This window comes from Liolophura sinensis, chromosome 1, assembly GCF_032854445.1.
Source record: "Liolophura sinensis isolate JHLJ2023 chromosome 1, CUHK_Ljap_v2, whole genome shotgun sequence".
NCBI classification, from domain to species: Eukaryota; Metazoa; Mollusca; class Polyplacophora; order Chitonida; family Chitonidae; genus Liolophura; species Liolophura sinensis.
Genome location: NC_088295.1, coordinates 91,647,850 through 91,749,313, shown reverse-complemented (window position 1 = coordinate 91,749,313; position 101,464 = coordinate 91,647,850). Strand labels below are relative to the sequence as shown.

The following is a 101,464-nucleotide window of genomic DNA, read 5'->3' as shown; positions in this document are numbered from 1 at the left end:
ATACAGAAAACCACGCAAGGAAAGCCTATGTTTAACTGACATTAATCTAGGCCCCAACTTACTGTGCGTTTCGCGGATTATCCGGATAATTCCATCTTTTGAAAACAGGTGAATGGCGTTCGTGTACACAATGAAGATTACGTCCTTGAGACAACGTGTTGACATATATTTACGTGTACACCTATATACATGTACATATATTTACGTGTACGCCTATATACATGCAGGCAATAAGGCATGTATATATACTGTATGTCCTGACAAATCTATTATTTGTTAAACAATATCATTCGACATATATACGATCCAGCCGTACATGTACGTACTTTATGGCAAAGCGGGATAAATATTCCTTAATTCAGATGGATGAATATAGGCCTCATGTTCATCATTCTCTGCCATGTCCATAGCCTTGATCTGTGGGCCCTACGTACATGTCCACATGATGAACAGGCTTGTAGGCCTAGTCTACTCCTTAGCCTACTAGGGCTGTTCCTGTGTACACATTCTACGTTTCGCCTAAAACACGAAAACACTTTTCGCCTAAGTTCTCGGTTGAAAGCAACAACAAATGCTCAAGGTAAATAGGCAGTAGTGCGAGAACATCAAATTGTCCGCGATGAACAGACTGAAACTTCCCACAGAATGAACACCGTATATATGTACACGTATGCCTATTGTCAGTCCGGATAGGCTGTACTCCGCTGTACAAGGTTGAAATAATGTTGATGACACCCCACGAGAACAGCATGAATGGGAACGGGGAATTGTGGGTAAGATGCCAAAACACGTAAATAAACTACATGGTTCGCTAAAGCACAGGCTACAAGGAGCAGAAAATACAAGACACCGCCAGGGAGATGCAGTTTTCTGCAATAACCCTTGTATATAATGCATATGTAATGGTTTTACACGCTAATATGGGCCGGTGTCCTCTTTTCCCGCTCTTTCATATGCTTTTTAAGAAAATAAAGCGTTTGAGTGACGGGGGCCATCAAATTTGGCGGGTAATGTTGTTGTGTCAATTGGCTCTCAGGCGGCCATGAACCAGGATGATTAGCAGAAATTAGAAAATAATTGCACCCCGTGCAGGATTGATGCTTTGAAATGCATTAAATCGCAATCTGTCAGTTGAATATTGCTCTAAGTGTGTAGAAATATTTTTCTTTGTACTCTAAGATGGGCATTTTTGGCGTGATGAACTGAAAAATCATTGGACAAGCTCCGCCCACGACAGTTCGCGTGAGAAAGACGATTCAACATGGCGAGGCTAAGGTTCCCCGGCCGCCCGGGATACAGATTTGATCGCAGAGGTGTGCGCTATGGCGCTGAAGAAGCAAGGAACATCACTGATCCATCCCTTGCAGTTGTTGCTAGCATCCACAGGGGCCTTCTTGCATTCAGGGAACTGTTTGGAGATTCAGATGAGGTAATGTTTTGATCAGGTTTTTCCTCCTTCGAAAATCGGGCACAAAATGGCCGACATCGTCGAATTCCGTTGTAACTGTGGTGAAAATAAATGGGGATAACGGGATATTGGGGTTTCGAATGCTTCAGAATTTCATTTACTAGTATAGCCACACGACAGTACTTGTAGTAAAAGGTATTGGCCCCACAGGATGAAGGCACATTGAGTAGGTATAGTCAATGAAAAATTTACAGTTGTGAAATTCGCAAAATGGCGTCCAGGCTTGTGGAGGTAGACCGTACGATTGAAACTACGAACGCTTGTTTTACACATATTCTACGCGGTGACAGTTTGCCGTGCTAGTGTAAATTGTCAGATAAGGAAGATCTGAGAGGGAAGAAGACTATGCTTCATATGTACATTTGTGTTACTTTGTGAATCGAATGCTTCAGTGGAAGTTGAGGGCGTCAATGTGTATGGTAGACCTATGCAATACCAAATAATTCAAGTACCTGTTGTATACAAAAGCCCTTGATTTGGAAAATACTGTTTTCGGTCATTTAACTTATCCAGAGAAAACACTCTTTTAAGTAATTAGTTGGCTCCTTAGGTCCTGCTATTGAATGAATTTGCTGTTATAATCATATTGCCTGTGTAGCTGAAGAATCCATTTATTGTTAGTATATTGGTATTGTTGCATCAGAATGCAGGATTTAAGAAACAAGCTTGTTATTTTGAGAGCATGTCTAAAGTATTTTTACAGTTAATATTTCACTTATTTACTATCACTGACCGATAGAAGGCCGGGTGTTGTTCACATACTGCTACTGTATAGAAATTTGAAATCTGACACATTCCTGCGATTTCAAACTTATCCAGTGTTTGTTCACAAAGCTTAACGTGATGATTGTCACTGGGAATCCGACAGTAACACCGGCATGTGAAGTGTCTGTTAGTTGAATTAAAAGAATAAAAGAACAAAAACAGTGTAATTGCTGTCAATATACAAAGCTCCCACCTTATAAGTGAAATATTCTTGAGTTTGGAGTGAAATCAAATAAATAAAAAAGTAAGTCATTAAATACATAAATGTATTAAAGTGGACAGGCAGCTATCACATATCTATTTACCTCTGTGGTTAAGGTGGTTAACGTGCAAACGCGGTGCATTGACCCAAGTGTCTCTGGATTCGAGTCCAGCTCATCCTTGCTACCTCTCTGGTTGTATGTGGGACGTTCTTAACAGCAACCTGCCGATGTTTCCACCGGGATCTGCTCATTTTCCTCCCACCATAATGCTGGTTGCTGTCTTGGAAATGATATATTCTTGTGTATGGCACAAAAAGCAAATCAAATAAATAAATAAACTAATGGTGAAAGAGGAGAGAAAGACAAAGTACTTAGGTGAAACAAGAGGGTGAGGTGGGTAATTTGGCATTGGCAACATTGAAACCCATTTAATCATTGTAAAGCCCAATTATTGAAATGTAAACACAGTACTTCGTAGAGCAATGATTAAAACACATTAATATTTTAAGTAGGACCAGCATGTCAAATATTTACATATACAAAAAAATCCCTCCCAGCCAGCATTCTTTTTAACAATCTAAGTTTGACCTAAAATGGGCATAACTGTCACATGCTACAGTGTGAAACAGGAGGTCACACACATCATTAACATTTTGAATCTGAGCTTACACACTGTTGTGTGAAACAGGAGGTCACACACATCATTAACATTTTGAATCTGAGCTCACACACTGTTGTGTGAAACAGGAGGTCACACTCTTCATGAACATTCATGGTCACACTGTGGAGTCTCAAACAGAAGGTCAGACAGTATGGTGATGAGTCAGGAGATGAGAATATGACTCAGCCAGTCTGAGTTATGTGAAATCAAACAGTGTAGTGTGTCAGGATGTTGCACACTGCCACACACGACTAACTGTTAGTGTGACATCCTACATGACCCTCTGAGTATGCATACCTCGACTAGACAATGGTTTTGTCAGTGTAACTGAATGTATTCAGGGATGGGTACAGGATCTCATCATGTCTGCCAAAAGGGCTCTTCTGAAAAAACAAACGGGGAAAAAATTTGAGAAAATAAATGATTTGTTTTCTTACAATTGAAATGTTTGTATTATTAAATTCATTTGGACTAACTCCTTGTTAGATCTCAGTAATATACATTTTATTATATGCATATAAATAGCACAAAATGGCTGAGAATGCATTTCAGAGTATACAAAGCATTTGTGACCTGCAGACCCACCTGCTATTTTAGTCCCTTTTGCCTCGCTAAGCTTGGCAAATTTTTTTTAAGAATTTAAATAAGGACTGTACAGAAACTCTCTGACACTCACACTGACATTTTGTGTGAGATCAATCCTGCCATACAATTCTCAATAAGGACATTACTTGTAAAACAGGGAAAAATGTCACCCACTCCAGTTAGAATCTTCTATTTCTCAAACCAACCACTCCTTAATGTCTTTGACTTTTGACTCTTTGGAACACATGGAAAACATATTTCCCATAACATTTTTCTTAAAAAATGTCGTGGGTTATTGAGCCATTTATCAGGGTCTTGTGAAGGTGGCCAAATTATGGAGGAAAACCCACATTAAGAGATTTGATGACATGATATAAAGTGTTTTTAAAATATGTATACTTTGATTTTGACTGTGAGACTTTTTGTTGAATCCACGTCCTTGTTATTAACAATAGATAATTACAACAGTTTCACAACTTTAGCCCAAATTATGCTTTTCGCGAAATGGGCATCCAAAATTAAGAAGGTGTAATTGTCTCTTGCCATAATACAACCTTGTTTACTGGAAGATTCATTTAGAATATTTATGAAAGGCAGGCCCTGTCTTTAGGCACAAATAGTACTTCATATGCCTAGTTGTATATAGTTAGTTTAAACGTAGCAGTGCCTATAGGTCACCTTGACCTGTTATTCACTTACTATATGTACCTTGGTTTGGTAAGAAGGTTGTGTGACTCCTGTGGGGTGTAAGGTTTGCTGTGTCAGGTTTATGTGTGTCAGACTGGGGCAGAGTGACAAGTAGCTGACAATACTCACACATGTTGTCACTCGTCTTACATCCTTGTCTCAGATTTTTTTTCATTTTTTTTACATTTGTAAGGCACCCAGTTATTGATCCTGTATAAAGATAAAGTGGGTCAGCACATTAATCAGCCTGTCTGGTGACAGTGTTCTGCTAGCCTGGTAGTTTCTCATCACAATTGATCTAGTAATGCCTTCATGCAGTCCCCTCATTTCAGGGATGAGCATTGTTTAGTTCTGGTCATGCCTGGTGAGCTCCCAGGTACAGCGCCTTCTCTGTCTAAAGCCCAGACCCTTTCATAGCCCCCTGACTGTTCCATTAGTGAACAAAAGCAGAGACTCGTCATATCCTGGCTTCATATTGCCTGTTTGCATAGGATGTATTGATTGCACACATACTATTTCATGTGGCCTTCCTCCTCTGGATATTCTGGGTGTTTTAATGAGTAATGCAAAGGCAAAAGTATTGGCTGTAAACCCCAACTCAGAAAGTTACGTGTATATATATAATCATTATTCCGCATGTTGAATGAATGAATGACTATGGCTTATTGCCACATCAACTATATACATGTATGTCCATGGAATTCTGTGTGTATTTCAAGGTATGACATGTTGGGTAAAGGTGTTGTAGCACACACACATACATTGTTTTAGTACTACTCAGAGTGGTAGTTAAATGTTCACACAATTTGTGTCTAAGCAGTGGGTTACGTGGTTTAATCATTGTAAAATTTAAAACCTTTGTCTAATACATGTATTATTTCTTTTGCATGAAAAGAGTAGAGTTAAATTTTGAAAAGGCGTGTGGAGAGCTGCCTGGTGTAGGGTCATAAAAAGTGAACCCATTTTCTTGGTCCCAATTGCTTCATTTAGTGTCTTGTGTGACATCACTTTTCTGTTTTTACACTGTCCTTATAGAAAAAGACAGCGTAATTTCTTTGATTAATGGGATTAAAATCTCGCCCCCATATGTTTCATTTTGCTGATGAAGTTAACATTCAAAGCTGTTGTAAAGGTGAGATAAGATAGGAGGTTGCACTTAGATTTTACACAAAACAAAATTATCAAGAGATATGCATAGTGCTTTAATTTTCAAAAGCTGTTTACATGTACACATATTACGTTTTGTGATTTCTGTACTCAGGCTTTAAATATACACAGCTTACTTTTTAGATACTGAAAATTTGCACATCATTGAAACTAGTAAATTAATGTTTTCAACACATTATGAATTAAATTTACAGAAGAAAAAGTGTTTTTTTTTATCAACAGTTTGTTTTACATGAAGACACACTGAGATAAGAATTAGAGTAAGATAAACATTTTCTGTCTGTGTTCCTAACCACTCCCAGTGTGAAAACCAATGTATGACACCACTTTGTTTCTTTTGTAGGAAGAAAGTTTTGAAGGATTTACTGCCAGAGATGTTCGCATTGCAACAAAAAAGGTGGAGGCTCTGCCAGAGATGCGAGCCCCTGTCAAGACCAGAGTTACCTCCCCTGGAGTATCCTCCCATGTTGACATTGAGCCATCATCTGCCTCAATTGGCACAAGAATGGCCCATGCAAAAACCTCTTTGGCATCACTGCCAGCCTCAGAACGTACAAGGAGTAGGGTGAAAACAGTTGTACGTAAATCCTACAGACAGATCATTAAAGAGGGCCTTGCCAAACCCACTAAGTCACATTTTGTAGCCAGTATCAAAGAGTTGAACAGATCACTAGCTCCTAAAGAGAAGAAAAAACAAAAGCTACTTCCATCTCCACAGAAGGAAACAGTATCTCTTAACCAAAAGACAGACAAGAAGGAGCTAACAAAACTTAAAAGCATTAAGATTCGATTAAAAGCCGATGGAAAGGAAGCAAAAATTGTCCGTGGTCGTGGTAGACCTTCTATATATCAGAAAGAGACCATGTTGGAGATGCTAGAGGGCAAAGGTCACGGCCGTGGAAAAAGAGCTGACTTACACATCTCAGACAGTCATATTGGGGCTAAAGCTGCTCAAAAGGCATTGTGTGCAAGTACTGTGATACCCCATAAAGGGCCAGGTCGACCCAAAAAAATAGTCCATGTCCCTGCCACTAAGCAAGTAGAAAAATCAAGAGCTAAGCATCTTTTAGCGAAGGCCAAAAAAGGATCTAAGTCAGCTGGTGTTAAAAAAAATGTTGTGCAAAATGTGGAACACCCAAAGGATTCAACTCCTCACCAGAGAAAAACATTTGTATTGCCAACACAGAGTTCGCGTTCTTCACGTGTGATTAAACCAAACAAGCGCTTCTTAGAGGATGACAGTGTACATGCATTTATTGCCAAGAAAACGAAGTGTGGGGATGTGTGCAGTAAGCCTGTGACGAGTCCACTGTATGTGTCTGTGGGGGATTCTGACAACTCTGGCATGTGGACCGATGTAGAATCCCCAGGGATCGGGCTACTTCAGGGTTCCACTCCCACCAGCTTTTCCCCAGGGAAATCCCAGGACCCCAAAACTTGTCTGTTTGAGCAGCCCTTGATAGTGGACCGGAAAGCGCCAGTGGAAGCCTAGCTTGAAGGTGCGCATGAAGTTAGGTGAAGAAGAGGAGGTGGAGCCAAAGGACAAAGCACAGGGTAAAAAACCAGCCTTCATGACTACACCCCCAGGGCATGAGGTGTCCCCTGGATCCATCCTCCCCACCAGCCCTTTTGCAGAGCCACGGTTTGGGCTGTTCAGTCAGATGGGCTCAGGGCCCCTGTACCCCACTGGGGACACACAGGAGCAGGACCCTCTGGCAGGGCTGGAGCGGGACAGCCAGGCCAAGAAGAGGAGCGGGAACAGTATACTGCGGCGGGCCAAACTACAGCTGAATCGAGCAGCCCTCAACCGATCTAAAGCTGCCCTGGCCCGTAAGCTGAAGGCCCAGATGAAGAAGGAAGCCCGACTGGAGGAGAAGAGGCAGAAACTGGGGCCTCTCAGTCCCCTAGGGACCATCAGCAGCCTTCACCTGCAGACCACCCCACCCAAAGCGGGCTATGAGTCATCACCTATCTCACCCAACTCCCAGATGCCAGGTATACAAAGTGTGTCATTTTCAAATGATCATGTATTGATGGTGTTCAATATTTGCGACTGAATGCAACTGAGGGGTCTTTCGTGGTTTGGTCGATCGACAACCAAGAAGATTAGGTGATTAAATATAGGTTGGTTCTTAATATACACAGGTTCTGCTGACACCGGAGAAGTCAGGAAGTTTGTACCTGGTTTTCTCCAGCACTGACCCAACTGTCTTGGTATAAGTATAAGTGAAAATTTCTACTAGTACAGCTAGTGATTCTTAAGGCAACAGCTTGTATTTGCTATTTTCAGCAATTCTAGGGTTGGTTTGGTATTCCGGAAATGTGTTTCAAAACCACATCAGGTTCAACACAGATAATTGATTTGCTTACAACTTCAAATTATGAGACATGACCACCTAAGAATATTATCCAGGCCTAAACTGACCGTTTGGGCTTTCGTCGATCAAATTTTCTTACCATGAACCAAAGAAGAATGCTTCTGTGATATTAATTGTAAACCATACTTACTTCTATAAGCTTATGTTGTAGGATGTTGTAAGATAGCTGGTCATACATGTCAAAGGTAATAATCTTAAGGGACCATGTGGCTTGCTGCAAGAGTTTAGCCTCTAACTTTGCTTCAGTATTAATTTCATACAACCTCACTTGACAGAAAGAATTACACATTGTGAAAAATTTCTCATTGCAGGACTACATGTGCCTGCTGGTGTGATCAGCCCCCGTAGTGTAAGTAAGAAGTCAGACAGTTCGAGTCCTCGCAAGTCTGGGAAATCTGTCTGTGCTGTATGTGGTGGCCCCAGCCGAGCACAGGGCAAGGGAGGCAACTCTGGTCTACCCAGCTGTGAAGGATGCAGCAAGTTCTACAGGGCACATTTAATGCGAGTCCCACACAGAAAGTATCACTGTAAAGCAGATGGTAAGGATATACTACCAACAGTTTGTTTCAGTTTTGTTGCTTTCTGGTAGAAAATGTTTTTCCTTAGAATGAAATCTCAATTACCTTGTTTGTGAGGTGCATTGGATAACTGGAGATAAATAACTGCTTTAACACTTTTGACGCATCTTTGTATTTTTTATTTTTCGAATATGTCCACATTGGTGCCACAGATATTTGGAAACAATTTCCTTCATTGATGCATAAGAAAAATCCATTTGTTTTTTTTTTTGTTTGCAGGTAAATGTGAGATAAGTTTTAAAAACAAAATGTTGTGCCGTGCTTGTCGCTTCCAAAAATGCGCAGAGATGTTTCCAAAGATGGCTGCCGCTCCAAGAAAGACAGGAGCATCGCGATCCTTGTCATATGACAAACTTAGTCGTATTTTAAAGACTGGGTCTAAGGCTTCACTCAAAGGTAAAGATGGAGCTATCCATAAAACTGAGGGCAGAGTTCAGAAAAGACCAGAAGAGAAGGAGAAGAAACAAGAACGACGGAGTAAAGGTAATAAACATGTACTTTTGGTCGGACTTTGTACACATCATTCCCATTTTAGTGTGTCTGTGTTGTTTTGTTTACCAGAAAGCTCCATATAAAAATGTAGAACAGAGCACATTCTTGGACTCAACATCTCTAAGGCCCTTAAAAACATTAAAAACAATAAACAGAGGGGGGGGGGGGGGGAGGAAAAACACCTATTAAACAGATAGAAAGATATATGCATGTTCAGTAGCATAAAATAAACCCGTTCAAAACCATTGGTCATTGTTTGTCACTATGAGTTGTGAAGGCAAACCTATGCAGAGTCAACTTGTGGAGAGGCTAAATTTGTCCTGTAGCATACCTAATCTATATTCATCTAAGACTCTAAGAGGCGAAGAATAAAGAATAAAAAGGAAAGGAATGACAATGAATACTGAAATTTGTAAGGATAAAACTGTTCAGGATTGTCTTGCATGTTGATATATTATTTTTAGGTGAAGAGGATAGGAGTCACTCAGATGGGGGAACCCTGGTTAGGCTTCTGTCGCCATCCTCAGTCAAGTCCTCCCCTGTTTCCCCCAATAAGCATGGAGATGGGCCCCCTCCAGCAGACACACCTGCCCCACCTGCCCCAGACGGGCGTGGCCCTCGCATCAAACACGTTTGCCGTAAAGCCGCAGTTGTCCTGGGCAAACCTGTTGCCACATTCCCCAGCGCAGCAGAATTCCGACTAAGTGCTTTGCCAAAACAGGAGAAAGTGAAAATACTGAAGGATGAGAAGGAGAAAGCAGGTAGGGTGGATTTGTTTGTTTATCTATTAATTTTGATTGTTGATTAAATACACTTAACGTGTATGTAAATCACATATAGAATGTGTTTTGTATTGGCCAAGTAAAGGTAAACATAGTATTTTGGTAATCCTTTATTATTTAAAAGCTGTTATCAGCATTTTAGTGGCCATAATGTATGAAGTAGAGGGTACAGTGTTTATGTACATCGCCTGAGGTCGTGATAAGCTCTGTGATTTTGTGCTCGTGTGCTGTGTTCCAGTAGAAGGATCTGACGATGAACTGCCCATGGAACAGATCATCAGCAGAGCTCCAGAGAAGAAAGACGATGTGGTCAGTCTCAAGAAAACACCGGTCAAGTCCACGGCCAAAAAAACTCAGGTGAAGCCGTTTCGAGGGGTCAGGCGGCGAAAGGTGCGGTGTAATGAGTGCAAGGGATGCCGAGCCTCTGACTGTGGGCAGTGTATATACTGTCAGTAAGTAGTCAAATGTACCAACAGTGTTAGAATAATGGAGAAGAGGGGTGTCTCATGTAGTCACATCTGGCTGTAAACTGAAAGTAAAATAACCTTAAATGTGTCCCCAGTGTCTAGGTCATAACACAATTAATCATGTAGTATTGGGATAATTGGAGAGCCCAGTGTCTTGCTCTTAGGTCTGCAGGGAGCTTATTTACTCCCCATATGAATTGTTATCTGTTGTGTTTGTGGTGTATTTGTAATGGGATAGTTATGAGCCATGACATATGTATACATGTATGTAACAAACGCTTGTTCCAGTTCTGGAGTTCAATAGATACTAACATGCACTTTTTTATTTTCCAGGGATAAGCCTAAATTTGGAGGGAAAAGCATTCTGAAACAGGCCTGCGCGTGAGTAGATTTAACTGTAATTAACACGGATTTTATATGATGTTCAGGACATAATAATACGAGTTATAAAATGAAACCAAAGGATTTGATTGATATATAGGCTCCAATGTCCTGAGATATGGGAAGTTTTGCTTTTTAAATGAATGAATGAAAAACACATTAAAAGTTAGGAATGTTTGTCAGTGCTTTGTACTAATTATGTTTCCTGTGTAAATATTTTGCTCAGCAATGGAAATTTTTGTCTTGTATGTCATTGAGAATGGCTGTGTTTATTTTATGGGCCATTCCTGTTTACTTGACTTTTTGCATGGAGTTCAGTTAATTGTTAGATCCAGGTTTCATTAGATCCAAAATAGTTGTAAAATGGAAAGAATACAAGCACACATAGATTTATTCACCTACATGAACTGTACAAGGTTCATTTTCTTTTCTTAAGAGAGAGGCGATGCTCAAATCCACGTTACACAAAGGCAGCGACAAAAGCATTTATCCGACCCAAGACAGTGATGGAAAAGTGTGAGTCTTCACCCAGTGTTGACTCCCCAGATGCTGGGAGTCCAGCAGAAAGCCGGACAGCAGGGCTACAGACAAGCTCACCCACGGGGCAGACTGTGTCACTCTACACAGCACAGACCACAGACACAACTGGATTCAGTCGAGGCCGGGCTGGGGGAGAGGCATACATCCCCAAGAGCCGAGTTGGGGGGGAGGCATACATCCCCAGGGGTGGGGAAACCAGGATCAAAAGGCTCTACCATCCCACGCAGGCTAAAGTCCTCCCACGAAAGGTGCCCAAAGAGAAGGTACAAATGCGTCTGTAGTAATGGTAGCAAAAAAAAGTAAATCTGAGGAAAAAAAGTAATTATACTACTTTATTCTCATATGACAAAAAGAAATTCATCTGAGATCTTTCAGTACACTGATAATGCAGTGTCCCTCTTCTCGTTGAAGTCATTGTCCACAGTTAACAGGATTGGACACTGTTACAGTTGAAATATATCTATGATAATTCTAAAACATGACATTCTATGAACATAAAATAATTATTAAACACTCAAGTAACACCTATTATGTGAGCCTCCTTAGCGGAGATTGTATCAGATGTGTATTTTAACATGCTGTTCTGTGCCAGGCAGTGACCGGTTCGAGGATGCCAACCATTCTGCCGGTAGTCAGCTCTCTGGCAGACAAAAGACACAAGCGACAGTGGGCATCCACCCTGAGTACCACTCATCGTCTCAAGGCAGAGTTCAGGGTGAGTCAAGCATGCTGTAACAACAGCGAGAAGCTACTGTGAGGGACCGATTGATTAAGTGTAAATGACTGACTTTTAATACCCATTACAAAAGAAAGCCTATGCCACTGTTAAATACAGTTTTGAGTTTTCAGAATTCACTGCGGATGAACGAGCCATAGGTGCATTTCCCTGTAAGATATGGTTTATACTCGAATATCTGTGTGTACAGTGACTCCTGGTATTACTGTTTCTATATTGTGACCGCTGACACAGCATTTGCGTCTGGGTGTGTTACAGGAAGCCTACGATGTAGAGACTGCCTGGAGCCATGGCCTGGCGCTGACCATGTCTGGAGCCGTCTGTCTGAGGACCGTGTGCTATCTGTGTGGCAGCGCTGGCAAGCATGAGGTGAGAACACATACAGGTCCACTGAATATTAATAATAATAATACGGCATTGCCTATTCCCTAAAATGTCACTTGCATGTAGAAGGTGAATAGTAGTTGGCACAACCATGTGTCAAGATACTGGGCTGTTAGAAATCACCATCCTACCTTACAGATACTATCTGCTCTACAGTTATGTGGTACACATGATGTACAGTTGTGTAACACATGCTGTACATTTATGTGGTACACATGCTGTACATTTACGTGTTACACATGCTGTACAGTTATGTGGTACACATGCTGTACAGTAATGTGGTAAACATGCTGTACCGTTATGTGGTATGGATGCTGTACCGTCCTATGGCACAGATACCTCAGTGTCTATGGTATGTTCAATACAGATACTGTACTGACCAGCATTACACACACTGTTATGCATCACACATTCTGTTCTATATTACAAATGCTGTTCTATATTACAAATGCTGTTCTTTATTTCTAATGCCGTTCTTTATTACAAATGCCGTTTTATATTACAAATGCCGTTCTATATTACAAATGCCGTTCTATATTACAAATGCCGTTCTATATTACAAAAGCTGTTCTGCACCACATGTTGCTCTGCTTCACATGTGGTGTTCTATATTACAAGTGCTGTTCTGCATTACAGATGCTGTTGTGCATCATAAATGCTGTTCAATATTACAAATGCTGTTCTGCATCACAAATGCTGTTCTGCATCACAAATGCCGTTCTTTATTTAACGTGCTGTTCTGCATCACACATACTGGTCTGTATTATACATGCTGCTCTGCATCACTCGTGCTGTTCTATATTACACATGCTGTTCAATATTACACATGCCGTTCTGCATCACAGATGCTGTTCAATATAACAAATGCTGTTCTGCATCACAGATACTGTTCTATATTACACATGTTGTTCTATATTACAAATACTGTTCTGCATCACAGATGCTGTTCTATATTACACATGCTGTTCTATATTACACATGCTGTTCTGCATCACAGATGCTGTTCTATATTACACATGCCATTCTGCATAACACATGCTGTTCTGCATCACAGATGCTGTTATGCATCACACATGCTGTTCTGCATCACAGATGCTGTTCAATATAATAAATGCTGTTCTGCATCACAGATGCTGTTCTATATTACACATGCTGTTCTATATTACAGATGCTGTTCTGCATCACAATGCTGTTCTGCATCACAGATGCTGCTCTGCATCACAGATGCTGTAATGCATCACAGATGCTGTTCTATATTACACATGCTGTTCTATATTACACATGCTGTTCTATATTATACATGCTGTTCTGTATCACAGATGCTGTACTGCTGTGTGTGCTGCGAGCCATTCCACATGTTTTGTTTAGAGGAGGATGAGCAGCCCTCAGTGGAGAACATTCAGAACTGGTGTTGCCGGCGTTGTCAGTACTGTAATGTGTGTGGGCGCCAGCAGGAGGTAGGCGCATATTGTAAACAGTCAGGATGACAGATTTAAAGCAATGTCATTTAAAGAATTAATATTTTCTGGCCACTGTAACACGGTACATCGGTATTGGTGTCCTGTTAAAAGTTATCTTTAATAAATATTTACGCTGCTAAAATTTGATCTGTTGTCAACATGACACTAAATATAAAACATTCTGATGTCTTACTTTTGTCTTGTAGTTGCTGAGATGTGACAAGTGCCAGAACACTTATCACCCTGAGTGTTTAGGGCCGAACTACCCCACAAAACCATCCAAGAAGAAGAACATCTGGGTAGGTGGTATTTTGAGTAATCTTGACTAAATAAATATTCTGTATTACACTTGTTGTTTATGACTCTGTAATGTTCTGCATTTACAGGTTCATTATCTAAAGTTGTACACAGAGCTCTGTATGTATAGGCTGGTTATATCTGGAGAAGAAACCTGTGCATGGCCATGTGTTTCCCATGGGCTCTGCTCGGTTCCCTACCACCATAATGCCGGCCGCTGTCATATAAGTGAAATATTCTTGAGCAAGGTGTAAGACACCAATCAAATAAATAAATAAATACATGGAGAAGAGTTCTTAATATTTCCATGTCAGAGCCTTTTACAGATTTTAAACTCTCATGAAATATCTTCTTTAAAGATGATTGTTCCCAGCTTTGGACAGGGAAATTGTGTATGATACCCTGCTGTCACTGTTTATAAGGCGTTTGTGACAATAATTGGTCAGCGACACTCGTGTGGCAGTTTGCACAGTCTAACATTTGTTGAAAACACCCATATGATCTGCTAATGTCTACGTCATGTGTGGGAAAGTTTGTCATTAACTTGGTTCATGTTGATGGTTTAGCCACTGGCACCCCTGTTTCCTCCACCCTAAAACTGACTCCCATTGTACATGTATCAAAGTAAAAGAATTTTTAGTGTGGCATTTAATTTTCCTGTATTTCAGGTGTGCACAAAGTGTGTGCGGTGTAAGAGTTGTGGGGCAACTACTCCAGGGTTAAGCTCCTGTGCTACATGGACCTACGATTTCTCTCTCTGTTATGAATGTGGCAAATTGATGGATAAAGGTATGTACACACCCAGAGTTGAAGCTCAAAGGGCAATAAGTGAAGAGTCTTTAGATATCACTGTGGTAGTTGGGAATATACATGTCAATATGTCTTATAGGGATGTTTACATGTATCACTGTGGTAGTTGGGAATATACATGTCAATATGCCTTATAGGGATGTTTACATGTATCACTGTGGTAGTTGGGAATATACATGTCAATATGCCTTATAGGGATGTTTACATGTATCACTGTGGTAGGTGGGAATATACATGTCAATATGCCTTATAGGGATGTTTACATGTATCACTGGTAGTTGGGAATATACATGTCAATATGCCTTATAGGGATGTTTACATGTATCACTGTGGTAGTTGGGAATATACATGTCAATATGCCTTATAGGGATGTTTACATGTATCACTGTGGTAGTTGGGAATATACATGTCAATTTGCCTTATAGGGATGTTTACATGTATCACTGGTAGTTGGGAATACACATGCCAATATGCCTTATAGGGATGTTTACATGTATCACTGTGGTAGTTGGGAATATACATGTCAATATGCCTTATAGGGATGTTTACATGTATCACTGTGGTAGTTGGGAATATACATGTCAATATGCCTTATAGGGATGTTTACATGTATCACTGGTAGTTGGGAATATACATGTCAATATGCCTTATAGGGATGTTTACATGTATCACTGTGGTAGTTGGGAATATACATGTCAATATGCCTTATAGGGATGTTTACATGTATCACTGTGGTAGTTGGGAATATACATGTCAATTTGCCTTATAGGGATGTTTACATGTATCACTGGTAGTTGGGAATACACATGTCAATATGCCTTATAGGGATGTTTACATGTATCACTGTGGTAGTTGGGAATATACATGTCAATATGCCTTATAAGGATATTACATGTATCACTGTGGTAGTTGGGAATATACATGTCAATATGCCTTATAAGGATATTACATTTATTTAAGTTTCATTTTTATTTTTGTTTTTTCTTTTGTTTTTTTTTTTGCTTTATTTTTCGATGTGTATATTTTTTGGTTAGCCATGCATGCCATTCTATGGAGAGAATAAATGATACGCATTATTTATTTAATGATGAAAATTTGTCTATAGATAAGGTTTCTAAGATCACAAATTCACCTTGTACTGTGTATATCTTGGGGTGTGTATGTTAGAAATTTCAGTTGTACCATGTATTCCGGGGTTGTGTTACAGGAAATTTCTGTCCTGTGTGTCACAAGTGCTACTCCGATGATGACTGGGAGTCTAAGATGATCCAGTGCTCTGCCTGTGATTCCTGGGTGCATGCCAAGTGCGAGGGACTCTCTGGTACGTTGTTAGTACCCTGGTGAACTGCATGTCTCAAGGCCCAGACTTAGCAGGTGGTCCCAAAATCCCTGTGTCCTGTACTTTTCATTCTTTGGTTGAGGTTTAATGCCAATTGCAATGTAATTTTGTTCATAAGGCCATTGTGTCTCAATGTTTATAACAATCTGATTGGAAATAGCATGTCCAGGACACACTGCCTGCTGCAGGAGTTAACCCAAGGAGTGTTTTGTCATTACAAGCTGACATGTAAACAGTCAAAAAAAAGATTCCACTTCACAGGAACAGTGGTAAACCATACATGATACAAACTTATGCTCTTGAGTCATTCTAACTTGTAGTTACGGATTCGTTAACGATTAAAAGTGTGAACTTGTATTAACCACTGGTGTATGTTGCAGATGAACGGTATGAGCTGTTGTCCTGTATGCCAGAAGACGTGGTGTACACCTGTGCTAAGTGCTCGACCGTCCGCCCAGCCCCCTGGGAGCAGGCCGTTAAGGAGGAGATGGCCACAGGATTCAGCCTCGTCCTGGCCGCCCTTTGGAATTCCAAGTGTGCTCAACACCTGGTCAAGGCCCAGGCAGATTCTCAGGTGAAACTTTGTGTTGAGGTGGGGTTATTTGGAGGGTTTCAGCATATATGATATGCCTCAGGGGAACAGGACTCGAAATTAGTGCCTGTCAGCCTGAAGCAGACAGGTAAATTATACATGGAGACAGCGAAAGGTTATACCAATGGAATGTAGTGGCAGTTTATCAGAAAGTAAGGTAATTGTATTGCATTTTCACATTGCCACACATTTCAGCGATTTTCAATACTAAGTACAGTGCAGCCTTGCTATAGCATGCGGCTTTGGGGACAGGTTCCTGAGCGTTACAGGCTACCTCGCACTGTAATGAAATGACCTTGGGATCCAGTATATACGGCTACAGTATACAGAACTACAGTCTGTCTTATAGGTAATGATTTTGACACGGAACGAAGTTTTATCGATACAAATTGTGTTTTGTCATATGCTTTCTTATTGTTAGTTTACTATAAATGCGTGAGATTTTTTTGTTACCTAACATTTCACGAAGCTAGCCTGGCATCGCGTAATCACAGGCCTGAGCTGATCTGCAGAACTCGGTGCAAGTTAAACATTTGCACAAGCTGAATTCAAGAACCGTAGTTTCATCCAATTTATTTTTAAATGAAAAAAGCTACAATACATTTGGGGTCCAATTCGTCCAGGTCTGTTTAGTATCAGAAGCGACTCCTGGAACATAGATGCCTCAGCTGCTAAATGGCAGACTGCAGACAACTGTCAACCCGATCATGTCACCGCATTATAGCTACTGAACAAAAAAAAAATATAGTTTTAATATTTTAATGTATACTTCGCTAAATCGGTGTATTAAATTGAGGTAAGAGGAATAAAATTAAGAAGCCATTTTCAAACATTTGAGTGAGTTCATCTCAACTCTCACATGTCAGCATGCCGATAAGCCAAATCTCACTCCCTGCAGTTTCACGCTTCGCTTTATAGCCATTTAATAATATGTTATCAGCATTTGCTGAAAGTGTACCAGCAGTAATCCCTTTATAAGGTTCGCCTGTTACAGTGAGCAACATGTATTCTGCATTGCTGATGAAGCCCTGCACACATGCGGAAGTAATGCTGCAATGATGTCACACGTGCATTAGGAATCAAACTCTGTTGCAAAGAAAATGTAACCAGTTACAACCTTTTCCATTATTCGTAGAAAAATCCATTCTTTTTGCTTATACTTGTGTAATATTCAAACGCTTAAGCCTAAAATGTCAAATAACACATAGGTCACAGATGACACACCAACAGTGGGAAATGAAGCAAATGATGTCGCTTTATTTACATATATTTCTTGGTGAAATGTCATTATTCATTTGCAGTTTTAGCTGTTCTCACATGAAACTACACTGCAGGTTTTTAGGGGGCAAGATTTGGGTCTCGTTATGTCCGATTGTGTGCTATATCAAGGTGTCTTATAGCGAGGGTAGACTGTACAATTGTGATGGGTGTCTCTGTGTTTGGGCAGGTAACTTAGTATCAGTACCAGCGACAGGTAGCTAAAATTTGGATTTCAAGACCTGTGAGAATTTGAGGTAGTTGAAAATGTATCTTTCGCAATGTCTGAGGGAGTGAGGAAGAGGAACACAGGGAATCTGATAAGTGATGACACCTCTGGGCCTGCAGGGAAAGGGAGAAAATGTGTTGGCAGTATCAGTGTTTGTGGGATGTAAAGTAATGTGGAGATCTGGCTATTGTATGTGTAGTATGTATTTATTGTATAAACATGATTTATCTTTGTAGAAAGTTGAAAATGACTAAATTGAGATTATTTTCCTTTGTTTAGGAGAATGTGTCAGCTGAAGAGAAAGCTGGGGAAGTAGTTCTCAACAGAGACGTGCTGCCTGTTGCTGCTCTAGAACCATTTGATTCTTGTGATAAAAACACGGACCTGTCCCAGGTACGTGATGAAATGTTTGCTCAGTATGTGGGCGGCCTGAAGCCAGAAGACTGTGATGTGATCGATCTCAGCACTCCTGAGGACCTGGGGGGTATGATACCCACGGCAGAAATTCAGCCAATCAGTGCTGATCAGGCTGAACTCTGCACAGACATTGAACCAATCAGTGCTGACCAAGAACAACTCTCTACAGATATTCAGCCAATAAGTATTGAACAAGGAGAACTCTCTTCAAATATTGAGCCAATTGGTGCATATCTAGCCAAACCTTGTACAGAAATTCAGCCAGTTACAACAAACCAACTACAGCCCACTACAAACAAACCGTACACAACAAAAAATCAGCAACTATCTTCAGCACAGATCTCACCTCCACAAGGTGAGTGCATGGAAACAGACAGTAGTCATTCTCAGGTACCTAGTGAGCTACCAAACAGCATTTTGTCACAAGACAACGCAATCATGCCAGAGCCACCTAGGAGTGATACAAAAGAGGAACCCCCAGGCCAGGGGGGGACAGGTGTGGAGGAGGGTGCCCTGCTTCGGGATAGCCGACAGGCTAAGGAGAGCAGGTCAGGTAGTATTGACACCTGTTCTCAGACTGGAGGATTGGACAGAAAGGACTCCATTCCCTATTCAACAAACAGCACACCTTGTGTTGGGTGTGAGAACCGAGAAGGGTTAGTCCTCACTGAAAACACACCATTTTCTGACTGTCTGTCTGATTCTCCTCCGGCATCAGGCTCCTGGGAGACACCCAAGGTCACAGGGGCCGTAACAGGTATGGATGTTGATGGCCAGAGTGACACCAAAGGGAACTTGTTAGACATGCGCCGGCAATCTCATGAAAAAGTGCTACAGGAAACTGAGGACAAAAGTGTGCATATTGTTGATGAGGATAAAAGTGTGAAGGGTATAGTTTCCAGTATGTCAGGTCAGTGTGGTGCACTCACAGAGAAAAAACAGTTGGTTCCCCAGTTCACACTCAAAGAACTGCAAGGTCAGCTCATACCCAGAAAAACCTACCCCAGGGATTTTGAAGCAATAAGACAGAAGCTGTATCAGGAGGAATATGATAGTATCGTAAGTAGTCATGGTCAGTGATTACTGTGGTGAGATGTGCTTTGACTAGCCATGCCTTCATATTATGATCAAAGTGTTGATGATTTAGATAACCAGTGCTGAGTACAGCTCTGTTATCTACCGTGGTCCTGACATTTTTGGTGACATTTTCTTGTAATATATGTTGCTTAGTAAATCACCTTTATTCCACGCACAATATTCCTCTTGGCATACATAAGATGTCACATCTTGTCAATGTTTGTGTTTACAGGAAGCCTTTAATGAAGATATGGTGATGATCATACAAAGTGCACTTTCTGACCCTGAATCTCAGAAGAGTTCAGCAAAGAAAAAGGCCAATAACTCTGTCAGGTCTATTTTCATTAAGGTAAAGTAGGCTGATATTGATATTAAGATATGTACATGTACTTGACAGACTGGATTTGATCAGGCTGAAAGTAACATCTTTGTTGTTATTTCTTTTAATAAAATGTCGTGTGTTGTATTTAAATGCTGGTCTGTGTGTTGAAGGGCATTTTCGTGTGACTGTCAGATTATACAAATATACAAAATATTTTGAGGAAAAGAATTGCGTAAAAAATATTGGAGAATACTGATATAGCTTTTGCTTTGGCTTGTTTTTTTCTAATGCATTTTATTTGGTTTTTGTATAAACTGTGTTGTATAAATCAATGGTCTGTTCCATTTTCAGCAAATGGAGAAGTATTTTCCATGGTTTAATGTTAACAGATGTTCTCTCTGGAATCATCACAGAAGTCTTCCCGAGTGAGTTTAAGCCTTAAATCTCGCACAGTTTATGGACACATTTTGTGTACAGACTTATGTATACTTCTGTTTCACTTAGCTCTGTGATTAGCAGGCCATGTTCCCAGCTTAGCTTCCACATTAACTGCTCTGAATTGTTACATTCATTAAACTGGAACTCAGTCCTGTCACCTGTACTGTCTCCAAAGTGTCAATGCTGTATGCCACAAACAGAAGTGTCCCGTGATGTTAAAGTAATTCTGAATTCATATCACCTCATTATGTGGGAATAATAAAAAGCATAACATCACAAATAACATAAATCTAACGGACGCGCCCACTCAGACAGCATCAGAACTTCGCAAGCCATTTTCAAGTCTCGTGACTCGGTTGCTCCTCCCAAAATTAATAGCATCTTTTTTCACAATATAATTGATTATAGTTCATTTCTGTTCATTATTAACACACAAATTAAAGTTAAGACTCCCAAACAATTTGTCAATCACCCTTTATATGGTGAACATCTCATTAATTTCAATGAAATCATTCCATAAGTTTATCTTTTCCACGATGATGCCGAGTGCGACCAACTCTTGTTGAAAATGGGGGTTAGTGAAGTTTGGCTAGATGCCAATGTAATTAAACACATTTGTGTTAATTGTGACATTCCGGTCTTCATTATTCACGAATAACTAGGTGATATGAAGTAAGAATTACTGAAGGATTACAGAAAACATGTTTTAGTATCGTACAGCTTTGACATGTTGAGGACAGCACATCGAAAGGGCTGAGTTCAGGTTAGTAAATGGAAGAGTACAGATCTGTATGTTTGAAAGCTAAGCTGGGAAGAATTAAACAGATCTCAGATCTAGGTATCACTGTTGCTATATATATTGCAGATTCAACAGGTCTCTGGTTTATGGACCTAAGAAAAAGGCTAATAAGAGAAAGACTTGAAATTTTCATGGCTAGTAAGTCTTTTCAGTTTACACAAAAATATGACAGTCATTTGTGTGGGTTAGCCTGTTAGTGCTTGCTACATTTGCTGTGTCATCATGTTGATCAGACCTGATAATAGTTCACAGGAGATGTGTGGCAAGCTTAATCTGTTGTTTAAAAAGATAGTTCCAGCATATGTAAAATGCACCGTTCTTCTCATCCTTCATCTTTCTGTGTGCTATTTCATTTTAAGGGGTATGTTGGCTAATGCAGTGTTGCCCCCCTATTCCGATCACGAGTATGCCCAATGGCTGAGTCGACCTCTGACCTTCAGCTCACCCCAGCCATCGCCCTTCAAGCGGCTGCCCAGAACTCCTGCCAAAGGAGCTACAGGTAAACTAGGTAGATGTGTTTCCATGGCCGTCCTTAAAAATTTTCTTTGTTGGACATAAACCACACCATGTTTATTTTATGGGCAGAATAAATCTTTTTCAATGTCTTTGGAAAGTATAAAAATATAAACCTTAAAAATTTTGCCTCCGGCCGTATGTAAGAAGGTCTGTGAGGAACCTGCGGATGGTTGTGGGTTCCCTCAGGGCTTTGCCTGGTTTCCTCCCACCATAATGCTGGCTACTTCGGTATGAGTGAAATATTCTTGAGTACGGCATAGAACACCAATCAAATAAATAGATAAACAAAAATTTTGTAATTTTGGGAAATGTGGACTGTTCCAGCAACTGTTGTTAATGACACATTTTTGTGATTGGAAAGCGTTGAAAAATCAGACAAAATAAAGAAAATGCAATTTTATGTTAGTTTGTTCCATTTTTGGACTTTTTTTTGGACTTTTTTGTAGCTTGTGCATAAATCACAAAATAAAATAGATGTTGCCAAACAACAAAAATAACAAAACTAATGTAGGTTGGTCAGAAATTCTTTTATTAATTTTTATCTTTTGAATTTTAATTCTGGCTATCTAGGAAGATAGGGTAATTAACATTAAAAGAAATAGAAAACAAGAAGGGAAGTACATTTTATGAAATTTTAAAGGCTGAAATAATTTTTGAGAAACACATGCTGTTTATGACAGATCTGGAAGATGGAGAATCGCCAAACATACATGGTGAAGTGGCAGTTGGGGAGGATAGTCGCCACTGTTTACTCTGTACTCAGTACGGGGATGGGGAACCACAGGTTAGTATTTACCCGAGTGTGGTGAATGGTCTATCACAACAAGTGAAGTGGCAGTTGGGGAGGATAGTCGCCACTGTTTACTCTGTACTCAGTACAGGGATGGGGAATCACAGGTTAGTATTTACCTGAGTGTGGTGAATTGTCTATCACAACAAGTGAAGTGGGAGATGGGGAGGATAGTCGCCACTGTTTACTCTGTACTCAGTACGGGGATGGGGAACTACAGGTTAGTATTTACCCGAGTGTGGTGAATGGTCTATCACAACAAGTGAAGTGGCAGTTGGGGAGGATAGTCGCCACTGTTTACTCTGTACTCAGTACGGGGATGGGGAACCACAGGTTAGTATTTACCTGAGTGTGGTGAATGGTCTAGCACAACAGGTGAAGTGGCAGTTGGGGAGGATAGTCGCCACTGTTTACTTTGTACTCAGTACGGGGATGGGGAACCACAGGTTAGTATTTACCTATGGTGAATGGTCTAGCACAACAGGTGAAGTGGCAGTTGGGGAGGATAGTCGCCACTGTTTACTCTGTACTCAGTACGGGGATGGGGAACCACAGGTTAGTATTTACCTGAGTGTGGTGAATTGTCTATCACAACAAGTGAAGTGGCACTTTGGGGAGGATAGTCGCCACTGTTTACTCTGTACTCAGTACGGGGATGGGGAACCACAGGTTAGTATTTACCTGAGTGTGGTGAATTGTCTATCACAACAAGTGAAGTGGCACTTTGGGGAGGATAGTCGCCACTGTTTACTCTGTACTCAGTACGGGGATGGGGAATCACAGGTTAGTATTTACCTGAGTGTGGTGAATTGTCTATCACAACAGGTGAAGTGGCACTTTGGGGAGGATAGTCGCCACTGTTTACTTTGTACTCAGTACGGGGATGGGGAACCACAGGTTAGTATTTACCTATGGTGAATGGTCTATCACAACAGGTGAAGTGGGAGATGGGGAGGATAGTCGCCACTGTTTACTCTGTACTCAGTACAGGGATGGGGAATCACATTTTAGTATTTACCTGAGTGTGGTGAATTTTCCAGCAAAACAGGTGAAACTGTTATCATGTAAGTAAAAAATTCTAGACAGAAAAGTGCAAAGAAGTGAACAAATCTGCATCTGCTTCAGTCAAACTAAACCCTTGAGGAAGTGCAGTCATATCTTCGTGCTTGATGTTTGTGGAGTTCCATAAAATGAAGCTGACATGAGTAGTTTACATGCCTTAGGGATAAGCCCTCACAGCTGAGGGACTCTGGCCTGATATTAGCACTTGTTGGGAAGTACCCTAATTCCTAAACCTTTTCGCATATGAAAGAGCAGCTTTCAGTGCCATTTATGCACATTTTTAATTTGATTTTGGAGACAAAACTACATTTGTTAGATTGGTCAGTGTCAGGGCTTCACAAAAAGTATAACATAGTGTAATGCCTTCAGAATTTGCTTGAATGAACCCCTTGCATGGGAAAAGGTTAAAAGATTAGAGTATTTACAGTTGTATTATCCGTTTTGGCAGCCCTTGCTGCCTTCATGTTTTGGTCACTGGAGGCACCTCTTTTAGTGGTTACCCTACAGCACTCAAATGTATATTTACATGTACATGTAATTGTGAATGCTCACATTCATCTTCTTCCCTGCAGGACGCAGGCCGCCTCCTGTACGCAGGTCAGGATGACTGGATCCATCTAAACTGTGCGTTGTGGTCAGCTGAAGTTTTTGAAGAGGCTGATGGATCCCTCCAGAATGTCCATGATGCTTGGTTCAGAGGAAAGCAGCTGGTAATGTCACACATGTCTCAGTTTTGGCGGAGTTTTTATATCCAGTGATCATGATGAAGTTTGATGGCGTTAGTCTCAAGCTCCATATGCTGTCTGGTTATGTGATCTCCTTTGCAGCTGTCTACAATAATTGTCTACAATAATTAGAAACCTGTCAGGAGAAACACATACGGGTGAATAACTTTACATGACCAGTGTTTTCAGGCACTTCAGAGAGGTGGATTTGAAATTGAATATGCTTCTTTTACACTGATGTCCAACCTGTGTTGATGCTAATCTGAAAAATTTGAATTGAATTGGATATATACTAAACATGCTTTTTGTAATATAAATATCCATAGTCACTGTGTTTCAGAGGTGTGACGTGTGTTCATTAAGAGGAGCGACAGTTGGCTGCTGTACGCGAGGGTGTCCCGCTAACTTTCACTTCATGTGTGCTCGCCAAGACAGCTGTCTCTTCCAGGAAGACAAAAAGGTCTTCTGCAAACAGCACCAAAACCGGGCAGATGGAGAGGTGAGCAGTTGCTTGTAGTTATTAGTTGTTTGAGGGATGTGGTTTTGTGCTGAAGTAAAACACTCAATGGCATTTGTCTCCATGTTATCTGATAGCTGGATAATGATGGTGACAGTATTAATGTCCAGATTGGTTAATGAGCAACCATCTGTGATAATTTTAAGAGGATGTATATGTATATCTGTCAAATGTGGTTAGACTACATAAATGTAAAATGTAACTAACTGCCCTCATTTAACATTGACAATATATTTATATACCAGGCTCTCTCTGCTGTGAAAAATCTGTGTGTTACACACAGGTTTAGTCTGAGAACTCCGTTTTATCCGTCAAATCCGCCTGCAAAATGAAATGAAAGATTGGTGAGTCAGATATTTAGATAAAGATATTTGTCAGGCCCTGCCAGCACTATTTTCACTTCATCTGTTGAGTAGTAATCTCAGGGTGACAAGAGTGTTTATCCTTTGACTGAATACTTTGCAGATTATCAGAATGAACAAGTTTGAAGTGCTTCGAAGAGTATGTATTGATATGGATGATATTCGTTTACCGAAGAAGTCTTGGTCTAAAGGCCTTGACCCCACATGTGTGAATCTTCTCTTTGGTAAGTAGGGGTAGTATAAATGAAGAACACTGTCCTTATTATCAGATGTAATTCAACTCATTCTGTCATTCAGTCCACTCATACAAACACACATACATAAGATACCAATAAAACTACATGAAAGCTAATGAAATAGATATAAGAACATGTACAGCAAATGTATCCCTTATGATTAGAGCGTTCGCCCGAAGATGGGAGACCCAAACCGGGGTCGGGTCATACCAAAGACTTTAAAAATGGTACTTGTTGCTGCCTCGCTTGGCGTTTATTACTGAGAGATTAGAAAGGGAGGCAAGACTGGTTGGCCCAGTGTCAGTATAATGTGACTGGGTGGGGTGTCTTGTCAGGTGTCTTCGGCATGATATTTCAATGACGGCAGCACTTAAGCAGCATAAACTCGAACTGCCATAAAAAGACACAATGTATGTACACACACCTAATGACTCCTTGTCATATGACTAAAACATTGTTTCAGACGTTGAACCCTAAGCATTCATTCATTCATTTGTTGACTGTTAAACCTCACAGATGATTTACCAATCAGTTCATAACTTAGAGGCTAAAATACTGACCTGTATACAATATGTTTCTCTTTTGCCTACTGGTATTCCAATCTGTCTTAACTTGCGGAGGTGATAATGTTTGATGCTGGTCACTCAGTACTCGATTTGGTTTAGTGGCCAGGTAATCAGTTGTTGTTGATCGTCTCTGCAGGTGCGTGTACAGTGGAGTTGTTAGGCAGATTAATGTACCTGTCCGATCGGCCTCACTGCCTCTTACCTGTGGATTTCACGTAAGTCTGTACAGTACATGCTTCGCTGCATAGAATTTTGTTTGCTTTTTTAAACTCCATCGAAAGAAAGGTGTGAATTATACATTTGTCCGAAAGTAATGTTTGTTACTGTTTGTATCATTTTAATATGCACAATAGTTAGATCCTAAGTGTTCAACCTCTTCAAGGTGTGACATGAGCTTACTCAGTCAGTTTGCGTTGTGGCCCTCAGGTGTAGCCGCGTATACTGGAGCACACAGGATGTTGGTCGGCGTTGTGTGTACACCATGCGGATCGTGGAGGTGAGACCAACCAATCCTCTGCTGTCACCAGAAATCGTTCTCAAAGAGATGAGGATTGTCCATGATGAGACTCACCCAGACTTCAAACCAATCCATGAGCTGGATCCCTGTGTTCAGAACTTCTTGCAAGCTGCTGCGTCTCAGGAAATACCCAACTCCAGGGTGGACCTGATGGAATCCTCTCCCAGTTTATCATCAGGTTTGACTGCTTCAGCTGTAAGCAGCACTGCCCAGATCTCAGCCCGAGAACAGCTGTCTACCTCTTCCTTGCCTTCAACCCCTCCATGGTCTCAATCGGCAACAAGCCAAAACTACAGCAGCAAGTTTGGCCTTCTAGTCCCTGCTACAGTTGGTCCGAGCTCTGGTAATAGTCCTGCATCAATGGTGACTGATGTCTCTTCTCAAGACGATGACTTTGTGGATCTTAGCAAGGTTGTGAATCGATTGAATAATGCTGCAGCAGAAAATTTAACGAAACGAAAGAAATCACCATCTGTTGAATGCTTGCCTTCATCACTAGCTATAAGTCAAGATAATTATCCAGAACAAACTGTTGACAAGTCTGCATTTGTTCCCCCATCTCAAGCTTCCTCCACTAGTCTGTCTGCTTGTTCGATGACGAACAGTACTATGACAGATACCGACTGTGTCATTACAAAGGTGCTAGACGCTGATGGCTCAGAAATACCACTTGCCTCCGCAAACTCACACCCCTCTCAGATAATGGAGAACACAGGGGATGTTATGTACTTAGAGCTACCAGCTGGGGTCACCTTACCCAGTAATGAGGAAGGTGAACTTCAGCTGGTGTTTGCTGATGGTGTGGACTCTGAAGCAACAGAAGACACAAAACCTGTGTTACCCGAATCAGTGGAATATACAGGTGATCAAGACTGTGAAATGGGTAGTGTTCCCCTGTCTGTAGCAAACAGAATCAGTGAAACAGGACAGGTGTCAATGCTACAGGAAAACAGTGAAACAGATCAGGTGTCAATGCTACAGGAAAACAGTGAAACAGGTCAGGTGTCAATGCTACAGGAAAACAGTGAAACAGATCAGGTCTCAATGCTGCAGGAAAACAGTGAAACAGGTCAGGTGTCAATGCTACAGGAAAACAGTGAAACAGGTCAGGTGTCAATGCTACAGGAAAACAGTGAAACAGGTCAGGTATCAACACTACAAGAAAACAGTGAAACAGAGCATGTATCATGGCTTGAGGGAAACAGTGAAATGGGCCATGAGCGAACACTTCAGGAAAACATTGAAACAGGACACAGTGCATCATTTCAAGAAAACAGTGAAACAGGACATAGTACATCACTTCAAGAAAACAGTGTAACAGGACATTGTCCACCTCAGGAAAGCAGTGAAACACTCCAGGTGCCAATTCAGGATATAAATTATGAAATGAGGCCAATGCCAACGACACAAGACAGCAGAGAAACTCTGCATGAGATTAAGGCACAGGAAAGTGGTGAAACTCATTTTGCCCCAACAGCTGAAGGAATCGGTGAAAATAAGAACATGCCTTCTTTTGAAGGAAACCAAGAAAACCAGCCTGTTTCTATGGAAGAAACTAGTGAAACTCCACATATGCCAACAACTAGAGAAATAAGTGACACCCCACAAGTACCAAGAACTATAGATAGATTCATACAGGGAATGCAGCAGCCAGTGAACAGCCCCACTGAAGTAGTGAGACCTGATAATGTGAAACTGTGTGGAGATGCAGAGTCAGCTTTGTTAAAAAATTTACCCCAGGAACATTTCTCGATTGATTCAGATGTACATGTATCTGTCTGTAATTCATTAGCTGAAAAGACAGAAAATGTGTCCTCTTTAGCCCAAAATGCTCAAAGTTCATCAGGTTTAGCCATAGATTCGAATAAAAAGAAGCTTTCAGAACATCAGATTGTCACAAAGACTCCCTCAGGTGGTGCCAGAACTTTGCTGAACATTTTTCAACATCCTGTCACAGATGTTCAAATAGGTGCGAAAGCTGTCTCTTCGGGAGACCTCCCAGTTGCTAAAGATAAGGCTGTGGACAAAACAGACAAAAATATTTTTGATGTATTCTTGAGTCAGCATAGTGACAAGTGTGCAGATGAGCCAAAGACATCTTATGGGGAAGTGAGAGTGGAAGAAAAGGACACACACAGATTTGACATTTTGAGGAAGAAAGAAAACAGTGCAGACAGAGGCGTTGAGCATGAAAAAGTTAGAAACACTGGCTCCCATGATAGAACGTTACGTATTCAGGAACATTTAGCTACTTTTCCTATGACTGACTCAGGAAGTGTTTCCAAAGGGACTGACCACGTACAAAAAACAATAAATCAAAGTGTGAATGATTCTTTCAGGGAAAAATTGAACTTGACACAAAAATCTGGAAAGTTAATTAAGAGACGACACAGTGCGGATAAACATGTAGGGGATAAAGAGCCTCCCCGAAGGTGTATTAGTCCCAACCTAGTGCCCATTTACACCAAAAAAGGTGTCCTCATGGGTCATCGCTTATTGCTAGAAAATGATCTGGTTAAAAGGAAAGAAACTCCATTTCCGGTACCATTTTCAACTATTTCACCCATCCCACTAAGAAAGTCAGTGGGAAATTATTCCATAGTGGCAGAAAAGTCATTGTGTGAACGCAAATCGGAGAGGATGGGTAAGAAGTGTGATGAGGAAAGAGCAGATTTTTCTTTTGATTACAGTGTTCTCCAAAATAAACTATCACTTGTAAGCAGTCAAGCTGATTCCAGCTCTAAGACACCAACCCCAGTCTTAGACCAGGATCAATCAAAACCAGTCTTAGACCAGGATCAATCAAAACCAGTCTTAGACCAGGATCAATCAAAACCGGAATCACAGGAGAATGAGCTGCCGGAGGGAAAGACGAAGATGCCTGAAAATGAAAATAGCGCTATGGCACGGTACCGGCATTTGAGTGAAGGGGACATCGGGAAAGTGGCTTCTCTCCTAAGTACTTCTCCCATATTGTCACTAAAATTGCCAAGAGGCCGTGGTAGAGGGACACCAAAGACAGCCACAGGAAAATCGCAGAAGCATTCTGAGCCATTGAAAACCTACCCTCTCCGTCGAACAGCTAGGAGATTATGTGACGAGGCAATGGCAAGGGCACAACTGAATCAGTCTACCAAGGACATTGCTGTGGAAGAAAAAGTGCCTACCCCGTTAATAGAGGAACTGATGGAGTCAGAGGAAAGCAGCAGCACATGTAGTGAACCTCCTTTGCTTAAAACACTTGGTCTCCGAAAAGTCAAAGGGGATGGGCACTCACCACCTTCAGTGAAGGTGGCACTTCATGATATGATTGCACAGAAAATCAAAGCTCAAAGTTTAGCCAAGAGTAGCCCTGGAAAAGAGGGTCCATTCAAGTGTTGTACATGTAAGAGGCTATACAGAACAAAGGAGAGCTACCAGGCACACACTGAGGCCTGTGACTTTGAAGTGAGCAGTGATGAGGAAGATGAAGAGGAGGCATCAGAACACAAGCGAGGATTGACAAGGCTACTCAAGTCTCCTCAGCTTTGTGAGGAGCCTCTTGAGGTTCCCCCTGTAAAGCGTGGCAGAGGCAGGCCACGGAAGTATCCAGCACCTGTCCATCATTCCCCATTGTTGGTTTCTCCACTCCCCAGACAGAGAGGTCGACCTGCAAAGTTACCCCAGACGCCGAGCAGGGGACGAGGACATGGCCGAAGGTTAGTAAGGAGTAAGAGTGTGTCGGGAACTGGCGGCACAATGCCCAGACAGTTGAGGAGTACTAAAGGAAAGGGTAGAAGAAGTCTGCCATGCCATTTGCCTAGCAGACAGTCATTTCATCTCTCACCCAAGAAGGGCCCCCAGTCATCCCCATTGCCCCAGAAAAGAGGTAGAGGTCGGCCGCCAAAGCGATCCCCAACAACACCTTTGTCAGAGGACAAACCTGCAAAGAGAAAGGCAAGTGATTCAGGTTCCAAAGACAACAATGTTAGAAGGAAACTGCGATCAAGAGTTAATCTCCTACAGCGAGCGAAAACACCATTTAAAAGTCGAAAGAGGGCACTGTCTCAAAGTTCAGCTGAACAAGAAATTGCTAAATCTTCCTCAGATGATGATATTAAGCTGTGCGAAATCTCAGGAAGCATGTTGTTACAAAGATTCTCTGGAAATAGACCAGATACGAAATCTGTGGCAGATGATTGTGTGAAAAAAGAGGCAACAGCCAAACCTAATGAAAGCAGCAAAAGTGCAACAAGTATCCCGAGTTCAGTTTCCTGTGACCCAAAATGCAGCATTTCTGAAAGCATTCAAGCAGACAGTATTGATCCATCAAAAGATGATAATAAGAGTCCAAATGATTACAGACAAAATCAACAATCCAACAGTATTCATGATAGTTTAACTGATAAGTCCGGCAGCATTTCTACAAGCATTAAAAGGGCCAATGGTGACAGTTTGAATGATCAGTCCAGCAGTATTTCTACAAGCATTAAAACGGATAATGGTGATAGATCAAATGATAAGTCCACCAGTGCAAGTATTCAGTCATTTAAATCGAGTGTGTCTAAAGAAGTGAACATTACTTCAAGTATTCAATCCTCAGAAAGAATTGATGAGAAGTGTGGAGAGAAAAGATCAATTTATAAATGGGATGGTCATAGTACATCAGAATGTATACTGACTAATCCCGTTACAGCAAAAGCAGAAGGAAAACCTGAAGACTGTGTGTTAGGATTACCTGTGGAAGCTCCTAATCACATCACAGCAACACCAGAAGGAAAGACAGATGGTTGTACAGTAGAATCACCTGTGGTAGAACCTGCCAAAGGCGTTGAGGTAATGGACACAAACATTGATAACACAATACAATCCGGTGATTGGGTATCTCGCCAGGTATCAGGAACCTGCCCTGGGCGTGAAGCTGACACTACGTCAGATTCTACCCCAGGTATGGCTGAATGTTCAGTAAGCTCTGATATATCTCGTAGTGACCTTCCCATGGGGCACACACATCAAGGTCACCATTTCACTCCCACTTCTCAGATGGTATCCAGCGTATCATCATATTCCAACAGGCCACAGTATTCACCAGGTGTAGAAAAGACACGAATAATGTATACTGCACCTGGGTTAAAGATGCTGAATGTCAACATGGGTGGTGAAATACCCTGTGTCATGAAACAGTCTACAGGCGAAAGTGATGCAGTACATGCGTCAACAGCTGAGAAGAATTTTGTAACAAAAACTAAACTGCCAAACCAGGTAATGGTAGCTAAGTCTGGGCCAAAGATATTGCCTGTTAGACCATCCATTCCCCAAGCCCTGAATACGCCAGCAGTTCATGTTACTCCAACAGCAACAAAACCTCCCAACATTACCTTTGTTCGACATCAGCCTGGCACAACAGTCAAGCAGATAATCAGTACTCTTCAGCCAACAAGTTTTAATCAAGAAGGGATGAACCTAAACTACTTGGGATGCTTTGTGATGAATCCAAAGACTCAGGTTTGTACGCAGTCAACGTCTGTGGCTCTTGGAAAAACTGTGATGTCTGTGAGACAGGAAAGCAGTGCAGGTCTTATGCCTTCTCAGACCTTCAGCACCACAGGTCTTCAGCAACCCTCCAATGTGTTAAACCCACTGACTGCCTCTGCTCTTCTGCAGCAGATGATGGTCAACCAAGTGCAGCCTGTGAACCAGCAAACTGTCACAGTCCCAACAGTGGGTGCTGTCCCACTACCTAATCAAGTCCAACTGCCCCTACCGCCAAGGAATGGCCCAGCTGTTCTAACTGCTGGATCCTTACCACAAGGCATGGTAGCTGGGGCACAGTTGATTAGGACCCTGGGGCCAGTGGGCCAGACTGTTCACCATTCAGGACTGCCACAGAACATCGCAGCTGCAGCACCTGCAGCATCCAGTCCACTGGCATCGAGTGTGATGGTACCCCTTGGTCACTCAGCCTCCCAAACACTGACACAAGTACAGAGTTCTATCCAAGCTAACTTATCAGGCAGCCTTCCTCATAGCTTTGTCTCACCTGCAGCGCAGATTTCTCACAGGGCCACTATTCCCCGTGCACAGGAGCAGGTGGTTCACCTGAATAGCATTCCAGGAAGCACAGTAAACATGCCCCCTATGGCCAGTATGAGAGAGGCGTTTGTGAGGAGACTGCCACCTCAGCATGTAGACCCCAGCCCTATCAGACAGGTAGCTGCTTCAGCAATGCTATCTGGTGGTCTCACAGCACCTGGTCAGTCAGACAAAACTGTGATCCAGGTATTCCCGTCTGGCAATCTGGTGAGTCGTTCCATCCCCCAAATCTTGCAGGGGAATTCCACACTGAGTCCAGCTTCCTCATATGGCCTCTCATGTCCACCAGCCAACAGCAAACCAGTTCCTTCAGAGCCCTCCATCCTGAGTGGTGCAAACATCGTCAAAATTGTTGTGCCAGGTGGCCCTGGAAGAGCCACTGCTCCATTTGTGAGTAATCTTCCTCAAAGTACTGCCTTAAAGATTCTGAAGGAAATGGCCTCTGGTCCACATGCTTCCTCTGTTTTAACTTCCACGGGTAACATGGTCACAGTCAACGCCAACAACCATCCGAAGCTGAGAAATCTACTTCATGCTGTGGAAAAACAGTCGGATGGAGAGGTAAATGATGGGAAGCAATCACTTACTACCACTGCAGGCTCAATAACGCAGCTTCCACAACAGCTCAATCAGGTGACAACTGCCAGCACTGAACATTCACAATCCTTTACAGTCAGGAATACTGCCTCTAAGACCTCACCTATTGACCCAGCTTACTTGCGCCAGCTTCTCCAGACCCGCCCTCTGTCTGTCAACCCCCGTCTCAATCTAACGGTTCCAGCGCACAAGGCTCCACATACATTAGCATCTGACCGGATGACCCTGGCAGAGAGTCACAGCAACCAAGTTGACCAGGCCAAACCAGGATACAACAACATTGTGATGAAAAGAATCATCAAGCATAAAGTTGCCTCCAAGCCATCCATTCTAAGTCGTAAAAGACCAGGACCTGCTTGGATGAAGCATCCTGTGCCTGCTAAGAAGATGGGTATGACAGTGATGGAGAAGAATGGTGTGATGACTGGCTATGTGTGCAAGTCTCTGAGTCGACAGATGGACACAGTGTGTCAGAAATCTGCAAGCCAAGAGCAATCTCTGCAGATGGTAAAGAGGATGCCGCCTTCCTTATCCAGGAAGTCACAGGTTGCACGAGAGAAGGTGTTGAAACCAAGGACAGCTGCCAAGCCCAGCTCATTGCAAAGGCCTAAAGCTACAGGTAAGATTTCTTGTTGGTACACCAATTTAGAAGCTGTTAAGTTTTATTTTAAAGGCCAAGACAGCACCTGGCTAAAACACTTTTCATTGGAAAGCAGGATACTCAGGCTTTCTACAAAGTATCATACTTTATTATTTTACTGATATTTCACTGAATAGCATGTAGAACAAAATGACAGTACTACACAAATGGCTGGTGTGAGTCGAGGCAGCCATGTTGATAATTTTATACAATGAAACACGTTGCTATCAGATCGCGTGACCTAAGCTGTGATGTAGGATTTGACCAGGTACTCCATGAAATGGCATATGTGATAACATAGAACTACTGCATGATACATCATTTTGAGATCACCATTTCACAAAGTGTTGTTGGGCAGGTCTATCATTTACTGACCATCATGGATGTAAAATCATTTGATTTACAAGCTGTGTAATATTGATAATGTCAGACACTAGCATACCGTCTCGGCCCAAACCGCATTAATCTCCCCAATTACATTAATGGTCGTTTATTTTAGCATTTAATCACCAGTTTCTGAATAACAAATATCAGAGTCAGTGCAAAATTCATTAGGGATACCGAAGGTTTATGAAAATTAGAAGACTGCATCTCACTGGTCACAGTGTAAATGAAACAGTTCAAGCAGTGGAAGAAATATTCTTCCAGTATGTCCAATTTCCGATAAAACTTTATTTAGGCCCATCACTCAGGCCTTCACCACACACAACAAAATCCACATCTTTTATCTGCCATAAAATACCTGAAGTCGACATTAGATAGAGTATACATGGCATCATGTAGCTCTTGATAATGGAGACGTGCTGAAGCTGTGCCAAGAAGTAGTTTCACTCAGTGTTTATTGGGTTGAAAAGAATATAAAAATTTTTTAATACTTGTTTAAGATATTTTGAATGGTAGTCTTTTGGTGGATATAAATATGAGACAGGTGCTGTCTTTTAGTGGACATACATTAGTCAGGTGCTGCCTTTCACTTTAAATGTTTCAGTGAGGAGTCTTTTCTACAACATTTAACTTTTAGTGAAAACTGATTGAGGATGGTTTAAACATTTAGACTCAGACAGTCTGTCTATCTTGTTATACTTGTTATACTTTTTGTATCTGTTCTAGGTGTTATACAATTTATCTGCTGTCTCTGATGTTGTTGTTATACCTGCTGTCTCTGATGTTGTTGTTATACCTGCTGTATCTGATGTTGTTGGTATACCTGCTGTCTCTGATGTTGTTGGTATACCTGCTGTCTCTGATGTTGGTGTACCTGCTGTCTCTGATGTTGTTGGTATAACTGCTGTCTCTGATGTTGTTGTTATACTTGCTGTATCTGATGTTGTTGTTATACCTGCTGTATCTGATGTTGTTGGTATACCTGCTGTCTCTGATGTTGTTGGTATACCTGCTGTCTCTGATGTTGTTGGTATACCTGCTGTCTCTGATGTTGTTGTTATACCTGCTGTCTCTGATGTTGTTATACCTGCTGTATCTGCTGTTGTTGTTATACCTGCTGTCTCTGATGTTGTTATACCTGCTGTCTCTGATGTTGTTGGTATACTTGCTGTCTCTGATGTTGTTGGTGTACCTGATGTTGTTGGTATACCTGCTGTCTCTGATGTTGTTGGTATACCTGCTGTCTCTGATGTTGTTGGTGTACCTGCTGTCTCTGATGTTGTTGGTATACCTGCTGTCTCTGATGTTGTTGGTATACCTGCTGTCTCTGATGTTGTTGGTGTACCTGATGTTGTTGGTATACCTGCTGTCTCTGATGTTGTTGGTATACCTGCTGTCTCTGATGTTGTTGGTATACCTGCTGTCTCTGATGTTGATGTACCTGCTGTCTCTGATGTTGTTGGTGTACCTGCTGTCTCTGATGTTGTTGGTATATGAAAATCTGCCGTATTGTTCTTGATATATTTCCTATGCCCATTCTTGGGATATCGGGTAGATATGTTGTTGTTGGTATATCTGTTGTTGTTGGTATATCTGTAATTGTGGATATTGGTATATCTGCTGTATCTGTTGATATGGGTATATCTGCTGTATCTGATGTTGTTTGTATACCTGCTGTCTCTGATGTTGGTATGTCTGCTGTCTCTGATGTTGTTGGTATACCTGCTGTATCTGATGTTGTTGGTATACCTGCTGTATCTGTTGTTGTTGGTATATCTGCTGTATCTGTTGATATTGGTATATCTGCTATATCTGTTCTTATTGGTATACTTGCTTTATCTGTTGATATTGGTATATCTGATGTATCTGTTGATATTGGTATATCTGCTGTATCTGTTCTTATTGGTATACTTGCTTTATCTGTTGATATTGGTATATCTGCTGTATCTGTTGGTATTGGTATATCTGCTGTATCTTCTTATTGGTATACCTGCTGTTAGTGTTGCATACATGTGTTAGTGTTGTGTGTTAGTGTTAGTGTTGTGGTGGTGCATGCATACCTGCTGTATCTGTTGTTAGTGGTGGTGCATGCATACCTGCTGTACCTGTTGGTATATCTGTTGGGCATGTTTGCAGGACGTCTCCAGAGTCATCCGATGATTCACAGTCAGAGAGATTTGTCCGTGTTACCTCAGCCTGCTCTGGAGGAAGAAGTCACCGAGTCTCCCCTCACTGCACCGGCTTATTCCACAGAGGATCAACGAAACAGAGAATCACAGCGCGCTAACAAAGATAAACCACGCCTTATGTTTGAAATCACCAGTGACGATGGCTTCTATACCAGAGCAGATACCATGGAAGGCAAGTCTTGTCTGACCACAAGTACTTTCTGTAATAATACAGCATCTTTCTCAGATTCATTATGTGCCTTAAATCAGATCTTTAATTGTATATATTTATTCATGTAAATGAAGTAGTGCAGAGTATGGTGATAAACACTGTTAAATAAATACTGCTGGGAATGGTGATAGACACTGTTAAATAAATACTGCTGGGTATGTTGATAGACACTGTCAGATAAATATTGCTAGGTATGGTGATATACACTGTCAAATAAATATTGCAGGGTATGGTGATATACACTGTCAAATAAATATTGCAGGGTATGGTGATAGACACTGTTAAATAAATATTGCAGGGTATGTTGATAGATGCTGTCAAATAAATATTGCTGGGTATGGTGATAGATGCTGTCAGATAAATATTGCAGGGTATGGTGATATACACTGTCAAATAAATATTGCAGGGTATGGTGATAGACACTGTTAAATGAATACTGCTGGGTATGTTGATAGATGCTGTCAAATAAATATTGCAGGGTATGATGATATACACTGTCAAATAAATATTGCAGGGTATGATGATATACACTGTCAAATAAATATTGCAGGGTATGGTGATAGACACTGTTAAATAAATACTGCTGGGTATGGTGATAGACACTGTCAGATAAATATTGCAGGGTATGTTGATAGACGCTGTCAGATAAATATTGCTGGGTATGGTGATATACACTGTCAAATAAATATTGCAGGGTATGTTGATAGACGCTGTCAAATAAATATTGCAGGGTATGGTGATAGATGCTGTCAAATAAATATTGCAGGGTATGTTGATAGATGCTGTCAAATAAATATTGCTGGGTATGGTGATAGACGCTGTCAAATAAATATTGCTGGGTATGGTGATATACACTGTCAGATAAATATTGCTGGGTATGGTGATAGATGCTGTCAGATAAATATTGCAGGGTATGGTGATAGACACTGTCAAATAAATACTGCTGGGTATGGTGATAGACACTGTCAGATAAATATTGCAGGGTATGTTGATAGACGCTGTCAGATAAATATTGCTGGGTATGGTGATATACACTGTCAAATAAATATTGCAGGGTATGTTGATAGATGCTGTCAAATAAATATTGCTGGGTATGGTGATAGATGCTGTCAGATAAATATTGCAGGGTATGGTGATATACACTATCAAATAAATATTGCAGGGTATGGTGATAAGACACTGTTAAATGAATACTGCTGGGTATGTTGATAGATGCTGTCAAATAAATATTGCAGGGTATGGTGATATACACTGTCAAATAAATATTGCTGGGTATGGTGATATACACTATCAGATAAATATTGCAGGGTATGTTGATAGATGCTGTCAAATAAATATTGCAGGGTATGGTGATAGATGCTGTCAAATAAATATTGCTGGGTATGGTCGGTGATACACACTGTCAGATAAATATTGCTGGGTATGGTGATAGATGCTGTCAGATAAATATTTCAGGTATGGTGATGCACAGTGTCAAATAAATAAATAGCATTAATGTCATACACACAGCCTGCATGATGTTTAAAATGATTTTAATTGTTCAACAGAGGCATGGCTGAAAGTTACAGAGAAAGTACAGGATGCAAGAATTTCAGCGAGGATGAAACAGCTGTCCTTTTCAAGTAAGTGTGTTGCTCAGTCAGGGACCGTCCCCATAAATCATTTGCGTTCGTTTAGTTTTTTTTCTCCGAAACACTTAACTCGATGTAGACCTTTCATTGGACTCGAATGAGTCCTCGTATCGGTCGGCTGCTATGTAGTGATACGTTCGGAACATCGTTGTGTAAACCAGTGATCGGTAAACAGGCTTTTAACACAAGTCTACACAAGAAACAAATCAAAAGAAACAACAGTAACAGCAGTTCCACTCCAGAAGAAAGTTCAAGTTTCACACTTACATATTTTCACGAGTCTACCGATACACAATATATAGGCCTAAATATGTGGTTGGACATATATGCCAGAAACTCCTAGAGGCCTAGGCTACACTGTACAAGTACACATGTGCCGAGTCATACCAGGTCCTGCAGGTTTCGTATCAGCTGATGTCGCATGCTGACAACTATATGGTGCGATGGGTGTTTGTCCAACTCTGTGCTTGAGATCTAATGAAGGACATTTAAATCGTTTATTGTGAACTGTAGGTTATATCCAGCCTTGGCGCTTGGGGTGTGCCCAGGGCCGCCATGCAGGTATTGAGGATTAAATGAGGATTGTCATATATAACAAGGTGTCAGCATCTACTCACACCGAGCCTTGGTGAAACAAAATGTGCATATTTCCTTATTTCACAGTAGGCTATCCTTCATTCACAGACATAAGTAGGCGTACCAGCAGGCGTACAGATGATTACGGAAAGCTGTTTAAAAAAGTTGTCAGCTTCAGCTTTTGTCTGAATTCTCCAATAATAATTTAATTGTGCGTTTTGTTCTGTGTTTCTTATCTGCTGATAATTTCTAAAGTGATTCCTGTACCAGTTGTCACCAGCCTGATGTAATCCTTATAAACATTGTATAGTTTCTGTGGCTATCGTTCAACTGAAAAGTTTGTCAAGAAGATAGTTCACTTCAATCCAATTCTGAAATAAAGCTTTCAAGGGATGGGAGAAGAGGTAAGGTATTTACTGGAAATCGACGTAACTCCACGTCATACTGTGTCTTTTGTATCTTGGAACATAATTAGTATATATATATATATAAATATATATTTACGCATATGGGTTAGGCCTAAACCCACTGCAATTCTTCGCAATTTAAAGTTACTGCAGACAGGCAGTCATGTTGTATCGGAAATTGAGGGATACTTTCCAGAACCTCACATGTAACAAGGATGCAGGGGCCACATGAAATATAGGTGGTTTGTGTGTGATGTGTGACAGGTATGGTTACATTTTCCCTCTACAAGCTTCAAGCGAATCCTGCAGGAGAATCTGGGAATCAGGAAATGGGGCCTTTAATCTTTGCAGTAAGGTCAAACCACTCAAACTTTGTTGTCAACTGAGCAGACTTTGTTCATGCTTTCCTTATCACTGCTTATAGCCTTTCCCGACATCCAATACCCAGTGACTGATAAATTTTCAACATAGTTTGATAACAGTGGGCTTTAAAGTCATTACAAGAAAAGTGTACACTGTACATGAATACAAATACTCCTGTAAATAAAATGGAAACTATCTTTCTTTACTTATATTTGTTAGGTAAAGTAGTTTGTAAAGTTAAATAACATTCGCCTCCTCACCCTCCCTATTTTTGAGAGTGGACTGTCAGATTGATGTCATTCTCCCGCCAAGGTAATTACATGGATAGTAAAGGAAGCCTCTTCTGTGTTTAGGTACAACTGTTTTAGCCTAGCAGGCGTTTTTCAAAACCTTTATTCACATGAAAGGCAGCATTACTCATAAATGAAACGGCAATTCTCGGACTTCCAATCACATGTAACCATAGAGAGGCTGTGTAGACGAGTGGTCGGTAAATGTGAGACACACCTGGTGGAGAGTTCCCTGTAAATCATATGCTACAAAACGCTCGGCTCATTGGATACATAACATTTAGTTCAGCCAAGTTACTAGAAGTTGAGAATGCTAAATTTAGTAAAGGCGAAAACTGATTATTATACTTATTTGGCATTCATTTTACTGCATTGTCAACGTGTTGTGTAGAAAAGATCGACATGGGTAATACATCTGGGCAGTATCATGACAGTTCTGATCAGTGAAGCGTGTCATCATTGTAGTCGACATTCCCCGCCATGCTAGCGGGACGACTTTTGCCTGGCCTGCTCCCTCTTCAGCTGTTTCCAATAATCGGTTCCAAGGAAAAAATCGAATGAACTCGATACCCCATCGTTTAAATCAGTGTTTATTTGTTTTAACCGAACCCAAAGCAAACAATTTATAGGGACGATCCCTTAAGTGACCTGAATCTTCATTTAATCATAGGTGGTTGGTCAAGCAGTCTATTTCAGTATTATGAAATTTATTAGTACATGAGTATTATTACCAAAGCTGCTGTTAATATTGGTACCTTTCTTGATGGTAAATTTATGATACATGTTATACAAGTTATAGGCATTCCCACTGTTTTAACTTGTGCACATATCACAGACCAAAGATGTCTTTAACTGAATTCAAAAGTGTCAGCATTCTCTGCGGTGAGTCTATGTACATGTATGTATAAGAGCATTGATTGGTTCAGCTGATAAAGGTTTGATTGGTCCTGTTGATGAAGGTTTGTGATTGGTCCTGCTTATACATGTATAATGAACATTGTAATTGGACCAATGCTGAGGCATGTTGTGATTGGTCCTGCTAGTGACGTTTTGATTGGCGCTGTTGTGATCGGTCCAGCTGATGAAGGTCATGATTGGTCGACAGGTGTCCACGGTGCCAACATGTTCGGTATAAACCACCCAGCAGTCGTCTACCTCCTTGAGCAGCTCTCTGGGGTTAGGAATTGCCACAGCTACAACTTCCGCTTCTTCACGCACCGTCTCTCCCTGCCTGAGGAGGTAAGGTCTTTGAAACATTTCGCCTACTAATATGTAAGTTATAGAAGATCGCATGTTTGAATCCACCTCTGCTAGCTTGGTAGTGTCTTCCAATCAGTAGTTTGTCAGGTAATTGATAAAGTGAGTTCAAATAAAAAAGGGAACTATGTCCTTAGGTTTTACTAAATGACAGTCAATTTTTGCTGTCTTTTAAGGCAACTGTCTTGGAGGCTAGCCCAGTGACATAATTAATATATAGTATAACAGCTGTAGAAGTAGAAAACTACTTAGAACTGAGGAATAAAATCACATGGTGTGAAATAGGCAACTTTACTCATATTGGGCAAATAACTTTATACAGTACCAGTGCTGAATATAAGCAGAAAAGACAGACCTGACAGTTCATCCTTTCTTGAAAATAGTAAAGGAGACCTGTTGATAAACGGTTAAATGTACGAGACCTGGAATAATTGGAATAAAGTATTGTGGCAACAAAATGATATGATTCTTTCTGAACATTGAGCATGTGAACATATTACTCCTCTTTATCCTGTTTAATTGGCATGGTCTTCAGGAGGTTGTAGTGAAAGCTTTGTACATGTGTCACTATGTTACAGGAACCAGCTGAGAATGCAAGTGGTTGTATCCGCTGTGAGGAGTTTGGCAGTCGTAAACCATATGACATGTTTAGCTTCCTTATGTCACGTTACCGAAATAAGCCATGTCCTGAACAGCAGGGACCTGGGGATGAGGAGATGGTACACAAATCATCTAGGTGAGTAAACACTTGTATTTATGCAGTGTAATACTCTGCACATGCTCGTTTTGTCCTTGATAAAGACGCTGGTACAAGTGATGTAGACAGTGGAGGGGGAAAAAGTAAGTTTTACCCAGCAGCACAAGTAACGTGGAATAGACTTCCTGTTTTTGTCTGTTTTTCTGGTCTACTGACTTTGCTGTTGTTGTTGTTGTTATCCTGATGGGAAGGGGTCCGTTATTAATAAATTGTTTGGTATCTTCCACAGACGAGCTACCAGCATGGACCTACCGATGGCCATGAGGTTCAGACATCTTCAGGAACATGCCAGAGAAGCTGTGGGTGTTTACAGGTGGGTACAAGGGTACACCTGATGGCCATGGTATGTCGTAAGGGTGGTCACATGATATAGGTATTGTGCTGGTCAGCGTACAGGTACACATGTTGGAGTGAAGATCTGCATCCGGTGTTCACAGTTTCTTAGTGTAACACTATGATCTTGTACTATTTCCTTGATACTTGTAAATTTGGCAGCATTTTCAGTATTTGTTTACTTGCTGCTCTCTGCCCAACCCTACCCATATAGTCTTAATCAGTGATGGGTCAGGCAGGGATGTAAAAAAATCAGCTGGTCCATTTCTCTCTCCTTTATTACCAGGTCTGTCATTCATGGCAGAGGACTCTTCTGTAAGCGTAATATTGATGCTGGAGAAATGGTGATCGAATATGCGGGTGAAGTGATTCGCTCAGTGCTGACAGACAAGCGGGAGAAATTCTACGAGAGTAAGGTTTGTAACACCTTTTACTTTCATCTTCTCATTTAGAATTGTAGTACATCACTAAGATGAACATAAAGCCTACAACTATATATACATAGAAAAAATTATATAGGGCACAGTCATCACAGAAAACTATATAAAAAATTCTATAACATTTTGAAAGCCGAGAAGATGAAGTCCAGCATTGAGGATATAGCACTGACGAACAATTCAGTACCCATGGTGTAATAGCCCTTGTGAACTTGGCCAATCACTAATGCTGAAAGGGTCTTGTGAGAACTGGCTGTCATGTCAAATGCCGATTAGCTCTTCATTGTCAGGGTTTCTTATAGTGGATAGAGAGATATCGGTGCAATAAAGTGGATTTTATACCGTAGTAACTTGTCGGGATGAGCTGGCAAGAAACCGCTTTGGCGAGTCATTGAATTGTTGAAATAGTACTTCATTAATTAATTCCGTCTTGCACACGTGAGTACCAGGTATTGTGCATAACTGAGTACCACATGTCTTTCACACCTGAGTACCACATGACTCGCACACCTGAGTATCACATGTCTTGCACACCTGAGTACCACGTCTCACACAAGTCATCCGACTATCATAAGCTTTGAACAAACCATCTGAATGACTAGAATATATCAGTGACATATGTGCATTGTCAAAAAACATCTCCCTATGAGCAACATATGTGTATTGTGCGAATCGTATGAGCAATATATGTGTATTGTGCAAACTGTATATGCAAAATATGTGTTGTGCAAACCATATGAGCAACGTATGTGTTTTGTGCAAACCGTATGAGCAATATATGCGTATTGTGCATACCGTATGAGCAACATATGTATTGTGGATACAGTATGAGCAACATATGTGTTTTGTGCATACCGTATGAGCAACATGTGTATTGTGCATACCGTATGAGCAACATATGTGTATTGTGCATACCGTAAGAGCAACATGTGTATTGTGCATACCGTATGAGAAACGTGTACTGTGCATACCGTATCAGCAACATATGTGTATTGTGCATACCATATGAGCAACATATGTGTATTGTGCATACCATATGAGCAACATATGTGTATTGTGCATACCATATGAGCAACATATGTGTATTGTGCATACCATATTAGCAGTATATGAAAAACATGTGAACACCATGTACAGTATGTTGTACAACCCAGTGTGTGGGCATAACATTTCACAGGAGCAGTCTTGCCTTCTTCCCCAGACCCTTCCCCAGGCCTACTCAGAGTGCTCTGTCGCCCCACAACTTGCATGTAATGAATTGTTACAATTATACTGTAAGACGCAATTCAATTACCAGTGCTGTGCTGTACCCATGGCCCTGGTGACGAGGGTTGCTATAGTAACATGGTGGTCAGAACTAACATTGGGCTGGTGACTAAAACAGTTACTTGGCATACTGACCAGGACACTAACACTGTTCAATAACCTAACACATCCAATAACCTTCTTGCACTGATATGGAGCACGTAACTCGCCTAAAACCTGTTGGTCAAAGCACTGTACGTTTATTTTCTGTTTTGTTATGTGAGTGTGCACATAAAGCAAACTGGTAGGTCAAAAAGATAGTAGTTCACAAAGACGGTACTTCACAAAGACAGTTGCACCACAGCAGAAAATGGTGTGTTTTTGCACAGGTTTGAACAAAATTGTTTAGGCAGGAAATATACCAGCTGGAAGTGGCAGTAACTTTGTTGACCTAACAGAGCTGTTTTATGTAATCTAACTGAACTGGTGGTGGATGAAATGTCATTAGACATTGACCAGAATGCATTGTTACTCTGCTGAACTGGTGGTGGAGGAAATGCCACTACAGTGGTCCATGTACATCATAGCTCTGCTGAACTGGTGGTGGAGGAAATGCCACTACAGTGGTCCATGTACGTCATAGCTCTGCTGAACTGGTGGTGGAGGAAATGCCACTATAGTGATCCATGTACATCATAGCTCTGCTGAACTGGTGGTGGAGAAAATGCCACTACAGTGGTCCATGTACGTCATAGCTCTGCTGAACTGGTGGTGGAGGAAATGCCACTATAGTGGTCCATGTACATCATAGCTCTGCTGAACTGGTGGTCGAGGAATGTCACTATAGTGGTCCATGTAGGTGGTAGCTCTGCTGAACTGGTGGTGGAGGAAATGCCACTACAGTGGTCCATGTACGTCGTAGCTCTGCTGAACTGGTGGTGGAGGAAATGCCAGTATTGTGGTCCATGTACCTCCTAGCTCTGCTGAACTGGTGGTGGAGGAAATGCCACTATAGTGGTCCATGTACGTCATAGCTCTGCTGAACTGGTGGTGGAGGAATGTCACTATAGTGGTCCATGTACGTCATAGCTCTGCTGAACTGGTGGTGGAGGAATGTCACTACAGTGGTCCATGTACATCATAGCTCTGCTGAACTGGTGGTGGAGGAAATGCCACTATAGAGGTCCATGTACATCATAGCTCTGCTAAACTGGTGGTGGAGAAAATGCCACTATAGTGGTCCATGTACGTCATAGCTCTGCTGAACTGGTGGTGGAGAAAATGCCACTACAGTGGTCCATGTACGTCATAACTCTGCTGAACTGGTGGTGGAGGAAATGCCACTACAGTGGCCCATGTACATCATAGCTCTGCTGACCTGGTGGTGGAGGAAATGCCAGTATTGTGGTCCATGTACCTCCTAGCTCTGCTGAACTGGTGGTGGAGGAAATGCCACTACAGTGGTCCATGTACGTCATAACTCTGCTGAACTGGTGGTGGAGGAAATGCCACTATAGTGGTCCATGTACGTCATAGCTCTGCTGAACTGGTGGTCGAGGAATGTCACTATAGTGGTCCATGTACGTCATAGCTCTGCTGAATTGAAATGCCAGTATTGTGGTCCATGTACCTCCTAGCTCTGCTGAACTGGTGGTGGAGGAAATGCCACTACAGTGGTCCATGTACATCATAGCTCTGCTGAACTGGTGGTGAAGGAAATGCCAGTATTGTGGTCCATGTACCTCCTAGCTCTGCTGAACTGGTGGTGGAGGAAATGCCACTACAATGGTCCATGTTCGTGGTAGCTCTGCTGAACTGGTGGTGGAGGAATGTCACTATAGTGGTCAATGTACGTTATAGCTCTGCTGAACTGGTGGTGGAGGAATGTCACTATAGTGGTCCATGTACGTTATAGCTCTGCTGAACTGGTGGTGGAGGAAATGCCACTATAGAGGTCCATGTACGTCATAGCTCTGCTGAAGTGGAGAAATGCCACTATAGTGGTCCATGTACGTCATAGCTCTGCTGAACTGGTGGTGGAGGAAATGCCACTATAGTGGTCCATGTACGTCATAGCTCTGCTGAACTGGTGGTGGAGGAAATGCCACTATAGAGGTCCATGTACCTCATAGCTCTGCTGAACTGGTGGTGGAGGAAATGCCACTATAGTGGTCCATGTACGTCATAGCTCTGCTGAACTGGTGGTGGAGGAAATGCCACTACAGTGGTCCATGTACATCATAGCTCTGCTGAACTGGTGGTGAAGGAAATGCCAGTATTGTGGTCCATGTACCTCCTAGCTCTGCTGAACTGGTGGTGGAGGAAATGCCACTATAGAGGTCGATGTACGTCATAGCTCTGCTGAACTGGTGGTGGAGGAAATGCCACTATAGTGGTCCATATACGTCATAGCTCTGCTGAACTGGTGGTGGAGGAAATGCCACTATAGTGGTCCATGTACATCATAGCTCTGCTGAACTGGTGGTGGAGGAAATGCCACTATAGTGATCAATGTACGTCATACCTCTGCTGAACTGGTGGTGGAGGAAATGCCACTACAGTGGTCCATGTACGTGGTAGCTCTGCTGAAGTGGTGGTGGAGGAAATGCCACTACAGTGGTCCATGTACATCATAGCTCTGCTGAACTGGTGGTGAAGGAAATGTCACTATTGTGGTCCATGTACATCATAACTCTGCTGAACTGGTGGTGGAGGAAATGCCACTATAGAGGTCCATGTACATGTACATCATAACTCTGCTGAACTGGTGGTGGATGAAATGCCACTATTGTGGTCCATGTACGTGGTAGCTCTGCTGAACTGGTGGTGGAGGAAATGCCACTACAGTGGTCCATGTACGTGGTAGCTCTGCTGAACTGGTGGTGGAGGAAATGCCACTATAGAGATCCATGTACATGTACATCATAACTCTGCTGAACTGGTGGTGGAGGAATGTCACTATAGTGGTCCATGTACGTCATAGCTCTACTGAACTGGTGGTGGAGGAAATGCCACTATAGTGGTCCATGTACGTCATAGCTCTGCTGAACTGGTGGTGGAGGAAATGCCACTACAGTGGTCCATGTACGTCATAGCTCTGCTGAACTGGTGGTGGAGGAAATGCCACTATAGTGGTCCATGTACGTCATACCTCTGCTGAACTGGTGGTGGAGGAATTGCCACTACAGTGGTCCATGTACGTCATAGCTCTGCTGAACTGGTGGTGGAGGAAATGCCACTATAGAGGTCCATGTACGTCATAACTCTGCTGAACTGGTGGTGGAGGAAATGCCACTATAGTGGTCCATGTACGTCATAGCTCTGCTGAACTGAAATGCCAGTATTGTGGTCCATGTACCTCCTAGCTCTGCTGAACTGGTGGTGGAGGAAATGCCACTACAGTGGTCCATGTACATCATAGCTCTGCTGAACTGGTGGTGAAGGAAATGCCAGTATTGTGGTCCATGTACCTCCTAGCTCTGCTGAACTGGTGGTGGAGGAAATGCCACTATAGAGGTCCAAGTACGTCATAGCTCTGCTGAAGTGGTGGTGGAGGAAATGCCACTATAGTGGCCCATGTGCGTCATAGCTCTGCTGAACTGAAATGCCAGTATTGTGGTCCATGTACCTCCTAGCTCTGCTGAACTGGTGGTGGAGGAAATGCCACTACAGTGGTCCATGTACATCATAGCTCTGCCGAACTGGTGGTGAAGGAAATGCCAGTATTGTGGTCCATGTACGTCATAGCTCTGCTGAACTGGTGGTGGAGGAAATGCCACTACAGTGGTCCATGTACGTGGTAGCTCTGCTGAACTGGTGGCGGAGGAATGTCACTATAGTGGTCAATGTACGTTATAGCTCTGCTGAACTGGTGGTGGAGGAATGTCACTATAGTGGTCCATGTACGTTATAGCTCTGCTGAACTGGTGGTGGAGGAAATGCCACTATAGAGGTCCATGTACGTCATAGCTCTGTTGAAGTGGTGGTGGAGAAATGCCACTACAGTGGTCCATGTACGTGGTAGCTCTGCTGAACTGGTGGTGGAGGAAATGCCACTATAGAGATCCATGTACATGTACATCATAACTCTGCTGAACTGGTGGTGGAGGAATGTCACTATAGTGGTCCATGTACGTCATAGCTCTGCTGAACTGGTGGTGGAGGAAATGCCACTATAGTGGTCCATGTACGTCATAGCTCTGCTGAACTGGTGGTGGAGGAAATGCCACTACAGTGGTCCATGTACGTCATAGCTCTGCTGAACTGGTGGTGGAGGAAATGCCACTATAGTGGTCCATGTACGTCATACCTCTGCTGAACTGGTGGTGGAGGAATTGCCACTACAGTGGTCCATGTACGTCATAGCTCTGCTGAACTGGTGGTGGAGGAAATGCCACTATAGAGGTCCATGTACGTCATAACTCTGCTGAACTGGTGGTGGAGGAAATGCCACTATAGTGGTCCATGTACGTCATAGCTCTGCTGAACTGAAATGCCAGTTTGTGGTCCATGTACCTCCCAGCTCTGCTGAACTGGTGGTGGAGGAAATGCCACTACAGTGGTCCATGTACATCATAGCTCTGCTGAACTGGTGGTGAAGGAAATGCCAGTATTGTGGTCCATGTACCTCCTAGCTCTGCTGAACTGGTGGTGGAGGAAATGCCACTATAGAGGTCCAAGTACGTCATAGCTCTGCTGAAGTGGTGGTGGAGGAAATGCCACTATAGTGGTCCATGTGCGTCATAGCTCTGCTGAACTGAAATGCCAGTATTGTGGTCCATGTACCTCCTAGCTCTGCTGAACTGGTGGTGGAGGAAATGCCACTACAGTGGTCCATGTACATCATAGCTCTGCTGAACTGCTGGTGGAGGAAATGCCACTACAGTGGTCCATGTACGTCGTAGCTCTGCTGAACTGGTGGTGGAGGAAATGCCACTACAGTGGTCCATGTACGTCATAGCTCTACTGAACTGGTGGTGGAGGAAATGCCACTACAGTGGTCCATGTACATCATACCTCTGCTGAACTGGTGGTGGAGGAAATGCCACTACAGTGGTCCATGTACGTCATAGCTCTGCTGAACTGGTGGTGGAGGAAATGGCACTATTGTGGTCCATGTACGTCATAGCTCTGCTGAACTGGTGGTGGAGGAAATGCCACTATAGTGATCCATGTACGTCATAACTCTGCTGAACTGGTGGTGGAGGAAATGCCACTACAGTGGTCCATGTACATCATAGCTCTGCTGAACTGGTGGTGGAGGAAATGCCACTATGGTGGTCCATGTACATCATAGCTCTGCTGAACTGGTGGTGGAGGAAATACCACTATAGTGGTCCATGTACATCATAGCTCTGCTGAACTGGTGGTGGAGGAAATGCCACTACAGTGGTCCATGTACGTCATAGCTCTGCTGAACTGGTGGTGGAGGAAATGCCACTACAGTGGTCCATGTACGTCATAGCTCTGCTGAACTGGTGGTGGAGGAATGTCACTATAGTGGTCCATGTACGTCATAGCTCTGCTGAACTGGTGGTGGAGGAATGTCACTATAGTGGTCCATATACGTCATAGCTCTGCTGAACTGGTGGTGGAGGAAATGCTACTACAGTGGTCCATGTACGTCGTAGCTCTGCTGAACTGGTGGTGGAGGAAATGCCACTACAGTGGTCCATGTACGTTATAGCTCTGCTGAACTGGTGGTGGAGGAAATGCCACTATAGTGGTCCATGTACATCATAGCTCTGCTGAACTGGTGGTGGAGGAAATGCCACTACAGTGATCCATGTACGTCATAGCTCTGCTGAACTGGTGGTGGAGGAAATGCCACTATAGTGGTCCATGTACGTCATAGCTCTGCTGAACTGGTGGTGGAGTAAATGCCACTATAGTGGTCCATGTACATCATACCTCTGCTGAACTGGTGGTGGAGGAAATGCCACTACAGTGGTCGATGTACGTCATAGCTCTGCTGAACTGGTGGTGGAGGACATGATGTGATGGCATGGCATAATACTGTTGACCTCAGACACTGTGAACCTGTCTGAAATGGTGCAGGAAGGAAAGTCATTTTACATTGTCTGGTAGTAATATAGGTAACATCACGGAATGGGTGTTGAATTGAGTCCATGCTTATTGTACAGAAATTAGTACTGGTGAACATCAGGAAGCAGCTGGAGAATGGATTGATGAATTTATGTCCAATCATGAATAACACAGAGCAGGTGAAAACTGAGGGATGACTGAATACGGCATGCAGACACCAGAACTAAAGCTTGACGGGTGATGGCCTGATAGGGCTTATACTTGGGTGGTGGAAAAGCTTCTGGGGCCGCTTGCACAAAGGGATCGTAAGCCTAAGTTGATTGTAAAGCACTAAGATCTTGGTCGTGGCCATAGCTTACAATTGACACCCTCCTGCATGGATTGTAAACTATGATAGTTGTAACTTACAGTTAGAAATTACAATCGGGTCAAACCTGTTGTAAATATTTACACTCACCCAAAATGAACATTAAGTACAAATACTTGCCTTAGATAGACTGTTAATGAGTACTTGGCGACACATTTTCCATGTTATTGTGCCATGTTATTGTCTTACATAGATGTGACAAGCATTTTATCACATATTGTTGTTGTTAGCTGCTGAATCATAATGATGTGTAACTCTTTTGTAAATGAAAGCAAGAAAAGTTACTGACAGATGCATTGTGCATTTACAAAGGCCACCTTTATGTACGAGACGAATTTTGCCTGTGATTGCGATTGTAACTTTAAAAAATTACCGCTGCCTTACAATTTCTTTGTGCAAGCAGTGCAGCTTATTTTTACAATCAGTTGTAAACTCAGTTGTAGAGTCTATATTCGATTGTAGCTACAATCTCTTTGTGCAAGCGGGCCCTGATTAGTTAGAATGTGGTAGAGAGTATGAATTGAGTTCATCATATATACCTCAACATGATCAGTGAAGGTATACCCTGGGCTGCACCAATGCGGTCGCTCTGAGTTCAAGTCCAGCTCATGTTGGCTTCCTCTCCGGCTGTACATGGGGAGGCCTGCCAGCAACCTGTGGATGGTTGTGGGTTTCCCCCAGGCTCTGCATGGTTTTCTCCCACCATGATAGTGGCTGCCATTGTATAAGTGAAATATTCTTGAGTATGGTGTAAAACATCAATCAAATAAATAGATAAATACCCTGGGCTGTGAGGTGTTACTGTCGGGTGAACTAGAGAATGTTAACAATATGCGGGTGTGTCTCTGTCTTTGCAGGGAATTGGCTGTTATATGTTTCGGATAGACGACATGGAGGTAGTTGATGCGACGGTACATGGAAGTGCAGCTCGGTTCATAAACCACTCCTGCGAAGTAAGTCCGTTCCTTGTGTGAATGTAAGTCTTTGGGCACGGTTCATCAACCACTCCTGTGAGGTAAGTCCATTCCTTGTGTGAACATAAGCCTTTTGGCACGGTTCATCAACCACTCCTGTGAGGTCAGTCCATTCCTTGTGAATATGTAAGTCTTTGGGCACGGTTCATCAACCACTCCTGTGAAGTAAGTCCGTTCCTTGTGTGAATGTAAGTCTTTGGGCACGGTTCATCAACCACTCCTGTGAGGTAAGTCCATTCCTTGTGTGAATGTAAGTCTTTAGGCATGGTTCATCAACCACTCATGTGAGGGAAATCCGTTCCTTATGTGAACGAAAGCCTTTGGTCACGGTTCATAAACCACTTTTCTGAGGTAAGTCCGTTCCTTATGTGAACAAAAGCCTTTGGTCACGGTTCATAAACCACTCCTGTGAAGTAAGTCCATTCCTTATGTGAACGAAAGCCTTTGGGCACGGTTCATCAACCACTCCTGTGAGGTCAGTCCATTCCTTGTGAATATGTAAGTCTTTGGGCACGGTTCATCAACCACTCCTGTGAGGTAAGTCCATTCCTTGTGTGAATTTAAGTCTTTAGGCATGGTTCATCAACCATTCATGTGAGGGAAGTCCGTTCCTTATGTGAACGTAAGCCTTTGGTCACGGTTCATAAACCACTTTTCTGAGGTAAGTCCGTTCCTTATGTGAACAAAAGCCTTTGGTCACGGTTCATAAACCACTTTTCTGAGGTAAGTCCATTCCTTATGTGAACGAAAGCCTTTGGGCACCGTTCATCAACCACTCCTGTGAGGGAAGTCCATTCCTTATGTGAACGAAAGCCTTTGGGCACCGTTCATCAACCACTCCTGTGAGGGAAGTCCGTTCCTTATGTGAACGAAAGCCTTTGGCCTTGGAAACAGACTCTTCAAGTCATAAATCTCTTCTGAACTGGTAAATGTGTGCGTGTGGAAATATAGATTCTGTTGTTTACACTCCTTACAGCGTCTGTATAGGCCATTTGAAGTTTAGTTTTATAGCTGCTGGATAAATCTCTGCTTACTTTCACATCTAAATGTGGCCTTCCTCGTACCATACAAATACTAATCGTAACCATGTTTATGATCACCAAATACAAATAATTACTAAGTTCAGTACAGTGATAATATGATAACCCTTTCCAGTATTTATGGCTTGTGATAAAAACTTAGTTTCACTGTTATCTGGTTAGAACCTGGGTGTGTCTGCACCACAGTGAACCTACGTGTCGTGTACATGTCTTCTTTCTTCTCCTTTACTGACAATGTACTTTTATGTATTTGGATCTCTCAAACTCTAAGAGGAAATTGCTCTCTTGAATGGTGTATTATAAACTGTTTCATTTACTTACAGCCTAATTGTTACTCCAAGGTTATCAATGTGGACGGAAAGAAGCACATTGTGATATTTGCCATGAGGCCGTGAGTTCAATATTTGTCTACCCTGTAGTATGGACAAAGTAAACAAACTATTGGGACTTGGCATTTGAATGGGACTAAGCATGAAAGATGTGTATTCTGACGAAGGCCAAGTGCATCTGTAAATAAGTAGATATTTGAGATTTTCGGGTAAAACTGTCACTATAAATATAAAAAAGACTTTTTTTTAGACCTTTGAAGGATGGAAAAACACCATCTTAATGTTTAGCATGCCGTGACTTGCTTATCACCACCTGAACTTGATGTAATTAAATCCTTTTAATACAGTATTTAACGGCTGCAATATTGCAAAGTGGCATTAAGCCATAATCATGCATTCATTGATTCATTATGCAGTGTTTTCTCTGAGTCTGTACGATCTGCGTGTTTGGAGATACCTGTAGATAACCGTAGACATAGTAGATAGATGGTTACACCTAAAATTATGTGAGACTTCTGGAGGAGGGCTTAGATATTGTACGTAACACACTGTTTTGTGTATCTTTCCTTCAGGATCAAGAAAGGTGAAGAGCTGACTTATGACTATAAATTTCCTATTGAGGAAGTGAAGATTCCTTGCACATGTGGATCAAAACGCTGCAGGAAGTATCTCAATTAAGCCTGGACCAATGTGACCCTAAGGACGACGGAGTAATCGGGAACAGTTGATGGACAGAAGGATGGGGGAAAAGTTCATGGACAGAATGAAGAAGTGTTCATGGACAGAACAATGGGGAAAATTTTAGGGATAGAACAATGGGGAAAATTTTAGGGACAGAATGATGGGAAAACGTTCAGGAACCTGATGTCCAGTGACCAAAAAGTGGCATTTTAGTGTTCAGCCAACGCTTTGAATTTGGCGGAAATGTAGTCAACATGTAAATCATTGAAGCAGCCTGTGTTTTGTCAGATCTGCAGCATGCACTTTATAAGTTTTACCACAGTGTGATTTTTTTTTTTAATTTCATCAGCACTAGCATCACAAAACGTTGCTGCATGTTCATGTATTGCAGTCGTTACTTGAACGGTTTTTTTTTTCTGTGTATGAAAAGGTTTATTAGAATCAAAAATGTTCTTGGACAACAATTTTTAAGGCTATTTGTGGGGCTCTTTTTAGAACCAGTGTGAAGTACAACTGTTTTATTTTGATACGATTGTGTGATACCTATAAAAAGTCAGAAATAACAATTAAGTGTATAGCCCATTTCCAGACAGGTGTGTTATTTTAGTTTTTATTGCTTGATTTGATTTTGCACATTTGCCTGTAATTACAGACCTGTTTATAACCATAACACCTCTGCACATAAGAGAATCTGTATGCATAATGTCAGATAATTTTGTTCATTTATACTCTTAGTGCTTCACATGTGCCTTGTGCTCATTACAGGGAACTTTGGGGATTTCTGCTTTATTTATGATTGTCGTCACTGTACTAAGGTATCTTCTGCTGACCTTACCACCCCTCTCCCCCACACCAATCCCCCCTCCCCAACCCCACCATTCCCATGTCCCCCCACCAACTCAACTCTAATTCAATTAATTCATGTTGTGTAAATTCGCTTTGAAAACAAAAATGTGAACCTAAACCAGATTTTTAGACTTATTTTGGTCATTTGTTATATGTTCAGTTTGTAAATATGTAATAGTATTTAACTTGTTTGGCATGCTTTTTATTAAAAAAAAAGGCTAATGTTAGTAAGTTATGTAGTATGTTTTCACCTTTATGTTGACAAGTTAAGTCATAAACAAACCATATTGCATTTATCCACATATACATTTATGCAAATGCATTTTGACAGATTGGCGCTAGAGTTAATCTGACCAAGTCTGAGCAAGTAAGGGTTAACTTCCATCCATTAAGTAAGAGTGAGGCATTAGTGATGTGAAAGGGTGTCTCATGTTCTCTAAGAAGACTCCATATCTTATCACTGTTTAATATACATATGTATCGTAATCATAGCCATCATCATCATTGTCATCCTTTTATACATGCACATATATTTATGAACAAATCATGTAAGGCACCTCATTCACAACCATGTGAATGACTTAATAGTCGGCAACTCCAGTTTCAAAATTGACTTGGTGATTCTCCGAAGGGAGTGGCAGTGTTGGGGGTGGGTGGGTGGGGGGAGAGTGAGAGATTTCATTACACAAGGGCGGGTACTCCTCAGAACACATCTGTGAAACACTAACACACAGACTCCCATACTCTAGCACACAACTGTGTGATACACCAGCTTGCAGCCATGATGCACCCGCACGCAGGCTGACATACATCGGCACACAGGCCGACATACACCTTCACGCATACACCAGCACGCAGATCGATGTACACCCGCACGCAGAAAGACCTACACCAGCACGCAGACCGACATACATCAGCACGCAGGCTGACACTTCATATACTTCATCACACTACGGTTCAGTAACCCCAGTGCACTGGATATTAAAACTACATTGGCACACCAATGGAGATCCACCAATTGAGATGTGTACACCTTTGTGTACACCTGTAGACCTGTGTGGGGTTGCCTGTCATAACCACGCTACTGTTATTGTGCTCATGTGCTGAAGTACCTTCTACATGTAAGATTTATCACAGTGACCATGTGGTCTCACCCTCTGTGTACAGTTATGAGAGTTATAAGTTGTATCAAATTTTATACTCTTAAAAAAATGTTCATTGTTGAAAACAACATTATGCAATACAAGTTTATGGAAACTCACAATACCTGGTTGTGTATTTATTGTGGTTATAATGTAAGGTACACTTAATACTCACCCAGTCTTGGTGAGCATAATCATATTGGCACAGCTGGGAGTGTACATGGCTGATACAGTCAGGAGTGTACATGGCTGATACAGTCAGGAGTGTACATGGCTGATATAGCCAGGAGTGTACATGGCTGATACAGTCAGTAGTGTACATGGCTGATACAGTCAGGAGTGTACATGGCTGATATAGTCAGGAGTGTACATGGCTGATATAGCCAGGAGTGTACATGGCTGATACAGTCAGGAGTGTACATGGCTGATACAGTCAGGAGTGTACATGGCTGATATAGCCAGGAGTGTACATGGCTGATACAGTCAGGAGTGTACATGGCTGATATAGTCAGGAGTGTACATGGCTGATATAGCCAGGAGTGTACATGGCTGATATAGCCAGGAGTGTACATGGCTGATATAGTCAGGAGTGTACATGGCTGATATAGTCAGGAGTGTACATGGCTGATATAGCGGGAAGATTACATTGTGGATGGTGGTTGGAAGTGTACAAGGCGATATAGCTGGGAGAGATGGATGATGGAATACATAACATAGTTTGGAGTATACATAGTTGAGTGTACAAGATGGGGTGTACTTGACAGGTATAATGGAGTACATAACATCGTTGGGAGTGTACATGACAGGTATAATGGAGTACAGAATATAGTTGGGAGTGTACATGATGGGGTGAACTTGACAGGTATAATGGAGTACATAACATCGTTGGGAGTGTATATGATGGAGTGTACATGACAGGTATATTGGAGTACAGAATATAGTTGGGAGTGTACATAATGGCGTGTACATGACCGGTATAACAAAGTACAAAACATTGTTGGAAGTATACATAATGTGCATTTGATGTCCGTGACCAATGTACATTTAGTTTAGAGTGCACATGATAGGTGCACTTATAGTTTTGAGTTTGTAACATTTGTAAATATAATTTGGAGTGTATATGACAGGTGTACATAAACGTTGGAGTGTACATGGCAGATGTGGATATAGTTTGGAGTGTACTTGACAGGTGTGGATATAGTTTGCAGTGTACGTGACAGGTGTGAATATAGTTTGAAGTGCACATGACAGTGTAATGGAGTACAGGTGTGGATATAGTTTGGGGTGTACATGACAGGTGTGGATATAGTTTGGAGTGGATATGACAGGTGTACATACAGTTTAGAGTGTACATGACAGGAGTGGATATAGTTTGAAGTGTACATGACAGATGTACATATAGTTTGGAGTGTACATGACAGGTGTAGTTTCAGTTTGGAGTGTACATTGCAGGTGTACATATAGTTGGGAGTGTACGTGGAAGATAGTTATTTGTATACGGATAGGGGATATAGGAATGTATGATAGTTACGAGAGTTGTGGTGAATAGGAGATCATGGTCTGCACATGTCCTAAACATGGGTTCCACACGATGTGTGTGCATTCACATACAGAAAGGCGCCGAGCTACTTAAAATGTATTACAGGGAAGTTATATGAAAATCAATAGGTTAATGCGATATGGATGTAAAGGAATTAGCGAACCGCGTAAGTCGTTAATATAATGTGATATAAGTCTGACGTGTCTACAGGGAGGCATGACATCAGTTCGGGAGAAACCAAACCTTGTTTATTCCATTTGGTTTGACGGTGGTATGGGAGACCTGGAGAGGCTACCCCCATGGCTGAACGTGAGGCCTCTGGTACACACGGGCTTTGTGTTGACTTTGAGTTCACGGTGTGCTTATACATAGGTCTACATATACGGACTGGTACACTGTTGACAATAGCACAGACCTTCTGTTTGACTTGGTGTATGTTGATAAATCGTATGCTTGCATAGGTATTACTGTCTGTACAAGTGTTTGAACGAGGATCTGTCATCACTTACGCCATGGCTATTCGCTGTACTTTGTACAAAAGGTTTGACAAATAGTACTCGTAAATGATTTGGCACCTTGCAATAAAAGGCCAACCTGACAGCTTTACAATATGACGAGTAGGAGTGTGGACATTAGTAGCAAGTCTGTCCATCTCCCCAGGGACTATATAGGGCCTATATATATCACGAATCACTTAAGTACTGTCAGATAGATCTTCAGGCACGTATTACTGGGATCTTCGTCAGGGAATGCATTGACGTAGATTGTTTTTGAAACACTCAAACAACTGTCACCATCGCGAGTTCAAGTCTGACTAGGGACAGTTGTTTTAGTGTCAAGAATGATAATATATTACACCTTTGAAAGTACAGCGTTACCGCATTATAGGATTCTAGTGTATGCCTGAGGAGTCCCGTCTTCACTAGTTGACAATGATTGCAGGTTGTTTTCTGAGCTATATACATGTACAGGGGTGGTGGATCAGCTAGTGTGAATGAGTTTCATCAGTGCGGAGTCACGTTGTAAGCTTCAAATTGTCTATTATACAAAGTAACTTAATATTCGTATTGTCGTGTAATGTCCCGCACGCTGACGGCAGAAGGCATGCTCATGCGAACCGTTCTCTCGTCTGCTTGTAGCCAGTCCACTCCGGCTTGTTCTGGCTCTCGTGTAAGGTGCCTAACAACGTGTACAAGGTGGTGGTGTGTCAAGTTTCCTGTTAGCTATATATTACACGTAGTAATCTTGTGTTGCCAGAACGCCCCTCACGGAATAGTATCCGTGGGTATATCAGGTGCTCCTCAGTACGAATGTGATTCATATCACTTCAGTTTTCTCCGCCGGAGGTTAGGCCTACTTGTATATGGTGCATGAGAGATTCGGGGATTACCGTCTCCAGCTTTCCTCATGCAATAAAGCATCCATATAGTCCAAACGTCAGTTGTTTTTCTAACTTCGGAAAACGTTGGATTAAAATGGGATAATGAACTTTTGGTCGCTTTGTCATCGGTGTTTTACGCGTAGTTTGTAACCTGGATTGTAACAATCCGCCTCGTCATGTGACAAAGTACAGCTAGAGAGTTGGTGTGACTCATCCAAACTGACAGAAATCAAAGCTCTGGGCCATGTGGTTGTCAATACACATATACCTGATACACTCACACTTGATACACTCATACTCCATTCACCCATACTCCATGCACCCATACTCCATACACTCGTACTCCAAACACTCATCCTCCATACACTCGTACTCCATACACTCGAACTCCATACACTCATACTCCATACACTCGTACACCGTACACTCGTACTCCAGGCACTCGTACTCCATACACTCATACTTCAAACACTCATACACAATAACTCGTACTCCAAACACTCATACTCCATACACTCATACTCCATGCACTCATACTTCATACACTCATACTCCATACACGCGTACTCCATACACTCGTACTCCATACACTCGTACTCCAAACACTCATGCTCCATACACTCGTACTCCACTCATACTCCATACACTCGTACTCCATACACTCGTACTCCAAACACTCATACTTCAAACACTCATACTCCAAACACTCATACTTCAAACACTCATATTCCATACACTCGTACTCCATACACTCGTACTCCAAACACTCATACTCCATACACTCATACTCCATACACTCGTGCTCCATGCACTCGTACTCCATGCACTCGTACTCCATACACTCGTACTCCAAACACTCATACTCCATACACTCATACTCCATACACTCGTACTCCATACACTCGTACTCCAAACACTCATACTCCATACACTCATACTCCATACACCCATACTCCATACACTCGTACTCCATGCATCCATACTCCATACGCTCGTACTACAAACACTTATACTCCATACATTCGTACTCCAAACACTCATACTCAATACACTCATACTCCGTGCACCCATACTCCATTCACCCATACTCCATACACTCATACTCCATACACCCGTATTCCATACACCCATACTCCATACACTCGTACTCCATGCACCCATACTCCATACACTCGTACTCCATGCACTCGTACTTCAAGCACTCATACTCCATATACTCGTACTCCACACACTCGTATTCCAAACACTCATACTCCATACACTCGTACTCCATACACTCGTACTCCAAACACTCATACTCAATAACTCGTACTCCAAACACTCATACTCCATACACCCATACTCCATACACCCGTACTCCATAGACTGGTATTCCATACACTCGTACTCCATGCACCCATATTTCATACACTCATACTCCATACACTCGTACTCCATACACTCGTACTCCAAACACTCATACTCCATACACTCGTACTCCATACACTCGTACTCCATACAATCGTACTCCAAACACTCATACTCCATACACTCGTACTCCAAACACTCATACTCCATACACTCGTACTCCATACACTCGTACTCCATGCACACATACTCCATACACTCATACTCCATACACTCGTACTCCATACACTCAAACTCCATACACTCGTACTCCATACACTCACACGCACGTGTATCATAACCTGTAAAGGGCTAACTTAGTTTTACTTTTCTGACACAATTCGGCGAAATCGAAAGCAAAAGTAAAACTATTACCTGAGAATGTGCATTAGCCGACGTAACTATTGTTATGGCCGAATTCGTCTCAAAAATGATGTCACAGACTTAAATCCAGTGCGCACTGGTTGTACAGCGGCGTTAAGTACCAGGCGAATAGCTGTGGTTTGTTGTGATACAGCATAAAAAGTCTATAATGCTCCGATTTCGTCATGGTCGTTGTACCCTTGAACAATGAGCTGGCGACCTCGAATCCAACAACCGCTGGTTTGATGAAATCTCCGTCAGGAAGTTCGTTAGGAAGTTCGCACTGACAAACGACCACGGCTTCCTCTACACCTGATTCAAGAAATGGGAATGTCGGCCTGCTAAGTGGAGCTGTATTCCTTTATCTTAACAAAGTATTCGATTCAGTAGACCATCGCATGTTGTTGGTAAAAGTTTCACGGTGTCCTGGGCCTAGTTCTACATTGGTTTATTGAATGGGCCTTCCTGTCGTATAGACCGGCCCGGATAGCACAGTTGGTAGAGCGTCCGCTTCGGGACCGGTAGATCCAGGATCAATCCTTGGTCGAGTCACACCTAAGACTTTAAAAGAGGAAGTTGTAACTTCCTCGCTTGGCGTTCAGCATGAAGGGGATAGTGCAACGACTGGTTGACCCGTATCAGTATAATGGCTCGGGCGGGGAGGCTTACTTGCCTTCGGTAAGTTGTCTCAGTGATGCAGCACTAAATAAAAGAGCGGTGGAAATCCGTCCTGCAACAAGGAGGCACATTACACGTGCATGCACCCTAATGATTCCTTCGTCGTCATATGACTGAAAAATTGTTGAGTACGACGTTAAACCCCAAGCACTCACTCACTCACTCCTGTCGTATAGAAATCAACTAGTATTAATAACTATATTTCGGGCAACGAAACGGACACTTGTCTGGTGTCAAACAGGGGTCAATCGGTATTTTCATACTGTTCATCACTTACAGGGGTCAATCGGTATTTGTCATACTGTTCATCACTTATATGCCAGATGTTGTATAACGTGTTATGTTGAAGTCGACTGTTATGCTGACGACAGATAACACTTTCTACTATGATGGTTAACTACAAGCTATTTGCAATGACAGCTTACTTACATCTAGTAGTCAATGATACGTCACCCGGACCCATCTGGAGAAAGAGTGAACATCAGTTGCTTTCGAGTCTGAAACTAAAACAGCTTAAATTAGGTCATGTTTTATAAACGAACAAATCTGACTTTTCCACTTTGTTTTCCTCCGTGGTCATGGCAGAAATGCACCTTAATCAAGGTGTGTATACTGTCTGTTCACGTCAAATTGCGTAACGTAACAGCAGACTAATGATGTGACATGTCTAAAACCAGTTCCCGTTAACTAATGAGGTACGTGGCATATCCACATCCAGCTCCCGCTAACCAATGAGGCGGCATGTCTACACCCAGCTCCCGTTAACTAAAGAGGCAGCATGTCCACATCCAGCTCGCGTTAACCAATGAGGCGGCATGTCCACATCCAGCTCGCGTTAACCAATGAGGCGGCATGTCTACATCCAGCTCCCGTGAACCAATGAGGCGTCATGGCCACATCCAGCTCACCCAAACCAATGAGGTGGCATGTTTACATCCAGCTCCCATTAACCAATGAAGTGACATGTCCACATCCAGCTCACGTTAACCGATGAGGTGGCATGTCCACATCCAGCTCCCGTTAACCAATGAGGCGGCATGTCCACATCCAGCTCCCGTCATGTCATTTGCGTAACGTAATTACAGACTAATGAAGTGACATGTCTAAAGCCAGTTCCCCTCAACTAATGACGTACGTGGCATATCCACATCCAGCTCCCGTTAATATATGAGGTGGCATGTCCACATCCAGCTCACGTTAACCATTGAGGTGTCAGGTTGCATGTCCACATCCAGCTCCCGTTAACCTATGAGGTGGCATGTCCACATCCAGTTCCTGTTAACCAATGGGGTGGCATGTCCACATTCACCTCTCGCTAACCAATGAGACGGCACGTCCACATCCAGCTCGCGTTAACCTATGAGGTGGCATGTCCCGTTAACCAGTGAGGTTACATGTCCACATCCAGCTCCCGTTAACCAATGGGGTGGCATGTCCACATCAAGCTCGCGTTAACCAATGAGGCGGCATGTCAACATCCAGCTCCCACTAACCAATGAGGTGGCATGTCCACATCCAGCTCCCGCTAATCAATGAGGTGGCATGTCCACATCCAGCTCCCGCTAACCAATGAAGTGACATGTCTACATCCAGCTCCCGCTAACCAATGAGGTGGCATGTCCACATCCAGCTCCCTTTAACCAATGGCGTGGCATGTCCACATTCACCTCCCGCTAACCAATGAGACGGCACGTCCACATCCAGCTCGCGTTAACCTATGAGGTGGCATGTCCCGTTAACCAGTGAGGTTACATGTCCACATCCAGCTCCCGTTAACCAATGAGGTGGCAAGTCCACATCAGGCTCCCGCTAACCTATGAGGCGACATGTCAACATACAGCTCCCGCTAACCAATGAGGTGGCATGTCCACATCCAGCTCCCGTTAACCAATGAGGTGGCATGTCCACATCCAGCTCCCGTTAACCAATGAAGTGACATATCTACATCCAGCTCCCGCTAACCAATGAGGTGGCATGTCCACATCCAGCTCCCGTTAACCAATGAGGTGGCCTGTCCACATCCAGCTCCCGCTAACCAATGAGGCGGCTTGTCCACGCCCATCTTGCGTGAACCAAAGACCTTTCATATTCACATCCAGCTCCCGTTAACCAATGGGACTGCGTGTCCAAATGACAGGGCCATAACCCATGAGGAGGTGTGTCCACATGGCATAGTCTTAACCACTAAGATGGAGTGTCCACATGATAGAACCTTAACCATTGAAGTGAAATGCACTTTAACAAATGAGATGGTGTGTACAAATGAGAGGCCAGCTTCGGCTCGTCATTTGTGGCTTTCTAGGCTTGTAAGGTAATAGTGATATGCTCATTTTCCTACACCCCAAAACTTGCCCGCCGCCGTATAAGTGAAATACTCCGGAGTACTTTATTTATTTATTTGATTGCTGTTACTACATGGTATTCAAGAAAGTTTCTCTTATACGAAGGCGGTGAGTTTTATGGGTGAAGTGAACTTCAAGGGACGTTACTGTGCGCTAATGGCCCTGGTGTCGTCCACCCTTGTGTCGTCGACCGCTTCATGTCACCAAACTCCCTCGAACAGGAATATGCAGAGGACGTGAAGCGATTAATCGGAATCAGCGAAACTGGAGGTCATCCTCCCGAAATCGAACCCACCACCTCCCACGGCAACTGCGTTGCTGAGAGGCTCCTGGTTCATTTTCTCGCGCTTGAACGCTATTCACCTCGGCCACAAAGATGCCCCTCCCTCCCTACACACACACTCACAAACACAAAACAGGCTTACACAGAGATGTACTGTAACGAGCACAACTGGTGTATCCTTGAACAAGACCACGATGCGCTCCCATCCACTGAATATTCAGCACAATAAACAACAACAGTGTATGTCACAATCTGTATTCACAAGTGTGTCAGACATACCCAGTAGTAGCAGCTTCGTGCACTGACTTGTCGACACCCAGATCTGATGACGTAGGCTACATGTAACATCTGCTGCTAACTAGTCCGATGACCATTCTTGGTAGGAAAGGTCAAACTTACCAAGCCAAAACACCGTTACAAAACACACAGGAGTCAAACAATCGAATTTACTCCTCACGATATGGAAAATTCTACTGGGACTTCTGTGCGCAGGCTAGGATTAGGCATTTCTTCAGGTCTGGTTTGTGACAAGTCAGAGGTGGAAGCGGTTTCTAGATCCAAAATATTCCAGGAAACAGTTGTCATACCACATGACAACATCCAAAATCAGGAAAATTAGGGATATGGGGAAACAGCTGCTTTTTAAATCAGCTTTTTTCAATCAAAAACACATTACGAGACCATATTTCCAATCAAAAAAGAAAAGCTCTTTTAAATTATGCATAGGCCTACTTATTTAGAAGATAAGTGTGTTCTTTTCAGTCAATTTAAAACTTTTAATCATGTTTATGACTTTGAATTGTAGTATTTTTTCCATTGGTGATTAGGAATTCCCAATTTTAACTAAGTCGAATCTCGATTTGCGGAATCGGGCCCATGGTAGCCTTCATAGTTGAAGACGAACATTCATCAATATCACTAAACAAATATGTATTTATTTATCTGATTGGTGTTCATGGCCAAATAGGGAAAACCGGGATGACTTAAAGTCATAGCTGAAACAGGGAAATCTGGATACGATGTACATATACGAGACCTTACTGGTCAAGGTGCTGAACACGCATGGAGATATACGCACGTGTAGGCCACCTAACTGGTCAAGGTGCTCAACACGCATGAAAATATACATACGGGTACGCGACCTTACTGGTCAAGGTGCTGAACACGCATAGAGATAAAAGCACGTGTAGGCCACCTTACTGGTTAAGGCACTGAACACGCATGAAGATATACATACGGGTACGCGACCTTACTGGTCAAGGCGCTGAACACGCATAGAGATATAAGCACGTGTACGCAACATTACTGGTCAAGGTATTGAACACGCATAAAGATATACGTACGTGTAGGTGACCTTACTCGTCAATGTGCTCAACACGCATAAACATATTACCTACATGTAAGTGACCTTACTGATCAACGCGCTGAACACCCATAAAGATATGTGTTTTTTGGTCACAGGTGGGCATAGTGCAGCTGGTATGCCATGCAGTGAACAGACATGTGCATATATATATATATATATATATATATATATATATATATATATATATATATATATATATATATATATATATATATATATATATATATATATATATATATATATACACACACATAGGCATAGGTTGTTTCAGGTTGTCATATACATGTATATATATATATATACACATAGGCATAGGTTGTTTCAGGTTGTCACAGGTGAATACAGAAAGCCTATCTGAGTTATAACATACACACAGATGGTAAGAGGTGGAGACAAACGGGTGATTTGAACTAACTACACAGTGAGCATGAAGGTGACATTTAGGGTCACAGGTGAACATAGACGAGCAATTTGAGTTACACTGGACAGTGAACATGCAGGGGATAAATCTGGTCACATGAGAATACAGACAGGTGATTTGAGTTACACTATACAGCGAGTAGGTGAAAATTCTGGTCACAGGTGAAGATACACGGGGATCTGGATTACACTATACAGCGAGTAGGTGAAAATTCTGGTCACAGGTGAAGATACACGGGGATCTGGATTACACTATACAGCGAGTAGGTGAAAATTCTGGCCACAGGTGAAGATACACGGGGATGTGAGTTAAACTGTGCACTGAGCATGGGATAATTCTGGCCACAGTTGAAGACACACGGGGATTTGAGTTAAATAATACAGTGAGCAGGGGATAATTCTGGCCACAGTTGAGGATACACGGGGATGTGAGTTAAACAATACAGTGAGCATGGGATAATTCTGGCCACAGTTGAAGATACACGGGGATGTGAGTTAAACAATACAGTGAGCATGGGATAATTCTGGCCACAGTTGAAGATACACGGGGATTTGAGTTAAATAATACAGTGAGCAGGGGATAATTCTGGCCACAGTTGAAGATACACGGGGATGTGAGTTAAACTGTGCACTGAGCATGGGATAATTCTGGCCACAGTTGAAGATACACGGGGATTTGAGTTAAACAACACAGTGAGCATGGGATAATTCTGGGCCACAGTTGAAGATACACGGGGATTTGAGTTAAACAATACAGTGAGCAGGGGATAATTCTGGGCCACAGTTGAAGATACACGGGGATTTGAGTTAAACTATGCACTGAGCAGGGGATAATTCTGGCCACAGTTGAAGATACACGGGGATGTGAGTTAAACTATGCACTGAGCATGGGATAATTCTGGCCACAGTTGAAAATACACGGGGATGTGAGTTAAACTATGCACTGAGCATGGGATAATTCTGGCCACAGTTGAAGATACACGGGAATTTGAGCTAAACTATGCACTGAGCATGGGATAATTCTGGCCACAGTTGAAGATACACGGGGATGTGAGTTAAACTATGCACTGAGCATGGGATAATTCTGGCCACAGTTGAAGATACACGGGGATTTGAGCTAAACTATGCACTGAGCAGGGGACAGTCCTGGTCGTTAACCAGAGATAAACTATGTGATAATGATTACTTGCTGACAGTTGCAGTAAAAGCTTACCAAAAACGAGGATGGTTTCGTTAAAAGGCGTTGAAAGATAATCGATCTTGAGATTATTGATCATTGATCATTGATTTGAGAAAAGAATATCCCTACAAATCACGACTTTATCCTGACTGACGTACACGGACAGGTGAATGAATTGCACAATCATACAAATCACGACTTCATCCTGACTGACGTACACGGACAGGTGAATGAATTGCACAATCATACAAATCACGACTTCATCCTGACTGACGTACACGGACAGGTGAATGAATTGCACAATCATACAAATCACGACTTCATCCTGACTGACGTACACGGACAGGTGAATGAATTGCACAATCCAGCAGAAGAGCGGTTCTTGGGAGAGGTGTAAATAGGCAGGTATTGTAGAGTTTACCTAGATATATCATTAACATGGGATTGCACACAGGTGAAAACGAAAGAGGCGTGATTTAGGGGGAACAAGGATGAATATTTCTTCGCGGAATATAGTCGCCATGTGACTGAAAAATTGTTAAGCGCGACGTTAAACCCCAAGCACTCACGTGCAAATTGTGTATAACACTTACATACTATGATGGGAGGATGAGACAGACCTTGGCTAAAAGTTTAGGGTACAAGGGTTAAACACATCGAGCACCGTCTGCTCGATATCAACAGTTTTAATGGAAACAATGATTTATTTTATTCTGTGAGAGCAACGGTCCGCCTCCAACCATGTGGTTATGGGCTCTATCAAGGCACCCACCTAGCTGTGTAGGCCTATGTACCAATGACGTGCACCATACACACGGCCACTAGAACTCGGCTGGTCGAAAGTAACGTTGTTTGTTAGAATTGTGCAAAAGCATCTATGTATATCTATTACACTTTGTACCGCACCGCTCCATTTCTATCAACTGGACAAAACTACCATTAGCACTCACTTAACAAAACCGAGATTATGCGTATCATGAATATTTACAACTGTCACGCTCCAGGTTTCGTGTTCCCATTTCCGAAAACAAAATTCACGCTAAGTGCATCCGTCTTGATAACACCGTTTCATGAATTAAGTACATAATATGAATGGTTATGGACGAAAATTATAAACGATCAGGAAACACTATTTCAAGATGAATGTGGTCATATAAAATCTCACGAATACGGCGATGGCCTCACGGTGCTCAGATGTTTAGGTCACACTTGGAGAGTAACCTATTTATAGCAGCGAACAGCTGATCGGCAGCGAGCAGCGTTTGACAGCCACGGGAACTACACGGAGCGAGTGGCTGGGCAAATGGACGCTAATACAGCAAACAGGAAAAAATATCGGCTTTCCACGACGAATTATGCTGTATAACTTTTCATGAATAGAAATCTGTGGTTAACCGTTGCGCTGATACCCGCGGTAGACGATACGCAAAGTCAAGGCACTGCGACAGTTGTGGTAACCAAGGTATGTTATTTTATGCTACGGTACATCTATTGCCTATATAGTGGAAATTGTTGATGTGTGATAGGCTTTGTGAAGCCGAAAATGGTAGACCCGACCACGACCGGGTGTATTCACACAAACACACCGATCTGCTGGTTATGGTTGGGCTGCTAAGGCATGGGCACAACAAAGCCAGCTGGTCAGCTCTCGCCGCACAGGTACTAACCACCAATGTTGGCCACTGCTTAAACATTACTGGTGCTAAGCTCCATAGACAGGGACATTGCATTACTTAATTGATCTACTTCCGTGATGAACCGATAAAACGCCTTCTTACAGCGACTGGATGTACTAATTTGTGGCAATATCAGTTTAATGGTAAGATTTGCCGGGGATACCGACCGCGGAGAACAAAGGTAGAGCTGGCCGCTGCTACGCGCAGCCCAGGTCTATCGGCCTGGCTCCATCCCGCCGTAATGCCATGCAGCTATCGATTCCTTACATCTACATTAATTATACATTGCAGTTTGCTATACGTCATATGCGGAAGATGTCAGTTTGACCAAGGACACTTACATGTCCGCCCTCTGGTCGTAAGATCACGTCCTCTCACGACTTTAATCCATTCAGTAGAGGTTGGATTAACATGTATTACAACAGCTGACCTCCCCTGCGGTGCTCATTTAACACCGAAAAACTGGCAGCTGAGCGCTTAACAAATGCCCTCAGAATTACTCAATAAATTAGGGAAATCGGATGTAGTGCTGAGCCCTAACACTAGATATACTCGGCACAAGACGACACGCTAACTGCGATTTAGCCGATGGAATAACGGTGTACAGCATTAGTCCGGATTTGATCTCATAGGCGCAGTCTGTTTTGTTGATTCGGTTAAGTCGATCTCGAGCGATTCTTAAGGAGCAAGCACTGGTTAAATGAGAATGTAATTTCAGAAATATAAAATGTGTAGAAATCACGGTTTGCATGTTGTATTGTCTGGTGTTAAGCGGACTGAATCCTGCCACCACATTTTCACTGGCCAGCTGTATGGTCATTCTGAAGGCTGGACGTCATAATCCCATGGGTTAAGTATTAGTTCTGCCTGATCCGATATAATCATTGCTGTGTTAGGTGACGATTCGAGTTCATACTAAAAAATGCCATGTTAAGTAAACATTTAGCTCATTTAAGTAAAATTTGATGCTAAGAGAAGATTACCCGCACATTTTGTGTTAAATGCGGGTTTTAGGTGAAGAAAGAAGTGAAGAAAAAAATTGTGTGTTTAGTGAGGAGTAAACCTGCAGTTCAGTAAGAAGTTGCAGTATCGAGATACGTTATTCCTCAGACAAAGGTGGGTACCGGATCTTCGGACCCATCCTCCGTTGCTCATCCTTTGGGACGTTTTGGCCTATAAGATGAGAATACATGTATATCCCCGTGAAGATCTAAACGTCCTAAACCCTGACTGACAGCCCAGAGCAGTCTTGTCTCTGTCCACAGGTTAGCACACTTTGTCATCGGTGCCTGCTATCTGTGCTCTGCACCATACTACTATACCGCTAAATGCCCGGCTCTCATCCCGACCAGCTGATTAGGAACCACGTGAATTCGACCGGTCATGTGACCTCATTTCCCGCCCTAGTTTCAGAAGGCTGGCTACGTTATTATAGCAGTCGTAGTAAACAACTTGGTGCATGGCTCAGGGCGGACAGCGTAGGCCGAACCTTTGCCCTGCTTATCCAACCTCTGCCAATCCTGCTCAGCCAAGTCTCCAGGCAAAGTTTACCCTGCTTATGAAGCAGCGTTTAATATATGTAAAAAGCCATGATCACATGACCGAAGACGACACACTGCTCAGCTGGCGCTCTGTCTGGCAAACATTTAACGCGATTCAGCGCAGGGTTATAAAACAGGGCTTACAAGCTATAATGCCGCAAACAGTAGTGATCATCCCATGTCTGCCATCAAACTGTTCTAAAAGCAGCTGTGGGCAGCGTAGGCTTGACGACCAGTTCTGTAATACGCTGACTTACTTTCTCAGGCTGAGGAGGTACCTGCAAGTTGAGAGCAGTGGCCGAATTTTAAGCAGTGAATGGACGCATTCCTCCTCCCTCAAAACTGCTCCATCTGCTTCAAACGTCAGCGTGAACATTCCAGGTTAACGAGGTGTGACCTGTTTTCTGCTCATGTTCCAGGTCTACACATGTATGTGGTCTTTCTATAGAAATTATTCCCGTTTACCTAAGTGCCAGAATCAGAATGCGTATTGCGGAGAGACCGGCGTACTGGGGAGACGGGGGTACATTGTGACACTTCTCGATCGCTCAAACATGCGTTTTGGGGAGACCGGGGTACATTGTGACACTTCTCGATCGCTCAAACATGCGTTTTGGGGAGACTGGGGTATATTGCAACACTTCTTGCTTAAAACCTGCATCTTTGTGAGACCGGGGTACAACACATAGGTAACTAAAGCTCACTATTACGACTAAAAACTGGCAAAACAAAACTGGCAAAAAAAAAAAAAATGTATGTCCGACATCACAACAATCTACAGTGGCAAGCTACTCGTCTCTTTTGCACGATTGAAGCCTTTCTGATTCAGGGAACTTAGACATATTGTGGACATCGACGTTTCAGGTGTAGACCGAAAGTCTCCATCATGATTTATCCAACTGTATTTGATTTTTTTTTTGTTTTGTTTTTTTTTTTTTTTTGATTGGTGTTTTACGCCGTACTCAAGAATATTTCACTTATACGACGGCGGCCAGCATTATGGTGGGTGGAAACCGGGCCCAGCCCGGGGGAAACCCACGACCATCCGCAGGTTGCTGACAGACCTTCCCACTTACGGCCGGAGAGGAAGCCAGCATGAGCTGGATTTGAACTCACAGCGACCGCATTGGTGAGAGGCTCCTGGGTCATTACGCTGCGCTAGCGCGCTAACCGACTGAGCCACGGAGGCCCCAACTGTATTTGAGCATGTCACTCAAGCTGACCACGTTTTGAGGCGATCTTTGTAATAGCTCGATCGTTCTTTGACACATAATTCGTTGCACGTAAACAATGAGCATTTACAGGCTGGATGAACAGGCCTAGCCACTGCATCGTAAAGTGTTAAGATAAAGTTTATTAACGTCATGCAGTATGACCAAGGGAAGGGCGAAATCAGTATTAAAAGCAAAAGGTTCAACCCAAAACTACATGTAGCAAATCTAGCGTGTAGCGGTGGTAAATATTGTCTTGTACGTGTTTGGCTTATTTAAACCATGGAGATATATATAACTCCATGTTTAAACACGTCACAGTGAGCATAGATCGCATAGATGCAGACCCATGTCCTGGTGGCGATTGACAGGGTCATTTAGTACCGATGAATGACCGGTCAACGTATCCTGACAAACGGCTTATGTGACTCTGAGTGGTCAAGGAACTCTGCGCAGAGTAAATCTATATAGGTCTAATGCTGTCCTTCAGCAGGTCTAAACAGAGGTTTCAGTCTCTGGTTTTGTAGAAGGTAATTTAAGCAGACCGGCCTTAAGTTTACACGAGCGCATTGATTTTCCTTACAATTCATGTAGTAAATTTATCAATTCCAACCTTTAAAATATATATGCCCTAACTTCGCGTGGTATGCCATACCACCACATGCAGCTTGCATTTTTCTCTACAATTTATCCAAAAAATCAAGCTAGCATGACCACCATGTTGTTTAACTGTGGTTGCTGGATGTGAAGTCATAGTCTTTTGTTACCCTGGTAACCTCCAGAAGGGAAGGAAATAACACTGGCAAAAATACCACTGGGTATGGCATTGTATGGATTGAGTTTTCAGCTCTATCGACGACATAAAATATTCTGATATATTTTAACTAGGTGCAAATTAACAGTGCAGAAATTTACAGTGTATCTACAACCTAAAATGTCTGGGTGGCAGTATTAACCAGTCAGTGCTCCTTCACTCTTCATTTCGGAGGCAAATCTTGGACACAATTGCCTGAATTGCGAATGTGTAATCTCAAGCCCCCGATAAAAGCTCATTTTTCTGGTTAGATCCCTCTACTTTTTGTAGAAAGACCCTCTGATTGTCCGGGTAGAGGTTTCAGTTCCTGATTGTCTGGGTGGTGATTTGAACCCTCGATTGCCTGGGTGGAGGCTTGAGTCCCCAATTATCTGGGTGGACATTTGAGTCCTCGATTGATTAGATGCTAATCTGAGCCCCTGATTGTCTGGATAGAGATTCGAGTGCCTGATTATCTGTGTAGAAATTTCTGTGTAACCTGGGTGGAGATTTGTGTCCCGGGTTGTCTGGGTGGAGATTTTAGTCCCTGATTGTCTTAGTAGAAATTTCCATGTAACCTGGGTGAAGATTTGTGTCCCGCGTTGTTTTTGTGGATATTTGAATCCCTTATTGTCTTTGTATAGAGGTTTTATTCTCTGATTCCCGGATTGGGTGGAGGTTTTATTCTCTGATAATCTAGGTGGAGATTTGTGTCTCTGATTGTCTGGGTGTGTATTTGAGTCTCCAGTTGTCTGGGTGGAGACATGATTGTTTGGGTAGAGAATTGAATCCTTGATTGTCTGGGTAGAGATTCGAGCCCTTGACTGCTTGGTAGAAATTTGAATCCTCGATTGTCTAGGTGGAGATTTGAGTCCTTGATTGTTTGGGTGGAGATTTGAATCCTCGATTGTCTGGGTAGAGATTCGAGTCCTTGACTGTTTGGGAGAAATTTGAATCCTCGATTGTCTAGGTGGAGATTCGAATCCTTGATTGTTTGGGTAGAGAGTTGAATCCTTGATTGTCTGGGTAGAGATTCGAGTCCTTGACTGCTTGGTAGAAATTTGAATCCTCGATTGTCTAGGTGGAGATTTGAGTCCTTGATTGTTTGGGTAGAGATTTGAATCCTCGATTGTCTGGGTAGAGATTCGAGCCCTTGACTGCTTGGTAGAAATTTGAATCCTCGATTGTCTAGGTGGAGATTCGAGTCCTTGATTGTTTGGGTAGAGATTTGAATCCTCGATTGTCTGGGTAGAGATTCGAGTCCTTGACTGCTTGGTAGAAATTTGAATCCTCGATTGTCTAGGTGGAGATTTGAGTCCTTGATTGTTTGGGTAGAGATTTGAATCCTCTATTGTCTGGGTAGAGATTCGAGCCCTTGACTGCTTGGTGGAAATTTGAATCTTCGATTGTCCAGGTGGAGATTCGAGTCCTTGATTGTTTGGATGGAGATTTGAATCCCTGGGTATCGAGGCAGAGATTTTGGTCCCTGTTTGATTCGAGAGTTGTGGGTCTTTAATATCATCGGGTTTTATGTTTAATCTTTGTGGTCTGAACCGATGTATCAGCTATCAGAGTGGATTACTGGTCGTACAGAAAACTATCTGGACATATACGAATTGGAATTTTAATCTTAACATCATGCTTGACATATGTATCAGTACAGGGACTTAGTGAGCGACTTGGTACTTAATGTAAACGAATATATCTTAAACATGTAGTTACGCGTATCTTGAGAGTTTGTCAACTGTTTGGGGAGCTACTGCAGGTGTCTGATTACACGTACGAGGCAAAGCTCTCGTACCTTGCATAGGTGTGAAGCGTACAAAGAACAGTACCCTGGACATTGGCTTATTTGACTAACCTACTGCTGTAGTTTTTATGCAGAAATCTCTCGAACGTCTATAAGTTTGCACTCGGCGTGCCTTGTTCGAACTTTAGGCTTTAAGTATTCAGAGGATGTGTGCCAATTTGTTTGTAGCATACACTGCGAATGCTGGATATGCAGAAAGTTATTTTATATCTGCTGTACTGAATTTGGCAATTTATGTTATTGTTAGGTTTTCTGATAATAGTCATGTGGGTGGTAAGTGATCCTGTCTTTGTGAAAATATCAGATAACCACACAGATAGATATTATATTATTCAGCTCTATATGACCGTATTTTGCTTTAAGTGAATGATGTGGCATGTAATGCCCAGTATGTATAACCTGTTTACTGAACGCAGGACCTTGAACACTGGCTTAGAAGATAATTTCCTTCATTCTTTATTTTATCGAAGTGTACTCAAAATTATTTCACCGCAACGATGTTCACAAGGCGACTGAGTGCAAACATTCTATCACCGGGTCTCTGTCTCGTCCCCTGCGTTCCAATACGAAGTCACTACTTCCTTGTGTAACCTTGCTGGATATAAACATGACAATCCGTCAACCCAGGGGACAGTGAACCGAGCTGCAATAGGCCTGTGTACATTTCATAAACGCGCTGCGAAACTGCAAGGGCACTCCATATGACAATGGCAAACTGTCCGATGAACATGTATCAGCTGGAATGCAAGATTTGACCCTCTATACTCAGAGTCACGAGTGGAAATCTATTGACAATCGTATTGTGTAAGCTAGGCCCAGTGCTCGAATAGCTATATAATTCTTTTCGGTACAAGCATATACATAACCTATCAATAAATGGGTGCATCTGTACAAAGACAGCGATGATCTCATCCCCCATTCTGGTGACAATAATCTCAAGAATCGCACCAAAATGTCCACTCAAGCATGAACTGGAACTATGTAGTGTGTGTTTGTAGCGACTCCTGAGGTATGCTGTCCGAGTATTTGCTATGTGCATGTACACTATTTATTTGGCATATTTAACTTTAGTAGCTGTGACTGTTTTCAAGTCGCTAATGTTTCAGTGTAATGTAAGCTCTGAGATCAGATTTTAGGTTAAGGCAGGGGTAGTTGTGGGCAATACTCAGTAATACACCCACTGTCAGGCCAGAGGTGAAGTTAGGGCTGGGCTAAGTGTAGCTCGCACTCAGCGACACACCTGCTCTGAGGCCAGACGCGAAGTTAAGGTTGGGGTAAGAGTAGGCCGTAATCAGCATTACATCCGCTCTAAGGCCAGACGCGAGGTTAAGGCTGGGGTAAGTGTAAGTCGTACTCATTAATACACCCACTTTGAGGTCAGACGGGAAGTTAAGGATGGGGTAAGTGTAAGTCTTACTCATTAATACACCCACTCTGAGGCCAGACGCGAGGTTAAGGCTGGGGTAAGTGTAAGTCGTACTCATGAATACACCCACTTTGAGGTCAGACGGGAAGTTAAGGCTGGGGTAAGTGTAGGCCGTACTCAGTAATACGTCTACTCTCAAGCCAGACACGAAGTTAAAGCTAGGGTAAATGGAAGACGTACTCAGTAATACACCCGCTCTGAGGCCAAACGCGGGTTTAAGGCTGAGGTAAGTGTAGGCCATACTCAGACATACGCGCGCTCTGAGGCGTGAAACTAAGGCTGGGCCTAGTGTAGGCCGTACTCAGCCATATGCGCGCTCTGAGGCCAGACGCCAGGTTAAGGTTGAGATAAGTACGGACCGAACTCAGTAACACATCCGCTCTGAGGCCACACGCGAAGCTAAGGCTGGGCTAAGTGTAGGCCGCACTCAGTAATACGTCCGCTCTGAGGCCAGACGCGAAGTTTAATCTGAGGTAGGTAAAGGCAGTACTCAGCTACACACCTGAGATTCTGAGGTCAGATGCGAAGCTAAGGCTGGTCTAAGTTTAGGCCGTACTCAGCAATACGAGCGCTCTGATGCCAAACGCGAGGTTAAGGTTGAAGTAACTGTGGATCGTACCCATTAATACACCCATTCTGGGGCCAAACGCAAGGTTGAGGCTGAGTAAGTGTAGGCCGTACTGGGTAATACACCCGCTCTGAGGCCAGACGCGAAGTTAAGGTTGGAGTAAGTGTAGGCCGTACTCAGTAATACACCTGCAGTTTAGAAGAGGTCAGGTTTAGGTGGGCCCGAGTTTGGGCTTACTCAATAATATACCCGCTACACATGTAATAGGAACAGCATTACAGTGCTTGAACTAGCATAAGCATAGCATAAAGGATTTTCCCTTTAACATATTTAGCTTAGTTGGTAGAGTGTTGGTCTTCGGCTGTGGAGATCCAAGTCCAAATCCTTGTGAGACCCAAAGGGTAGACCGTTTAACCATTACACTGGTACCGTAACCAAAGAGGTTACAAGAAGCGTTGGGCCTGTGAACGTGGGTGTGTCTTGGGATAAGGAAATGATTTAGGCGAAAAGAAGTGTAACAGAAGCGCCATTCGCGTACCAGTATCAGCAAGAGCGGCATTCCCGTGCTTGTATTGACAGGAGCAGCATCCCCGTGCTTGTATTAGCAGGAGCAGCCTTCCCATGCACGAACAACATTTCCGCGCTTGTATCAGCAGAAGCAGCATTCCCGTGCTTGCATTAACAGGGTCAGCATTTCCTTGCTCGTATTAGCTGGAGCAGATTTCCCGTGCTTGTATTAGCACGAGCAGCATTCCCGTGCTTGTATCAGCAGAAGCAGCATTCCCATGCTTGCATTAACAGGGTCAGCATTTCCTTGCTCGTATTAGCTGGAGCAGATTCCCCGTGCTTGTATTAGCAGAAGCAGCATTCCCGTGCTTGTATTAGCAGAAGCAGCACTCCCGTGCTTGCATTAACAGGGTCAGCATTTCTTGCTCGTATTAGCTGGAGCAGATTTCCCGTGCTTGTATTAGCAGGAGCAGCATTCCCGTGCTGTCAGTAGCAGTAGCGAGTGGGAACTTTCCTTTAGCTCAGTTGGTACAACGTTGCTTTCGGCTTTGGAGAATTATCAGTGTGACCTGCAAAGTATGACCTACAAAATAAACCTTTCAAACGTTTCAAGTTCATATATGGCAAGAGTAGGATGGGGCAGAATTTGGTCCAGTTATCGTAGGCAAAATGGTGACCATGCATATATAGGAGACAGGAGACATCGGATACCTGATTGTGTACTCAGGTGAAAATGACCTGGATTTTATCTGGTGCGGACAGGTGGTAATCTCGTCTGCAGATATAGAGCAGGCTTGAGTGGCCTTCACTGATAATCTGTGGAGGACCCACTTTCCCTCACAGCAGTCTTTTTATTGCAATGATAGTGATTATATTTTCGAGAAATCATATGAAAAATGCACAGGGAACACTCTTAGGGATAGGAAAGTAGCCCGTAAACCTGAGACTATTGGCTGCTCAGAGCATGCTGATTTCAGGACATCGTAATGAACACAGCCTTGTAGCATAGGATTTACGAAATAACATTGAAAATGTAACAGCATGCAGTTAACTTTTGATATTAACCTACTCATGTAGTGTTAATCACCAAAGGTGTCTAATCTATGTTTTCAGATCCAGAACCACCTGCTGGATTTCAGGTGGACAGTTAGCATGACGTTGGATTCACTGTTGTCTTCTATTTCCAAACGTCTATGAAGTTTGGATAAACATTGGCTAACTAGGCGTGTAATACATTTCCTCAAGCTGACCTGTCTAACCTATCAGAAATGGGAGAATCCACGCCTCCAAAGCGACAACGACACACGTCGTCGGAATCCAACAAGTCTGGCGTTTCGACGGATAGCGTGGGTCAGTACATCCCGACTCCTCCAGACGGTGGGTGGGGATGGGTCATCGTCTTCGCCTCACTGATCTGTAACATCATCGTTGACGGTATCAACTACTCCTTCGGTGTCTTCATGTTGGAATTCGCAAACTACTTTGGAGAGACCAAGAGCAAGACGTCACTGGTTGGATCTCTTTTATGCGGGATGTACCTTATGACTGGTAATGTACAAAGATTCGCACTAACAGTTTAACATAATATGACCAAGTCACAACTCCAGACATTGCATGTTGCGTTTGTATTCCGTTTTTTTTTAAGATTCGTGAATTATGCTCTATGTGTTGTTTCTCAGAGTTCTCACTTTGATCCACTGTAATAATATATCAGCTGTACTAGAAAAAAGGAACCGAGCAAAAACATACGAATGGATTCAGATTCAAATATTGAGTAAGAAGTAGAAAAACGTGGATGAAATAATATGGCCACGGTTCCATATGTATGCCGTCACCCGTTACTGTGGACTTTAGGGTTACCATAACGCCACGGCTCCATATGTATGGCTTCATCTGTTACCGTGGACTTTAGGGTTACCATAACGCCACGGCTCCATATGTATGCCTTCATCTGTTACTTTGGACTTTAGGGTTACCATAACGCCACGGCTCCATATGTATGGCTTCATCTGTTACCGTGGACTTTAGGGTTACCATAACGCCACGGCTCCATATGTATGCCTTCATCTGTTACTTTGGACTTTAGGGCTACCATAACGCCACTGTTCCATATGTATGGCTTCATCTGCGACTGTGGACTTCAGGGCTATCATAACGCCACGGCTCCATATGTATGCCTTCATCTGTTACTTTGGACTTTAGGGTTACCATAACGCCACGGCTCCATATGTATGCCTTCATCTGTTACTTTGGACTTTAGGGCTACCATAACGCCACTGTTCCATATGTATGGCTTCATCTGCGACTGTGGACTTTAGGGCTATCATAACGCCACGGCTCCATATGTATGGCTTCATCTGTTACCGTGGACTTTAGGGTTACCATAACGCCACGGCTCCATATGTATGCCTTCATCTGCGACTGTGGACTTTAGGGCTATCATAACGCCACTGTTCCATATGTATGCCTTCATCTGCTACTTTGGACTTCAGGGCTACTGTTAAATACGATCTGTCCATTCATTTTGTCTGCTAGTGTCAGTTTTCCATGGGGGTAATTTTTAAATATTTGAAATAAATTAGACCCAATACCAGATGCAAAAAGAATGGTAATATAAAAAATGCATGCCTGAACATAGCCGCTATGATGGCAGTATAGTAGAAACAAGGGAAAACTGAGAGCTAGCGTGAAATTTGATTTATCAATGTTTGTACCATCAGACAGGGCAATCGAAAAATGGTGTCATTATTAAACAATATGGCTTCACGCAGAGAGAACTTCGGACGGCTATATATACTGACCTCACGGTAGAGAGCTTCAACTTCTACCATTATAATGGGTTTGTTAGGCCAATGAAAAATCACACAGTTTAGTAAAATGACGTGTTCCGACAACAGCAAGGGGTCTTCATACATAAACCCGAATCTGGAAGGCTTTATACACAACCACAATAGCATAATAATAATAATCAAACCTCATAAAGCTATGAGTAGAGAATGTTAATCTTGAGTTTATTTCCTTCGCAGGTCCCATAGTAAGTGCTCTGGTCAACAAGTTTGGGTGCCGCCCGGTGACAATGGCCGGTAGCATCGTGGCCACCTTCGCCTTCCTTTTGAGCACACAATCTAGCTCCGTGGAGGTTCTCATTCTCACATACGGCGTCATGGGAGGTAAGCGGCTACTTCAGATCTACAACAACAATGAGGTTATGTCATTCATTTCATTTGGATTTTATACTCAGCAGTTACTTTATAAATCTTATTTCCATTCACACATATTTGAAACACTGAAAGCGTTCAAAGTCAGGCTCTCCTTGGTATATACATATTGATTTATGCATTTATTTGATTGGTGTTTTACGCCGTGCTCAAGAATATTCCACTTATACGACGGCGGCCAGCATTATGGTGGGAGGAAACCGGGTAGAGCCCGGTGGAAACCCACGACCATCCGCAGGTTGCTGGCAGGCCTTCCCACATACGGCCGGAGAGGAAGCCAGCATGAACTGGACTTGAACTCACAGGGACCGCATTGGTGAGAGGCTACTGAGTCATTACGCTGCGCTTGCGGGCTAACCAGCTGAGCCACGGAGGCCCCTTATTCATATTGAATGGCTGCAGATATTTCTATAACAGGTGTCCGCAGATACTTCTGCCAGATGTCTACAGATATTTCTATATCGTATGTCTACAGATATTTCTATATCGGAAGTCTACAGATATTTATATATCAAATATATACAGATATTTATGTCAGGTTTCTACAGATACATGTATTTCTATATCGGAAGTCTACAGATATTTCTATATCGGAAGTCTGCAGATATTTCTATATCAAACATCTACAGATATTCATGTCAGGTGCCTACAAATATTTCCATATCAGATGTCTACAGATATTTGTACGTCATGCCCCGGGATCACTAAGCGATCTTGGACTAAAGTCAAAATTTCAAATTTGGTATAGATCTTTCTACTATTTTACCGTAATTTGTTATAAAATAACTTACTCAGAATTTACGTTGTTAAGCTATATTTTGACCTTGTTGCATAAGAAATAACAATTTTAAAGCGATTTGAAATTTTGACTGTCTAAGATCGCTTGGTGATCTCGGTGCAAGATGTCTACAGATAGTTGTATATCAAATGAAAATGTGGAATGTTCAACAATGCATAGCAGGAGGGAGTATCTACTTAACTGAAGAAAAACTCAACTTGACATGTCATTTCAGGGATGGGTTTTGGGTTGATCTACTTGCCGTCTATCGTCAGTGTTGGATACTACTTTGAAAAAAGGCGCGCCTTGGCAACTGGCATAGCAGTCTGTGGTTCTGGAATAGGTACCTTTATATTTGCTCCACTGTCCCAGTACCTGCTCAAAGAGTTTGACTGGAAGAACGCCATGTTCATCCTGGCTGGAATTGTCCTTCATGGAACTGTATGTGGGATGTTGATGAGACCACTGGAGCCGCCAAAGAAGAGAAAGCGCCGGCCTAGGACCAAGAATATGCTGGATAGGCTGAAGGAAAAGCAAAACGCCAAGAACGGCCACCATCGAAGCGAGTCGGAATCCAACATGCTGACTTTTGGAGTAAAGGACACTAACCGTGTTCTAGAAGGTGTTATGGAAGCCAAAATGCTTCGAGAGAAACAACTTCAAGAAGATGATTCCGAAGTTGGCTCTATCCCTAGTACATATTTTCTAAAAGGTCTTAGTGGCGATGGTCGCTCTCAAAAACTTTCTATATCCGAAAAGGGAGAACAGCAAAGCTCTCCGACAAGTCCTGATATGGCGCCAAAGATAGTTATAGCGGATTCAGAAGACACGAATTCCTCCCCTACAAGGGAGAGACCTTTGTCGTCGGAGGTCGCTGCGGATGTGTCACCTATATACGAGGAAGCTGCAGACAATGGGAAAGCTGAAAACAACAGTGTGGATGACAATGATGACACCGATGGCGCAGCTACAAAGCGGGGCTCGGAGAAATCAAACTCTACGAACCAATCGGGAAGTCGGTCCACTGTGATGTCTGACCATGTGGCGAATGGTCCCGTGGTACCTGCCAGTCGTGATCGCAGCATGACGGACGGCTTCCATACCCGCTCCCAGTCCGTCAAGAACGATAATAAGTACGCGGTAAATGGTCGCTCGCCTCATCACGAGGTGGCGCCACTCCTAGCGCGGAGTGAGGCTGGTATCGACAGAATCAGAGATACGACAGGCAGTAAAAAGAGTCACGTCAGAAGTGCTGTTTGGAGGCCAGGCAGCCATCTGCGGGTGGAGGAAAAAGTTCCTTCATTCCATAAAGAAGACTATGCTAGGCCATTGTACAGAAAAGATATATTTTACAGTGGGAGTATTTTAAACATTCCACAGTTTCAATCTCAACCAGATATGCGCAGTTACATAACTAGCATAACAACCATACCGGGCACCCTGGCCCACGAGAAGGCGAGTACTACGGTGTGGGACAGGTGTACATGTCTGCCAAAGTCAGCCCGGGACACCTTGGGAGAGATGTTGGATGTGTCTCTACTCTCCAATGTGGCCTTCATGTTGATCTGTTTAGGCAATGTGTTTGCCATGGCCGGTTTCCTGGTTCCCTTCGTGTACCTCGTGGACAGGGCACAGCTTTTGAAGATAGACGAAAACAACTCCGCCTTTCTTATCTCTGTCATAGGTAAGGGTATACCGCTGTATGTATGAGAATAGGCCTATTTGTTTAGCACTTTTTATTTGTCTACCCACCTTTAGTTTGTTTGCTTCTCAATTTTAGCTCGTAACTATTGTCGGCTTGTTTCTTCGGCCAAGGTTCCTGTTTTCCACGCCATTTTCTCACTTTGTGTTTACCCTACTTCTTTACCATTTCCGCATGTTTAACCCTAGCCTTGTAGCATCTCATGGGAATTGGCCAACATTAGGGGTATAGTTTTTTTCCGACTGGGCAGAGAAAACCCTTAAAATATGCTGAAAACTTGACCATGTGAACATGCGGAAAGGACTGTTACTGGCACGTCAGCACCCTGTTCCATAAGCCAAAGATCTAGATGTCGTGGGAACGGAAAGCCTCTGTCATGGGAAAAAAATACGTTTTTTTTTATCCTATTGCTGTAATATTTATCTATGTAGATATGTAGATAGAAACATCTTTATAGGTCATCTGGTATCATTATTCCTAAATAAATGGTAATATTCATTCATGAGTTTCCATCTGTTACTGGGTTTCTCCATGTTCTTTACTCGTTTCCCATCTGATAAACCCTTGTTTAATGAGTTTCCATCTGTTACTGGGTTTCTCCATGTTCTTTACTTGTTTCCTATCTGTTGAACGCTTGTTTAATGAGTTTCCGTCTGTTACTGGGTTTCTCCATGTTCTTTACTCGTTTCCCACCTGTTGAACCCTTGTTTAATGAGTTTCCATCTGTTACTAGGTTTCTCCATGTCTTTTACACATTTCTCACACGTTGGACTATGTTTTCAGGCATAACAAACACGGTTGGCCGGCTGTTGGTTGGGTTCCTCGCTGACCTACCTCGTGTGGACAGCCTGGTTATTAACAATGTCGCCCTCATCCTGGCTGGGATAGCCTCGGCACTGGCACCGTTCTGTGTCTCCTATCCACTCTTGGTCGTTTTTTCATCTGTATTTGGTCTCTGTATGGGTAAGTTTTACGCGAGCAAACCGTGTCACTTGGGAAAAACAATCAAAGCCTGCAGGATTCATTCCAAACGCTAATTAATACGATTTCTGCCACAGGCTTAACGTTACAGATTGTCATGGTTATGTTTGTAGAAAGAACTAGGTGTAAAAATACTTCCGTTGATTTTTGTTCTGAGTTTTCAAAGAGTGTTAGGAAGCATTTAAGTATTTGAAAACTATGGTGGGTTTAAAGAGCCGTGCTGACAGTATCTAGGAACTCTGACAGGAAGGAATTTTTGAGAACATTCTTTCAGTAATCTTTCACTCATGGGTAAATGAGTTATTCCAACATTCTGTGTCGTGATTAGAGTTGGATAAACTTCCTTTGACGTCAGAATTCCTATCCTCGAATAGCATGGTCCATAAAGCCCACCCTAGAATTCAGATGTTTGAGGGTCTTTAACCCTTTTGATACAAATCACATAAAAATAAATTAAGGTACATTTATGCATAGTTTTAAGTGGTCTATTTGGTGATGACTGCTTGGGTTTTTAGAGGTTTTTTCTTTTAAGAAAAAAATGTTCTTAGAACGGCCATTAACAGGGAAAGCAATGATAAAGTACATTATGCAACTGTTAGGGGTCGAATTTTAAATAGTACGATATGCATTGGGGTCAGATTTCTGCACACACGTATAGCACAATGCGCTGTGTGCATTTTTATTACCCCTAGATTTCAAAATTTGTGACATAGTGAATTGTGTATTAGAGTCAATGTGAAAGTAAATGATAGGGGTGGTATCTAAAATAGTACTACGTGTATTGAGCTGAGGTTTTACATACACGTACATGTACAACACAATTACACAAGGGGAATGTTTCATGGTTGACGCACTGTGTGTATATCAATACTTAATGTAAATTACAAAATTTACAACTTCAGGATTTTATGCATTGAGTTGAAATTTTGCATTTATGTGTCTCCTACAGGCGAGGCCTTTTGTGAAGGAAGTGTGCGAAGAAAGACAGCCCTAATGGCTATGAGTTGAAACTTATAACGATGCCTACTTTTTCACTCGTCTATTTTTTCAGCGGCTTTCATCTCACTTACATCTATCATCTTGTGTGATTTACTTGGTTTGGAGAAATTAACAAATGCGTTTGGTTTACTGACGTTAGCTCGAGGAGTATCTGCCATAGCGGGCCCACCTCTTACAGGTACGTCTCATGTATGTGCCCACCTAGCCCAATGTTGTGCCGAACCGTTGCGACATAAGATTCGTATTGCATTTCGTAGCAAGAGGTTAATTGGCGTGAATATCACGACAGGTTGACGGCAGTCTCGCACAAGGTGCGAAACTGTGACGATCGATGAGGTCTTCGAATTTTTTAAGAACTTCAAAAGAATGACAACGATCTGCCCACTCCCTTTGTGACAAGCTTACGAATAATTAAGAATGCCTTACGACACTATCTGTCATAAATTCGTGTTCATTCATAAGTATTTTGTATCTAATCCGCATTAATCGGCTGATTTTGAGAAATGCTACGACATAATGATAGTTCTGGAATGATTACTTTACATTTACCATTGCAATCAAAAGCTTGGCGAATATTTACGAAGCTTTTGCGAATACTTACGAATCATTATGAACTGATGTAAAGTCGCAAAGTTATTAAACTTTTTGAAATGCTCCCGACGAATACATTACGAACGCTCAAGAATCAGTACCAAAGACTACGAATGCAATGCGTTATGTTACAACGTCAATTCGTAACGGTTCGGCAAAAAATTCTTCTAAGTGGGATTGGGGCCTTAGGCGGGGGCGTGAGAATGGAGCCCTAGGTTAAGGCGTGGGAATGAGGCCCTAGGTGAGGCCATGGGAATGAGGCCTTAGGTGAGGGCATGGAAATGGTGAGGGCGTGAGAATGGAGCCCTAGGTTAAGGCGTGGGAATGGGGCCCTAGGTGAGGGCATGGGAATGGGGCCTTAGGTGAGAGCGTGGGAATGGAGCGTTAGATGAGGGCGGGGTCACCTTTCACAGATACGTCATTTATTTATGTAAGGTGATGTTCGAACCATTTTCACATTGACACGAGAATGTGACATGGAATCTTGGCTGATTCATAACAGATGTCAAGTGATCGTACGCTATAGGTTATTTGTCACAAGATATCAGTTAAAGGGCTTTCTTAGGTTCTCATTCATGAGCATATTGTACCGAAGGGATCTTGCGACGTTTGTCCACCGGTGTGTCCGTTTGTTCACCTGTCCCTATATTCCACGTGATGACAATAGATATCAAACCGCTTGAGACTAAGATTTCATGCTTTGTACGCGGGTTCCTATTTGGGTGAGGTAGTTGTCTAAAAACTGAGGCACTTACGATGAAACAATGATCTTCATGACAAATGACTAGAAAGGTTTCTAGGTCAACTTACTGGAAATGACAAGTTTCACATATGATTTTCAAATTCCACGGTTTCATATTGGGATGAAGCATTTTGCATTTTAAGCTGGAACTGATTCCATGAGATTGCTGTTTTCTCTATCGACTGATTAAAACTAAGGAATGTTCCTCTACTTTATCCCCTGGTTGTGTTGGACGCTATGTATTCTAAAGTTTCGTACACAATAAGCTGTTAAACCGGATTGGATTGTGTCAAGATACTCACTTCGTTTTTGTCATTGTTATGTACATGTAATGAGGTTTCTGAATGTTTGTTCTAACAAACTTCTGTGACTTTGTTGACAGGAGCTATATATGACATGACGGGAAGCTACGACGGCGCGTTCTACGTGGGCGGAGGCATCATTCTGATAGGAGCCTTGCTGCACTGTTTCCTTCACCTACCCTGCATTAAGAGAAACCAAAGCAGACCTGACCGTGATAATGACGTGTTTACTGACGCTGATACCATAGAGGTAGCTCCAGCCACGCGAGTCGATGATACTGTCACTTCTGTCTGATGTGGCAGACAGTCTTCTGATATATCCGTTTGTGAACAGTCTTCTAACACCGGTATATCAATGTATTGGTGAGCAGACAGCTTTCTTATATAATTATTGGTGAAAAGACAGTTATCATTCTACGTAGACATTGGCGAAAAGACAGTCTTCTGATATAGCTATTGGCGAACAGTCTTCTAACACCGGTATTTCAATATATTTGTGAGCAGACAGCTTTCTCATATAACTATTGGTGAAAAGACAGTTATCACTCTATGTAGACATTGGCGAAAAGACAGTCATCTGATATAGCTATTATTGAAAAGGCAGTCTTCAGATATAGCTACTGGTGAGCAGACAGTTGTATGATAAACATTCGGTGAGCAGATGTCGTCTGATATTGTCATTGGTTAGCAGACAGGCATTTGATGCAGCTCCAACTGTGAACAGACAGTCGTCTGATGCAGCTCCAACTATGAGGAGACAGTCGTCTGATGCAGCTCCAACTATGAGGAGGCAGTCGTCTGATGCAGCTCCAACTATGAGGAGACAGTCGTCTGATGCAGCTCCAACTATGAGGAGACAGTCGTCTGATACAGCTCCAACTATGAGGAGGCAGTCGTGTGATGCAGCTCCAACTATGAGGAGACAGTCGTCTGATGCAGCCACAACTGTGAACAGACGGTCGTCTGATGCAGCCCTACTGTGAGCAGACGGTCGTCTGATGCAGCTCCAGCTGTGAGCACACGGTCGTCTGATGCAGCTCCAACTGTGAACAGACAGTCGTCTGATGCAGCTCCCACTGTGAGCAGACAGTCGTCTGATGCAGCTCCAACTGTGAGCAGACAGTCGTCTGATACACCCCCAACTGTGAGCAGTTGTCTGATGCAGCTCCAACTGTGAACAGACAATTTACTGCAACGGTGCTAGGCACTCGGACAAAGGGCGCTACAGACCTGAGCATATTTTCCTTCTCTTGCTTGGGTTAGAGAGAACAACTGAAATACCTCACGTGCTTTGTTTTGTGTTACTCCTCCTTTGGTGTCGTTTATAAGACGTCTTTCAAGTTACAAAAGAATATTTTGTATATTTGAAAAAATTCTCAAGGTGTCACTGTTTACGAGGCATTGTTTTTCAGAAGACAGTTTTTCTACATACTTTTGATTACCTGTTTCAATGACTCTAGAGTAAATGAATATACGGAAGTCTGTTCCCTGGAAGAGCACTCGTAGAGAACCTGGTAACGTGCTCGTGAAAGCAGAGAGTCCATGGCACTATCTTCCGTTTGATGCGGATATTCACTGCGAATTGAAGGGAAGGAAGTATCTAATACCAAGAGGAATAACTCTGCAAGGCACAGTTGTCTATCAGTTTCCACACAGACACTTCACGGCCCCAATAGAGTGTTCAGATTACTGGTCAGCTATGATGGATCGGCTTGAGTCCACTGTTATAGCTCAACTGTAAGTTTTTTTTTATATGTAGAGAGATAAAAAGAGTATGTGATGAAGTTTACACTGTATGAAATGACAATGTCCATTTTGTTAAATCTTGACCCTTTCTGTCCAGAGGATTTCTTATTAAAACAAACACGTGTTTATTGTGAATCTGTGTGCAGCACGTGTATCTTCGATAATTTTCTCCTCTTTGTCTTCTCTTTTTTCCACATATGAATATATGCACATGAAGATCACAAAGGTATTTTATCTATATACCATAGTCCTTAATCACAACGGCCACACACCCACCAACGAAGGATGCATCTTTATCGAGAGGTCGTGAAGTTGTTGGTGAGTGAGTGAGTGCTTGGGGTTTAACGTGAAGTTGTTGGTGAGTGAGTGAGTGCTTGGGGTTTAACGTGAAGTTGTTGGTGAGTGAGTGAGTGCTTGGGGATTAACGTGAAGTTGTTGGTGAGTGAGTGAGTGCTTGGGGTTTAACGTGAAGTTGTTGGTGAGTGAGTGAGTGCTTGGGGTTTAACGTGAAGTTGTTGGTGAAAATAGCCTAATTCTTTGTGGGTTAAATGTTGTTACGGTCGCTCTTGCTGGCTTCCTCTCCTGCCGTACGTGAGAAGGTCTGTCACCTACCTGCGTATGATCGTGGGTTTTCCCCGGGGTCTGCCCGGTTTCCTCTCACCATAATTCTGGCCGCCGTCGTATAATTGAGATATTCCTGAGTACGGCGTAGAACTCCAATCAAATAAATAAATAAATGTAGGTATCATGCGGATACCGATACCGGTAGACAACTCTTCAAGTTGTAGACTTTTGAAGTACTGACACCGGTTCACAAGGATTGATGTTCGATAAGTTTGAAGTACTGTTATATAGACTTACGCAAATCTTGCACGAGGCAAAGTCATACCCGTTGTTTTCAGACTGGTGTTGTTGTTACAAATTGGCCATTCTTTTTCATGCTTAATTATTGAAACAGAATATTCACTTATGATTGATGTTACAGTAAAACCTAAAGCATGTGGACTGAATGCAAAGTAACCTCTTTAGTAAGCTGCATGTTATAAAAACGAGGGGGGGGGGGGAGGGAGGGATGTTATCAAAGGTTACCTTAACTTCTAGGGTTTAATTGTACCGCACTATAGACATTATGCCCGGCACTTCGGTGAAAAAAAACGCCATCAGAAAGGGGTGTTACTGACTGCCTTTCGTGCAGTCCTATCACCGTCTTAATGTCCTAATATAGTAAACAGATAAAAAAGATCACGAAAGCTAATTCATATTCAGTATAAAGATAGAGTTTATGAATTCATTTGATTATTCTTCACTCCATACTAGAGAATGCTTCACTTACACAGTGGCGGTCAATTTTGTGAGAGCTTGAACAGCACAGTTCTTGGGGTAAACCACCAATCTTTGGCAAGTTACTCATGAACTCTCTTATATGTTATGTACAAATATGCAAAGAAAATAGGGCAAATACTTCTGTATATATACTATATATATATATATATATATATATATATATATATATATATATATATATATATATATATATATATGTGTGGTTCTTGGTGGATTGGTGGACTAACTGATAAGTGAAACAATGTACTCATCCACGGATACACCGACAGTATTAACTGATACTCTGGCACAAAAAGCGACCAATTTGCTAGGCTCATACTCATCCAGGGATTCGCCGACAGTGTTTACTCTTACTTCTGCTCAGAGATCATCGACTCTATTCAAAAAGTACATTTTGTTTTACCTTATATTTATTTGAATGAGTTTTACGCAGTACTCAAGAATAGGTCTATTTCATTTATAAGAAGGCATTGTGATGGGAGGCAACCGGACTGAGACCTTGGGAAATCCATGACCATCCGCCAGTTGGTGTCGACCAAGCCTGTTTTACTTTATGCTTCTGTTTTTTCAGTGCATGTCGTGTGCTCTAATAATAACTGTTAACTTTACCTTTTCGATTTGAAGTATTCGTCATTTCACAGATCGAGATTGCCATAAATACACATAAAGACAGTACATGTACAGAACACAATGTACAGCGGAACCGACCACACAAAGGGGTAGATTATCGGCATTATCGGATATGAAAACGCCTGTACTGTTTCATCTTGTGTATATGTGTGACTCACTGGTCACTTTCATAAAATGTCGATGTACATGTAGTCTCAATCCACCACGCCATCGGCGGAGGGAATACCGTTCGAAGTCTTGAGAAACAGATAGTGGCCTTCTGCGAAGCTTTGAATACAACTCGGTCACCATCAGCTCACAAGTTCTTGGAAAAAGTGTAACTGTGTGGATCCTGTGATAACCAGCACTGACCTGTGACCGTGTAACGAGTGCTGACCTGTGACTGTGTAACAGATACTGACCTGTGACTGTGTAACGAGGAGTGACATGTGACCGTGTAACAAGTGCTGACCTGTGACTGTGTAACACGCACTAGACTGTGGCTGTGTAACCAGTACTGACCTGTGACTGTGTAACCAGTACGGACCTCTGACTATGTAACCAGTACGGGCCTGTGACTGTGTAACCAGTACTGACCTATGACTGTGTAACAAGTACTGACCTGTTACTGTGTAACGAGTGCTAACCTGTGACTGTGTAACCAGTACTGAGCTGTGATAGTGTAACAAGTACCTGAGACTGTGTAGGAAGTACAGACCTGTAAGTGTATAACGAGTACTGACCTGTGCCTGTGTAATAAGTACTGACCTGTGACTATGTAACAACTACTGAATTGTGATAGTGAAACAAGTGCTGACTTGTGCGTGTATAAAGAGTTCCCAATTATGAGTGTGTAACCGGTACTCTCCTTATAACCGGTACAGATCTGTGAGTGTGTAACTATTTTGAAGGAAGTAGAAGATTCTTCCTTTATCTGTAACTATGTTGACATATCAGTTGTGTTCTTAGTTAATATATACATACTTACTTTTGGCATGAGACAACGGCGAGAAAGGAAATAATTTACTCACAAACACACTCTTGTTTTTGCTGACGTGGTGAATGATGTCTTTCTTATAATTCGTGAATAAGTTTATTAAGTTGCACAGATGTTTCTAGACGACTGACGCTACTTTTAGACTTCCATAATTCCACAACTTTCTACATTTCTGCTCTCTAATTGGAGCCGTTTTCTGATATGATCATTTTTGTATCTATTTAGACCATGGTTCTCGCTAAGTTAACAGATCTGTTCCTAGGATGTGTTTGGGAATAGAGGATAAGGTATATATCCGTGAATCACTAGGTAAGAGCGGTCAGCGTGCTAGTAAAACACCAATCAAATAGCTAAATAAATATATGAAAAAATAAATCATTAGGGCAGCTGGAGAAACGTTTAGTGAAGTAGTGCAATCCAAACAATGAACGCGCAATGAAATACTGGTGCAACTTCCTCTTTTAAAGTCTTAGGTATGACTCGAACTAGGTTTGATCCTAGATCTATCGCTCCCAAAGCGGACGCGCTACCAACTGTGCTATCGCGGTCAGTCGAAAAAGAAAGGTATCTGGGAAGGGTGGGGGGGAAGATTAATTTGTAATAGGGTTTCCCCATTCAAGTTGAATGATGCACGCCAATAACGCCAATATTTTCCCAAGAGAACTAAGCCTTTACACAGCTGTCGTAAAGAACACCGATGGTATAAGGATACATGCGTGGACAGTAAAGAGGGGGAATGTTAACACATTGAGTACACAGAAAATGCTAGGCTTTGACCCTTGACAAATTACGCATGTTCAAACAACGATAGATAACATTTCAAGACATGCTTGGGTACACGGTTAAGTACACATTTTAGGTGTTAGAATCTGTAGCAGCGAGTGAGAAAAATGGCAACAGCCTGAAAAACTTTGTTGTGATTTCTCACCGGTTTTAAAACCGTGTCTTCTGACGGGTTCCTAACACCCACACGAGTTAATTCTGCGTAAAATACGCGCCTGGCGTCAATATGACGTCTACAACGAAAAAGAACATGCGCAACAGTATCTTCTACAAAGCATTCCTCACAATGACCCGTGTCATGGAGATTGATTTTATGTAAATAGCTGTTTGTTTTAATGTGACCAGACAAGAGTCCAAATACGAGTATTTCGTCACAGTGACAGTTGAGAGAGAGATTGTAGCTTACAGAGATTTGAGGGTTGTGAGAGTAAAAGAATCTTCCTGTAACAGAGTTATCCCATTCATTTTGTCATACTGGTATAAATTTCGGTTTGACATAACTAATAGCTTCTTGTACAGACAACGGGATGGTGTGGGATATATTGGGTAGATCAAGGGCCTTTTTGGCCAGTTTGTCGGCCAACTCATTTCCGTCAACACCAATGTGGACCGGCACCCATTCAAACGCCACAGATACACCTTGATAGCCCAATATAATACAGATATACAGTATTTCATACACAAGCACTGCCGACTTATTCCAAATAAAGTTACCAAGTGCCTGTAAAGAACTTAAGGAGTCTGTGAAAATAACAGCCCTAATCGGTCTTAACTCGAGTAGATAGTTAAGAGCACTCAAGATTGCGGTAAGCTCTGCCGTGAACACGGAAACATAACCTGACAAGCGGAAAATTTTTCATACCTCATTTCTGGAATACACACTGATGCGCCCACTTTTTTAGTGTCGGGGCATTTGGAAGCGTCGGTAAATACTTGTAAGTACAAGTTCCAGTTTGATTTAATATGGTCCTTGACACATAACAACGATACATTACCGTTATCCGTCTTTTTGACTTTAGAATGTAGTTCCACAGAGACAAATGGGTTCGATAACTTCCAGGGAGGAAAATGTGGAACACAACCAGGCTGAATAGAAATATCCCTGGCCTGAAAGAAGTCAGAAATTTCGTTCGACCGTAAATTAAATGGCAAGGCTTTCTTGCTGTCTTTACTATATAACTGATCATAATATGAGGGTTTAAGAAAGGTATCTACCCAACCACAGATGTATTTATACTCACCTGGTTCCGGAGTTGGTTGTCTGTCGGACACACCTTGAAGGTACAAAACAGACAAAATAATGTGTTTCTAGTACACCTCAGACGTGTATCTGTGCACTCTGCGCACCTCAGACGTGTATCTGTAGTGAGCTGCACTTCGCGCACCTCAGACGTGTATCTGTAGTGAGCTGCACTTCGCGCACCTCAGACGTGTATCTCTAGTGAGCTGCACTTCGCGCACCTCAGACGTGTATCTGTGCACTTTGCGCACCTCAGACGTGTATCTGTAGTGAGCTGCACTTCGCGCACCTCAGACGTGTATCTGTAGTGAGCTGCACTTCGCGCACCTCAGACGTGTATCTGTAGTGAGCTGCACTTCGCGCACCTCAGACGTGTATCTGTAGTGAGCTGCACTTCGCGCACCTCAGACGTGTATCTGTAGTGAGCTGCACTTCGCGCACCTCAGACGTGTATCTGTAGTGAGCTGCACTTCGCGCACCTCAGACGTGTATCTGTGCACTTTGCGCACCTCAGACGTGTATCTGTAGTGAGCTGCACTTCGCGCACCTCAGACGTGTATCTGTGCACTTTGCGCACCTCAGACGTGTATCTGTAGTGAGCTGCACTTCGCGCACCTCAGACGTGTATCTGTAGTGAGCTGCACTTCGCTATAGGCGAAACTGACCACATTCTTTTGTTTCTTTGAAGACTTCAGCTTTTAATTCTGTTTATCAACTTGGACACATTTGGTTTTCTGGTATGTTGTTATTCCTGACATTATTTACTGCTTGTGCATTTATAATTGAATCGGTGTTAAGACTGGAGGATCTTCTTTCAGGTAATGCAGTTAAAAATATGCAATGAAAGGATAAAGTTATATCAGATTATCCTCAGGAAGACTACATCACGTATGATGAAATAAAACGCATCTGGCCGACGAAGTCTAATGACATCGGTAAGTTTTCACAGTGACTTTCTATAAAGCGTTTCCAAGATACAATATCCCAGGTTTTGCTAGACCTTCGTCTGGGCATTATTTGTTGTGTCACCCATTGAAGGTATTTTCACCTTCACAATGAAGAGACTTTTTTTATTTTACCTGAACTGTAGGTAAACTAACTATTGGGGAGACAATCCACTCAGAACTACACATTCAATTATACTCACTAGGCCCAGGAGTGGTTTGTCTGTCGGTCACATCTTGAAGGAAACAAAAAGGTCAAAAATTAGGTCTTTTTTGAACTACTATGGATTACCATAAAGACTTCTGATGTGTTGTAAGCTTATATATCGACACTTACAATCGGAGTGCAGCAAAATGGACGAATGAAATAATCTACTCACAAAAACCCATGTATTTATTCTCTCATGTTGACGGTTATCTTTCTTTCAATTCATGAATAAGTTTAGGAATTTGTACACCTTCAAAGAAGCAAATTGCCCAAAACAACAATATCAGTTCCTGCATTTCTACTTTCGGTTTAATGTCGTATTTCCGAGAAGAGGAAATATAATGATGTATTCATTTTTAATTAATGTGATGTGAGCGAAGTAAAGATTTCTTGTAGAATCAAACTGTTTGGGAATGGTGTGTAACGTATATCCATAAAAGAACGAGAAAACTTAGAGAAACATTAATGAAGGATTGTGTCTAAAGTGTGCATTGAAACATTGGTGCAGATGAACTAACTACTTTGAGGGCAACAGCCAAAACGAAAGAAATCCGCCCACCATTACAGACATGCCTGTAGTCACCTGATCCACGAGTGATTTGTCCACTTGTCAGATCTTGAAGGAAACAAAACAGACAAAATTTGTGTCTTTTCTTGTACTTACACTACACCGAAGAAATATTTTGTGGTATTGACCAAAAACCATGTGTCCATGTGCTACTGACCAAAAACTGTTTCTTTGAAGCTATTTACGTTTAACTTCAACAATAAAGCCAGTGTTCATTTATCAGTTGACCTATTGTTTGCTGTACAAAATGTGTATATCTCCTGAATCAAACAAGGCGCGAAATCACATTTAATCTATCTTGATAACCGAATCCCCAACACAACTAAAGAAGCGCCAAGTCAAAATGTGTAGTGACACGATACATGCATACATATCACACGTCCAAGAGTAATACAGTGGCAGGAAAAGAAGTTTGCCAGACGTATTAAGGAAGTAAACGGCATTATCTAATTTTATTTCGCTGATTTTACATAAAACGATTATATTTGAGGTTTTGCTACTGCTTCGGTTGGCCACTATTTACTGTCTCAGGATGTCGTGGTCACGTGAACATGATTATTTCCCCCGTACGGTATGTTTACAAAAATAAAAGGAAGCGTGGACGATTTCTTTTCTACTGTTCATGTCTATCTGGGGTAAATTAGCAATTGAAGAGACAATGATGAGAAAGGAATCTATTCACAAGTACACATGTACTGTAATGTTCACCTGGTTCAGGAGTACTTTGTTTGTCGGGCACATCTTGAAGAAAAACAATGATTCATTTATTTGTTTGATTAAGGTTTTTCATCGTACTCAAAAAGGAAATGTGTGAAGACAACAGTTCGCAGTTTGCTATTCGTTCGGGGAACAGTCCTCAAATATTTTTAGAATACTGGTAATAAAGCAATTCTACATAAGGAAAAAATAAGCCCTGTTCCCCAGCAAATAGCTAACTGTTAACTACGAACAGTTAACTGTCTTCGCTGACATAAGAAAAGAGACAAGAATTCTTCCATGGATTATATTTTTCAGGACACACCTGTTATGTGACAAACATCTAGAAGGCATTGCAATACGCTGTCTTCGGGTTGCGTGATTACGTGAACAAACTGACGTACCAGCCGCGCAATATGACGTCGCCGATGTACATTATAGCAAGGCTACTTGTCTATGTTTTAACATGGCAGTATTCGTGTATAGACAAAATTACCGGCAAGTTATCATTTAGGGCCCACTCGGTTCTGGCCGACGAGTGATTTTAATTACATAGTGCATTGTTCTTCCGGGCATTTCTGAAGAACCCATCGACAATCCCATGTACAACAATCTGTGTATCACAAATCCAGCGAGTCTAAGCCAGTTGAAATTTTGTTTCATCTTGCTGCAAACTTGGTAGAAATGTAGAACTATCGGCCATACTTTCATTGATTTGATGCTCATATTTAGGAGTTTAATTTGGGCTGCAATTTTGGACTTAAGCCCGAAATGACTTTGTGACACAGTCGCCAGAGCTTTTTACTGACAAAATATATTTCCGTATCGTGTCACTGAGCAACATTGTAACGAATTTATTTTGCAAAAGACACTTCAGCCCACCGGCTGAAGCGACAGGGGAGGGCTTTCACTGCCGAACAAGGGAGATAACCTAGCCAAACAACGTCAATGTCGGCGCGTTCTTCACGTGAAACAGGAGTATTTGGTCTGATGTGAAATAAAAAGTTTTACAGATCATTAAGACGAAGCAGCATTTACCTCAGCTTGGGTGTCCATTATTACATGTCTTATTTTTTTCAGACCTGTAAAACTCCAGAACAACCTCGGCCAAATGTCAACTCATTTTATTCCGAGCATATATGTAGGTTTTACCTTCAATACAGATGGAGATGTCCTTAGTGACCATATCGTCTGAGCCCTGATATTAACCTCACAGGTGATTCTCAGCCCACGGTCCATGTTCTGAGGGTAATGTGTCCGAGTCGAGATTCCGTAAACCGTGCAGACATTTGCACACGGAGGATCGTACTCCATGTTCATGGTGTTCACGGTGACGATCGACCTGTCTGGGTCGTTCAGGCTCTGCTTGTGTTCTGAGACCCCAAGGTGGCCAGCAGCCAGCTGTCCAGCACAGGTCAGCACTAAAGGTTCTCCTGTCTTGCTGGAGTATGGTTGAGGCCCAAACTGAGTCATGACACGGGATTGGCGAATGTAGTACAGTCATATATACTAATTATCGATGACCCTCTGAAGAATATATATATATATATATATATATATATATATATATATATATATATATACAGACATGCCCGTTTTATGGGGTTTTGACTTGAAACCTTCTTGACTGGCAACAAAACTAGACGTGACTTCTGAGGGATATATGCCTATATACATATATAAACCACAAGAAGTTATGAAGTATAAAGTACTGGACATCCGTGTAATTACGTGTAAACTGATTTCAATGCCCCACAGGGTCCTGTACAAATGAAATTTCCATCACTTGTATACACACCGTATCTAGACCCCATTTACATAAAACAGCGATACAGGTCTGCTTCCCCTGGTACCACTCGCTACACAGGAATACGTTAAATATGAAATAAATATGGATGCCCCAAAACCCAGTACTAAGACAGAAACGGTTTTATATGGACCACAGGAACATGTTAATAACGAAATATATACATGTATGGATGCCCCACAACTCAGTGCTAAGACGGAAAAAGTTATACATGAAACTGCTATAACATTCCTGGCGACCTATATACATCTCTAGTAACTGTTTCTCTTTGCATGAATCCGTCTTTCATACTTTATATACTTTGTTAGTTCATTAGTGCTTTGTGTTGAACATCCTTTTGAGGACTGCACGGCCTTGCGAGTGTTGACCGGGAACATCCGTTTGTTTTACACGTCTGTTCTGAGATCCTCCGTGAGTTGTACCTCCGTGGTTGGATTTGTTTTCCTGATAAATGTTAAAGATAGAGAGACATGTACGGAATCTAGCGAAAGCTCTCTTGCAAGAAGGGAGGTAGCCAGGGAACAGATAATTTGACACTTTCTCTAAATTAGTATCATGTGATGAACAGGTAGTGTGTGAAAAATACATGTCCTATGAATTACTCAAAGCTGATTTGCCAAGCCTTTAGTTGAACTCCTAAGATCTGGGACAAAGTGTTGTAAAGCAATAAAGGGGTAATGTAAAAGCAGCATAAGATTTTTGCCGGTTACAGTTACGTGTGATCATTTGGCAGCTATCACACTGTCGTCGTTGTTACGTGTGACCATTTGGCAGCTATCACACTGTCGTTGTTGTTACGTGTGACCATTTGGCAGCTATTACACTGTCGTCGTTGCTCTTTTTTTTTACTCTATATGCTGCACGTCTTGTTTATATTTTAATTATGTTCACTAACTGTGAACAACGATGAATGGAAAGAGAAGACAAGAGGTCAATTCCACAAAGCTGGTTGTGAAAATTTAAAGCCTCTTTACAATGCTCAGTGTTTGGTACCAGAAGAAACGTTTGTCTTAGGATAACGTTGATAAGGTGGGCAAAGTTTTAATTTCTTAAAACTCAAAATACACTTTAAGTTCGCATTCCAAATTTTGACTTAAGTCAGAAATGACTTTTTGGAATCGACCCCTGCTCACAATAAAACGCTAAAATGAAATAAAATTTGGCTTTTCACGCGGAAGGTTTATTTTTTTACGGATACTGACAATTCGTACTTTTGTGCACTACTTTCAAAAATTTCACCACATATTCACTTCTCTTAATACTGGCCCTCTTGTGAGTCTTACCAACAGACACAAAAGCAACAGAAAGTTCAACACAGATGGAGATTTCTTCAATGACCATATCGTATGAGCCCTGGTAGCTGACCTCACAGGTGATTCTCAGCTGACTCTCCGTGTTCTGAGGATAATATGTCAGAGTGAAGCGTCCGTAAACCGCGCAGGCCCTCGTGTCCGGAGGATCATACGTTACATGTCTGGGTCCTTTAGGCTCTACGTGTGTAAAAGACCCAGATGACACACTGTATAACCTTCACATGGCTTTATTCTGAAGAAGAATAAAAAGGAATTTCGTTAGGACATAATCAAAACGTGGCGATCGTCTCAAGGATGGTAAATGAGTGCACGATTTAAATAACAAAAAATCGTAATTAATTTTCATGGGATACTGTAGATTAAATGAAATAAAGTTATACAATGTGTTTAAATGAATTGTGACATGAGTTTGCTTTACACAAATATGAACTAAATGAAAAAAATCTATATATACTTATACAATTGATAACTCTCCAAAACCCCTATACAGTTTTGGAACAAAAATAAAGAAAGTTACAATATATTACACTTTCCAGACACATATTGTCTTTTGACATTTAGGGTTAAGCCCCTAATTTCCATTATTCCAACAAAAAGTAGTCGCCCCTGCTGAGCGTATTCCATCAGGAGTTATCCCCCTTGTTTACATACTTTTGACATCACACACATTCGTGGATTTCTACTACCAAATACGAAAGGAAATATTCCTCTAAGCCACGCACGCTTTCTATCTAGCTTTACTGAAGTTACAAACTATTAAAAGACACAACTATCGTCAAATATACTGAACTGAAACTACTGTTATTTCAATCAGAAATCTAGCGAATACGAAGCGTAATATTACGTAATGTTAATTAAATGGAAACAACAACGACGTCTGAAGGTGACCGATAGACAACTACTTTCCAAGCTAATCTACTAATTAGTACAACGATGTGCTCATTCGGCATAACTATACAAGTAACTATGCTTTCAACAACTATCATATGGCCAAAGGAATCTGAATGATTACATACCTGAAGAAGAATAAAAAGGGAATTTCGTTAGGACATTATCAAAACGTGGCGATCGTCTCAAGGATGGTAAATGAGTGCGCGATCCCACAATCCTTTGCGTCTGAAGTCACGCTGTCCCAAACACACGTATACTCATTCCTTATGTTATTCATTACAGGTTATGAAAAATACTAACAGAAAATTGTGCCACAATGATAGTTAACAAAAAAAATGTTACAAAAAGATGGTTACTTCACTGTGGTGAGATTGAACATGTACCGGTATATGAGGCCTCACACGTGTACCAGGTAACTCCGTTCTGAGACCCCGGATGGCCAGCTGTCCAGCACAGGTCAGAACTAACGGTTCTTCCACCCTGGTTGAGGCCCAAACAGATCATGAAAGTTCTGAAACGGTACCATATTCAAGGATGCTGAAAGTGGTAACTTATTTCGACTGGACGATCTTCACTGTGTCTTTTCTGAAATCCAGTTAATACCCAGGTCAACGCTGGGACGAGCTTGGCGTTTTTAACAGGTATATGCAAAGAACGCCCTCAGCTTTCTCAAGCGCGAGGCCTCGAAGTCAGAAATTACAAAAAACGGCTGTCAAAGTTTTCACTTGAGAGCTTGACCCAGAATAGACAGAAAAGAACAAGAGTAGATCATCAGCCGTAACAAAGAAGCCGGCAGAATCATCAGTGAGGGTAAACGAACTGCAAGCCATCGCGGATGGGGTGACTGGGCTAGTGGACTCCCTCCGAGGACCACGCTAAGAGCGAGAGGCAAAAGTTAAAAAGAGAGGACCTGCGAGACTGCGTGACGAGTATTCAACTGTGTGATGGGCTGATTCCAGCTCAGATGAGAGTGTCAAATGGCGGTACAATCACTACCAGACGCCCCAAGATGTAGTGAGTCTAGCTGAAATGAGAGAGTGGATAGACGAGTGTCATGGCGGTACAATCACTACCAGACACCCAAGGATATGCAGCCTTTATTTATCAGGCACGTCTGTAGATGGACACAGACCCCTATTACAACTTTCGTTTTTCGGTAGGGTTTGTAGTGCTGTGTATTTTAGGGTATAAAGTCTTTTTTTGCTCCCAGGCGGCCATGTTTGGTGTAGGCCTACAGGCGCATGCTTGGTATTAAAATGCTGGAAACTGTCTAAACTTTGAGGAGGTGTGAGCTTTATTGATGAAAGTTTGAAATTCTGGGCGAGAGGACACCAGGCGTGAGGTAGTGATGATGTTGCATGTGACGTCCCCTTGGCGTTGCTAGGCACGCCTCCCAGCTGCCGGCATGGAAAGGTCCAGATTTTGACGGTCAAACTGTGTCAAGATTTTTATGCCTTGTTTCTCACATGCTGGGCCAGGTATGCACCAAAGCTTATTGGCCACGGAATGTTTGAGACTGAACTACAGCGCTAGACGTTAACATTTTGCTCATAGAAAATTAATGGGGGCCTGAGGCCAGATAGTCCGGGGTGATAGACGAGTGTCAACAGACGGTACAATCACTACCAGACTCCCCAGGGTATGCCGCCTACATTGTATCAGGCACGCCTGTAGGTAGTCTGCACAGGGCAATCGAGCAGTTTCTTGCCACACAACACCGGCGAGCCTTGACCTGGTCGGACCTACGGCAGTATGTGATAACAGCCTGCCTGTGGGCAAATGAGGACGAGAGGTTGAAATGATCTACACTTTGGTAGACTAAAACTTGACTACCCTCATGGGAAAATAATGTGGCCTAAACCGAACGTACCAGCTTGTAACCCCCTCATCACGTGACCGGTATCAACAGTAAAGGAAACCACTGGCTACCCGTGCATTGATAGGGTGTTGGACCTGCACCAGAACGTTTTCGACAGCAGCAAACGTCGAAATGGAGGAAAACATCCTAACGTCATATGCACCATTCCAACCGGTGATCACCCGCCCATCAGACTACGTGCGTACCGGCTGTCCCTAACGAAACATGTGGTCAAAAAACAGGTCCGAGAGATTTTAGAGGCTGGAGTAATTAGACCATGGACATCACCATGGGCGTCCCCCGTCACCTGGGTTCCTAAGAAGGATGGTTCAACGCGTTTCTTTATTGACTATAGAAAATTGAACTCACTAGAAAAGACAGTTACCCATTGGCATTAATTAATGATATTTTGATTCTTTAGGAGGTGCTTTTGTTTTTACACAGCCAGATTCGGTTTAGGGACAGAACACTCGATAGTGCTTTTACCTAAGTACTGCAGGCAACGGGTAGTACAGCAAGCACTCGAATGTGCGGGTCATCGTCGTTTACACAAGACGCTAGGTTTAGTTAGGGACTCATTTGTTTGGAAGGGAATGCGAAAGGCTGCGATGTCTATAACTGACAACTGCCCAACAACCTAAATTAACATAAGGGTGAAAGTGAGATCAAGGTACAATGAAATGCCTGTACCAGACTACCCAGGATAACTTATAATCATGGGCTTAATTGGACCCCTTCCATGTTCACCCAAAGAGAACGTATACATAATAACTATAATTAATCATCGTTCGGTTTGGGCTGAGGCTTTCCCTATAAGAGCGAAAACAGCTTGTAATGAGTGTAATAACTTGTAATAACTGATTTAGATAGGGAATTCAATGCATATGAATTTAAAACCAGACTGATATCAGTAGGTATTGATCATAGAAGGACAACTCCTTACCAGCATCAGGCTAACGGGAAAACCGAACGCTTTTACAGAACTTTGAAAGATTTGTGTGTCTGTGTCCGTCTGCCTATGTCGGTCTATCTGTGTCCGCCTGTCTGTGGCCGTCGGTCTGTGTCCGTTCGTTCGTATCCTTGTCCGGGCTATATTTCAAATTGTTTCTATGTGCAGTTTGCATTTTTTTAATGGATTTTTTTTGCTCATTTCTGCAGATGTCATGGGAACCCAAATGCCCTTACCTGATATCTAGTAGATAAGAATAATCTTCGTGTCGGTGCGATAACTTCAATTGTTTTACATGAACAGTTTTAATTC

At 42.3% G+C, this 101,464-nt stretch overlaps 3 protein-coding genes across 3 annotated transcripts; 2 read left to right on the top strand and 1 right to left on the bottom strand.

Annotated features, from left to right (window-relative positions):
• Positions 1 to 1,261: 1,261 nt before the first annotated feature.
• On the top strand, positions 1,262 to 54,902 carry LOC135462100 (histone-lysine N-methyltransferase 2A-like). The gene is given in 35 exon segments (XM_064739456.1): positions 1,262 to 1,429; positions 5,880 to 7,004; positions 7,006 to 7,531; positions 8,226 to 8,453; positions 8,712 to 8,975; positions 9,449 to 9,745; positions 10,005 to 10,218; positions 10,567 to 10,614; positions 11,051 to 11,417; positions 11,747 to 11,869; positions 12,149 to 12,259; positions 13,594 to 13,731; positions 13,941 to 14,033; positions 14,700 to 14,820; positions 16,049 to 16,162; positions 16,561 to 16,754; positions 18,538 to 19,734; positions 19,985 to 20,101; positions 20,426 to 20,499; positions 21,671 to 21,810; positions 22,508 to 22,611; positions 24,252 to 24,389; positions 24,745 to 24,903; positions 25,387 to 25,507; positions 26,222 to 26,300; positions 26,512 to 33,890; positions 36,432 to 36,656; positions 38,243 to 38,317; positions 41,068 to 41,201; positions 41,798 to 41,955; positions 42,206 to 42,289; positions 42,596 to 42,725; positions 51,261 to 51,356; positions 52,741 to 52,808; positions 53,319 to 54,902. Coding segments are annotated over 35 exon segments (14,715 nt in total). The 3' UTR covers positions 53,425 to 54,902.
• LOC135482400 (integumentary mucin A.1-like) lies at positions 35,018 to 36,389 on the bottom strand. The gene is made up of 3 exons (XM_064762367.1): positions 36,356 to 36,389; positions 35,917 to 36,080; positions 35,018 to 35,833 (listed from the first exon to the last, which is right to left on the bottom strand). The coding sequence occupies exons 1-3, from the start codon at positions 36,387 to 36,389 to the stop codon at positions 35,018 to 35,020; spliced, it is 1,014 nt and encodes a 337-aa protein (XP_064618437.1).
• Positions 54,903 to 67,636: 12,734 nt separating the features above from the next.
• LOC135481656 (monocarboxylate transporter 10-like) lies at positions 67,637 to 87,103 on the top strand. Its single transcript, XM_064761343.1, has 7 exons — positions 67,637 to 67,816; positions 77,000 to 77,434; positions 78,913 to 79,056; positions 80,118 to 81,566; positions 82,368 to 82,547; positions 83,617 to 83,742; positions 85,280 to 87,103. Exons 2-7 carry the CDS (start codon positions 77,155 to 77,157, stop codon positions 85,492 to 85,494), a joined length of 2,394 nt encoding a protein of 797 aa, XP_064617413.1. The 5' UTR covers positions 67,637 to 67,816; positions 77,000 to 77,154; the 3' UTR covers positions 85,495 to 87,103.
• Positions 87,104 to 101,464: the final 14,361 nt, after the last annotated feature.

What these genes read in the sequence shown, in the direction of transcription:
- LOC135481656 (XM_064761343.1), top strand. Translation starts at nt 77,155, where the DNA reads ATGGGAGAATCCACGCCTCCAAAGCGACAACGACACACGTCGTCGGAA. An exon ending in CGGGATGTACCTTATGACTG is followed by an intron (nt 77,435 to 78,912) that starts GTAATGTACAAA and finishes TTTCCTTCGCAG; the next exon opens with GTCCCATAGTAAGTGCTCTG. An exon ending in CTTTCTTATCTCTGTCATAG is followed by an intron (nt 81,567 to 82,367) that starts GTAAGGGTATAC and finishes CTATGTTTTCAG; the next exon opens with GCATAACAAACACGGTTGGC.
- LOC135482400 (XM_064762367.1), bottom strand. Translation starts at nt 36,389, where the DNA reads ATGCATGCACCACCACTAACAACAGATACAGCAG. An exon ending in ACTAACAACAGATACAGCAG is followed by an intron (nt 36,081 to 36,355) that starts GTATGCATGCAC and finishes CAATATCAACAG; the next exon opens with ATACAGCAGATATACCAACA. An exon ending in TACCCATATCAACAGATACA is followed by an intron (nt 35,834 to 35,916) that starts GCAGATATACCA and finishes CGATATCCCAAG; the next exon opens with AATGGGCATAGGAAATATAT.